At 40.2% G+C, this 102,398-nt stretch overlaps 2 protein-coding genes across 3 annotated transcripts; one reads left to right on the top strand and one right to left on the bottom strand.

Annotated features, from left to right (window-relative positions):
* Nucleotides 1–6,841: 6,841 nt before the first annotated feature.
* Nucleotides 6,842–23,996, top strand: SDCBP (syndecan binding protein). The gene is made up of 9 exons (XM_056332396.1): nt 6,842–6,978; nt 11,504–11,569; nt 14,473–14,551; nt 18,229–18,338; nt 18,658–18,816; nt 20,238–20,413; nt 21,645–21,816; nt 22,380–22,471; nt 23,280–23,996. The coding sequence occupies exons 2-9, from the start codon at nt 11,519–11,521 to the stop codon at nt 23,332–23,334; spliced, it is 894 nt and encodes a 297-aa protein (XP_056188371.1). The 5' UTR covers nt 6,842–6,978; nt 11,504–11,518; the 3' UTR covers nt 23,335–23,996.
* Nucleotides 23,997–28,187: 4,191 nt separating this feature from the next.
* Nucleotides 28,188–67,959, bottom strand: NSMAF (neutral sphingomyelinase activation associated factor). 2 transcript variants are annotated; one of them, XM_056331400.1, is made up of 31 exons: nt 67,672–67,959; nt 57,178–57,267; nt 57,002–57,080; nt 56,846–56,913; nt 56,719–56,755; nt 53,920–53,970; nt 51,369–51,440; nt 50,929–50,976; nt 50,779–50,831; nt 50,143–50,272; nt 49,114–49,185; nt 48,139–48,247; nt 45,474–45,650; nt 44,469–44,548; nt 42,964–43,054; nt 42,804–42,867; nt 42,635–42,686; nt 41,514–41,634; nt 41,077–41,208; nt 39,249–39,291; nt 38,629–38,792; nt 37,512–37,620; nt 36,033–36,091; nt 35,256–35,323; nt 33,518–33,585; nt 33,159–33,282; nt 32,349–32,432; nt 31,166–31,316; nt 30,661–30,763; nt 29,533–29,642; nt 28,188–28,546 (listed from the first exon to the last, which is right to left on the bottom strand). In XM_056331400.1, the coding sequence occupies exons 1-31, from the start codon at nt 67,722–67,724 to the stop codon at nt 28,452–28,454; spliced, it is 2,757 nt and encodes a 918-aa protein (XP_056187375.1). In that variant the 5' UTR covers nt 67,725–67,959; the 3' UTR covers nt 28,188–28,451. The 2 variants fall into 2 exon arrangements, 1 of the variants encoding a protein (XP_056187375.1); XR_008820718.1 differs by lacking the exons at nt 28,188–28,546; nt 31,166–31,316 and having other exon boundaries at nt 67,672–67,834.
* Between the last annotated feature and the right edge of the window lie 34,439 nt (nt 67,960–102,398).

Below are 102,398 nucleotides of genomic sequence, written 5' to 3'. Positions count from 1 at the left end.
TTTGACCCATTTCTTTCTAAACGTTTTTATATTATTTTTTAACTTCAATAAGCAAAGACTAGAGATTTACCTCTTATGGCTTTGCTTTGCAGATGAAAAGACTTAAACCACAAACAGAAAGACAAAAATGAAAAAAAACAAACCAACACTAAACACGAAAACTGACAGATGAGGGATGACAGGTAGATGTTACAGAGAACAGGACCTGAGGGAGACAAAGACAAAACACAAAGTAAGACATAAGCATTTAAACAGTTGGAAAGTTTACAAATGGAAACAAATTATCGCTTTTCTTCACCAATTGACAAGCCATATAGCTCAAGACTGATCTCATAAATTAAACAGATTTGGTGTGGTCAGAAATGCTGTGGCAGCCTTCCAAAAACCACTCCTGAGCCACGGAAAGCATTTGGGTTGCTGAGTCAGTGCAGAGACAGATCCCCAAAAAAGCAAGGGCGCCGTGCCAACAGCAATACATGCCTTTGGGTGAGCCGCCTTCTGATCGCTCATGGCAATTCAAGTTCCCATGACAGTCTCCCCCAGAATTTTCTGACTGGTCTTCAGATTTCCAGTGGTGACAGATGTAAAAGGGAAATTCTAATTATAACTGTTCAGCAGTGGTAATTTGTGACCAGGGAATGATCTGGCATGAAGAGCAAGGAGGCTCAGCTGCAGGAACGGGTTAAACTGGCTGGAAGCGGGAATGCCAGAGACAGAACAGATTCCTTGCAAAGGAGTAAAGTTTCCCTTGGTGATGAGATATCAAACAGCCTCAGCATTGTCTTGTAGCCATCCTGAAATGGGAGTGCGCAGTGACCCAAGCTCAGGGGCCACCTTTGGGAGGCAGAGCTGGGCTGGGGGATGGACCCACAGCCCGGCTGAGGTGCCCGGTGTGACCACTCTTGGGACTGGTGCTGGTGCAAGTGTATATAAGAAATCTGCTTGTGACGCATCTTTGCAGATTCCATGGAGAACTGCATATTGCAGTGGGACTCTGCCCAATGCATTGTTCATTAGATTTTTCTTATATACTTAAGCGCAATTGCATGTTTAATTCGCCTCCAGGGATATACCATCAAAATTCTCCAACAGATGCCACTAGTGAGCCTTGCTGAAGCGGTTGACGTTGCTGTCAGCCCCAGCTCTGCTCCATCTCTTTTTCCAGAGGTTACAGCATTGGCAGCCAGAGCCACACAAAAGGAGTGCCCACCTCTGTTCCACCACCCCAGCCCAGAGGCCAGCGCCTGTTCAGATCTATCCTCGCTGATGTTTTAAGGCAAAGTGCCAGGCTCCCATTGAGGCATTACAGCTTAGGTTTCCTCATGCTGTGCTTGCTGCAAGCACTTCTGCCCTGTGTTCATGAAGTGCGAAGGTGAGGTGGCCAGGGTGTCCTCCCCGTGCATACCAGCAGCCACCATGACATTTGCTGAGTGATTTCAGTGGAGCTTCTCGGGCAGTGGCACTCAAGCCTGACCAAATTCCTGCTGCACTTTCAGCTGATTCCAGTGCATCACTGTGACCCAGTAAATGCAGAACACGGATGTATGCTCTGCCAGGCTATTTTATTTACGTGTTTTGAGGGCAAAGGGATCTGTTTGTAGTCCTCTAGTCCAGCCTCATGCTTCATCTAGACCACAGAATGTCACCTAAATCAGAGACCATAACCTCAGCCTGAACCAGACTGTATCTAACATGAATGTATAAAATGTTGATTTAGAGATACTAGGAGAAAGGAAAAAATATTGAATCCCTGGGGAAGCAGTTAAACAGTAAAAATTGCCATTACTGTGAAATATACGCCTTACTTCTACTATGTCTATCTGGTCTTTACAACACAAAAACAAAAAATACAGATTTTTAAACACTGAAATATACACCAGAAATAGGAGAGAGCTGTTTGGGCTATTTAAAGTCCCTCCCAGCGAAGTCCCACTTGCGCATTAGGCACAGGAAGAGCACAGTCACCCCTCCCGTCTGACCACACAGAGCTCAAATCCACCCCTTCCTTGGCTCTCTTTCCTGTCTTCTGTCTCCTAGGACTGGCTCAGGGTCATGCATGAAGGTGCCGGTTGTCTGCAGGACCTCTGCTTCATCTCTTGTAAAGATTGGAACATGTCTAATGAACAATGAGGAGAGAGGAACATCTTACTGCTCACGCCCTGGATAGGCAGGCTGCAGAGCTGGATGCTGTTCGCACCTCTGCTGTAGTGAGAAGTCCTCTCTCCAGGCTCTCCACAAGCGGTTCCTGTACTTTCCTTATTTTCCAGTTGCCCCACTGAGGCTCTAGAGTCTAATCTGCAGAAGTGTTGGGTGCACACAACTGTGGATAACTGGCTAGCTGAAAAGGGTCACATAGACATAGTTCAGCTGGCTGGACAAAAATGCACATCGCTCTCAGCTTAGCTGAAGTAAAGCAAAAATACACTGTCTTTGGCTGTTCTTGTTACACAGTAACAGGAAGATTTCGGTGGGAAAAGAATGTTGCAGGTGGGAACAGATAACTACAGAAGAGAAACTAGGGACGGGCTTGATATTTAGGCAACTAACCAATAATGAGCTTAACTTTTGTAATATGTATGAGCTAATTATAACAAGGCATAAAAGGTGACTGTAAGGGACAATAAACGAAGTCTGCTGATCACTCATATTGAGCGACTGTGTCTTCCCTCCGTCGCGACACTCAACCATAAGTGAAGTCAGAAAGGTGATTTAACAAAAACATCTTCTATATTTTCACAAACATGAGACGTGAGTTTGTAGAACTGAGAGCTCAGAATAATGCATTATGAACATATTCAACTTAAGTGCCTGAATCCCCTGTGCGTATCCTGGGAATTACGATAGCAAATAACTGCATGATTGTTTGCACAGCACTCGGACACTAGAGTGTTACTTAGAAAAGACAGTGACATTAGTATTTCCATCTTTAGAGTGGAGTTTGAATAGTGGACAGGAAATCAGGCATGAAACTGCCAAGTGAACAGTGGAAAATCATACACTCGCTGAGCACCATCCACCCTGTGGGCTGGGGAGAGGACAATGAAAGTACTATATTATATTGCCCTTAAAAGAGAGGATCTAACATATATGATCAGGGAATACTTGGAATCTAACATATATGAACATATATAATCATATATGAACAAAAAAACCTCAAAAACTTCTTGTTTACAAAGTCTACAGGTGTAGTGCACAGCTTAGTGCAATGCAGCACAGTTACTTAAGCTGGTTTGGGGCAGGTTTGTTCTAGAAATACAAGCAGGAAACTCCTTGCACCTGGCTTAGAGCAGGCCCTGTTAACTCCCTCATAACTACCCCAGGTACAGGACCACTTCAATACAATTATTCTTTTTCCAGCACTGACAGGGTGCTGTCTTTCACAGTTTGTACATGTTTTGAGCGGCCACTGAAAATGTTTCATTGTTGAATGGGTGGAGAGCTTCCTAGTGAACAAAAGCAAAATTTGTTTCCATCTTCAAAGCAGAAATGTGAATTTTTGGGTAACAACCATGTATTATTTTATTAAGATTTTTACAACAGCTGAGACTGATACCAATCAGTAGGTGGTTTCTGTTATTCTTTGAAAGTTGGCACAAGACTAGTAAAAAGCCAAAACCAGTATATTGACGATGGAAAATTACCACGCTATTGCCCATCGGTGTTCTACTTTCAACAAGAAAAATCCGATAACTTGGCCATTTGTTCCACCTCTCTCAAAGAACAGATAATCTTTTTGCAAATACCTCAGGAGCTGATCAGGAGCCATTTGTTTGGGTGATTCACCTCTGACTCCTTAGAGCTCCCCAGTCTCGGTGGAGTTCTTATAAAGATATGGTCAGGCCCGCCTGCTGCCCCCTCCAGACTCTGGGGCACAGAATTATCTCCCCTGTCCCAGGTCCTCAGTTCATGTCACAGAGTGACTAAGGCATGTGCCAGACCCTTCCAAGCTTTGGTTTCCCCAGGAAGGAAACAAGACTAGAACTGTAGCTGGAATTGCTTTTGGGCTGTGTGTTTGAAGGATATTTGAAGGACCAAGACACGCCAAACTGCACTGGTTGCACAGATTAGCCATTTTCCAGCAATTATCTTTCTGTTTTACTATGTTTTGTTCCTATACTTAAATGAACAATAATTTTGAGAAAGCTTTTCAGTACAACAAGGTTCATTTTTCACTGTCTAAAACCTGTTCTTAAGCAAGAAGCAGCAGCCTCACACTGTACTTCAAAATATTTATTGAAATTGCATTTCATGGTACGTTTGGAGATGAGGATGATAAGATTTACTTCTGTTACCAAGGTGGATGTTCCTCAGGTGGATATGGGTGCCAGAGCTACTGCCTGTAACCCGGACTTCACTTGTTCTTAGATTACGTATTAGTAATAGTGCACACACAGTATGCTCAACAAATAATAGACTATATGGAGCCAAGTCTTTGGGCTAAGATATCATCATGAAGAAAATGAACATTCATTATGTGTGTAAAATCAGAAAGTGTGCACTAACAGTGCAGGTATGACATCCACCAACAAAGGCTGCTACCTTAATAGCAGGCTGTCGCAAAAGACCACGACAAGAGATGAAGTAATGTAGAAAGTACCAAATAACAACCTACCTTTCTGGAGAAAAGAGAGGTCTTTGCAATGAGACGGGTATTGAGTGCAAACCAAAAGAAAATATTGCAGTTTACTTATCAGCACCAGCACCATCTGGACGACTGTCAACCACAACCTGCAATTCCCATGCTATATGGACACTGCAGTGCTCTTGGTTCGCCAGGATGGGTACAGGGCTTCACCGTGCTGAGCTCATTGCAGGATGAAGAGTTACACACTCCGTCTGACACGCTGTGTCCGTCTGGTGCTTGGTTTTCAGCGGGGGTTAAACCACGGCAGCATACAAAGTTTTAAATCTTTCACTGCACTAATGTTAAAAATCACTTTTGGCTACGCAGAAAATTTAGCACTTCAAAAGTAGTAATCATCTGTCATTATTAAACCAGAGCTAGATTCCCTCCCTCCCTCCTGGCCCCAAAGGCACCTAACACAGGATTTTTGTGAATGCATACCCTATGCCCAAAACTGCACTTCATATATATTTAATGATCTGTAGTTGCATGACTCAGTAGCCAATGGTTCAGGCTCTGGTACACAGGAAGGTGCCAGCCTTGGCTGATTTTTGGGTGGAGAAGCAGAAGCCTTCTGAGCAGCTGGAGAAAGGCTGTTCCTCTGTAATTCAGCATTGCTGAGGCTGCTACCCCAATCCTACGCAGCCCTGCGGTGCTCACCAAGGATGCTGGCAACTGGCGAGGATCAAGAAACAGGAGGATTGGAAGATACACATTGCAACAAAGTATCTGTTTAGCCAAGGTGAGGTTATAATTGTTATAAAGCTCAAGTGATGAAATGGCCTGTTAGTGCTGGAAGAAACGGAATCGACCTTCCCTCTCATTCCCGCCTCTCCTTCCTCCTCCTCCTTTCTCTTGTTCCCAGCCGTACCGTCCCTTCCCTTGCTCTGGCTGCTGTTGGTGCTTGTGAGATCCTTTTGTTGCTGGTTTGGCTTACTAACCCAGCAGAAAAGCATTCATGTTTTTCGGTGGATTTGATTTCTGCTCGAGCTGTCCCACAGAAGAGCCTGACAGCTGCTGGGACTGGCTGAGGACAGGAGAAAGTGACTGGAGATGGGAGCAGACCTTCCTCGCTGCTGGCAAACTGATGAACTCCTTTACTGAATGCTCTGGTTTCTTAGCTGAAAAGAAGTGTTGGGGCGCTCAGCACATTTCATTATCTGTATGATGAACAAGATTTGACAACAGGCAAAGAAGGAGGCAAAGACTCTTAGCAAAGAAGGATTTTAACGACTGAAAATGGATGCCAGAGGAGTTAATGCTATAAATAAGGCCAATGCGGAACAATTATGGTAATGGAGTATGAAAGCCTCTTTCCGAGTGCGTTCTGGGATTTCCCTGTGGCTGGTGTTCTTTACTATCACAGCTTCTCCAGGGGAGCTTCCCCAGGGGACATGCTCTGCCCCAGGCGTGTCCGTGGGGGCGGCTCGGGCAGGCGCTGCCCCGCCGGCCCGTGAGCTGGCCCTGCGGCCCCGTGAGCTGGCCCTGCGGCCCCGTGAGCTGGCCCTGCGATACCGTGAGCTGGCCCTGCGGCCCCGTGAGCTGGCCCTGCCGGCCCGTGAGCTGGCCCTGCGATACCGTGAGCTGGCCCTGCGATACCATGAGCTGGCCCTGCGGCCCCGTGAGCTGGCCCTGCGATACCTTGAGCTGGCCCTGCGACACCGTGAGCTGGCCCTGCGGCCCCGTGAGCTGGCCCTGCGACACCGTGAGCTGGCCCTGCGACACCGTGAGCTGGCCCTGAGACCCCGTGAGCTGGCCCTGCGGCCCCGTGAGCTGGCCCTGCGGCCCCGTGAGCTGGGCCCCATCCCCGCCGCCCCGTCCCCGTCCCGTCCCGGCGCACCCACGCCCGGCCGGCAAACACGCAGAGCAGAGCCGGTACAGGGCAGTTAGCAGGGTGCGCTTTATTGCCGGGGAAAAAAACCAAGAAATGTTGGAAGATGAACAGAGAACTGTACTTTTTCCTTCACGAAGGTGACAGCTGGGAACCAATGAAGGCAGTGCAAAGGCAGTAAAAAATGAAGAATGCCAGCGGCGAGCCGCCGCCTAGGTAAAGCAAGCAGCCGGTGGGGAGCGTTGCCGGCCGCGGTGGGAGCGGGGGCCGTGTCTAACGGAGCCGGGCCGCCACCCCCCGGCCCCTCGCCGCTCCGCCGCCGGCCCCGACCCCCGCCCCGCGGCGCCACCTTCCCCGCCCGCCGGGCCCGGCCCCCTCCCGCCGGCGGCGGAGCATGCGCGGGGCCGCGCCAGTTCCGCCCCCGCTCCCCTCATAGCGGCGCTGCCGGGACCCACGGGAGCCGCCGCTGCCCCTTTCTGTGCTGAAGGGCCCTGAGGAACGGCAGCCGCCGCCTCGGACGAAGGTACAGGAAGAGGCCGCGGCCGGCCGGCTGGCGGGGCCCGGTGCCCCGTGTCCCTTTGTGCGCGGGCCTGGGGCGGCGGCCAGGCCTCGGCGGCGAGGCGGCGCGGCGGGGAGGGGAGGGGAGGGGAGGGGGGGCGGCGCGGCGGGGAGGGGGGGCGGCCGGGCTGCAAGCACGGCGGCCGGGCATGGCGGAGCGGGGAGGGGGCGTGCCGGGGAGGCCGGTGCCGGGCTGGCTTCACTGTGCCGCTGGCGGGGGCAGCGTTTGTCCCCGCTCCGCCGGGGAGCCGTGACGGGCTCCTGCGGGAGGGGGCGGCTTCCCGGGGGCGGCCGCTGCCGGGCGAGGGGCGCTGCCTCCCCGAGGGGCCTCTCCGTCCGCGGCCGGGGAGAGCGGCGGGCGAGCGAACGCCAGTGTGTCCGCGTCCTCCGGCGGTCGTGGGCTTGGGGGTGTCGTCCGACCCCGGTCAGCCCCCGGGGCCGTTGCGTGAGGGCCGTGCTTCTCGGGCAGCGCCTGTGAGGAGGCCGGGACGTTTGTAATAACTTCTTTTCAGACAGGCTAAATATTGCGGGGGGTGGAGTGGATGCGACCGGCCTTTTCGGGTAAGCGGGCCGCGCTTCGGGTCTGAAATGGAGGTAGCAGCTTTCAGAGCTAAATGTGTAACGAGAGCAGTCGCTCAGAGGCTAATTGGGGGTGTGTCAGAAGGGACACGCTGAGTTACGTTAGTGGAGGGCTCGTCTTGCGAAACGGTTGCTCAGTTCCTGATGTCTCAGCCTGACCTTCAGGAGGTTTTGCCCCGGATCTGCTTCAGAGGTGAATTTTGGGGTTCCGAAGTGCCTGACGTCTGGAAGTGGAATCCAGTGTTTCAGTACTGGCGTTGTGGGCTGCCGTAATGTCTCCACGGGCCACTGGCAGAAAACACCTGTGGGTGGTGGGGTTTGTTCTGGTTTGGTTTCTTCCCCCTCCCCCAGTACTGACGGCGGGTGCTTCCAGAGACGGCCGGCGCGGGGGCTCGGCGGGGCCCTGTGCCGTGTCCAGCTCCGCGCTTTGACCCGGGCAGCGTGCCCGGCAGCCCGGCTCCTCCCGGCTGTGCCGCCGAGGGCGGTTCGGGATCGCTCCCCCCCGCAGGGCTTCCTGCCGGCCCCCCCAGCCCGGGCCGGGGCCTGGCGCTGCCCTGGGCGAGCAGGATCTGCTGGGTGGGACGAGCTGGCCGGCAGCGGCAGCCAGGCGTTCCAGCCGGGGGCACTGAGAAGTGGGGGGAGTTCTTAGGCCATCTCTCCTGCTCCACACTCTTCCTTTGGGTTTTACTTCTGCTTTCCTAAGCGCTTGCGTCCCTCGCAAGATGCAGGAATATGGAAATGATCAGGGAAAATGATTCTGATGTCACTATAGGCCTTTAACAGAGAAAAGGAGGTTATAGTGACTCCTGTTTTGTGGTAGCTACTGCCCAGTGCCTCAAGCCACTACAGTGCCTGCTGGAACTCCTGCTTATGCTGTGAATAATGCTGCACAGAAGTTGTGGGGAAGTTCTTCCTGCAATTACTGGTCCCTGACAGTGACAATTGTTAAAAAAAATAATCATATTTTAAACTAGATACAGTATTTTTGTGGGTCTGGCCTTACCTGGCAAGGGGTATTCGTGTTACAACTGCCTGTGCAGAAATTGCAAATACCATATAGAAAGCTATGAGCTCACTGAATGCAGTTACCGGGTGACAGTTATTCTGGCTGGTTAGTTGGAAAACCAAAACCAATAACTAGTAAGATTACAAGGAGGGAGCTAGCCTGGTGGCTCCTTGGTACCATGGTGAATGCTTGGGTTTGTGAGCCTGTGGCTGGGGGTTGTAAAATGGCAGGATAAGCTGTTGCAGTGTTGTCTGTGATCCAAGAATGAATGTATATACTTAGCTTTGCTTGTATCTTTCTACCAAAAGCACTGTGCCTCTCTTTATAAATTAGAGGAAGGTTGAGGTTGCCTGTTGATGACAAATGTCACCACCAGTAATTGTGTACAGACTGAGATTGGTCTGTGGAGAAGAACTGAAGCTGGCTGAGGAATAAACATGCTGGGGTTTGCGGCGTGGAAGTGTCACTGGGACAAGGGATGCAGCAGACCCTGTGCTGTGCTCTGCTACTGTGCGGATGTCGGAGATCACAGTCTGCAAAAGGCTGCCCTTGTGCCCCTTGTTGCCCTACAACAGGGTGATTCCTTTGGGGACACACTGTCCTTTTCCTGCCTGCATGCTGCTGGGGGTGGGCTGACTTCAAACATGTACCAGTGCTTGGACCGGCACCTGAATCTACTAGGGCAGCTGTAGTGTAGAATTAGATGGTGAGTCTGATGCTGTGTCTGACTTGACCGCTGTTAGCAGCAGAATGCAGCATCTGGGCACCACTTACCTGAGCTTTGCTGGACTCCAGCTTGCATTTGCTATTACCTGTTTTGGATGAGCAAGAGCACCAGACTGTTTCAGGTCAGTACTGGATTAAAATGGAGCTTTAAACTGGGTTTAAGTATGTATGTTTAATTTATAAAGCTTCTAGGCTTCAACCATGTTTGGTTTAGTTACAACAATTAGTCAAAAATGTCAGTGGCAATTAATTGTTACAACATAACTGGCTGCACGTTCACAGTTTAGGTCTCAATTTAGGGCATGCTTTTTGAAGTTTTATTTGTAGCTTGATATGATACTGGAGCTGTTGAGCGCTCTGCTGAACAAGTAGAAAAGCTGTTGATGAGTTTAGTGTAATACAAAGATGTCTGTTGTGTTACTGCAATATCACATTAGACATTTTTTTTTTAAATCACTTGGTATCTGCACATACAGAAGCAGTAGCTCAAGGATTTGTGCAGTGGTCACTTTTAATCTGGAATTTTTGCGGAATTGCTACACTAATAAGGACCTCTATTGTTTGGATGAGTAAATGAATCCCCAAACTGGAAGATTTTAATAGAGCTGCCTCACTAAGGGCCTTCTGTAACTTGCAAAGCTGTATCAATCTTGTTGTCTTCTCTTTCTGTTGTCTTGTCCCGCCCCCCCCCCCCCCCCCCCCCCCCGAAAATGTTCCCATATGTTGATGTGAAATATTTTATTATGGTTTTGAAGAGTTCAGCTGACCTAGGTAAGAATGTGAGTGAGCTCTGGAAAAATGGGGTTTCCTGAAGCCTCAGGTGCTCAGCCCTAGCACCAGGCGAACTTCCAGCTCCGCCTTAGAGGATCATGTGAAATGTGGTGTGGGTTGTCTTTTTTTTTTTTTCTGGTTTTGCTCCCTTCCCCCCTCCTTGGTTTCCTTTTGTTGTATTACTTCCTGATAAGTTGTTACAGGGCTCTCCCAACATCACATGAGAGCCAGCCTGGAGCCTCTGTGTTTTGAAACTCACTACTGACTGAATCTTGCTGGTTTATGGTCTCTTGGTGCAATTAATGTGCTACAGATGGGCATGGAAGGCAGTTCTTTTCAGTGGCTTATTAATTAATGTCATGGTTTAACCCCAGCAGGCAACTAAGCATCACACAGCCGCTCCCCGCCCCCCCTCCCCTGCCACCCTGCAGTGTAGGGGAGAGAACTGGAAGAGTAAAAGTGGGGAAAAAAAACCCCTCATGGGTTGAGATAAAGATAGTTTAATGGGACAGAAAAGGAAGAAAACAATGATAATAAAAGAATTGCAATATACAAAACAAGTAATTTGCGATACAATTGCTCACAACTTGCTGACCGATGCCCATCCACTTCCTGAGCGGCAGCCCCTGGCCAGCTTTCCCCGCAGTTCGTATACTGAGCATGATGTCATATGGTATGGAATATCCCTTTGGCTAGTTTGGGTCAGCTGTCCTGGCTGTGTCCCCTCCCAACTTCTAGTGCCCCTCTCTCACTGGCAGGGCATGAGAAATTGGAAAGTCCTTGACTTGGTATAAACACGACTTGGTATAAACACTACTTGGCAATAACTGAAAACATCAGTATGTTATCAAAATTACTCTTACACCAAATCCAAAGCGCAGCACTGCACCAGCTACTAAGAAGAAAATTAACTGTCATAGACAAAATGAGGACATTAGAATATCAGAACTGATGAAGGTGTTTAGATCCTTTAGATAACAGGGTGAAAGCTTCTGCAGTTGTATATAAAATACTGTCCCAGTTGGGAGGAGGACACTAGGAGGAGATGGTTAGATTTTTTCCTCTTAACCTGCATCATCATTGCATCCTGGCCTCCTAAAGTCTGTCTTTGCAGTGCATCATGTGAAACTGTTTTCTCTGTATAGGCTTTCTTACCATTGAGACTTAAACTTTGACAACGCTAAGTTTATTAGGTAAAGCCTATTACACAAAGGCTATTGCTGATAATGGTTTAAATGGGTAGTCTTAATGGAATTTGTGCTGTGCCGGGTATCTGTAGTACTAAGACTTGCAGGTCACAGATCACTTATTTAACACTCTATGCCTCCTTGCTTTTTCTTAAAATTGTAATACTAAGTAAATATCTCTAACTGCTAACCCTGTTGTTTGTTTGCCTCCCCATACCCAGTGAGACTGCATCAAAATGTCTCTCTATCCTTCCCTGGAAGATCTGAAGGTTGACAAAGTTATTCAGGTACGATGGGCTCTAATAAGATGAGTTTTGATGACAATAATATATATCTTGTGATATTTAATCCAGGGAAGGGGAGACTTTTGTTGTAGGTGAGAGTTCGTTTTACCATCACACTCTAAAAGGGAAAAGATAAAAAACCTGTGATGTTAAATATGATTAATGCTTATTTTACCACTGTTGGGTATATTTATTGTTTTATGTATTCATTAATAGTAATTTGTCTTTATGTTGGAATGTCTAGTTTTTTTGAAGTATAGGTACTTTGTCTTAAATAGACAAATGCGGTCAGTCTTTTCTCATACTTCAGCTCTGATGTGATGAATAGGTGTTGACTGCACTAATAGATCTGCTATCTCACTCCTGGTGTTCAAACCTGTGTCAGAAAACTGTCATGGTCAGTTGGGCACAACAAAAGAACACTGGGCTCTCTTAGTATCATCTGGCATCACAACTTGTCCTCTTGCTATTTCATGGTAGTGACCAGTTCTTTTAATATTTCCAAGATGCTCACATTTGTTTAAAACAGTTTATGTATAAGAATATTGGTAGCTTTATTATGAGACAGGATGAGGCTGAAAAAAATACCTGTGCAACAAAACAATGAAAAACATTAATGGATAAAAATTCCATGAGAAATTTGATATGAATGTATTTTACAAGGAGTTTCCTTGATTCCTTCAGCTTTTTACCTAGCTCCCGTTCTTATTTCCTAAACTTAAACTGTATTGCCTGCCAGTTCAAACAGTAGCAATGAGTTATACTGCATTTTAATGTAGCTGCTACTGCTGTCCTTGTCCTTCTCACTGGGAAGCAACTAAGCAAACTGCACAGAACAGCTTATTAACTCTCCTGAGCTGTCCCAAAGTGGAGTGCCTCAGCCTCACCTGTGTTTCTGTGTGTGGGGTGTGCCTCTTGAAGTTGTGGGTGTTGTGTTGGGATTTCTCATCGTTGTCTGCCCACCCCACCCCTTTTATCTTATCAAAGTCCTTCATCTACAATCAGGTAATCCTGAACTGGGGGGGGGGGAATAAAAGTACCCTGGAGCCAAGAATATGCTCCTTTGGCCTCTTAGTGACCAACTGCTAGAGTTAATCTATTACATTTATTACAATTGTTAATTGTAACAAGTATGCCATTCCACTTTCACTGATATTTTTCATAGAACCATGGAATGGTTCAGATCAGAAGGGATCTTTAAAGGTCATCTACTCCAAACCCCCTGCAATAAGCACTAACATCTTCAGGTTGGACAGGGCTCTGAGCAATCTGACCCAGCTGATCTTGATGGTTTCCTGGGATGGGGCATCTACCATCTCTCTGGGCAACCTGTTCCAGTGTTTTGCCACCCTCTTTTAGTTGAAAACCCTTGTTCTGTTGCAGTGGGACCTGCTAAGAAGTCTGTCTCCATCTTTCTTACAAGCCCCTTTAAGTACTGAAAGACCACTATAAAGTTTCCCTGAGGCCTTCTCTGGGCTAAGCAACCCCAACCTTCTCAGGCTGTCTTCACAGGAGAGGTGTTCTGTCCCTGTAATCATTTTTGTGGCCCTCCTCTGGACCTGCTCCAACAGGTCCATGTCTTTCCTGAAGAGCTGAGCAGACGGGGAGAATCACCTCCCTCAACCTGCTGGCCACAGCACGTAGCAAAGGCTAAATTATTTGCCTCTCCCAAAAGGTACATTACAAAAATGCTGTTTCTTAAAATATGTGTCGGAGAGCAGTATTAGGAGAAAAGGAGGCAGCGTACTGAAAGATGAAGCCTGTATCCAACACAAATGTGTGAGATTAAAATGACTGCTGTTTAAAACAACATACTTGTTACATTAAATATTCTAACCTGTTCTTCTTGTCTAACATTTCAATTGAAGGCTGTTCTTCTAAATACATCTGGTACTGATAAATGATGAGTCATTCTTGCTCTGAAACATTTTTCTAAAAACAACTTCCTGGAGAGTACAGGACTATGAGGTCTTCTATTTTAAGCGTGATTTCCTTAAAAATGTTAAGTAATTTGACTGTCACATTGTGTTAGATGATTTGTGTGTCCTGTTCAGTGTCAGGTTTCACTATGCATTTACCAATTTCACCCCCACCCTCACCTTTGACGTTCAACCTCAGGAGAGCTATTGGTATAGCTGTTTCCATCGCACTTAACAGGCCTTTCTAAGGCAGTTTTTCACTGATACGATTACACAAGGCCAAACATTAGTAGCTGAGGTGTTGAGAAGGAAGGAAGGAAGTTGGCTTTATTTTTAACTTATATTGTATTTATTAAATACATTCTCTTATATTTGTGAGTCAGTAAGCAATACAGAAATTAAGCTTAGTGTGTTTGCTGTAGTGGCAACTTCTGTAAAAAAAAAAAATAATTTGATAAGTTCCATTTCTTTCAGAAGGTATTAATCTAGTAGTGTTGGGTTTTGTGGAACTTGCAACATTTAAGGGACCGTTGTAGAACTCATGAAGAATGTCTGTAAATGACAAAGAGGTAAAACAGCTGCTATCCAGCTGGAAAAAGTAATTGCAAAACACTCTACCAAAGTTCATACCTTGAAACTTAAAGTTATAAAGCTTTGTCAGCCAAGTTTAATGTGTCTTAAGGCTCTCTAACTTCCTTGATGACAAAAACAGAACAGGTTGACGGAAAAGCCTTTCTGCGTTATTACTGTAGCCTTGTCTCTGAGGGAGATGCAAGTTGATCTACTGAAGTACTTTGATACTACTACAGCATATTGTATTGAAGTTATTTATTTCAAAGAAAAACATGTGACTTCAGAACTTCAAGATGAATAGTAACTAGTGTGTACAGGAAAAAAACACACTTAGTCTTTGGCCTGGGTAATAAAGATGTAATAGACTTTTTTTTTCTTGTGCAAGATAACTTATGTGAGTGTCTTTGCTTTTAGGCCCAGACAGCCTTTTCTTCAAATCCAGCTAATCCAGCAATCTTGTCTGAAGCGTCTGCTCCTATTCCTCACGATGGAGGTAAGCTCATGTGCTGTATAGTATCCCAATGTTGTGGAATGCAGTTATGAAATACTAAAGTTAACAGTACAGTCAAAAATACCTATATATATGTAACCCTATTTACGAAAGGTGAGACTGTGCCTTCTTGGAAATGCCAGCACCCACCTTGGTGAAGGGTTATAGGAGTCAGAAAACAGTGTTTGCTTATAAAAGGAAGTTGTGGCAAACACTAACTCTTTCCTTTTCCAAGTAAGCCTAATGTAACAAGGTTTGCTGTTGGTACCATTTGAGCTCTTTTAAACTCTGACTCAAACACTTAGTTTTCCTTATTTATCACATGTATATTTGTAAGCTTTAGAGGGCAGCATGAGACTGTCTTTCTTCTCTGTATGAGGTTGCTTAAGCACAAACACAAATCTCTTTCAACAGAGAAGAGCCCAGTTATAAACGATAACAATTAAAACAATTTTATTTTGGGTTCAATCAATTTACGTTGAGAAACAATAAGCAAAAACAGCGCTGGGTGCGCGGAGAACTCAATTACTTCCACCACAGGCACACCTGAGTCCTAAAAGCAGCGTCTTTTCTCCCCGGATCCTGACCAATCTCTTCTTGCCGGATGTTCATCCCGTCCCGCTCTTTCCCCATTGGGTTGTCAGGGTACGCCTTCTCCTCCTACTGGCTCTCCTTTGGTGCGCTTTTTTCAAATCTCAAGGTCTTTGTCTCCTTTGGCTGTCGTTTTCCTTATCTCCCTTGTCGGGCTTTTCCAAGCAGCGATTGCCTCAGGGGAAGGGGAAGCCATCACGTTGTCTTAAAGGAGAACCACACGTGCCCACTCGCCACAACTGCGATACAGGTCCCAGATTTACACAGGGTACAACAATTGCACTTATCACAGTACATTCTATTTTTGACATGAATCATGACTGCGTTTATCACACCAGGAAGGTGGAACTTAATCTTACCATGTTATCAACATAAAGCTTCATACCATGTTATCAACATAAAGCTTTATCAAGATAAAGCATTAGGTGAGATCTAATGCTGAATGACCTGGGAGCCCTGGGGGACAGCAAGCTGGCCATGAGCCAGCAGTGTGCCCTGGTGGCCAAGGAGGCCAGTGGGATCCTGGGGTGCATCAGGAAGAATGTGGCCAGCAGGTCGAGGGAGGTGATCCTCTGCTCTGCCCTGGTGAGGCCACATGTGGAGTGCTGTGTCCAGCACTGGGCTCCCCAGTTCAAGAGAGACAGGGAGCTACTGGAGAGGTTCCAGTGGAGGGATATGAAGGTGGTGAGGGGACTGCAGCATGTCCCTTGTGAGGAAAGGCTGAGAGGGCTGGGCATGTTTAGCCTGGAGAAGAGAAGAAGACCGAGAGGGGTCCTTATTGATGCCTAGAAATATCTCAAGGGCAAGCGTCAGAAGGACGGGGCCATGCTCTTTTCAGTAGTGACCAGTGGCAGGTCAAGGGGAAATGGGCACAAACTGAAATGAAAGCAGTTCCTGCTGAATATGAGGAAGAACTTCTTTCCTTGAGGGTGACAGAGCCCTGGCACAGGCTGCCCAGAGAGGCTGTGGAGTCTCCTTCCCTGGAGACATTCAAAACCCACCTGGATGCGCTCCCGTGCAACCTGCTTTGGGTGAACCTGCTTTAGCAGGGGCTGGAGTAGATGATCTCCAGAGGTCCCTTCCAAACCTGACTAATCTGTGATTTGTACCTCCTTCTCCTCCTTTTCTCCCACAGACATGTACATCCATGAAGGTGCACAAGTATGTTTGAGGTCAGAACTCTGGGTTAGTGAGTTATACTTGGTCTAAAAAGCCTACAGCCTCTAACCAGTGTGACCAGCAGCAGTGCTGGAACAGCTGTCAACAATGCTGGTGGATCAGATTGTAAAGCTTGGTGGATGTAACTTTGTCCCCTGTTCTCCTGTGGGTGCTGGTGTTTTTAAGATGACTTTTAAGGCAGGGGTTTGTATAGCTGACCAGAGCGCTGCCTCTTGTAGATCCCTTCTGGAATAGATACTTACCTGGCTTAACTTCACCAGACCAGTTTTGAGTTAGCTTCAGCACTCCCTTCTTGGCAGCGTTCTTTCTGGTGTCCAGAGTTTGAATTTTCCAGAAGTTTTTGTGTCTGCCGGCCAAATGACAGAATTTTGATACCGACTTGTGCACTAATTGCTCAAGACCTGTGCGTAGCTAAAGAGTGGTTAATAATTTGGTATATCCCAAATGAAGGGAGGCCTACACCATCTATAGGATGTGCCAAACCCACCAAGAACCCTTCTGTTCTGGGAGAGGCAGGAGAATATACAACATCAAGAGCTTTTGGATGTGTTCTGCTATTTGGAGGTCTCAGTTTTGAATGAGAATGTAATACAGCGAGCAAAGATGCATCTTGTGTTGTGGTCTTTGATGAAGAACAGAAGAGAAAAATGGAGTAGCTGCAGAAGTCTTGTGCAGCGTTAATTGTATATAATCCTAGGGGCTTTAAAACACAAGGAAAAGTAGAAAGAATATTCATTGAAAGCTTGTTAACCAGTATTGGTAAAACTACAAGCTGATAGATAAATCCTGAAATAAGATCAGACAGCTCTCATGTGAAGCAGTGTGCAAACATGACCACTGAAAGTATTAAGGAGCAAAAAAGTCCCTAGTTTATACTGGAATTCACCTTGCAATGACCTTTGTTCTGTCCCAGAAAAGTTACTTTCCGTTCTGGTCAAATGTAGATTCTTATAATAGCTTTATACTTAATAGTTTTATATATGTACCCATAAACAAACTGTGGAGCCTGCTTGCTTCCACGGCTGGCCGGCCCTTGCACCACCTCGATTTTCAAGTAGCCTGTTCTGTCCCCACCAATTCAGTGAGAACAGCAGGTGGACTCTCAGAAGAGTTCTTCTAGCTGCCACTTGTTAGTAGCACCAGTTAATCTGTGGAATGTCAAGAGCAGTATCAAGCTTATTTCCAGAGTGGTTTGACTCGAGGTCTGACAAGTCTGTCAGTTTAACTTCCTTTCCTCCCACTCCTTTCTGGTGTAGAGGAATCTTCTGCTGGGCATTAGGGGCCGTGTTTGTTTTGTCTTGTTCAGAAGCGTGTCTAAAACCACTTCAAAGCTATGAGGAAATGACAGCTACTTTATGATGACTGATACAGCAGACCGTGCTGTGGACCTTACAGCCGGGAAGCTGTCTTCTGCAGAAACTGCCATGCCTGGGATCTGGAATGTCCTTGGCATGGCCGTCTTTTGAGAGTGCTGTCTTGCACTTGCTGGAAGGTGGCTTTGCGTCTGTGTGCATTCTCCAGCATACCTGGTTTGGGGGTGGGAGGGGGAGTAGTTCCCCACTAATTGCCCAAAAGCTTTGGAGCAAGGGTGTGTCTTTATGGAGGGCAGCACAGTGTTGGTTTTGGAATTTAGCACCATGTGTCTAATGTTTGTGCCCTAAAGGATGAATGGAGTAACTGAACGTTCTCTGTAAGCTCTTCATCTCAGAAGTGCTGCTGGTTACTCAGCTAAACTGGACTAGAATAACAGCCCTGCTCCAAGTGTGTCTTCCATTGTAATTTTCAAATTAATGCGTTACAAAAGCACAAGATCTGTTGAAGTAATTATACATGTGAAAGCAGTAACTGCTCGTTCTGTTAAACCAACAACTGTACTGATGGAGTTTTTTTGTTTTGTTTTTCTCCTATAGGCTTATACCCCAGACTGTATCCAGAACTGTCTCAGTATATGGGCCTGAGCCTCAACGAGGAAGAGGTGCAGAGAAACTTACCGGTGGCAGCAGCTGCTCAGCCACAGGGTGTAAGTACCAGTCAAGCATGTTTCGGCAAAAGTATAAAGACTAAATGTATATCTAGCATTCTAGAGAGTAGATTACTATTTATTTGTTTTGAGTACCATACTTGACTGATAAATGAATTATTTTGACTAACAATACCTATTTTAATCTGGCCTTAAACCAAGCACTATATTTCCAGTGTTGGGGTAGGGGAGAGAGTGAAGAGAAGCAGGTGTTGTGAATTAATTTGTGTGGGTTTTTTTAAATATCACTTCATATAAACTGACATATACCTACTTTAAAAAAGTTGAAACTGTTGTCTGGTTATTTTGTTTTAATCAGCAACTGGTAACACGACCTTCTACTAATTACATGGTAGCTCCAGTGACTGGAAATGATATTGGAATTCGCAGAGCGGAAATAAAGCAAGGCATCCGTGAAGCAATTTTATGTAAAGACCAAGATGGCAAAATTGGACTTCGCCTTAAGTCTGTTGACAATGTAAGTATAGGAGCTTGCTTTTGCTTATACAGATATTAATGCTGGATTAAACTAGTAGTGAAGTTAGTGTATGGTCACAAAATTGTCTTCTATATAATGCTTGCTTATCCTTTATTGGGATTCTAAAATCCTTCGTTAGATCAGTACCTAGATTTCCAGCTATCTGGACTAGGATCTGAATTTACAGTGACAATTTAACTTCCGTGTGTTTTGTAACATCTGAAAAATCCTTGTAAGTTTGGTTGGGGTTTTTTTTCCCCCACTTCACAGCATGAAATTGTCCTTGCAGAACTGCTGTGATACTTGTTAGCAGTTCAAGACTTCTTGTCTCTGTGGAAACACTGAGCGGTACTTAAAGCTCAGCAGTATGCAGAGAACTGCCCATGGCTTAAAGTAGTTCCTCTTATAGATTCTTGCAGTGTGTTGCTGGTGAGAAAGTAAGGATAAGGGTGGGTGTCATCTCACCTATATGTAAAGAGTAATTTCAGAGTAGGCTGCTTTTCAAATTTCCTTCAACATGAACATAGGTGCAAGGAGATCCTTAAATCTGCTTAGAAGCTTCTCTGTTTCAGTGTTGTTTGATTCTCAACATGGAAAATGCTACTTTGAGTGTTTATTTTTCTCCCCTCGGGAAGGCTATTTAATTTGATTGTTTAAGAAAAAAATGTACTCAAGGTTTCATATAAGGTTATAATGCTTTTTGTAGTTCTCGTAACGCAAGAAATGCTGATGTTTTCTTAGAGTAGATGTTTTTCTTGTTTTGTTTGTGACACCTCCAGCTCAAAGGTATTATCTACAGTTTGCCTTGATATGCTTTACTTGGTTTTCAGGGGTACTTTGACTAGAAATAGTTTTTTAACACCTTGGGTTTTTTAGAGGTGCTAGCAAGTCATAACTGATTAAAAAAAAAGTTGAAAACAAATGGGGTTGTGAAAGAAGGAAAAATCTGGAACAGAGTTCCTAGCATTGCTGATTTATTCTCCAGCAATATATAGACTTAATGTCTGACAAAGGAATTGTTAGTTAAATGTAGAAGGAGATATGCAAGTTTACAACTGGTCTGTTTTGATCCAGTTCAGATTTCTTGTTAAAGCAGAATAATATTTACCCCTTTGAGTAAGGCTTTAATGTTTGTCTTTTTTTTAATGTTTAGAGATCTAGCCAGAACAACTTGCCCACTTCTGAATTTTATTCTAGCATTAATTATCTGTCAGTCTCTTAAAGACATCTATAAACAGGCTGAAATTTCAAAAACACCTCTTAAGGTGATATAGTTAGCAAATTCTTCTGTCTTTTTGGTTTGTATTACATAGAGAATGGAAAAGCTTAAAGGGCTGTGTGTTATGTCACTGGTCTTCATCTTTAGGGAAGAACTTCCTCCTTTTTTTTTTTTTTAACCCCCTTTTTATCCTCTTTTGTAGGGTATATTTGTCCAGTTAGTTCAGGCAAACTCTCCAGCATCCCTTGCCGGTCTGCGGTTTGGAGACCAAGTTCTGCAGATCAATGGTGAAAACTGTGCAGGATGGAGTTCTGATAAAGCACATAAAGTTCTGAAACAAGCTTCTGGAGAAAGGATTTCGATGATCATTCGGGACAGGTAAAGCCAACTGCAGATGTGGACTGTCATTGTCCATCTCGGAGTAGTAACTCTGTGGGGATTAGGTCTCCCCTTGCTTGAGCAGGACTGTGGGCATAATAGAATCTGTTTGTCCATGTACTTCAACAGTAAAGATACTCAGAAATGATCCCTTTTGTGGGGAACAGTCAAAATGGTTATTAATTTGTTATACCTCATCGTGCCCGGAGTGTGCACGGGATACTTGCATTTTCCAAGGTAAACTAGTGAGTGATAGCACAAATCAAACTTAAAACTCTGAATTCAAGAGTTCTGTGCTTTTTTTTTCAGACACAAATTGACTGTTGCTTATACTAACTGAAAAAGCAATGAAAGATGGTAGCAAAATACTTGCTATGTTAATGAATACATTTGCATTTTTATTTAGCATGATACTTTTCTTGTGAACTGTTCCTTACGTGTGGATTAATGTTAGTTTTGCTAGAAGTATGCTTGAACAATACAGATATTTAAATAATGAGCTCGTAGCTATTTGTATGTAGTAATAATAGGTCAGATTCAACAGAAGTCTTAGGTTATGAGAAAATGGATGGTATGACTAGGTACATGTCCTGAAGCTTTTTCAATGTTCATTTTTAAGAACCAAGTTTGACTCGGTGGAGGGAATGCTGCTTCCATTGGTGCAGCTACTTCTACCCATGTATTGAATCAAACTACTGCAAGCAGTAGATTCCCTGCTCTGTCTACCAGTCCTGTGCCCAACTCCTCACCCTCTTCCTGGATTTACTAGCCTTTTTTTTAAGGCACAACTTAAATGTTTATGGTCTGTAAAGCAGTAGAAATGTTGGGGAAGCCTTGTACTCCAGAATCCTGTGGTCTGCCTATAACTGTTAAAACTGCCTGTGCTATTTTATCTACTTTGTAACATTTGTAGAGAACGCTTAATTTTTGGTGGATGTTTGTGTGTGGGAGTGGGTGGGTTGATGTTGTATGCGATTTTTGTGTTACTATTAATCCAGATGGTGAAATGCCTGTAGAACAGGGAAAACATATAAGGTTTATAAACAAGTATATATTAATATCGCAATACTAACAAAATCAAGTTAAACCCAACTACTTTTTGTTGTAGTTGATGTGTAAGTCTTTTAGAGTACAATTACCTTTTGTAAGTCAAGGATGCTGAAATACTGTGTGGTTCTTTCTGTGGCTTAGTAGACTGAAAGAATGGTTTTGCATTTTAAATGTCTTCTAGGCCTTTTGAACGAATCATTACTATGCATAAGGACAGCACAGGGCATGTTGGTTTCATATTCAAGAATGGAAAAATAACCTCCATAGTGAAAGACAGTTCTGCTGCAAGAAATGGACTTCTTACAGAGCACAACATCTGTGAAATTAATGGCCAGAATGTGATTGGATTGAAGGTGAGATAAGCAGCATATGGTGGGTGTGGGCAGCTGTGAGTTTGTGTGTGTATAGTAACTGTCTTGGAGATGGCAATGGATTGTAATATATTGTTTGATGTTCATAAAATCAGTCACTCATGAAAGGTAACAACTTGCTTGGAGAGAAATGTGTATTTTGAGGCTTCTTTGCAGTTCTGTATCTGTAGGCAGGGCAACACATTCTCTTCCTCTCTGCCCCTACCTGGCTAGGCTGACCCTCAGTTTTTATCTTTAATCTGACTTTGCTGGCAAAACAAAGAATAGGCTTCTCTTCCTGCCAGCCTGTGTCAAACTCTAGTAGGAATTCTGTGTATAGTGTCTGTATCCCTTCTCTAGGCAGTTTGTACTAGTGATAATGTGATAAGCAAACATCTATGAAGTGGTATTGCAGGTTCAGTGATTTGCCCTGAAGGTTAAATACTCCACGCAAGGAGTTGTGGGTCTCTTTAAGCTGCATGAAATGTCTAGAAAAAGCTCTCGAACAGCTGCTTTATTAGTCAGCTCAAGTAATGTTGCTCATATGACTTGTTGTTTAATAACAGGACCCCCAGATTGCAGACATCTTGGCAACAGCTGGAAATGTAGTGACCATTACTGTCATGCCTTCCAGTATTTATGAGTATATAATAAAGAGGTAGGTAATAAACAAAGCAAAGAAGCCGTGGTGTTAATTATAATCAAGTTGACAGTGACTGTTTTTCTGTAGGTTAAATAAAATGTACTCATGCTAAGACTTAATTAGAAACTTAACATGAAGACTGGAGAGGGGGTGGGAGGAATCTGAAAATTTGCTTCATCTGATGTTTTATTCAAACTGGTGTGTTTTGGTTGGTTTTAAACTAGTCATGTGTTAGTAATGCTTGTTTGCCTTCTCTTGAAAATGCCTTTTCTAAATGTAATTTGAATAAGACTTGAGTTTCTGAGAACTTTCAAGTACTTAAGTAACACAAATATTTGTTACCTTGTAACTAAAACACTGCTTCTAGCGCAACTAACTCGGGTGACCTACACGTGACTCTTGGCAGGATGGAGGGTTTTTTCTAATCCTTTGGCAGCAGTGGCTTTCTACATCTAAATCTCTCCTTCAAAAATGTTTTTGAAGCTGCTAGAAATTAATAATGCTTTAGGTATAATTGAGTCTTCCCCCTGCCCTCTTTCTCTCACTTGTGGTGCTACTCTGCTTGCACACATGCCCACATCCTGAAAGATGGTTGTAACACAACTCTGTTACTAATAAAAACATTGAGTATCGTGGGCTTCCCTTCTGTGTGTGCAGTTTGGTGCAGCTCTCTGTAGCAACATATTTGTCAAAAATAGTGGAATAAAAGGCCAACTTTGAAGTAGTATTGAAGGGCTGGCAATGACAGAGGGACAGTGATCAGAAGCTTTAGTGGTCTTCTGCAGTTGTCTTACAAAACTGAATGCCTTTTCCTTTTCTTTAGGATGGCAACTAGCATTATGAAGAGCCTGATGGATCACTCCGTTCCTGAAGTCTAAACTTGCATCATGTATGTGTGTGTACATATATATAATGATAATTCCACTAAACTTGGGCTATTATACTCAGTGATTTTTTTTCTTCTGCACACGAGCCTTTCTGGAGGCTAAGAGAAGATATGCTGCATCAAGCATTTGCATCTATAATGGCTGGGAATGTTACAGTTCAACATATCTTGTTTATTCACAAACTGTAAAACTTGTAGCCTTATATGCTTGACAAATGTGAAATTCCACTTGTTATGACTTCTTTTCATAGGTCTTTTGGTTTACTACTACTATAAGCCATTGCAACTAAAGGAACCAGATATCACTTGCGAAGTCCCATGTTGTTACCTAGGACAATGCTGCGCTTTGTATGTCTAAGACGAATGAGTATTTTTACTGCTTTCTGTTCGCAAGAGTAGATCTGAAATAGTGTATTAGAAGTATGGCTAGTACTAGTTAATTTTTTGTTCTAGTAAATACTGTTTACACAGGAATGCCAGTTAAGCTGAATATAGCTAAAGGCATCATTCAGTAAGCGTATTAAATAAAAGTAGTGTACAGATACTCATATCTTTTTATTACTTGTTATACAAATTGTAACTAAAATGCTTATCTCTTGCCTTAACCATGTTCTTAAGGATTCAGAAGTAACCAAATAAATGACTGAAACTTTAGATCCTCTGTGTGTGCATACTTAAGATGAGCTAAGACAGGCTTGTTGAGGCCAGTTTCAGCCAACAACAAAGACATGATAGGAAATACAATTTAAAGTAGTCTTCTAAATAAGCTTGCTGCCTACAACGCTGAAATGTTTTAAAAGGGTAGATCTGGGATAATTTAAACAAGATCTGTGTAACTCTTCTCATACCTTCAGCTTAACACATGGCATGGCAGCCTAGCTCTTCTACAAGATGTACTGATTGTATAGATGCAACTTTATTTTAAAACTGTTTGCAGCTGACTGGGTGTACTGGGTCTGGTTGGGATGGAGCTAACTTTCTTTGTAGCAGTGGGTATGTGCTGTATTTGAGACTTGTGACTAAACCAGTGTTGATAACAGCCATGTGTTTGCCACTGCTGAGCAGTGCTTGCATGGTGTCAGGGCCTCTTCTGCTTCTTGCTCTGTCCCCTGCCCCCGGGGGGTAGACTGGGGGTGACCAAAAGGCTGAGAGGAAACATAGCTGGGACTGCCGACCCAAACTGACCAAAGAAAGAGAAATGCCATGTGGCTTGACACCATGCTCAGCAATAATCTGGGGGGAGTCTTTTCAAAGTAGTTGTTGCTTGGAGACTGGGCATCAGTCCGCTGGTGGGATGCGGTAAGTGATTGCCTCTACATCACCTTTTTTTTTTTTTTTTCCTCTCTCCCCCCTTTTACTTAGTTGAACTATCTTTATTGTAACCCACAAATTTTCCTAGCTTTTGCCCTTCTACTACTCATACTGTCCTGCTGTGGGGTGGGTGAGTGAGAAACTTGGTGGGGGCTCACCTGCTGGTTGGGGTCAACCCACCGCAACTGCTCATAGGCATGTTCAGCTGAGACTCTGTAAGTGATCTAAGTTAAACACTAGTTCTGGGGAACAATTTCCTCAGCTATGAAATCTAGGAATACTGAACTTCAGTCTCCCTTATAGTGGGCATTAGCCTAAAGTCAAAGCAACTTGCTTTAGTATAGGTATGAGTTGTTGTAAAAGGGGTGTAAGGAATCAGTTCAGCTATACTTCTAGAACTAACTTGGATCCAGAATTGGTCTGGGGGTGGGGGTATCTTAATTATTTACTTGCTTGTCCATCTAAGTAAAATAAAAGATGACTACAGGAGCTCCCACCAAGAGGAAAAGTAAACAGTTCATAGCTTGGCATTACAGTATAGTCTCGTGTACTGTCAACTTTATCGGCCTGGGTAGCTAGTTGCAGGTTTCTTCAGTTTGTAGGAGAAGCAGCAAAGGTGGTAGGGTTGAGAACTTTTGTTGTGGGTCTGCACCACAGCTTCTGTTCTTCCTGGGAGTGCTCAGAGTTAAGCTCAGCTCTACCTGTGAAGAAGAGTCTGTCTTGTACCTTCCTTTTTCTCAAATTAATTTTTCAGTTATGGTAACTGAGAGGAAAAATTGTTATACTACTTCAGGCTGAAGTGGTGATCAAATTCATCCTGGGAGCCATTTTAATTGGAATATTTGGTTACTAAATGCTGTGCCTCTGGAACCGTGGTGGCAAGCACTTAGTGGCAGTCATTGGTGACTTCATGTGGTGCTGGTAGGATTCAGCCTTATGGGCATAGGGCCTGCAGCAGTCATCTTTTAAGTTCCTTGGCAAGCTAGGTCACTTTGGTATGAATCCCTGGAGCCTAGAATAATGTATTATTGAAATTCTGATCTCTGCCTCTAACCAGTTTTTACTTAGGAGCAGATGATTCAGCAGGGAGGGGCCAGTTCTGTACCTGTTCAAGCTTTAAAACTCCTTATTTAAGTGAACCTGTTACCACATTACAGCTTGACCGATGGGGTTTAGGCCACCTGAACCTTGTGACTCCCCAAGTGCAAGTCTGGCTAAAACGTAAATAGATAGAGACAAAACCAGGTTGGAGGAATATACCCCCAGAGGAAGAATACACTTCTAGTTATCAACCAGGTAGCTGTAACAACAGGGGCCATCCCTTGGAAATAGGAGGGGTAGAACTTCAGTAGAAGTACTTAGTATACTTCCAGCTCTGCCATACAGCAACCAAAGTGAAAGAACTGATCCAAACCCTCTCCTTTCCATGCAGGAACAAGCTTGGACAGAAGAGTAAGGTATAGTTAAATGTAAGTACACCAATAAACTTGGAGTTAAGCTGCAAGAATGTATCAGTCAATATGTAATTCCTTGCACGCATCTGATCAAAAAAACCCCCAAAGATACTGATGATAACCCTGTTACTAGGTTGTAACTTGATTCCCCTCCTTCCCTCCCTTAAAAAGCTGCTTCATCACCCAAAGCAGCCTTAGCTGACTGAGCATTCTGTTTCATGAGTGCGCTTTACAGCAGAAAACAAACCTCAGCTGCACTTGAAGAGCTATGTGTGGTATGTATCCATATTTAACTAAAAGTAAAGGGTATCTTTTCTCTGAGGCAGAGAAATTTCAGATGTCACAAACTTCAGAGTCGTTTTTCCTCTGGTTGACATGAGTGGGAGGCCCCCTAATGACAAAAGAGTCTAGTGTGCCCAAAATTGGGGTAAGGCAGCATCAAGGAAACAAGTGTGAAGGTGCATAGCATATTGTTGCTCAGGTAGTTCTTTTGTGGTTTTCAAGCACACTGGCATATAACTTGAGTTGCAAAATTGCACATTAGCAGGTACAGAATACAAAAATAGGATGTGCTGAAAGGAAAAAGGAGTTACAGTGCACCTCTTAAACTCAGGCTTGTACTGTAATGCAGAAAACCAAAGCCTTGGGGGCCAGGGACAAAATACAATAGGGTGGAGGTAAACAAGCAATATGACAGGCACGCTTGAAACACCACATAAAAAGCTTTTAACACAATCCAGAAATGACCCAAGACATTTCCAGGCAAGCATAGAATGTGATTTTTCTATCTCTTCTTTGCCTACACAGAGATTTATTTGGGAAATATAAATACAATGAAAGGTGAAGGATCAGGGCTCATGCTAAATATTCTGCAGCAAGACTGGTAACAGCAGGCACAGATGATATGGCTTAATACTTTGTCACATGTGCCTTCACCACACATACTCATTGATTACATAAAGATTCAGTTATTTGCTAAGCCAAGTGAGTAAAGCAGCTGAAATACCAGTTTGCTTTGACATCATGCTACTACCTTACTGAAAGGTAAGTTCAAACTCCAGCATAATAAAAAAAAAATTGGGAGACTGAAAAAACAGCACCTAACCATAAAACAATTGTTTTACAATGCCAGAGAAACACCTGTGCCCTGAAACAGGTGTTTTGGTATCAAAACCAAGGCAGGATATCTATAGACAAAGGGCCAGCTGAACATAGTTTAGAAGAATGCTTGGACTGGACACATTGACAGGCCACCTTAATACCAGCAGTAAAGAATACCATCAGAGAAATAAATATTGATCTTGGGTCATACTGGGGCAACATCACAACTACTTGTTGCTGTAATAAGCCACTTAAAGACTATTTCAAGTCTAGTTTCAGAACAGCTTATTGCAGGAAATCATATCTTAAGTCCTACAGAGTGTAAGCCTAGTACAACACTGCTTCGTCACTGGGTTAAGACAAGAAGGGACTGGATAAACACAGGAGCTGTAGCTCTGTTTAAAGGCTCTATTTAAATTCCATCTCAAAGATTGTATGAGTTGAAAGAAGTTGAGAACACCAAACAGAACAGGACAATGCTTAAGATTAAATATTTAGAGAAGGACAGCACCATAAGTGATAAAAGGCAGTAACAGCAGATCCTAAAACTAATTTCAGGTCCATTATTAGGGGAAGACTGATATCAACACATTACATGTGTTCTCTGTTAAGAGGATCACTTCCTTTCAGGCTAATATATTAATACTGTTTCTCAACAGGAAAAAACAATACAGAGTATGTTCTTATTCTCTATGCCTTTGCAAATAGCCACCTTTAGACGAGATAGTAGACTAGACTGACCACTGCTCAGGACGGCACCTCCTTGAGTGTTTGAAGTAGTATTTACCACTGTATGCATCGTCACTAGGAAGAAAGGTTGCCTACACAAGAGGTACATACATTATGTCATGAGACATGGCACTAAGCTGCAAGCATTCTTAAAGACTTAAGTTATTGCGAGTGTTTCCTCTTTGAAATCTGTTCAAACAGCAAGGTGTGATTCATTCTATGTAAATTAAACAATGACTGCAAAGACCTCTTTAATTATGAAAAATAGGTCTTTAATTTCATCTCAGATACCATTTTAGACAAGCATTTTCAGTACAATAGTTGATGAAAAACAAATGCATACACTATGGAAGTTAAGAGCTCTCAGTGAAGTTACCATGACATAGAAAGTCATAGCTGAACAAAGCTTCCTATCTGGTTGAACTTCAGCAGCCATCATTGCACAGAGTTAAGTTCCTTTAAAAGATTTGGTTTAAAATAAAGAGTTCATTTAAATGTCTGGAGGGAAAGGCACTTAGTATTGCAGTTTCCAGAACATGATTTGTTTGTCTTCCCCTCCTGTAATAACACTGTTGCACTGTTCATTCATCCACATGGACATTACAGCACCTGAGGAAAAAAAACCCCAAAACCAAACAAAAAAGTAAACCCAAATGCAAATAAAAGTGGTAGTTGAGAGGATGGAACAGATCTTTTTAAGAGCGTTTAGGATCGTATGATCGTTAGTTTGGATTACATCAACACCACATATACTAAGAACAGTTTTAGTAGGCTTCCAACTGGCTGCTTATATTCACACTAACAATCTCACCCTACATTGCCTCAGCTGCCCTGGGGTACTTGAGGGACAATGTCAATTGCCGTGTAGAATGCAGAACGGCACACTGGCAAAAGGATTCATAGGGATAAGGGGAGGAGGTTTCTTCAGAAAGTGAGATTTTCACTCCGCCATTTGGACTTCTCGTATTAAAAGTGTATTCACATCTTCCAGCATATGCTTAGAAGCTCACTTCTAAAGCTTCCCCTAGGTACAGAACGATCTCTACACACATCGAGTTCCAGAGTACAAGCTCATAGTAGGGAAGTTTGAAATAACCATTCAGGAAGGCAGCCATAAAACCGAAGCTGAATAAAACTTGAGGTTTTTTTTCCTTCACACATCCTGATTGCTAATGTACTGGAGACTGTACAGATACCTTTAAGAAGGCTATAAATCCCCATCCAAAACAATTTATCTAGCGAACTTCACTTAATTTGTTGTTAGACTTACAGTCTGGATAGACTAACGAAGTATACGATGCAGCCTGTACTACACTTTATTAGGGTTATGAGGTAGAAAAACGGTGACTTCTGTGATATTGTGTGAATTAGAAAAATGCCAAGTCATTTACCTTTGGTCAGTCTTGTAAACAGCAATATTCCTTCACTGTTAGGTTCATGTGGACCTACTTTTAGTTCTGGTGTTCCAGATAACGCTATCATCATGAAGAACTGCCCACTGACTGAGCAGATGACTCTCAAACTTTTCAGTACTAGCAGGGCTGGAAAACAGGAATCTTCCATCCAATTTGAGAATAGGAATAGCTCAGGCATACCTGTATGTCCTTTGATTCTTTCAGTAACTTTTCCTCCAAGAAGGTCCCAAATCAATAATTCACCGGATTGACCTCCCGATAAGATGGTATTTCCATCCCATTTGAAGCACCTGCAAATAAGTCTGTAATTAGTTCACTTCAAGCTTTTGTATAATGAGTCCAACACTTCCAAACTGACTAGGCCAAAAAGAACTGAAAATGGAGGTACAAAACTGAAAGAAATTCTACCCTTTAACAGTCTTTCCAGAAAGGTTATTGCCAAATTATTTTAGAGGGTTGTGTCCCAAACTTGCTTCTCTGTCTGCCCTAGACCCAGCCAGACCTTCCCCTGGCAGAAGGATGAAACTAATTCCTGTAACAGAAGAGGACCCAGTCAGCTGTACGCGTGTATAGTACCCGAGCGTTCACATGAACTACCACTTTTACTTCTGTCACTTTGTGTTCCTGAAACTGTCACCTAAAGTGCAAAGATGAGTTTCAGGGAAATAACTGAGCAAAACAAATAATATATGCATCTATCTATCTATCTATCTATATTTACGTATACGCACACACAAGAAACCAACAAGGATACTCCATGTACGGCTGCTATATTTTTACTCCAGTAACTGAGTTAGCATTCTGCGGTTTGTCAGGTAAACAGATAAAGAACTGCATTTTGGTTTGGAAAAAAAAAAAAAAAAAAAAAAAAGACTAATTATGATAGCCAATCTTCTTAAAATTGTCAAAACAAAAAGGAAGCATTGGAACTAAAAAAAAAACCAACCAAGATTATTAACAGAGACGATTCAAGAAGAATCCTTGTTAGAAATTTCAGTGGCTCAACTGCTGGAACTGCTAGTTAGCTACAGTTCCCATAGTCTTTTACGGATGTTACAGTTGCTGTTGGAAAAAAACCCATGAGGCGATTTACTTAGATACTTGTTTGTTTTTGTCCCAGCTTGGAAAGCTTGACCATAATGCACACAACACGCTAGAACGTCAGCCTTTGCACTTTAAAAAGTGATTCAATAAAACAGAGTTGCCAGTATTACTGCCCCTTCCATTCTGCTGTCACCAGCCAACTATCATCTCCACAGTCAATTAGTGGGCCACACAGCTTCATAACCTGAATGGTGTCAGAATTACCTCTGTGGCTCATCAGTAGTTACAGAAGATATAAGCATTCCAGTTTGTACATCTATTACTTTAAAACAATTGTCCTCTCCTGCGCTAAGTAGATGTCTGCTGTCTGTACAAGAGAAAAAAGCAAACAAAAGAAACAATAACAACAAAAAAGCGCATGTTTAGACATTCAGTTATAGTTACCAAAGCAATCTGGGATACAGCGTGTTGGATGTGACACTGCCTGACCTACTTATTTATAGATAATTTACTGTAAATTAAGTCTCTAAGCAAGCAATGATAAACAAAACCGGTTAAGAGTCTAGACCACTGGTCTACAGTCTAGTATGGCCTTGTGTACAATTAATCATTTTTTTATAAAGGAGATGTGTGCCAATCCAAAACATCTCACCATCCCCCTTGAAGTAGTAATTCCAATTAAAAAAGAAAGGTATATTACATGACACCAGGAATAAGATTCCCTTTGGAACTCCCAAGGATGCGTATTAAAAACTGAAATCCAACGTACCAGGACTAAAAGCAGCATCAAACACAGTCCCAGAATGACATGGCAACTGGTGCAACACTGTTGCTGTAGTAACATCCCAAACACTAATGGTACCCTCTTTGGTTCCAGATGCTAGTATAGTGTTTGCAGCATTAAGGTTGATTGTATTTACCTAGAAGTTAAACATCCCATGATTTTCCTATTCTTTCATGTCAGCCATCTTGAGACAGGTTTTAAACATACACAAAACAAGGGCATTATCTATGAGATGATATTTTATTTACAAAAAGCTTTTCCATTTAATTCTGCAACATCCTTAATTAAGTACAATTATTAAAAATCCTGCCTGTAAAAAGTAAGAGATAGCTCCCTTTGATGATATTTGAAAATGCTTTTTATTTGCAGAATCAGAAATGCAAATTGACATTTCCGACTACTCTGAATACCCATACTCTCCATCTAAATACAAGAATTTACCCTTAAGAGTAAAATTCTTTACTTTTAAGTCTTCCTAGCTGTCAGCTGTTTCCAATTCTCTTGGGCAGAGTTCCTAAATGTTATCAGAACTGTGTTGTAGTTTAGTAGTTGCCTGTGTTGTGACCTGTTAAAACTATTATGAAGGTTTAAAACACAGTAATTCTAAATATCCTACTAGAGTGATATCAGAAGCTTAACAAGTGTGCAGTTACATATTTATGATTCACTGCACACAATATATAGTTATAGTGAAATTCACTGATATGTTTTATAGCATGGTAAACAACTCAGAGGAATTCTTTTCCATTTGCTTGCCATTGGCAAACATTAAGAAGTTGTTGTAGTAATAAAAATACTTGAAAAACATTAGTCTTATTTCAAAAGCAAAGCAGCAAACACCACGCCCCGCAGTCTTTCCTGTCCCAGCTGGAACTTTGTACGTACAAGCCAAGCAAGGCAAATTAGGCACCTCTGTTTCCACTGTTGCTTCAGTCCCCAGGACAAGGCCATTCGAGCAGGGGAGCAGGGGACACTGGCGCAGCACGCATCAGACAAAAACCCCCAAAACGAAACAAAACACCCCTACACACACACGCTTCCCAAAACAACACCCCCACTTTAGCCCCCTAACCTAATCCTTGTGCTTTAGCACTACAGGTTGACTTTGATTTTAATAAGTAATTCATTTTCATATTCTGACATACTCTATCTCTACCCACATACTTACACTAACATCGTGTTCTAGCTCTGCAAGCAGTTCGAAGTGGTGTTTCTTATTGCTCAAGGTCTCTCCAGGAACACAGTGCCACACCTACAACACAGATATTTAGGTTTGCTCAAGGAAGCATTAATATAACCCTGGATGAGTTTCCTCAGTACTGAATTCTCACGTTCCCAGGAGGGCTGCTTGTGTTAACTGTGGGCCTTGCCTACATGGCAGAATACAGCGACAATAAACGGCACCTGAACTCATTTACCCTAAACAGAACCACATATGCTGATTCCAGATAGCTTACAGAAGCCTACCCAAGTACAGGTATATCACTGCACTGAACATATACTTACCAAAAAGCTGTACAAGGAAGGCTTTGGGAAATTCTTTCCTGTCCCTTATTTCCAAATTATCTTTCTACCTAACTGTAGGCATGCTTTTTCGCTTAGCAAGTTCCTGGTCCACCTAGCTGAAGAACATAAGCTACAAAACTATTAAACATTTTAGAAGCCTATTCCACTCAGCAAACAGAATCACCGGTCAAGGTCTCAGAACATTCTAGTTCCTCCAACAAATACAGACTGCCTCCAAAACTCCCATGTTCAGTTACAATGAATTAAATTTCTTTCAAGATAACACTTCAGCTTTGAAACAACTGAGATAAAGTTAAATGAAGAAGATATTCTACAAACAAACTTACTATGATACTAGCTAAGTTATTATTCTAGTACAACAGGTACGGTACATCCACTCCAAAGCATTTGGCTGGCTGACCATTACAAAGTACTAAATAGTTATTGAAGTATAACAACCCCACATACAAACCTTCACAGTGGAATCCCAAGATGCAGAATATAAACGCCCATCACGCCAACAGATCTTACTGACTGCATCATCATGTCCCATTAAGATGTCCTGCTGTCTTCCAAATGCAATTGAATAAAAATAGCTAATAGGAAAAGGTTAAAAAAGCATTACGTCTTCAGAAAATAAACCCCTTTTTTCCAAATAGATGAAAGTAGCTTTGCTTTTACAGTTTCTAGCAGAAATCTACTGAAACAAAAAGTAGAAACATAGACATTGCATTTTAACAATGAATTGCTGTATCATTATCTGAACCCGTAAACATAATGACCAAGGCACTTGATGTAATTCAGTAAAGTCAACAGGAAGTAAATACATACATATGATTGTCCCATGAAGAACTTATGACAGTGGTATCTCCTGGTAAAATTAGACAAGATGACAAAGCCTGCAAGAAAAAATAAATAAAAATAATGTAGTGCTCGATTTCTTACCCCAATTCAAGCAGATGTACATTAACATGCTTCTGGAGAACAAGCAGCGTTTTTATTCACACAACATAAAAGTGTTTTATGAACACTAACTATGAAAAACATTATGGGTTGGACACTGTACAGCAAAAACACTTAATCCCTCATAAATATACAGGTAGCACTGAAGTTCAAAAATACATACAGAACTGACAGATCTCTGTTCTTTAAATGCTGGTATTTCAAAGTTTGCATACATGGTATGCAATTTCTCATTCTGGAGAAATTGTGTCAGCTCTTCAACTTGTAAGCTACTGCCGATTTTACATGCAAACAGCTAACAGAAACTAAAAATGAAGGTTTCCTTTGATGTTTGTTCTCCATGACAGCTACTTACCATCTCAACTCTTCCAAACAAATGTAACCAATTCCTACTATTCTCAACAAGAAATATTCTTTACAGACAGCAGCTCAGCTACATTACCATCATGGGAAGCAGCAAAAAAAAAAACCCCAACAAAACAACAAACCCAAAATAAAAAAAAAACCAGTCCATTGCCTCTACTAGTATCATTACTTGTCACGTTTTAAGACTGTTCTAAAAAACAGTAAGCTGCTGGACTGTAAAAAGGTTACTGCCTCTTGCATTGCTGCAACAGATCAGCACTAAAACTACAGAGAGAAGAGGTGTTTTTTTTAAAAAAAAGTCCTCCTCAAGCAAAAATAACCTTTGGCCTAGGAGTCAGCAAAAAGCTTCCTTTTTACAGTGCCAAGAAACAACATTCCTAACTTTGCTTGGCTAAAGCATTAGGAATTACTGTATCTCAACTCACCTGCTAGCATGTGCCATGGCAGGCCATGGGGTCTTGACCCTGCAACTTAATTGGGTACCTGTTAGAGCATGCTATGGCTTCTGTCTGGGTGACACGTTTGCCTTTTTTGTTCCCTCTAGAGATGAGGGTACAGAGATGGCTGCTACATCTTAGTATCTTGCCTCAATAAAGGATTCCAAACACGACAATTGGGAGTGAATCTCTATGACCTAGGTCAGGCCACAGTGTTCAAGCACAGAAAAATTAAATACAGAATCTCTTTTCAATTGCTGTTTTAGAAGCAAGGGAAAAATGTTGTTAGAGGTTGCCATGACCATGGCTCATTGAGAAAGGGCGGCTCAAATTCACCCAGCATAGATTCCACCCCGTGCTTGATTTTCCTCTGCCAGCTGACTCGCAGCCTTCAAACACTTGGGAGCAGTAAGGCAATGCTGGATGTGAGCACATGGGTGGAATTTAAGCTTTGTGATTCTGGTCCCAGTGGCAGTTCAAGGTTGTTCAGGAAGACTCCACTGCACATGCCAGACTATCTTTGTCTTCTGCAAGCCCTTCCTTGGAGAGCAGGGCAACTCAGAACAGAGCTAGCACAGAAGTGAAGTGCAACCATTTAATGCTTCCTTGCCATGTTTGCAGAATGTGCTTTGTCTCCCTGGAGGCCTGAGTGACTATCAGTTCACTCCACTAAATTATTCACACACAATACAGTTGAGTAGGCAGCGGAAGAAAAGAGGCATTGATGCATGCTAAGAACCATTTCTCCGAGTAGCTTTCAGAAGATACCCAATGATCTTGTTTCTATTTTGACAGCAACTTACCATGTTTGAAAAGGACACACTTCTCTGGATTTTTTTTGACTCTTTAGAAAACATCTTCAAAGTTGAATCTGTCAATGTACAAAATTGAAGACAAAATGACTGGTTTATATTATAGAAGCTAGTAATTTTGCTCCTGTTTGAATATTCAAGTATCTTACTATGAAAAGCAGGTATAGCTTTCTCATAGTCTTTGAGAAACTCTTTATAAAGCTTGTGATTTGAGCCTGGAACTGGCCTGTTTTGTACCAGTTACAGACAGACTGCCCCATGCCTATCAAACTCTAAAAGAACTCTGGTGTCTAAAGGGAGAAATTACCACCTTCCCAAGCCTATCTAGAGATAACATTGAAACCCTTGAGTCGAAGTGATCTGAAACTTAACAAATTTATATACTTCAGCTATTTAATTACAGGAAATATTTAACTTAATTTCTATAATAGGTGACTTGCAAAGGTGACAATCCAAAAGCCAAAGAGAAGTAGCTTTCACATATGAATACTGAAATCCTCTCAAACAGTAAGGAAGAATTGAACGTGAAGCAAAGACAAAATTCCTGCATTTGGCACAAGATAGGGCCACTTTCATGACTGTAAAAAAAACAGATCTCAGTGATTCCAGAAATATCCCATTTAATGTTATCTTTTTTTTGCTCTCAGTGAAGATATTAATGGGATTCAATCCTAACTACATTTCAGAGTTTCATGCTGTTTTGTTCACAAAACAGTAATCTGCATTTATGCTACAGGTTCTAGTAAATACCTCTGAAGTAATACTTACCCTGGGATGTAGTGAAAACAGAAGACCCATTGCAAGTGACTGCTATTCCAGTAATTGCCCTGTTTAATACAAATAAGTTTATAGGTGATTTCATAGGTTTTGAAACTTAACCATCATACTGTAAATTGACTGCAGGTAAAATCTGTTATTTGATCTAAGAGCTAAAACACTGAAGGAGATTAAAAGCACCACAGTGGTATCTTATATACCTAGAAACAATAATATACCTTCATATAACATGTGAAATGCCAGTACAGGTTTCCCATATTGTTCTGCATGAACTTCATCCTCATCAGAAAGGACATTGCCATGTGAGAGGATAAATAGTTGCATAGTCCACCTTTCCAATTTGGGATTAGGCAAAAAAAACCCCAAACCCAAACAACAACCAACCAACCCCCCCCCCCCCAAAAAAAAAAAAAAACAAACACCAAAACCAGAAAGCCAGCCAGGAACCTGCCTACAAGCAGATACTGAATACCTCAAGTGTCAGGAAATCAGAACTTGCATGTCTTTTCTACTCAAATTTGACACTGGCAAAGTCACTATAGTCTAGAAATTCAGACATACAGCTTATGTCAGGGAGTTGGTTAGGAAGGACAAAGCACTCTGCACAGCTAAAATCCTGTTATACAGACCTGTTTATTATTTTTCTCAGCAGTCCTCAGGAAAATAAAAAATAAAAAAAAAATCAGAAGCTGAAATTCAAGTCTGCTTTCAGGATCAAGATTTCCCTAACCCTAACAATCTGGTAACAGAGGCACTTTCTCACTACAAATATAATCTTGTTTTCTGGACAACAGAATGCTTCTTTTCTAGATTGGGTTACAGTCACCAAGAAAGTAGTTGCACTCAGGGTAGTAAGAAATCCTCCTACTAGTCCAGCCACTAGGACAAGGGATGGCACCAAAGCAAAATCTGTTCTTTAAAATATAGCTGATGTTGTTCATTGTTAGGTACTTTCAAAGTTCACCTGAAGTGCCCCTGCTGACCCATGGCTTCCTAGGAATCCATCAGAACAATAGTTTCGTACCTGGATTAACAGAAAACCTATAGCTGGAGACTTGGCAGACTGCTCATACAGCAGCAGCTCAAGGTGTACAGTAGCTGAACTTAAGTGGGTTAACCTTTCAAATTAAATGAGATTAAGTAGTTAAGTCTTTCTGGGGTTATAAATAAATAAATGGAAGTCTTTGTGTAACTGCTGCTACCATAGTTTTAGAGATGGGTAAGCAATATCTGCTTCAGGTACTAAAATGATAATGAACTTAGCTCTAGATCTGTATAAGAAACAAACGAACAAGCAAGCAAAAGATAATCAAGCTGACATATACTCATCTTGTGTAATCAAATCAATGAGCTGTCTCACAAAGTATTTACCTTAAACCCTAAGACATCATTCAGATGGAGATGCAGATACCCCTACCCCACAATTAAATTGAGCAATTTTGACTGTAAAAACAAAAGAATAGTACCTACTCTTTGTGAATTTTATATTGCTCATCTAATTTTAGTTTGGCAATATTATTCCAAGCAAGGGTTATACTTTCTTCTGTCAAATCTTCAAATGATTCCTCATTTGGAGAAACTGCAATAAAATGCCACAATAAAGTTTCATCACAAATAGAAAATAGATTTCAAACAATGAGGTAGCTGAAGTTGCAAACATAAATATGAAAGTACAGAAATCATGCAGAGCTCCAGAAATAAGAATTTTTGGCTAATGCAGGGAGTGACAATATCACAAATTGTTTTTCCAAATTTCTTCCTGGATGCATTATCTTACACAGTCAAAAATATTATTTTTCTCCCAAAACTGGAGCTTTTAAACTGGAGACTTTACAGAATACATTTCCAAAATGGAAAAAAACCCAAAACCAAACAACAAACCAAAAATGTTTCTGCAAAGATGTTCTGGTGTTCCATTGAGATGTCAAGAGCTTTCCAAATGGAAAAGTACCAGGGAAGTCACCTACTGTTACAATACAGCACATGCTTTTATTATTCTGTTAGGAATGTCACAATTTCTTCACACTGCACTGTTGCGCAAGGAAGTTATTCAGTCAACATTGTCCCTACAGTATGTAGGGAAAACAAAGTAATTTCTATACAGATTTTCATTCAAGTCTTGGAAAAGAAAACAAATTTGGACATTTAATTTAAATTCTATGGGTTTATTTGCAACAAGCCAACGGATCTCTCCAAAGACATGCCTGTTCAAAAACTGAACAAATCTTCACATCATTTAGAATGCCTGGGGATACAGTCATTGAAGGTGTTATCATATTAGCTTGATTTTGAAGCGTCACGAAAGGTCAAGGATGACAGTCCTCCCACAGCTTCAAAAGCAGAGGTTGAACAGTCCCAGAGAAGACCATTCAAACAGAAGACAAACCATCGGACAACACCTGTATTTTCAAATTTGAAACTGGTCTTGCCCATTTTTCTTTAATAGTTAGTTAATGGATTTATTTTGAGTTGGCCTACAGGAGAAGTGGCCAAGAGAGCTGTATAATGAGATGCTGTGGGAGAAAGATGCAGTACTTCTCAAAATTACAAATCTGCTACATTGTCAGTTTATTTATTAAACATTTACCTGGAGACTCAGTTATGGAAACACTGTGACTAGATGTTCCAGACAAGCTTTTCAACTTCGGTATTATCCTTCGAGGATGAGGAATTGTAAACAACTGTTTTGGCGTCTGTCCAAACTCCAAGATTTGTGTCAGCAGAGCTACCTTTTCATTGGGGTCCATAATACTTTACAAAAACAAGATATTTAATTAAGCCAAGTAGGCAAGTATTTTTTTTTCTTGTCCTCTCCCCTGAAAGCATGGGCCTGCACATGCAGTTACTACTGCACTATAGGCCATCACAAATTCTTACAGAACTGATTTACCACAGATGTGATGGACAGTCATATGACAGCTTCCTTATTTTGTTTATGTACGATGACAATATGCTCATAAATTAAAAAAATAAAGCAATTTCAGAAAAGCCGGACTGACAAAGTGTTCACATAACAATCAGTCAATGCATGCTGAAACTGAGAAACCTGACGCTGGTTCTCTGTGTATTTGGGAGTATAAAATGGAAGAGCTACACCATTCACATACAGAGCACTTCTACAACCAGCAAAGAACCTGGAGGGATACTGAGAAATTTAGCTAACTGCTTTAACAAACAAACAAAAAAAAGTGGATTCCTGTTAATTACCTGTTTAAATCCACTCCTCCTTCATAAGTTAATGGGTGAAACACTAGAAAATAAAAAGTTTATTTGTACAATGTAGATATACAAGGCTTATTTTCTTTGTTTTTATAGTAGTTATGCAAGATGAAGTTGTGATTCTTACTCAACTTGGTTATACCTAAGCAACCAAGCTATTTCAGCAAACTATAGAGTTTGAGATCTTGTGTTTTAATCCTGGGTTTCTTACCTGAAAAAAAGTTAGGATTTCTAAGAAACTCAAAGAAAGTTTCAGAAGAAATCAGTCCTTTCATAAATGAAGACTTATTTAAGCTTCATTAAATAACTCCCCACACATATACACAATAAAGGGAAAAAAAAGCACAGTTGCATAACTGGATCTCTGGTTATCTTCTCAACAGGTAACAAAATGTAGTAAAGAATGATCATAAAGGTCCGCCTATTCACCTGTTAATTTGCTATGAGGATAGCAGTTATACAGTGAACTACTTTGGGGTCTCTGCATAAGAACATGTACTTTATCTTTTGACACAGGTTCATTCATAAACAGATAAATTCTGTCTCTCTTTTCTAAAGTATCTGCAACTCGTTATGCTAATAACAATCCATGCTGCAGCAGAAATAGCATGTTGTGCATAAAACGTGCTCTTATTTGAGAGATAAAAATATAGGTGCCGTAATTTAAATGCTGATTTACCATATTCAAAGCCTCTGCCACATTATAATTGACACTTACGGTCACTGTACGGTTGGATGCCAACCCCTGCAAACCTAAAATATAGCCAATCATGATTTAAGGACATGTGGGTAAGCATATTAAAAAAAAACCCAACAACAAAAAACCCACCACAAAACAAATCCCATCATCTTACCCTGGAAGTAGTAAGCACGGGCTACTAAAATGAAGAGTTGCTTATTCCTTCCCTCCCCACTGTTGCAGGCAGGTTCTCTTTTGAAAGTTATTCTAGTTTGCACTTAACAAGGTATCTCAATATTGTCTGTTACTTGCAATCCTTCAAAAGCATCAGGGGTTCTGGAATAAACACCCTAAAAATCTAAAGTGCTAGTGTTCCTTTGCCAAGGAGACATTTCCTTACTGGGTAGCAAAATACAGCAGTTTGATATTTAGCTGTAAGTTAATAATTGCTATTACTGTTAGATTTAGATAAATTAAACACATCATCATAGCAATTACATAACAGCCCCTTTTGTGAGCATTTACAATGGCTACATACATGCTCTGAATAAGCTTGCAAATAGTGAAACTTTCCACATGTACAGTAAAAAGTATATACACTACTGCAGTAGTATATATGTGCATAAGGACAAACCTAGTCACTTGCACATTTCTTCCTTCATTCTTGCTCCTGAACAGTTATAGCCCATTAGCCCCTTCTTTCCCTTGCCACTTCTCTCAGGTGGAGTTTGGAAAATTGTATGGATATTCTCACACTGCAATCACGGTGTAGGGAAGTTAAATACATGTTCATGTGGAGATCCTACAGATTCCTACTTTTAATCGGCAGACACTAATTCCATACTACATTGCCACACAACGCTGTGCGAGAAAGTAACAGCAACGCTATAGAATCTTCTTGCCTACTATCTTAGGTACATCTTCAAAGATGCAAATTACGATGAAGGCAATAGACTTTACTAGATAAGACATCGATTCCAGTAACAAAGAACTGCATTTCCTTTAAGGACCAAGCATTCAAAGCAGTTTTGAACGCTCAAAACAAGTCAGACACAGATATGCTGTTATTTACAATTCCTGTCTAATTAAAGCATCCCTTTTTTTTATTTTTGCAATTTCTATAAAGTGTGTAATTACCATTGTGAGCTGCAACTGCTTCACTTCCTTTCTGCTTGCAGCCAAATATTAGGTCAATCCATTCATGAAGATGTTCTGATACATACTGACTTTCTAAAGCTTCTTGACTCTTCCGCAGAAAGTCATCAGGACCTGGCAAGAGAAAGGTTAATTGCAGGAGAAGATACCCCATTCAGTATTGGTATCCATCTCTGTTCATCTTCCTTCTTGAAAAAGAAACCAAACAAAAAACAAAGCCCAACCAACCTCAACAGCCCACACCAAACCTCGAGTTTGCTACAAAAGTTAAATGCGACTATTAATTATCTCAATGGTTTAAAGCAAAAAATCCTTCCTAAGAAAACAGAACGGGTATTTTTGAGAGAACCACCACCATATCCCAGGAATCTAGATAATCTTGAATTAATTCATAATACAAGAAGTTTGACTATTATTACCTGATGCCCAAGGGGGAAGCTCTACATCTTCAACTATCTTTCCACCTTGCCTTTTTCCCAAGTCCAACTTCAAACTGTTTACTAGAAAACTAGAATCATTTTCATAAAATTCTGGAATCAACTGGAAGAAGAAAAAAAAAGGAAATTTTGAGATTAGCCTAGCTTTGATCATTTATGTCAAATACAGTCAGTAAAAACTAAAAGTCGTCGAAGTTTGTATGTCAAGTCCTAAAGCTGGGTAGTAATTTTTCCAGGCTTTCTTCTTTGTCAATAAAGTAGTACTGGAAACTTCCTCCCATTACATCCTTCCAACTACTTCTAGGCTTTTTGAGTACCCACAAGGCAATTCTTTGAGATAAATTCAGAGTGGCATAAATATTTTTAACACGTAATGTGTGGCATACAAATCCATAACATCTAAGAGTATCTTCAGAACTGTCATTGCATAGCTACCTTCTTATTTTTAAGATATCAGGTAAGAGTCAAGACAAAAGTCTAGACTAAAACGAGAATGATAACAGAAGTTTCAGAGGTTAAGCCAATTATTTAAGAACCACCATAGCTAACCATTAACTATAGATATTTTTTTTAAAGTATCACTATTTTAGACTCCTTTATCAAAGAAGCATTAACACCCACTATCTGACAGTTAATCATTCTCAACATATTCTACAAGTTATGGTTTCTCTAAGGCTCAAAAAACTAAGATAAAACTACAGTTTAACCTCACCAGATGTACTGTTGTAACACAGCCAAATCCTTACAAGATTCCAGCAGACAATGCATAAAATTGCATCTTTTCAGCCCTATTCCACTCTGGTAATTCCCACTTATTCCAATAACATTCACAATAACACTTCTATTAAATTAAAAGCAGACACAGACAAGCAATCATGGAATTACAGAGAAAGAAGAAGTTAAAAACGTTAAAGGATTCATAAATTGCAGTCAACAGCCCCAACAACCCCCCCACACAACTACAATCCACAAACAAACCCTCTAAAAAATCCAACCAAACACACCCCAGCCCCACCTCAAAACTCTCAAATCAACAGGAGACATCTATGAACAGAAAGCTTAGCACAGATACCAAGGACTTCAATCATTTTCCATCCAATTACCTCTTTGAAATCTGTTGCGCCATCCAAACAGTTCTTCCATGTTTCTGCAAGACTAGATAACATGTATCAGTCACACATTTGTTAAAAAGCTATTTTTTAAGGCTTTGCACTCCCTTGATGCATATCTGAAAACAAAACCAATTCAGGTATAGACAAAATGTAAACAAACCTGTTGAACATTCTGTCAGCATGATCAAACTTTCCATTCTGCAGACACAGCATGTATTCTGGGGCTAAGGAGAAATAAAAAAAAAAACATCAGCTTGCTCCAAACTTTGTCCACTTTGGAGGTAACGGTCTGCTCAGAGAGCATGTAAAAGCTGTCTTACCAACTCTAACAAGGTAAAACAAAACATAACCCGGAGATGAATAATGGCTCCCATACATGAACTTGGGCTCTGGCATTTCCTGATAACGTGTCTGCAACATATGAAGAAGAAAGAGAGGTCTGTTTAAAATCAGCACTCCTGCTTTCCTTCAATATTAAACACATACACACTTTTTATTTTTTTAAGACACAGACTAGGACCACCCTTATTTATTTTTTTTTTGTAACAATAAAAAAAAGCTCTAATAACCATAATCAGTAAATCAAGAAAGTAAAAAGTTGTTTTAAGTTATATTAGAGAGAGAGATATATATATGATATACATATATGTAATTTGTGTGTGTGTATATATATATCATCCAGAATTACCAGGGTTTTTTCCTCTCTCACTTTCACATGTAACTGCAGCGACTCAGCTTCAAAGGAGTCCAAACAAATACTTCCTTTTTGTCTTTCATGTGAAGTTTAATAAGTATGGAAGAACATACTGACTTAATTCAACCTGGAAGACTCTCTCCTGTTTGAAGCACCTAGGTGTTACCCCTAAAACCTATCATAATCTAAATAAAGTTACTTTTACTGTAGGCATGAGACAGCTAACAATTTAAGGACACAGTCAGATCTTAGAAAGAAAACTGTGTACTGTTATTGAAAACATAACATTTATCATGTTCCTACCTTCAACAACCTCAGGAAGCTTTACAATTTTGAAATATTTAATCTTTTTTGACAATATAATGCAGTTAGTCTGGCAATATTTTTGCTATGCTTCATTAAGAACTAATGAATGTTCTAAACCAATATGGTTATGTTCTGTAAATTTCAGAATAATTAACTTACCATAGAAGACAATGCTTTTATACAAAGAATTAAAAGCTAAGAAAGGGAGGATCTTCTAAGCTTGTAATTATGTGTTTGCTTACGTAAAGGAAGTCTGCCTACTTTGAGAAATAGAAAAAGTTTGTGCACTATTATCTGCATGTGCAAATTTTAGATTGGTGCTCTGATCTCTACGGATCCAGGTTTCCTCCCTTTGAAGTACTCTCCCTCGATTCAGCATTTTTCTTAAATGGAAGTACTTAAGTTTTCTACCACTTTGTCTTGTATAATTGATACATGTATTTTACATTATGCATTTAAATCCATTGGTCTTGAAGTTTTATATTTCCGTGTATGTTTATAGCATCCCAGTACCTGCCATACAAACGCACTCACAATAGTTGAATGGATTTGGGGATTTTATTTTAAAAGTGAGGTAAAACATTTTAAAGCATATCCATATGAAATGGCAGTAAGAGCAAGGAAACAGGTTCAAATGCTTTTAAATCAGTACCAATGAAATCAAGCTGAAAGGAAATGTGCTATGTTTACAGGTAAGTTTGCTTCTGATAAGGTTTATAGTTTGGTATCTACGTAATTCCCAAAACCTGCTTGACAAAGCTCCTTTTACTGCCAATATGTACAAGGCCCACAATGCACAGCACGTAAAAGCCAAGATATACATACCAATAGCCTATCCAGCCTTTCCTTATTCAGGGCACCAATTGGTTTGCTAAGGTCACGGAACGTTTCAGGCTTGGTCAGATCTAAAAAGATATAGTTAGACTCTAGGCATTCTACTAGACGGGAATGTACTCTGATCAATACTTGAAACCAGAAGACACCCCACCCCACCCCAAACAGCAATAAAACAAACAAAAAACAATGCAGAACCCCTCCAGTAACTTCTGCTCCCTAACTGCAAAAGAATAAAGTCTTACTGTAAATGGCTACTCATCATCTTCCTTCCAAGCAGATGTAATCTCATAGCTCTTGCTTCATTCAGAACTAGTACATGTACATGACATCACCTACTTAGCACAGGTCCTGCTACCTGAGGCACAAAATCAGCTGGTATTGTCTTCCTCCTACTCATTAACTATTCTGTCAGGCTACAGTTAAATACCACCAAACAATTGGATCGAGGTGTTTCAGTGGGTGCTGATGAAAACAGAAATAGATTCCCCTACTCTCCTCCTTGTAGAGGGACACAATCCTCAAGAGAACAAGCTTCCAACACAAACTGCACTAAGACCCTTAATCAAGTAACCAATTTTGGCACAGGCCATTAGTCTCTTCCTTTCAACTTACTATGCTAAGAACTATAAAAGAACAACCGGATCCTACACATTTCAATTAATCCAACTTGTTCCATAAAAACCAATTTTACCGGTTCCTTTGCATTTATTAGTCACAGACAGTCTTTGAACGCTCAGTACTGCCAATTTTCAAAGTGACCAAGCAGATGCTTGGTGCATACTCTGGATGTGAAGAGTGAAGTTTTTAACAGAAAAAGGTGAGGTATTTTATCCACTAAACTTCAGAGGAGGGGTAAGTGCACAATAAAACTTCCAAGATCACTAATGCCAGGTTCACTCTGATGTAACGTTAACTTTATGCAGTGTAAAAGCTGCCCTGAGACACTGCAGGTTGGACATAATGCACTAACATGCCTTTTTTGTATACACATACCTAATACTGAACTAGAGTAGTCTGCTATGATCCAGGGAAATACAGGATACTGGGAGAGATCGTTGCAGCTTCTATCAGCCAGATTGTTTAGATGAAGAAGATACTGGTAATTTGATATATGTCCTCGCTGCCATTGCAACATGTAACTTTCAGCTGTATGCTCTGTAATATGATTTTCTAAAATAAAAGAAAACATTAAGAGTTTTGTGGTTTGGACTTCCATCCCCAAATTATACTGTGATTAACATGCAAGGTACTGTAACATTAAGGGCACAGTTGTTTAAAAGAACAAGCCAAAATTAAGTGGTAACTTCATGCTTCAATAGCTACCATATTGTATACGTTTTTTTAAGGATCTGTTCAAACAGGCCTGAATGGCATTCAACAACAACAACCATGCAGAAGGAGTGCTGAAAACATGGAAACAATGGATGGGAAAGAATTTTAACTGTTATGGAGGCATAGAAAAGTATTTGCAGACCATGAACAGCCCTCTTGGCAATCAGGCAATCTTTAGGGTTTCAAATTTCTAGAAGTAGTTCTGCTGGAGTCAAGAAAAAAAAAATTAAATATATTTTCCTACTGGACAACTAAGGATGCCCACTAACAATGACTTGTGGAAAGAAGTTATGTTCGTATGTGAACAGGATTCAGTTTCAGAACCACCAAAACAAAGAGACTTGGGGAAGATAAAACTTGACCACCACTCAAGAAAGTAGAAATTACGGACCTGGAGTTTCCATTTGAAGCATTAGGCAGGGGCTCAAGATATTCAATATTGCACTACCCCTCTACTCAATGGCAAGAATACAAAGTTATGCTGCTGGACAACGAAATGACCTGGGAATGTTGATTGCATTCTGTCCCTCCACCTTAAAATGAAATTAAAGGCCTTTCTTTGTTATCTTCTCTGGCAGGTTTATCAGGAGAAATTGTGGGGTGGGGGAGAGATAGCTTTGCACAGGGTTTTTTTTCGGGTTTTTCTCTGTTTTTTCAATTGTTCCTTCCATCGATTCAGAGTACAGCACCTTGGCAAATGCCTGAAATAGAACTGAAGGACTGCAACCATGGCATGATGGCAAGAACAGTCCAATCATCAAGTAACCACAGTGAAACCACATCCTAGCTACAGAAAGCATTATACGGCACATTTCTGGATGATTATTTTACCACAACTGTGTTATAGGCTGCTCTTCCCCATACTTAGAAGTCTTTACCTTTTACCATCATTTGCTGCTGAAGCTATAACACAAAGCTATAGAATTTCTATGGAACATCAAATTACTCTAATATTATCACTGAAAATATTAACTAGAAGAAAAGGAATTCAGATTAGGACATGATCGGCCTCTATTTTAGACTAGCATAGGCTGGAAAAACATATTCCAATCCTCCCTTCACCTTAGCACCTTAAATTCTACATGTAAAAAGCATTAGCACCTTCAAAGAGAGGATTTTCTGCTGTCAGACAGCTATTGAGGTGCTACAAACACCTTTAGAGAAAGGGCTCACCCTTTTTTGATTTCTAAGCTCCAACAACATCATCTTCATCTGCATCTTGAAATTTCATCTTTGAAAGTTATCCAGAAAAAAAAAGTCTGAAGCAGGGTAACAGCAGCAGTTATTTCAGTAACAGGGAAAACCATATCAGAACTTACTTCCTTTTCAAAAGGAAAATCTAAAAGACTAAAACAATTCTTAGGGGAAGTGATTGTTCCTGTGTGGCCTTTCTACTTTGCTTAGTGATGTGGGGAAAACGTCAACTGATACTTAGGCAAATTCATTACAAAACAGAACTAGACCTCTGGTACAATAACAGAACAGTACAAACTTTGCATAAACACTTTCAATATTGGCAGTAAATGTGAGTTTCAATGTTTCAGTTGTAGTAGCATTACAGAAAAACTATTAGGTTTTTTTCTGCTTGTTTTTCCTGCACACACTAGTCTATTTAGAAAGTTTCATAAAGTTTCAGTTCATGATCTGCAAAAGACAGGTATCACTTCCTAGAAATTAATGCAATTAAGATTTAATAGAAAGGAGAATTTAACTGTTTCAGAATGGTAATTTTCATCAATCACTGCTACGAGTGAGGAAAGCTCACATACTTAAGTGTACACTGGAAATCCATCCATTACGGGAACTTTCTCAACAGGATTTTCACTTGGACATAACTGGTGGCCGGGGGATCCACCCACAATTCAGTCAGCCTTTCAGCAAAACACAGTTTAGCTGAGTGGATCTTATTTACCCCTTGCTTTGAAGATAAAGTGTTTGTGGGGCTTTTGTTGGTTTGCTTTGTTGTTTTTGGTGGGTTTTGTTTGTTGGTGGGTTTTTTTGGGTTTTTTTTTTTTGTTTGTTTGTTTTTGGTTTTTTTTTTTTTTTTTTGGTGGGGGTTATGTCAAACAACAGTGTGTATCAAGTTGCAAATCAAATTTCACCTTAATAATGCTATCTCAGCTTCCACACTCAGCTCTTCAAATGAAGAAAATACATGCAACTTTGCAACATTCATTCTGAACTTCGCTTACTTCCATCAAAAATTTTTAGGGCCAATATATCTGTTTATTCTTCTCATTTTTCCCACAAATCAACAGAGCAAAGCCCAGACAAATTTACGTTCACAAAGTACTACAGACTACATTAATAAATAAATACTTCAAACCTATATATGTTGCAATAAGGAAATAGAGTTCATCTCGATCTTGATAGTTGTAGAATTTCAAGTAGATGTCAGAACATAGATCATTTTCTGTGCAAAATACTTCAAGTCCCTTAGAAGTTAAGGGGGGGGGGGGGGAAGAGGAGAAAAGTAAATGACAGCATTACTGACAAGCTGCAATATTAACATTTTTTAAACAGAATATTCCAGTTACTAATATCTAAAACTTAGGACTGTAAATTGGGTAGCAGTTTTGCCCACATATTCTGACATTTTTATAATTTCTATTTCCAATCATAAAAGCATTCAGGTCACACCCAGCTGAACAAATAGCTTTATAGCTAGCCATACACTGGCTCTGTCTAGATTGATTAAGCACAAGTAATACACTTTTTTTGTCCTAAGTGAATGGGGTGAGGCAGAGTTAAATGTCTATTTAGTTCAAATGTGTTTTGAGACAAAAAAAATTCATTCGAGACTGAAGTTTCAGTGTGAACACTGAAAGCATAAGTTCAGAGGTTCTACTGAAGCACTCTCATCGTCTCTTAGCCATGTACAGCAGAACTCATCACTCCGCATTAGTCTCAATCTGAACCAGTGATCAAACTCCCTCCATGAATCAATCCAGAGAGAAAACACACCATGAGAGAGCAATTCATTCTATCCCAAGATAAGTGTTAGAGATAAATGGAATTAATTGCTCCCTGGAGGTACTCCCTTCTCCCTTCCCCTACACTGACTGCTTACAAAAGAAATTTTTCATCCTTGACAAGAGTTCAGCCTTCCTGTTTTTATCTTTTTCACAACACTGGGAACGAGAACACTTAAAAACCAGAAAGGATCTGTGAGCGCAGTGCGCTACTTAATTCAGAGTTTTTAAAAACATTTAGCTTTTACCTAATGACATACAGTTTCAGCTGCTCATTTTAAGAAACAATATATACCGAAAGACATAAAAAAATATATATTTGAGCTTACCAGTGGCATTAGCCCATGTCTTCTTTTATAGATGCGACGTACATTTTGCAGTGTTATTTGTACTACTGGCTTCTGGGGGGGGCAAGAAGGGGGAAGAAAAAAATAGAGATATTCTAGAAAGTATTTTCTTCTACATTAACTTCTCCAGTCAGTCTGGAATACCAGCAACACGAAAACAATATCCATCCATGTCATTTTAGCAGTAGAACAGAGGTGTTAAGCAATTATGTTAAAAAGAAGCAGCTTGTCTTTGCTGTTGGTTCTTGTCTGAGTAGCAAAGCAGTTTAAGAATAACGAAAGAATAGCGTATTATCACCCAAGTCGGTTGCCAGTTATAATAATCATGCAAGAGAGGAGCAGAACACAATAAGCTATACGAAAAAATAAGGAAGCCATTGGGCTGCTGGGCAAACTGTTTGCCAATGGTGCCAGCTGGTGGACAGAAATGGAATAGCACGTTGTCATCAGCTGTGAAACGCGTTTTCCTTGCCTGGACATGTCTCAGCAGGCCACTAATACTCTAAAAGTATCACTGCTATTTCTCTGACAAAAGTTCCAAAGCTGTAACCTGTCTGCCACATGCACTCAGGTTTCCTCTAGAGAAAAGAGATTATTAGTTTAATAGAAAACGTACCTAAGATCTTCCAATATAAAGTAAATGCACATAAAACTCGCACTAGGTAGGAACAGCATCACAGAGTAAGATTAAGAAATTTATCTTAAATGCAATGTCAAAAAAAGTGATGTTTAAATATTAAGAGTATGAAGAAAGGATATTTTGTGCTTTGTCAGTAGGAGGTCAGCTTTAAGCAAGTTGGCACAGAATAAAGCCTCAGAAGCAGATATACACTGAATGCAACAGAGCAGCACAGATAAAGGAAAACTAAAGAGCTTCTGATTCTAACTGAAAATAGAGCCTTGGAGATGTGCGCCATGTCCATTTAAGAGGAATCATACAGAAAATGAAAACTGTCCACTAGAGGGGCAGCGTGCTCACACCATATGCAAGATTGTCTACGAGGCACTTACAGGATATCCATTAAGAGGTTGGAAGTACAAGTTAGCATCAGTAACACACACATGCCCTGGATTAGTCACCAGTGGTGTCACCATTTCTGCTTTACATTCCATATGCAGCGTTTCAGAAATGCTTTGAAATCTACAAGTGAAGAAAAGGAGTAAGTTTACCTCCAGTTCTTTCTTAGGTAGAGCTACCCTTAAATTCTTTAGAAAGGTTTTAAGTTAGTTTATAACCTTGGGACTCTACTAAGCCTATTTTAGACATGAATAAAGTTCTTTGTTGAGAACTCTACTTAAACAGGCACTCCAGAAAGGAAAGTTGCTACCTTCTGCATCAGTCTCAGAGCAGTAAGCCAGCTGATTTTTCCACACAGAGCTTTATTTGGCATATACTGATGCCAAATTTGCAACAAATTCACAGATAAATGAACAGTGTGGAGAGAGAAAAAAGTATCACATTCATCTTCATAACACAGAATTTCCCATTTCCATTCCAGATGGTTCAGAATACAAAGATGATAACTGCCTGAATTAGAGAATTTATGCTGCCCCAAACAAGCACCTTGTTTGTTAAGTACTCTCGCAGTAGACTCATCAACCAAAAAGCTGAAAATAATTTCCAGTAGAAAGTGATTAGAAGGATACCTGTTTTTATCAAATGATGTTCTAGCCAAGCGTGACTGCAATATAGCAGTTATCTAACGTGGAAGAAAAAAAAGTTAATATGGTCTATGATTCAAATGCAATTAAAATTTTATTATTAAAACAGTGATAAAGAGCTAATCAGTTACTTACCATGGCAGCTTGATCTCCCATCTTATCTAGACAAGAAGCCCTGTAAAGCTGAAGAACAGGGAACTTTAAGTGAAATAGCATAGAGAACTCCCACACAGCTCAGAAGTCAATACAAACTGGAGGGGCCTTTAGCATTCTTAATGACAAGAGTACTAAAAGAGATATTATTTTTTCTTTTTAAAGTAGGACATGTTTGTTCGTTGCTACTGTCATGTTATTACTTTGCCTGTATACTATACCCGTGCACAGTAAAAGCTAATATGGGTAGCTTACGACAGGTGTCAGAACTAGATGCTGTGTTCAACTGCTACATTTTAAAAATAGATACTACAAAAATTTCACCTTCAAATTAAGTATTTAAATACAGCTCTCCATTAAATATATATATATAAAAAATAATGCTGTGATTAAGTGTGTAGCGATACCAAATAACCACATACCTGATGCAGAGTTTGCACAACATCTCCTAGTTTCCCAGCAACATCCAGTTGGAATAAGTGCTCTGTTCTACCCTAAAACCAAAAGTACATTTACTACAAATGAGTTTAAAATAAAGCTCAGTGAAAAAAAATCAAAACTAAAAGCACTCTAAAACCTGGTCAAAGTATGCTATCAAAGGTTGCAGCATACCTGAAACATTCCCAAGGCAGATGTTAAACACTATTTTTTTTTCTTTACAAATGTATCCTTCCTGTGGTAAGCTCTTTGTGCAGTATTTAGTCCATTATTTATGCAATGGAACATAGTAACTTTGAAGTGAACAAACCAATACAGCTTAAACATCAGTAAATATAAAAGTGCTACATATATAGCTAAATATATATATATTTATATTAGGTACTATATACCTTTTTTTATATATATATGTATTTATAAAAGGTACTAGCTAAATATAGAACTAGTACCTGCTCTGTGTACTTCAATATCAGCTGAACACAAGTAAATGTAGAATTAGTAAATGACATATCAAACAGCTACTGTGTATCTTTTAGACAAACAATACCAGCCCGTCAAATCTTTAAATACTAGTCTATAAAAGTTACCTTTCTCCTCTACATAAATAGTTTTGAGCTGAAAAGATCCTAAAGCCAACCACAACCTGTTTTGACCAGTTACTTATAAAAACCTCGCTAACATACCACCCAGCATGTCCAGCACACTCATTTTTCCCCTTCAGAGTTTTCCCAGCTTTCTTAAGTGTCGTTTCATAGTACATAGTTCTGGGTTTGACTTAAGCATATTCAAAGTATGTGCATAGATCGACTGGCAATACTTTTACACATAACTCATATTTAGCAAAGGTTGTGGGATCCCTTGATGACCCCTAATGTAGTATAAAATGTATCAACACGTTTCTGTAAGGTTTTGTAATTTCTCAGGCTAGTCTTTACAGAAGAAAAAAAAAAGTGAGTAGTAAGATGACATCAAGGCATTGATCAGTGGGTACAACCGGATTGATCTGAAACTGAAGGAAAGAAGACAAAGAAGCCTAGATGATCTTCAGTGAAATGTACATGATCTGAGCTGAACTGACAGCAATCCAAGAGGAAAGCATGCTTCAGGAAGCAACTGGAGCTTGAGTAAAGGGAGACAAGAAATCCAGTAACATTTAGATAAAAGCCTTGTAACATTTCACCCAGAGCACCATCTTCCTTCAACAGCGAAAGCACGGGTCTCATAAATCCTAGTGGATGATCCAACAAGGATTGCTCACAGACAGCAACGTAAAAGCTTTTGTAAGCAGTTCTCTCTGTAGCTCTCCAGCCGTATACAAAGACAATACCTCAGTATTTTGTAATTAAACTGAAACAATCAGTGCAGGACATGGAAGATAATATGTACTACCAAATTCCCGCACTCAATGACATGCCAATGATTCAAGTAGAAGATATTCAGCAACAACAGAAAAAAATCTGCAATGATTGAAGACAAACTAGATTTCTTGTTTTAATATGCAGAAACATAGCTGCACTTTGGTGAAGTAAATTATAATGGTTAACTGTCAGGAACATTTTAGGTATGAATGAATCTTGACTTAGGAGAAAATAAAGTGAAAAGCCTTCCAAACAGCCCTTTTGATTGTTTTATTTTCACTGTGTTGGTAATGTGGTAAGGTATTTGTATGATGCTTAATAAATTTTGCACATGGAGGCTAAACAGAAAATAGAAGGACTAGAAAAAAAAACAGGTTCAATATATAAAGAATGCACAAAGCAAACAAAGAAAATGTAAAAATCCCTGTTTAGAGACAGATCTAATCACAAAACCAACCTAAAGCAGCTGTTGAGAGAACAGAGATCAACTCTTGCCTCTTCCCTGCTCATTACAGTAACACAAATTTATGTCTCTATCATTCTTGAAATGTCTTACTTGAACAAATATGTTGAGAAATATCATTATGTCTGTTTCAATTCCAGGGCAAATACGGTGTTTAATGACTCTGAATTTTCATTTTGTGTTTTTGTTTTAACCCGTCCTGCATTCCAGGTGAAAAACTCTTACCTTGAGGCCTCCAGGCTCAGAATCAGAGGAGACCCACTCCATCAAGAGAAATCAACCAGAATTAAGCTCTGATTTATGCTGTAAGCAGTCTTATCTGCCATTTCTTTGAACTGTGAAACACTCAGCTGGGAACTATCAATTAGCAATCTTATCTCAGGTGTGAGCAGAACTGATGAGAAGCCATTTAGCCAGGAAGAAGTGTCCACTGGATACTAGCAGTCAGCTGACAGCTCTGACTGTTGAGCCCCCAGAGCCGCACATCAAGCTAAATAGCAAGTGTCAAGTCTGCAGTATGTCCTCCAAAAAATATCACAAGCCAGTTATGGAAGAATTCAGACACTTGTTTTATCAATATGCACAATTATTAATTTTTTAAGCTTTATTGTCATATTCCTCAAATGATAATTATCTTACCCTTTCAGAAATGGGAACATAAATCCTTGCAAAACATTAATTTTCTAAGATTAGCAAAAAAAGAAAAATACTTACTCTTACTGTTTTATAGGGTGCAATAATGTTTCTTTCTTTAATGAGAAAAACCTGAAAGAGTAAGAGATGTTACTGCTTCAGTCCTTAAAAATAATAAATAAATCAGAAGTACTGATAAAGACAAAGCTGAGAACACTGTTTAAGCAAGCAAAACACTGTTGCAATATCCTGCTTTAGCTACCCCAGACCTACACTGCAGAAAAACAATTGCCTTTTATAGCAGCTGTGTCCTATTTAGTTCAGAGGCTTACTTATCTAAATAGTTTATTAGTGGGGTTTTATTCTAATCATATGACCTTCAAGGAGATACAACATTAAAGGCAATATGCACTGCCATCTCATTCAGTGGAAGGATCGTCTCCCTCTTTCTTCTGGTGGCCCATGCCCTTAGGGCTCTGTCCTGATGGGCATTACCCCATACAGCAATTCACAATATAAACTACTGTGTAAACCTTCTCAAATGAACCTTCTTCCACTTTCAAACATTTTGCTTCCAGTTCCAGCCACCATGAACACCAGATTTCCTCTCTCATCCATCATTTTGTTTCTATGATCCTATTCTCACACCTGAGAGAATCTTCACACACACACACACAAACACACACCCCAAACCCACATGAGTACTCTTCAGAACAGACTTGACTGCTAGCACATTGGTTTGTAGATATTACCTTACTATCAGCTGTCTGAGAGAAGCCAAGCCAGAAGTAAGTTGTGGTTTTGCTCTGTTTGTAGGGAAGGCTCAAACTTGCTCAGTCTCAGGTCTGAGTGTTAAGACTCAGGATTGGTTCTGAACTGCAAAAACCACACTGGACTGCGCTACCAACTGCCTTCTACTCCACGGCCCCAGAGACTTGGCTTGATCAAAGGGCTTTTTCCTGCGCCTTAGTTTGTTTCCTACAGCTAGCACACCTGTGGCTTTACACTCCAAGGCATCATGGCAGCAGTCTCAAACCAAGAGCAAACACTAAACTTGCAAGAACAGATGCTGTACCATTCTCTAGCCAAAAGCCTTCTGGCTGGCACGTGCAACCTTCCCACTTCCCCTTGGCTGGCAACAGAACCAGCCTTCACCACATGACCACTCACAGCACTGTCCAGCTAGAAGAAAGCGAGTGGTGTTCTCAGAAGCTTACAAGCTCAGCATGCCTCCCTAAGTGCTACATTAAAAAATAATGGCAATTACTGCTTTCATCCAACATCAGCATGTACAGATCTCAATCAGGCCATAGGAGAATAGGAATCAGAGACACCTGCTGTACACTCAGATAGCTCTTCTGCAAGAAAATTAAACATTTTTCTACACTGAGAGCCCCAAACTACATTAAAAAGTAGAAAATAAGAAAAAAAAAAGCAGCAAGCGGAGCAAAAACTTTAGGAAATTAAGACATTATGCTATTTTGGAGCATTTTCCTCCAATTTTATCTTGAGAAAAAATAGTGAAATAACCTCCTCATTCCCATTTGCTGTATTTTATAGCCACTGGTTTCTATGTTGCCTGTTACGTAAATCAGTTTCTTATCCAGCTAAACATTAACAATTTTTTTGAGCCTGACGTTCCAATTATTCACTACGTGCAGCTTCCTATAAGGCAGAAATTCTTACACTTAGATCATGATTTGTCATATGTACAACTAACAAGTGCTTCACACTTGAAAGTCCCTATGCCTTTTATACAAAATACCAGCATTTATCATGCCAGTCAACTATTTCAGAATGTTTCCCCAAAGACAGAAGGATGACTGGCAAGCTACACATGGGAGAGGCAGGGAGCGGGAGGTACTAACCACTGTTGCCATTTTAAAAGTTAATTCTCCTTTCCTATGAGATGTTTTTATAATCATTTTTTTTTAGAACATATACTAAAGATGTATGGTGGAACAATGGCATAGAACAATTAGAAACGTATTTTTAAAAAACCACTTAATACACTAAAGAATTCCCAAGACAAGAAACTCTGACTACACAATACTCTTCACAGAAGCAGTTTCAAGATGAAAATAAATATACTGATTACTTTAACACAGTCCACAAGTTTCTCCAGCATAGACAAAATTAAGTGCTTGAGTTCATTTTTGACTGTAGCAGTACTTAACTGAGCAAAGCTATCAATTTCAGGTATTGCTAAAGGCAGATTTTACAAAGGTGTTGGAATGTTTAAAAGGTTATTTCCCACCTCATCCCTGTTTTTTCCTGAAATGAAAACAAACATTTTTTGGAAACTTTTACAGCTTTGGAACACCTATTAGCTGCAATTTATCAAAGCTTGAAGTATATTCCCTTGGTTAACATTAAGTATGAACATATCCAAGTTAATCACAAGTCATGATTGAAACTCGAACTCAATATTTCAGGACAGCTATGGAAAATTATTTGGTGGACATACAGCACAGTACAATGTTTTCACAAAGCTGAACTGCAAGGATCAAGATGGCTTTGCCATTACCACTACACACTGCAGAAAGCAGGAGAAAGCAATACTGTAAGACCAAACCAATTATGATTAATAATCAGTTTAATTTCAGTCTATTCTCCTTTTTCATTCAATTCTAAAATTGCTTTAAGCTCCATTATAAAATGCACAGTGCAAAAAGTTTGCTTTAACAAATTGACTTAATGAAGTCATTAACAGTTTGAAATCTCCAGTATCAACAGCTTCACATTAATGCGAAGATTTTGACACTAATTAGTTTTGTTCCCAGTTAACCCCCCCACCTTAAGATTCCAGCTTTGAGGAAGACACCATTAAAGAATGTAACCTTGCTCATTTACCAAGAATCTGTTATATGCAGGTCTTACCTGGTTACTTACAACAGAAATCCCTCCAGATGTATCCCTAAAATGTAAATAAGATATTTGAAGAGATGGGTGTTTCAGCTTAAAAGAAGTTACATATATATATATATAGTAACTCAAATTCACGTACCGTGTGAAAGGGTTATTTGCTTCATTATCTTCCGGGGCTTTTATACTAATGCAGTCTCTCAGTGATATCTGCAGCAAGTTATAAAAATACATACTCCTTAAAAGCTTTTTAAGAAAATCTTAAGTTACCAAGAAATTGTAAGTTGGCACTGCTTACCTTGATAATGGGTCGGATATTGTCATCAGGTTCAAAAATTATTGACTTTGAGCAAATTTTTAGAGAGCCTCTGAATTTTCTAAAAGGAACAGTGAAAAAGAAAGTATTTGTATATGTGGTAGGAGATACATGAGACTAGAATGATTCCAGTAAATGAAAGTATGCAAGAGTTGTACCTTTCATCTCTGCAACCTTTATTTATAATATGATTAGCTGTGTGCTGCTCAAAATAATACTCCTCCAGGTTAAGAAGAAGCAGGGAAAACCTACAAATAAATAAAACTATTTGGTCAAAAAGAAACCACCATAACAGTTAGTATTCCAAATAAAATATACCAGGTGTTTGGGAAGTCTCCACTGATTTCTGTGCCATACCCCACACCCCAAGAATAAATTAAATTATTTTTTTTAAAAGAACAAACCCATATAGAAAATTTGTATACATGTATACACATGAAGATCAATGGATGTTCTTCCAACATATACAAAGTTAGATATTTGATTCTGTTCATATGTCTCAGGTGGGAACTATCCTAACGTAGCCAGGGTTTCCGCCTACTAAACATTAGTTTCGCGCTGATCAGTGTATGCCAGTCAAAACATGCAACACCACAAAAGGAGGGGCAAGAACTAATCACTTGGAACAAAGGAGGTTAGATCTTTCTGAAGCAAAGCCAAATTACATTGGTCTAAAATGTTAAATGAAAACATGGTTTTTACAACACAGCTGAGCCACATGCCGGATACCCTCTGAGGAAGCATTACCTTCCTCTCCGACCACACTTCTGCACTTCCTCTGTACCAATGCCTGTTCAACTCCACAGGATGGCTGTTTGTGAACTAATCCAAGAGACAACAAAACCCAACAACAAAATTTAAGTCTTCTAAATATTTAGTTGCAGGATTGTAGTGATGCCGATGCTGGTACGAGGTAAAATGCAAATAGGCTAGATTAGACACAACATGAAAGTGCATTCTCTACGGACTTAACTTAAAAAAACTGTTATACATGATTAAAACTCAACTTTACTAACAAGGTGAACACATGGTCATCGATGTGTTTCAACTGTGGGGAATGCCAGTGGGTATTGGCACAGCAGGAGGAGCAGAAACATATCACTTCAGCTGGAAGTACAACAGCTTGTTTGTGCGCAGCACTAGTTTGATCTGCAGAAGTACTTAGCATTCATTCACATCCATGCTTTGAGCTTTTTGTACTGTGTTCGCAATGTGCTTCATGAGAAATGCCTGTGACAATGCTAATAAACACCATCTCCCTAGAGCAGTACTCAAACAGCAGTAAATATGTTGAGAGTTCACAAAATGAACTAAATATACTGAATAGCATGCTTGTTAAGAAAGCATATATCACAATAGGAAAAACAGTGTTATTGGCAAACACATCTTATTCACATAAGATTTGTGTTGTGTCTGTTACATTAAACAGAACATAACAATAAAGGTTTACTGTAACTACAAGTAACAGTGGGTCCATATATTCAAATCTGCTTGTGTGTACAAGACACTTTGTCCTAATGCTCTGCTGCCTTTTCAAAATGGCATTATCTTAAACTATCTGTTTTCAAAAGAAGAGAGGTAATGATGCCATTAAGAAACAAATTATGTTAAAATTTTAGAAAACATGTGAATTAGAACAGTATATGCCATACAAAATTCAATACAAGTCTCCAAAACTCTCTTCAGCCTCTACTGTTGCTGCTACTATATGGTTCTTGAATATCTCTAGTTTCCAACAGGGTTTTAGAGGCTTTGCCTTCCTGTAGCTTTCCTCAGAAGACATAACTTCTTGCCTTCTGTTTCTCATTAAGTCTGTTCTTCAAACTTACTGTCACCTATGAAAGCAAGTACTATCAACAGGTGTACACTGAATTTCCAGGTTTCTCAGGCCTTGGTGACTTTGAAGGAGGCAAATCATTTTTTTCATATCTATTTTGATCACTCACCTTCAGGAAGCTGAAATAGAAGGTCTAGCCCTGCATTTTGAGGAAAAAAAAAAAACTTCACTAGGAACAGTCTACAAGCCAAGGGAAAAGATGAGTATGAAACCATAGCAGCTTCCACACAGTTACCATTAAATTCCATTTTTCAACATATCATCAAGTTGAAATCATCTGGGATGAACTTAAACAGCTTTCAGTCAAAGCGTGATAGGACTTGCTACATCTGAGTTTGCAAAATCCCAGAAATATTAATAGTTACATTAGGATATATAAAGAACAATTCACCATCAGAATGCTTTTCTTCCTAGTTTGTATAAGAACGCACATTCAACTTATATACAAGCCAAAACATTTAAATAAAAAAAGTTCAAAGGTAAAACCCAGATTTGTTTGAAAAAAAAATTAAAAAAATCTTCCTCTACCCTTATCAGGGGACAGACACTACTGACATAGGGAACAACCAGCTTCACAGCAATGACATCCACTGTACCACAACTTTTCTTCCAAGAAAACTGGTAGCACCTGGTTGATAGAATGCATTTCTGAAATTGTTCGTTCTTGGGCTCTTCCCTTTGTCTCCACCTATTCGTTAGACAAACTCCCCACATTTTTTACACTTTCCAAATTCACCTGTTGGCAGCACTGGTAATTACTAAACTTTCCTTTTAGGTCTTTGGTAAATACAGGAGTCCTTCATATGTTCAAGACAACCCCTGTTTTGACATTAGAACATTTGCTCTGTTATTCACAGTAACTACAGCATGTTTACATAAGCCAAAAAAACATGAACCAAGAGAGTACTTTCAAATTTCTCAAGATAACCATCCCCTAGAAACTGCAGTATCTTTATACTCAACACCTTATGCATCAATTCACCTTCCCAAAACCAGAAGCTGTGGGCTACTGGGAAGGATTTGAGGTACATTCTCCCTGGCATAATCCTCACTCCTGCTTAATCAGATGATTTCACAACAAAAAATAACACACAAGGTATCCACAAAAACTCAAGATAAACTTTTCATATAGGCTAACTAGGTACTGTGGGAAGGTGTAGGTTTCTTCCTTTTTAAATACAGTATTTACCAGCAGCATCCAATTTACCCTTCTACTATTAGTCTCTGTGTCTCTTCCACATGACTATTCCCTAACCAGTTTCACAGGGCATTGCTGTAGAGCTCCTTGCTGGATAGCAGTTACCTCCTTTGCCATAACCTCATGCTCAATTTCTGATCTCAGTTTTGCTGTCTTGAGAAAGGGTTATTTACTAGCAGATGTTAGTATGTCATATAGGCCAAGTGCATTTTCCCTGTTTTATCTTTCAGTTCACGCTCTCCACAGAGCCATCCAGGTGGTTCTGCAGTCTCTTCCAAGAATTTTTGCTTGTTACTACTCTCGTACTTGCAAGTCCACTTACTCTGACCACATCTTCCTATATTTTCAGCCTGCTATAAGTCACTTCTGCAGGCAGAGCCAGACATCATCTCCACAAAGATGTTAAATCTCCACAAATACAATCACCAATCTGTACTCTTCTCAAGTACCCATTGCAACTGGAATGAACTTAAAGCCTGTCCAAATATTGTCACAAAAACTGCACCTTTCAAAATTCCACCTTTCTTGGCTATAAATGATCCCTCAAACCACATGATTTCATGGTCTGCTTCTTCACCAGGCCAAAAGAGCATATGATTAAAGACACCACTAGCTAAGAAGAAATATTGTTATCCTTCTTCCTGGAGTTCGGCTGTTTACATACACCTATTGAGTCTATCTTTAACTCTTTTTCATGGTACTGCCAGTGTCTCCAGCTCCCTGGAGCTTTCCATGTCTCCTTTTCTCTTTCTCTTCTCTTTCAATTCCTCATGATAATAGTCCCTATTACCTTCATTTCTAAAAATATGTTTTCAAGTTCTAGTTATGATACCATAAGTAGAACCAAAATTTTCAGACCTGCATCTCAATTACTGGCTAACAAATCTAGATAAATTCAAGTTACTGCTAATTATGAACTTTGGAGATTATGAAGCATGATCCCTGCAGTAACAATTTCATTTGTCTGTGTTAATGATCCACAGGGTTGTCAAAAAAAAGGAAAAGTCTAGTAGCATCATCAGATGTTCCTAGAGTACAGTCAGAGCTTTTTATCTTCAAAGAACAGACTTCTTCCATGTAAATAAGCAGAGCTACTGATAGTTATTCTATCAACAGGGTTCCTCTTGAGAACAATTACTGCACAGGATGGTACTTCAGGCTTGCCACGAGGTTTAACAAGTATCTACAGAGAGCAAGGGAACAGATCAGTCTCTGGTATGTTGCGTGAGTAGACAAACAACATTGTGAAGGACTGGAAAATTAGGGAATCATTCACAATAGCTATACAGTTAAAGCCATGGGGATCTTTAAGATGCAACTAAGCAGCTGGACCTTAGGCTGACTGTCTTCCAAAGAGCTAAAGAAGGTATTCCAAAGACACTTGTGATATCAAGATGATAGTATATAAATTTTGTATGTCAGTCAACTGCTGTGTAGACCTATGACAGGAATTTGTATGCACACTTAGTATAGATCCAAAATAGTAATTTAATTCTTCTGTGCATGAAAGGAAGAAAAAAATCCAACCCCAAAACAACAAATAACAGTAGGAAGAGAATGCACGATACCCTGCATAAGAAACTGATTAAATCTGTAACAGCTGAGAATTGTATTTTGGTGTTCAGCCACTAAGCAGCTGTACTGTTCCCTGTGACAGCACACACTGTTAGCTTATGACTTACCACAGTGCCCTGGAAGAACGGCCTGGATCACAAAGCCAACGTCAAGTCAAGTAAGACTAACCCAGTTTGTTCCCAGTCTACTCTTGCTTGCCTTCAAGTCTAACTGGAAGGCACAAACACCCCCCCTCAATCTCACCAATTAATCCAGTAAACTGGTCTTCCAGTGAGAAGGACTGGACAACTTCAATAATGCAATTGGCTCTCCCCCCCAAATATAAAGAAACCAATAAAAATAAAATAATCACATGGCCCTTGAAGCAAACCATAAGTATTAAATGGGAAATGTACAAAAATACTGTAATATCTAAAATGAAAAAGTTGGGCTTTTTTTTTTGTACTTTTAAATTGTCAGCAAGAACCAGCATCTTAAAAAACCAGTGCTGGTTCTAACACAAACAGTTGTGGTTTTTAATAAAAAGCAAAAGGATCTTCTACATTTGCCTGCTATTCTCAAACTTTGTATTCTCATAACACAGAAATAATCAAATATCAGTAACTATTCCATTTCAGGCAAATGGAAAAGAGTTAAGTTTGAGATATTTTTCTTATCATCAGCAAGTGGTTCATTTTAATCCATTTTCAAAATGTATAACTCAACTGTTACTTGACACTTCCCAAGTATAAATGATTTAACCAACATTTATTAAAAATCTACTTAGAGAAGTGTAATGCTATATCTTCTTTTGGAAAGCAACTCATGTATCTGTTGATGCAAACCTCTTTGAATTCAAGCAATAAAACTCACAGCTTAAGGTGTATTACAGGATATTTTTATACTGACTTCCTAGTAAAGACACATTTCACAGGTTTATGTTCACAGATTTTGTGGTCACCATGCTATTTAATGGCTTGCAACAGACAGATTAAGTTAGTAAGCCACAGTTGTGTCTTCAGAGGTCATTTATCATTTTCTTATCTAAATAAACCTTATATATTCTTTTGAAAACGACAAGGAGAGACAAATTAGACAAGATTTTCAAAGAAAGCTCAAACCTCATGAAAGTATCCGTAAGGGGTGAGAGTTTGAAAGATGTTCAGTGCTTTATATTATGGCTTAAGTCTGGTCTTTATCCTTAAAAATCTTACCAATAGCAAACAAGCTTTCAGAAAACTTCTGAGAAGATGATTTTCTTAATACATGTGATCATTTAAAAATTGGAACTTAAGGGAAAAGAAAAAAAAAAGCTTCAGTAGCTTCACTGAACTTGCCACCAGCCTGAACTTGCAATGCCACAGAAACTACTTATGGTTGTGGAAACCATCCACTTCCAACTGAAAAAGCTATCACATTAGCAGATAGCTCACAATACAAGCTTCTGTTCACAGCTGTGGAGTTTCCCCAGGGCAGTTTTGCACAGATTTAGTAACCTGAATCAGCCCACGGAAGGGAACATGAAGTACCAGAGACAGTACAATGTGAAGGAGTTAAGGGCAAGAACAACGTGGCCAGGAATGAGACCCTACCCTTTGGAAGGCAGGAAGCCTGCGCAGCAGCTCTGCTGTCAGAGATGCTAAGAAGCAGTTTCACTTTCTAGGATGAAACCAGTCGGTAGCTACCACTGCCACCAGGGCAAAGCCCTAAGCTTTAGGGTGGGTGGAAGGGCACTTAAGCTGTTACAGATCAGGTTCAATGCAAACCGTGTATTTGAAATCAACAGCAGAAACAGCTTGGAGGAGGCAGGGAAAGAACAACATGCTAGGCAAGGGAACATCTTCTATTATGACAACTGACACAGCTGGGGGGAAAAAAAAGCAACACACAGAAAAAACCAACAACCTTTAAAGAACATAAGGAGTTTCCCAGGTCTGAAAGAGAAGGCAGATTTTCAGTCACGGTTGTGTCTGTCTGTCTGTCTTAAGGGTGGGGGCGCACGAGGGGAGACAGTAGATAATCAGTCGTGCACACCTCCACACACCCCCAGATAACTCTAATGAAGGCTCTAACAGCTTTTGTGTTGGAACATCTTCAATTTCCACTCAGTGTTGTAAGTATACAGAACCTGGTGGAGTAAAGGTTTTACTTTTTAATAGCATATGACAGAGCTGTTTCAGCTTAAAAAGGTAAGCATCTACACTTAAGGGAAGTATTAGATTAAAGCATGCTAATATAATTTTTCTTGAAGACTCATTTTACATTTCTGTCTTTGTATAGTCCCAGAAGAATTACATTAAGAAAATCTGAAAAATTCCTATGAAGTGATGTGGAAGGTATTTTCTTGTGAAGGGAATTGGTTTGAAAAGCAGCTTGCCAAGAAAAGCAGAACTTAATCTACAGGAGCAGAAAGACAGGGGTGACATAGGTAAAACCAGTAAACGAACAAAGCAGTTAAGAACTGCGGTTGCTTTCTTCTAAACACAAAGTTCAAAGTGACCTGTTTACTTTTTGCCTTTTTCAAAAAGCTGCCATATAATTGACACTCTGAAAGGGCAGATAATGAGTCAAGACACAGGAAAACTAGGTAAACGAGTCGCGAAACTAAGCAGCAGCAAAACTTCGCCTCCTATTATGTCATACCCTATACACAAGGTTTAGGAACCCAAATGGCACCCAAACATTCCTAGCATTGTTCACAGTATGCAACAATGAAGCAAACCACACTTTACAACTACAAGTCCTGACAAGATGCTATAAAATATCCTGCAAATAGAGTGTGTCCTATCAGGCTTAGTCTACGTTAGAATTTTACTGTTACTTTGCTTGATGTGCATGTCCCTCTACACTTCACTTTGAAAAGAGCTTGTCTGAGATCCAACAACATGGTAGGAAAAAACCCCAAAACAATAAACCCAACAAACAAACAATTTCTTTTATATGCTAATGTCACCTACCAGCTGAAGCCCTGGACTTGTTCAAATTGGACACAGAAATGAACATGCAGGGCCCAGTGTCTTAGCAAAATCCTGATTACACCACCCAGAGAAGGTACCCCACTGATCCTGCTTTAAATTCTTAATCTGTGGTTGAATTCTTACCATTTCCATCATTTCATCAGGAAAGCACATGCTGGAAATCTACTTGGACACAAGGATTTCAAGTGGCTGATCCAACACACCTTGCACAATCACTTGACCTGATATTGGAAGTACAACCCTGATAATGGAAGGACATTGTCAGGGATGCAAAAGCAGGCCGGCCCAATCAAGCAGCAACCAACAGCTATGTAAAACCGATTCTGAAATTAAACATAATGAAAGCAAGCTGTAGGACTCAATTGCTGATGTTTGAATAAAAGCCTTCATTATGTACATTGTGTCCCAAGAGAGTAAGATAAGACTACAGACCACACAAAATATCCATCCACAGGACCTACATGGTGGCAGTAGGCTGCTCTGCAGGAGTGATGCTCCCAGCAGAAGAGATGAACCTCTCAAACGGGAAGCTGAGCAGTGTGCAAGACAAACCAGCAGAACCATTTCATAAAGAGCCTCTCTATGAAGTGTTTGGTTGCCCGTGTTTGGGCACACTGCCAATAGAACCAAGAACTCAATTTATAAAGAGAACACCACCGTGAGCCAAACACCACACCGTTTAATTTGAAGTTTTGTAACTAAAGCTGTTGAAAAATGGATTCTTGTTCATGAGTGCCAAGTATTTTAGGCATTAAATAAAGCAGGTAAGCATGCAAACAACACTAATTTAAAAAGGACATAATATCTTTCTTTACTCTGAACACCTGGGCAAAGTGAAAACAGAGATGTACACAGATGAAATTGAGATAAAATACAGATGAATTTGAATGGAAAATTCCTGCTAGAATGAACCTTCTCAGTAGGGACTAGGATTTGTTCAATCAAATGTAAATTTAAACCCGCTCCTTGTCTCAGTGTGCACACACAGGACACTTCAGTATTTTCTTGTTTTCTTCTAGAGAATTGCATACAGTCAGAGAAGTAGGTTTATGTAACCAGATATTAAAGCAGTCCAACTAATTAGTTAAGAGGAAATAGTTCTTTTCAGATCACTTAAAACCAATCTGATCTTCCCCCCAAAGCAACTGTATAAGAGGATTAACTTTTTACCTACTAAGTTTCACAGTACTCTTAACTAGAACTTCTACAGGTTACATTTTATAGAAAGTGTTGAAAAGAAAAGCTCTCCAAGGCTATCCCTTCAATTAAGTGACAAAAAGCTGGCTTTTTCCTGCTGTTTTAAGGCAGGACTGTAAAGAAAACAGGACACAAAGCTCACTATTTCTCATTTGGTATTTCAGAGCCCAAAATCTTTTAAGTCACTTAGATGTTTTTAAGATTTCCTGATTCAGAAAAGCACAGGAAGAGAGAATGGGAGAAGACCTGATACAGGGTACAAATTATACACAAATTTACTTTTATTTTAGACAAATATAAATTGTTAGGTAAGGGGTACAAACAGAGAAATTAATTTGCAGAGATTTAGATAGGAAAAGCTGCCAGTGCAAATTAGAACAAGTCTCATCTTTCATGAGCTGCTCAAATTACAAACCCAAATAAGATGATCTTAAAATGCCTGAGCAAAGAAAAATATTTCTCATTAGAGAATTTCAGTAACTGCAGATCAGTAATACTGACAGACATTGATATGTTGGGTTTGTTTTCAGGCCTTTTTAGAAGAGATTTAGATGCCACTTGGGTTCTTTGGGACAAGTCTGATGAGTTCTGGCCACCTTCTCAGCTTCTTCAGACAAAGGAGACTGTATTAGTTCTGTTAAGGATCGTATATAGTCATTCTTCACACTTTTCCTATACTTCAGGTATTTTACTTCAAAATTAAAACCCCTTCTCTTTCTACACAGGAAATCCGTCCATTCCCCCTGTGATCCCTCACACACAACTGAAACCACAGCAGCCCCCAAAAGCAACAAGGAGAACCGATATACAAGACAACAAAAAGCGAGCCAGAATATGTCTGTACTTAGAAAACACTTTAAAAGTTGCAGTAGCTTCATGGGCTGAATAGCAATGAATCAGAGTTTTTATAGGGACAAAGTGAGACCAGCGCTTTGTCATGTGTTTTTCTCACCAACAATAAACAGTGCTGCGTAACAAGCAGAGACCTACATCAGGAATTTGCACGGGATCAGCCTGTCCAGCTCCCGTGCCTGCTGGCTCCCCAGTTCCTGCAGCAGGAGGCAACTGGGGAGCCCTGCTCCCCCCAGAGAAGACACCCGTGTCCCTCCACTACACGACCCATGCTAACCTGGGCTCTCATCTTACAGAGATTTCATACACAGCGATAATGAGATGGCAAATGGTTTTGACACTTTGTGACAAGCCAGATGCTGATAAGCCACATAAAAGAAACAGGACACTACCTAAAAATAAGAGAGTATATTCAGCATGTACTCAAGACGTTCTTGCATGTTCGGTTAGCCACAGGCAAAGAGAATAGATTACAGTCAGAAAGCAGGAATGGGCTAATTGAACTTAACACTTTAAAGCGCCAGCACAGAGTCTGTAATTTAAGGGCTGACAATACACTGATTATAATGTTCATAAAAAAAAATAAACTCTGTCTTATAGCGAAGCAGAGCTGTAACTCCATGCCACTAACACAACTGAGAACAAACAAATACAAAGAAACCTACAGACGCTATTTTCAGGCAGTTTACACACGGCAAGCTGCATTCATATTTTCCCAGGTCTGTTCTACAGCCTTTTCAGCCTTAACTCTCGGGAATCATCAGCCACCTCATTAAAACAGCAACAACAACGAGGGCACAGCCCGGTACAGCGCTGGGCGCAGATCCCGGCGCTCCACCGGGGCCGGCTGCCTCTCTGGAGGCCGCCCCACCGCCCCTCCGCCGCCCCCTCCTCGGCGGAGGGGGCAGGCCGGACTGGCGTGGGGGTAGGCCGGGGCGCCGGGGCACCGCGACACCGGGCCCGTCTCGCCAGCGAGGGAGCGGAGGGCGCCCCTGCCGTGGGGCCCGAAGCCGAGCGGGTGGCCGGGGCCGCTCACCTCTCCTTGGAGTACAGCTCCCGCTCCAGCCGCCGCTTGCGGATGAAAGCCATGGAGCCGCCCGGCCTAGGTGCTGCCGCCACAGCAGGCCAGGCCAGGCCAGGCCGCGCCTCAGGGAGGCGGGGGAGAGCGGGCCGGCCCGCGGCCGCAGACAGGCAGCCGGTCTGCCGGGCCCGGGCGGGGGCGCCCGCGCCGTTTATACCACCGGAGAGGCGGGGGAAGCTGGCACAAGCAGCCGGGAAAGCCGGCCTGTCAGCGCCGAGGGCTCTGCGTCCTCGCCCGGGCTGCGGCGTCTCTGCGGCCCCTCAGGGTCTCCGGGAAGAGGGCGCCGGGGCCGCTGGGCTGCCTTGGAGGGGGGGGACCCTCTCCGCGGGAGCGCCGCTGGCCACCCCACGCTCCCTCCCGCCATCCCTTGCCTTAAAGCTTCAGCCGCTTTACGTGTATGGTTGCAGGCACGCAAGTGCCACCCGTGCCCGCGGCTCCCGGCAGCGGGGACAGGCTGCAGAAACGCGCCCCTCGGGGCCCGGGGCGACGGTGGGCCCGGCCTCCCGGCCGCGTCCTGGGGCGGCAGGGAGCGTCGTGCTGGGGCCGAGAGCCGCTTTCGTGTCCGCACGGAGGGAAGCGCACCCTTCGTTACCTAGCGAAAAAGCCTGTTTACTTGCATTAAAATAAAAATTGTAAATATAATGCCACTGCAGTGAGACCCCCTCTGCCCATAATGTGTGTGACAGATGCTGTCCCGGCAGGGGGTGAAGTTCTGCCGGGTGTTCAAAGCCCAAAGAAAAACTCTGCAAAAGGGGGAGGTAAATAAAATCCCTCCGTTCATATAAAACACTTCATATAACTGCCATTGTATCTGAACAATTCATAACGTGTTTACTGACATGATCTCTTGTGAGGTAGAAAAATACTGCTACATGCATTTTTATAAGTAAAAAAATCGATTCACAGAGGGAATGTAATTTTTCACATAGGAATAAAAATAATTACAGGTGTGTAGGCCTCAAGAGATTGTCTAATCTAATCGCTGCTCTGAGGCTGAATCCGGTATATATATGTTGATCAGTGTTACTCAAATATTTTCAATTTGTAGACCTATAAGCGTGGGTATGAGAAGTATATATACTGAGGTTTGCTTTTCCCAATTGTCTTTCAAGGACTTCTTAGGCGCAGTTCACAGAATCTAAGGAGGTGACAGATCACAGTTTGAAAACCAGTGATATCAGCTGCAAGAGCTATTTCTCCAATTGATTTGTAAAGGCACCTGTTTGAAGAAAATCTGCAACACTTGCATGTAGCTTGTACAAATGTCTAACAGCATTTATGAATATGTATGTCCAATATCCAATCTGAATTTTCTTTGCTGCATTCCTTGTTGTCATACTCCCCGTGGAAATGGACCATATTTGTTATGTTGTTAAGTTTTAATAAATATGTGTGTGTAAATATATCTATATTTATTTATACAGCTGCTTATATGTGCAGATATGTATACCATCTTCTCATAGACTAAACAGTTTTGTTCAGTTTCCTCAGAGAATGCACTCATAAATGATTTATTCTTACAGTTTTACTCTGGCTTCTTTCCAGTGTGACTTTTGTCTTTATCTTAAGGTATAAGATAGCAGTCCAATTGAGGCATCAACACCAACTAGAGTGCAGTAATTATATCCCATGTATTAAACATGAGAGGAATATCTATAAATACATCCCAGAAAAAAACCTGCTTTTCTTGTGACAGAAACTGCTGCTCAGAACCTTTCCTAACATATTGCCACCTAGTTCTCCCCATTTTATGCTGTGTCTTTAAGTTCTTCTCGGGTATTTTGCCTTAGCCTTAATGATTTAATCAGCTAACTTTAGGCATTTATACAAGTTATGAAACTAGTTTTGAAATCTGATTCTGTCTTCTAGCTCTCAGGCTGGTGAACACCAGTTTTTTTATGTATCTATATTCCATAGCATCTTGCAGATCACTAATGGAAATATTGCATAGAACTGAAGTGACTACAGATCCTTATGGGTTCTCACTGCAAATGCGCTCAAAGTTTGATTTTTGCAAGGAGCATGCCAATTGGTTGGTAGTTTCATGACAATTATGTTTCCTTTGCTTTTTGTTTTAATGAAGTGGTGTCTAAATTGTACTAAACTCAAGATCTATGATACTTACTCTTTTTCTACTGAATCAGTGAAATTGATTGTGAAAAAGAGCATTAGACTAGTGTGAGAGCATCTGACAAACTTATGCTAACTATGTCTTCTTCATCATGGAGTTTCTTCTAGAATATCCCTAAGGATCAAAATTAATCTGGTTGTCTTTGGACCTCCTTTCCTTAGATAGACACATTTTATCCTTTTATAGTTGCCTTGAACCTGTGTGGTCTTTTAGCAACTCAGAGACTGTTCTTGCTGTATTATTAAGTAAATTTCTTCAGGCCCTATTAAATAGAATACATGCAATTAAAATAGTTTTTAATGTGTTCCATTTCTAAATTCTATGGTAAGATAAATTTAACTAAGTATCTGGGCACTTCTAATGCATTTCCAGAACATTTTCTTGTTGCCCTTTATACCGCTTTTCACCTGTCACTCATCTTGTACTGTAGGCTTTCTGATTTTATTATTTTATTCATATTCTTTTATGTTACTTTTCAGTTATGTCCCTTTATTGTGACTTTTTTTTCAAGTCCTTGAAGAGCTCTTAGTGTGACGTTAACACAGTCTACTTAAGCTTCCTCTGGTTTCTTTTGTTTACATCAGGATAGCTTTCTGTTGTATGTTTAATTAAAAATGGATCTATTGTTCTCTGTAGAAAATCTAGGTTAGCTTTTAATGACTGAGCTTAGGCCTAGACCATACAGAAAGGAGGTTAATTAACTCATATAGAATGTCATGCTGTTATGATGAGCCTGCTTTTAGTACCTAGACTAGCTTGATTAAGGTTAGCTTAACTATTTCTACATAACAATGCAATTCATAGTTGGCAGCGTGAGCGTGCTTTTTCTTCCTCTTTTAATTATGGTAGGGAAGCCTATTTTGGTAAAATGTGTCATGATCACTTTCACCCAGTTTACCTTCTGCCTTTAAAATCAAAATGAGTTCCTCCCCAGTTGTCATGCAATTGAAGTTGGTAGTGCCTCATATAACTTCCTCTGCCCTGTGTAGCAAAAAATCATCCCTAAAATATCACAATAATTTGTTGGACATTTTATGTCCTGCCATATTGTTTTCTAACTCATATTCAGGTAATTGAAATCCACTGTTCTCTCCTGTGCAAGCTTTTTGAATACCTTTATTAGTTGTTCAGAGTAAGTCAGAAAAAACATCAGCTTCCTCCTTTTGAATACAGCTATAGCCTCTTATGAAAAATAGGCCCCAATCGTGCCATACTTTTACTTCCTCCTTGCCATTTTCACCAAGAACAGTATCTTTTGTCTCTTCCTGTGTTCAATATGAAATGAGTCATCCTCCCCTGATTTCCTGTGCCCATTTTCCATAGCATTCTTATATACAACTATCACTGATGTGTGACACCATATCTCTGGGATGCTACTAAACCCATATTTTTCCCATAGGTTCACTAGATCCCTGGCATTTGACTTCAAATATGCCAAGATATTTTTCATTATTTTCTTTTCTGTCTTAATACCTACTTCTTTATTTTCTCTTCCTCTCTAAGAGTCCTTATTTCTAGCACTTTTTAACTGACCTTTTTTAAAGTCCCTTCCTAATGTTGTCAAAAGGTCTGTGAATCACTGTCCTAAATGCTTTTCCCTGTCTTTGTTGAATGGACATTATTTCTTCCCAATAGTATTATGGAACAACACCCCATGGTCAAGTAGCTCAGACCCTCTGCCAAACCATCCACAAAACTGTGCCTTTAACCCCAGTATTTGTCACAGAGCAGCCAAAATCCAGTCCTCCCCATAAAAAATATTAGTCTTCTGTCAAAGTGCTGTGATAATCCTGTCAGTCTGGCTGGTTTCCTTCATTCTAGATTTGTACCAGCATCTTGCTAGGGATGTCCTTGTCTTTGCTTGTATTTTCCAGGTAAGCATCCCTGCTCGTTTTCCTGAAGAAACTGGTGGAGAGCAAGTAACAGAAAGAATCAGAATGACAACACTTAGAACCATTATATTTTCACACTGGTAGTGCCACCTTAAATAAATGAATGGTTCTAATCAGTCAGTGCCTACATATCAGCACAAGCTTAAAAATGTACATAGATTATTCTTTCATATATACATATGAATTTATATTGCACAATATGTACCTTAACATCATTGTAAATACAATCTTCATGTCTCAGGTGTAATACTGTGTCAACAGTTTTATTAGGGAAGGTTTTTATAATAGTGGGTTTATGGCAGCAATTCTTTGGGGTATTTATCTAGTAAAGCTTTGTCTTTCAGGTGCCTAAGAAGCCTCAAGTAATACAATGCTCAGTGTTCCATGTCAATCTGTTCTATTGTATTGAGAACTTTTAGACATGTTCAGAATAGGCTTAACCTCAACTATTGAAATCAGTGGTGAAGTTCTTACTGAACTGTTGGGAGCTTAAAAGACTCCTGTGTGTATTCAAGAATTCATCCAGTAATATGTTTATTCTGCAAGGTATGTCAATGGCCAACCCATGACACATTAACCAAAAGCAAAGCTAGTAAAGAATACAATACTTTAGCTTATTGTTATTAGAGTTAGTCAGAAAATGGAAGCACAGTTTTTTCATGGGAAATAGCATAGTCATCGCTCACTGTTTTCAATGACATTTAAACTATTTAAAATAAGTTTGCAGTTTTGTAAAGTTATCATTTTTTAAAGATACAAATGAATAGTTTTGCTTTCAGCAAAAGTTTAGGGCAGGCTAAATTCTGTAAAGCAGATGATAGCTCCAAGTTCTTTGTGGCATATGCTATCTTTTCATTGTGTGTGTACTCAGCCTAGAATAATATATCCTTAACTGGTACGTCTTGTTTCTACCACAGTAACAATAATAGAATCAACATCAGCAACAGGAACAATTAGATGTACCATGGCTTACCTGTTGCCCTGATCTGATTGATGACTTGAGGTACATGCAGAAATTCTCCTAATTTAAAAGTAATCATATAGAGTTTACCTTGATAATACCATTGCAAGCTCTGGTGTGAACACATTTAAATTTATAATCAGCTTTTTCATACTAAATTCTTCTAAGTTTTTTTGAGCTAGTTGTAAATCAGTTTGTATGTGTACACAAAGAAGCTTGTAAATATTTAACAGATTTAAAATCAATTTTAATTAAACCAATATCTGTCAATAAACAGATGTATAATTTACCATTGTACCTGGAGCAAAACAACCATAAAGGCAGATTTTCAGTGTCAGCATTTAAAGCTGTTCTGTAAGTAATACCATGAAGGCAAGGAAGAGAGACTTTTGTACAATTATTTTACCCAACTGTCACGACGGAGGGAAGACACAGTCACTCAATATGAGTGATCAGCAGACTTCGTTTATTGTCCCTTACAGTCACCTTTTATGCCTTGTTATAATTAGCTCATACATATTACAAAAGTTAAGCTCATTATTGGTTAGTTGCCTAAATACCAAGCCCGCCCCTAGTTTCTCTTCTGTAGTTATCTGTTCCCACTTGTAACATTCTTTTCCCACCACGATCTTCCTGTTATTGCGTAACAAGAACAGCCAAGGATAGTGTATTTTTGCTTTACTTCAGCTAAGCTGAGAGCGATGTGCATTTTTGTCCAGCCAGCTGGACTATGTCTATGTGACCCTTTTCAGCTAGCCAGTTATCCACACCCAACAATTTAAATTCATGATTTTATGTAAAATTAATGTTTCTAGTGACAACCCTCTAAACTACACCCACGATTAAATAGAGTACTTGACTATATATTTTTTTTTTTTAATTTTAGTTCTCATTTGAAGAATTAGGTAGTTAATACATCTCCTTTAGATCACTATACTCCTTCGGTAACATTACTACCAGCTCTTTTTCATAGGTTAAGCCATGTAGAATTTCAGCCTCTGGTTTGGTATACACTGCTTAGAAAGATTGATCCCTGCACTTCATTATGGAGGTGTCCTGAACAGGACTCGTAAAATAGTACAGAGTGTATGGTAATCCAGAAATAATCTGGTACAGTTTATATATATCCATGCTGCTGGGGAATACAACAATACTGATTTAGTCTCTTTAAAGGCATGTAAGATTTAAAGATCAGAGGCAAAATTTTAACAGAAAGGAATACATATACTTTATTAAAACATTCTGACTGTACTGGAAATAAAAGCTGAGTATGTTCATCAAGTAAGATGCCTCTTCACACCTTCAGTGACTCAGCTACTTTATGAAGCTGATGACTTGGCTCCCCTCCAACATTCATACTTCATGTCATTAGATGCATAAGAGTCACTCTGCTTTGCTGTATAGCTACTAAATATGATACCAGAGATGTTGATTTGAAAAGTGGATGAGCAGTTGAGTCATTTCTCTGTATAACGAGTGTTTGAAGGAAAGGCCTTTCTGTAAACTTGTTACATGTAGTCCACAGGACAGTGGAGCTGTATTTCATTTAATAGTAATAAAAGTAAATATGGATAGTAGTGGTGAAAGAAAACCCAACAAGTCTCAGGGAGGGTGGGAGCACCTATTGAGGACAGATACATTATGCCAAAGTAGTATACAAATACAGCCTTACACATTAAATTCTGTTTTCTTTTTTAACCACCTCTAAAATATAATGGAAATTTAAAGAGTAACTTGTAATGTCGCAGGGTTTTCCCCATTTTTGTATGGGCAAATTTGATTTGTTGGCAGAACATTAGTTTCCAGATGAATACATTGTTTTATTTCTTTCCTTGTGAGCAAGTGCATGTGACTATATGTTTAAGAATATGTATGTACAAAACTCTAAGTCAAAGGAAAGTTTAAATCCCACTCTGTAAATTCTAAATCACAAGTCTCCCTTTTTTAGTCAACAGGCTCAGTGTTCTGCTAGGAAGAAAGTGTCCTCCCTGGCAGATGGTGGCTTACCTTGGACGTAGGGGAGGGAAAAGAAAGCAAAAGAACTGAGATGCAGGGCTAGACTGTCATTTGCTTAGATAGGTTGTCTTTAAAACTTTTAAGTTTTCAGCTAAGAATATTTTAAATGGCTATGTTGTTTTCCATAAGTAATAGTCCCAGAGATGCTGGGCCATTTATTAAGTACTTCTGCCCTGTTTCCAACAACATTCCTGCTGCAAAGAAGAGTTGTGACAGAATGATATTCATGCTTCCATTTTAGTTCAGTAAAACAAATGCATCATTTAGACTAATTTTCAGACATACATGCAAGCATGTAATATTTCTTTGATATATATTCTAAATTATTGGTTGACTGTATCCTGCTTTCCACAAATCATAACCTAGTTCAGCAAAGGTAAAGAGCAAACCTATGACAACATAAGTTCCATATAAAAGATAATACTGTGTGATGAACTGGGGAGATACAAGATCAGCTCAGCCAAAGTCTGAATAAACAAATTAGACTGCTTTCCCTATACTGAAGAACACACAACAAATGTATAAAGGCCCTTCTTCATTCCCAACTAGAAAACCTGACACATTTTGTATGATGTGTAATACACGTGTCCTATGAATATATTTCTGAATGCAAGACCAGATTTTTTCTGAACTGGAAAATGCTGTCTCCTCTATCACCAGTCGATAGAGTTATATTTTATTTCAGAGCAGCTGGAGAAGTGACAAATGAATACAAACAGCTCTTGTATTCAGAGCGATTGTTTAGAACATAATTTCTTCAGGAAATAATTGTACTTGAGGCACTAAGAATGGATTCTTCTCACTTAAATTTAGCCAAATATGTAAGTTAAGCCTCTAGTCTGAGATAGTCTTCCGTGTTTCTACTATACATCATGGAGACAGGTGGGTGATTCACCGTTCTTATCTCTGACATCACACCTAAGGAGAATAAATTGCTATAGGACCTCCATTCACTATGGAGAGAGTCCAGATGACTGTCTTAAATTAGACATTCAGTTTTAAGGTAACTACAGCTCAACAAAATAGCCATGTGAGAAAAGTCATGGATTATGTTACGTTATTTATTAACAGCAACCCCAAAATTGTCCTAAAGATCAAACTCACCAATTGCCATCTCACACACATGCAGGAGTAACTGCTAGCACATTTTAAGCATGTCAAAATCTCTGTGGCCATGCTGGTCTCATGAGTTATAATGATCAGACATGCCTGGACAGGCTTTCCACCAGGCAGCATTGTGTTCACTGGGAAGTTGAACATTGAAAGTTCGCTGGACATAAAGCACACTGCTCTTATAGCTGCTGTGTAAGTTGTGCTTTTAATTGTGGTGGAAACATAGCTACTATCAGCTGACTGGTTAGAAGGAGAGAAGAAAAGGAGCCTTTTGCATTTTAAGAGGAGCAGAGGTGAAATTCTGGGTTCTTGTGTGCTCTGAAAAATTTCCAAAACCAAGTTAGCGCTTCTGCTCAGTACTCATAAGGATATGGTAATTTTTGCAGTATCACATTTAGATTTCCCACTTGGTATGATATGAAAGAGAAAAATTCAGTATTTGATATTGCTGCCTCATTATAATAGCCTGACTTCAATAGCCTTCTGCTCAAAGAATTGGAACAGAATAGGGTGTGAGAAACTGCTTAGGACTACACTCAGCAATATGCAGAAAATAAATTGAACTGTTCCTCATGCTATATGCCTTCCAATATTTAAACATTTTTTAAAATTTTCTAAAGGAAAAGACTATTAATGGAAGAACCTGTTCAGCTTCAAGGTGGCTGCTCACTTCTTTCAAAAGAATGCTGGAAACATGGTTTAGACATTGAAGCTGTATTTGTCTTGTCATTCTTGGGTGGTAAACATTAAAGAGTTCATATGCTACAATGGCATACTTTAAGTAAATAAGATTTTTTAGAAGTCTAAAGTGAAGGGCACCTATTCTTCTAAAATTTTGAACCTGAAATCCATTTCTTCAAAGCCACCTGTGTGGTCAACATCTCTTAATGGTCAGACGTTAAAGGATGTAGGACTTTGGCTGACAACTTAAGCAATGAGCTGTGGTGGTTTGGGAAAAATGGAACAGAAGGCAAAAAAGCCAAGAGTATGGTTCATCATCACTACATGGATCACCACATCTGTGTCTAATAAGTGGGATGCATTCTTCTAGCCAGTTGTACCTGTGAGTTGGATGTTTTTTACTCTGGTTGTTTTCCTTCCTCTGACTGTAAGGATTTGTAATCTGTTCATGTAAGCAAACTAAATTCTTTGGGAAAAGGAGCATCTTTTGGTTGCATTTGTATAATATGTAGCAGGATATTGTGGTCCATGACACTAAATCAATTACAGCAACAGAGCTACATTAGTTGTTGATGTTGTTGTCAACTGGGCCGTAAGAAAGTCAAGAAAACCAGCAAGACCTCAAAATCTAAATTAAGTTATGAGACCATAAGTGGATGCCATTAGCAAAAGGAAATGTTAGGATGGACAAGGTAAATTTCTGCCTGACAGCATTTGGTTGACATTCAAGTTTTCTTCTACTCTGACCACTGCTCCTCACTCAATCACTACAGCAGTATCCAAACTCTTCCAGAATTTGAAACCTTGTAATTTAGGGGTAATGTTCAAGTGAATTTGTCTCTTCAAAAGTGTTCTTCAGTTTTTGCCAGCAAACACATATCTCTTTGCAATGGGCACAGATATTCCTCTGGCTGGTCTCCACTGCTAGCTGTGCTCTTGTCACTGTCACATCTGTCCAGATATATGACAGCTTTTTTCTCCACAAACTTTTTCTAGATAGATTTAGAAACTGTATTAAGAAGCAAATAGTTTTTAAATTATATGGGTTTATAATGTCATAGGAAAGTGAGAAACAAAGCAGGCGGAAATACAATGAAAAGCCAGGAAGTTATCATATACTTAAATATGCATTTTAAATGTAAATACTGTCTGAATATATAACACTGATTACACATCTCCCAGTGCACTTAGAACACTCCTAGACAACACATGAAACCACTTTAAAAGCCAAGAGGTATGTGCAGAGCTTTCCTGCAGGCTTTTCACAAAATAGATCTAACTGTAAACCACAGGCTCTTGTGAAATAGCGACACCACAAAGGTTGGTTCTTCCTTACATTTCATCAGAAGCTGTAACAATAAATGCTAACTGTCCACACATGATACAGGAATGAATTTGTAAAGGGAGAGATGTGGTGAACTGTTAATAGAAGACTTTTACAAAATCACCTATGATGTTATTTTTGCTTTTGTGACTACTAGGTGACAAACAGGATTTGTAGTGATACTCCACTCTGCTCTCGACCACAGCAAGTCCTGGCAGACCGGTATTCTTGAAGCTTGTTTATTACTCACCAAGGCACGACCTGGAATTTTTAAAATGCTTGTATTTATTGTCCTGTCTGTGGACGCTCAGCTCTCCCAACTTCTCCTTTCACTCTCAAGTGTGTTTTATGAGGTGTTAACATTGCTTTTCTGCCCATTCTAGGGCTTACATCTACTTGGCGGCTGATGCACAGCTCCGTCTGATGGTGGAAAATCAGTATGACAGACCCGGGAGAAAGCTCACTCCACCTCAGAGAATGAAACTTTGGGATTGGTTCCACCCTAACAAATCATAAACTTGCTATGTATTTATCTACTACATTGATGAGCATTTGAAATGAATTTTTATATATTTTAAATAGATAAGAACTGGAAAAATAATTTGTATAAAAGTTTTCTTAGAAGTTTGCATTACCTACGCTTGTTTATGCAATGTTTCATCATATAATAAGTAGACGCACTAAAACCTAAACATTTGCCTTGATGTATCCATTTCAATTAGTTTAGGATGCTTGTTTCTGACAGAGGTAGCTTCTGTATGTCAGGAAACAAAATAAGGATTTATACAACCAGTTTAGGATGTCCTTCATTAAAAAACCCCTTATATCAGAGCTTTAGGATATCACCATATAATAAAAATTGTTATGAATTTTCACCTAGGTGAGACCTCCTTTTGAATTCTAAACAGCAAAGATTTCAGTCACAGAGGGGAGTGTAGTTCTTCAAACCTTATAAACTGAGAAAACAGAGGAAGCCTTGATTTATCAAGGTATGCAAGAAATTCTGAAGCTAACTGGGATTCTTATTAGATATGCCCTAGAAGTAGATCATCAAAAGCCTGTGAAACTATTTCCCTGTACTTCTATCAAAAGGATAACAGGTCAGCTTTCCTTAGTTTAAAAAAGAAAGAAAAAAAACCCCGAAGTAGAAGTGCTGTTTCACATTTTTGGTCACTTGATGGCACTAAACTAACACTATATACATATTAATCACCAATAGAATTAAGACCATTTCCATGCCACTGTATTTTTTTATATTTTTTTTTTAAGACTTGGCCCGATGAAAGTGTTTTGTTTTATTGAGGGCAGATTTCAGACATAAAAGAGATTAAAATATAAGCAAACATAAAACCAAGAAACAGTTGTGAAATCTGGCTGACTGTATCCCGTCTGTCTTGTTAAAGTTCATGACATACTACAAATACCACGATGTAATGGAATACATAGCATTTCTGAGAAAACCAAAAGTCAGTTTTCTAACATAACACACCAAAGACCAAACCAAGCCTTCCAGCATAAGATCTGAGAGAAATATCTGCAAACTTTGGACAGTAGGGGTTTCCAGCAAAATGTGTGGCCATTAGGTAGATATCTACATGAGGCAGAGCATGTGGCCATCCTGGCCTTTTCCGTGTCTCATTATCTACAGGGAAATTGCCAACATTTCAGAGCTAAATGTTGGGTTCTTTGTGTGAATGCAGAGGTGAAGTAGGGGGAGCTTTGCTTGGATGGTGTCAGTCATGTAATAGGAAGTTCCTGGTGTAATAGATGGCTGAGGAAGGGATTGTAGCCCACTGTGTCTCCCAGTAAAGGTATCTCCTCACGGACTGTACAGCAAAATGTCTGCATTGTCTTTATTTGCACTTAGAAATCTGAGCACTCATAAATGGAGCCTTTTCCAGGAATTTTCAGGAAGTGATTAGAGTGATAAGGGAACCTTTTTATTTGTCGGAAGTTTTGAGCCGTCGAAGTATTTTCCCCTTGTACAAAGGGAAAAATAACATCTTTGAAAATTTTCACAGATGAGCAATCAAAAATACTTTTGTTGGCTCAAATAATGTATTTTTTCACACAATGCCTTTTCTCTGGATGTTTTTAACTTCTTTTTCAACAAGAAGTTACTTAAATTTGAAAACCTCCAGAAGTTTTGAAAGATTTTTTACAACCTGCAAGGGCAACCTCTTATTTTGGAAACCTAAAGCAGGCTATTTCAACAAGCTGAAAAGTCAGGGAGGGATTTTTTTTTTTTTTTCTTTTTCAAATGGGGATTACATTCAAGCCTTTCCCATAAATAGGTTTTAATGAATCTGTAAACACAACAATTTTTGGCACAACATTCCCAGGCAGCTCTAGAAAATGATGCTGCAGATTGCAGCCTCTCCTCTTTCTGGCAGCACTCCTGAAAGAGCTGTTGTGACCAACAGAGCAGCGCTTGCACATGGGGACTTTCCTAGAGCCGAGTATGGGAAATCCAGTGACATCACATGTGCCTGTCCTGGCTTAAGGGGAAGGAAATGGGGTCATTGTGTCATGGTATCTTAAGACAATGTGGGGTTTTACAGTTGGAGCCTTTTTTTAAAATCATAGAATCATTTAGGTTGGAAAAGACCTTTTTGAGATCATCAAATCCAGCTGTTAACCCAGGACTGCTAAGCCCACCACTAAACCATGTCCCTAAGCACCGCATCTACATGTCTTTTAAATACCTCCAGGAATGGTGACAACCACTTCCCTGGGCAGCCTGTTCCAATGCTTGAGAGCCCTTCCGGGGAAGAAATTTTTCTAATATACAGTCTAAACCCCCCCTGGTGCAACCTGAGACCATTTCCCCTTGTCCTATCACTTGTTACTTGGCAGAAGAACTGACACCCACATTGCTACAACCTCCTTCCAGGCAGCTGTAGAGACCGATAAGGTCCCCCTGAGCCTGCTTTCCTCCAGACTAAACCACCCCAGTTCCCTCAGCGGCTCCTCATAAGCCTTGTGCTCCAGCCCCTCCACCAGCTTCGCTGCCCGTCTCTGGACACGCTCCAGCCCCTCAATGTCCCTCCTGCAGTGAGGGGCCCAAACCTGAACACGGCATTCGAGGGGCGGCCTCACCAGTGCCCAGTGCAGGGGGACGGTCACTGCCCTGGTCCTGCTGGCCACACGGTTTCTGACACAAGCCAGGGGGCTGTTGGCCTTCCTGGCCACCTGGGCACACTGCTGGCTCACGTTCAGCCGGCTGTCGACCAGCACCCCCAGGTCCTTTTCCTCTGGGCAGCTTCCCAGCCGCTCTGCCCCAGCCTGTAGCGCTGCGTGGGGTTGGTGTGACCCAGGTGCAGGACCCGGCACTGAGCCTTGTTGAGCCTCACACACTCGGCCGTGGCCCATCGGTCCAGCCTGTCCAGATCCCTCTGGAGAGCCTTCCTGCCTTCAGGCACATAAACACTCTCCCCCAGCTTGGTGTCATCTGCAAACTTACTGAGGGTGAACTCAGTCCCCTCTTCCACATCGTTGATAAAGATATTAAACAGAACTGGCCCCAACAGCCCTGGGGAACACCACTTATGACCAGCTGCCAGCTGGATGTAACTCCATTCACCACCGCTCTTTAGGCTGTTCAGCCAGCTTTTTACCCAGCGTAAAGTACACCCGTCCAAGCCATGAGCAGCCACTGTCTCCAGGAGAATGCTGTGGGACATGGTGTCAAAGCCTTTATTAAGGTCCAGGTAGACATCATCCACAGCCTTTCCCTTATCCACTAAGTGGGTCACCTTGCCATAGGAGATCAGGTTCATCAAGCAGGACCTGCCTTTCATAACCCCATGCTGGCTGGGCTCCATCATCTGGCTGTTCTGCACATGCTGTGTGATGGCACTCAGGATGATCTGCTCCATAACCTTCCCCAGCACTGACATCAGGCTGAGAGGCCTGAAGTTCTCCAGATCCTCCTTCCTACCCTTCTTGTTGATGGACATCACATTGGCTAACCTGCAGTCAGTTGGGACCTCCCTAGTTAGCCAGGACTGCTGGGAAATGATGGGAAGTGGCTCGGTGAGCACTTCTGCCAGCTCCCTCGGTACCCTTGGGTGGATCCCATTTGTCCCATAGGTGCGTGTGTGTCTGAGTGGTGTAGCTGGTCACTGGCCATTTCCTCTTGGATTGTGGGGGCTTCATTCTGCTCCCCATCCCCGTCTTCCAGCTCAGGGGGCTGGGTATCTAGAGAACAGCTGAGCTTACTATTAAAGGCTGAGGCAAAGAAGGCATTAAGCACCTGAGCCTTTTCCTCATCCTTTGTCACTCTGTTTCCCCTCTGCATCCAATAAAGGATGGAAGCTCTCTGTTCAGCCAGGCCAGTCTTCTTCCCCGCTGGCTCGTCTTTTGGCACGCGGGGATGGTCTGCTCCTGTACCTGTAAGGTGTCCTTCTTGAAGAATGCCCAGCCTTCCTGGATGCCTTTTCCCTCCAGGACTGCCTCCCAAGGGACCCTTTCAGCCAGGATCCTGAACAGGCCAAAGTCTGCCCTCCAGAAGTCCAAGGTGGCGGTGGTGCTGACCCCCCTCCTTATTTCTCTGAGCGTTGAAGACTATCATTTCATGATCGCTATGCCCAAGACGGCCTCCAGCCATCACATCCCCCGTAAGTCCTTCTCTGGTCACAAACAGCAGGTCCAGGGGGGCACCTGTCCTGTGTGTCTCACTCACCAGCAGTGCTAGGACATTATCTTTCACACACTCCAGGCATCTCCACGACTGTTTCCTCTCTGCCGTATTGCATTTCCAGTGGACATCTGGTAAGTTTAAATCCCCCACAAGAACAGAGACTAGCAATTGTGAGACTTCTCTCAGCTGCTTAGAGAACATTTTGTCTGCCTCTTCATCCTAGTTGTGTGGTCTACAACAGACTTTCACCATGACTTCTGCCTTGTTGGCGCTCCCCCTGATTTTTACCTGTAAACACTCAACCCTGTCATCTCTATAGTTAAGCTCTAGACAACCAACACATATATTGTGTTTCTATTCTTTTATTACCTAATATGTTATCATTAACTTGTAGTATGGGAGACCTGGAGAATTCATCCTGAGGGGAAAAGACCTCTTTGACTTCACCAATTATGGGGTGCTGGAGCATTTATATGCAGGTTTTTTTTCATGTTGTCATTGTCTAACTGCTGCAGAAATGATCATGATGGACTCACTTTCTCATATCCTTATGAAGAAGTATGGTGTTTTCTGGGACTTTTGTGGACTTTACAATGGCTTCAGTTAAGTGGAAGATTTGCAACTTGCCAGCCAGTGAATCCATTGTACCAAAATTTTGGTTGGATTTGTCATCTTGTGTGTCCTTAATCAAGTTAAGCTTGAGGAAAGGATTTGGTCAAAACATTACAGTGATTTCCACTGTATGCAAAGCCAATTTCTGTCCTTCCTACTCATGAATGTTAATAGCTTTCCACAGGAGGTAAATGAGGACAAATTTGGCTTTCTTGGCTTAAAAATACCTTGTTTTCATGGCTATCTGATTATGTACTCACTAAATTTAATCCAACTACAACAAACTGAATCTGTTCATGAGGTTGGATAAATGTGAGCTAACCTAATATAAACCATGTGAAAAATCACACTGTTCTATGCGGTACCAGTCAAACGGTATTTGAAAAATATATGGAAATATAAAAATACATATGAAAATTTTCTTAAAAATAATAGATGCAGGTCTAGTCTTTACATGAAAAATAAAAGCATACGATCTCAAGCCTAAAATCAGACTCACAAACTCACTGCCAGAAAACAAAGAAGAGAAATGGAGAAAAGCTCAAGAAATCCTCCTTCTAATATCACACACTGTCATATAAGATTCCCACTGTTCCATGTCTTAGTCTCTTATGCTTCTCATACATGTGCTGGAACTACATAACACAAAGCCTAATTTTTTATAGGCCTGGTAAAAAATGATCATCATTTTAATTACATGTGAAGGTTTGATTATGGTTGTATGCATGCAGCTCAGAAACTGCCTTCTCCTTATGTTGCTGAACTTTGATGATTTTTAAAATTTTCTTTGTCATACAGCATAAATTGAGTTATTTCTTCTTTTATACATTTACAAAGGGTTTTAAAAACATTGCAAAAGTAATCAGTCTGTAAAGATTTGAATCAAAAACCTGGCATTTACTGAAAAGGCTGCTAGAGGGACTTTCAGGAAGATGGACGCTCAAGGGTCTGCTTGGCTGAGGGGTGAATTTGCTGCCAGAATGACATGGACACAGCTACCTTGCCCCCTCTGTGTCTTCATGGAACCCCATGATCCTTATTCAAACTGATTTGCATTACATTTCTACCTGAATAAAATGTGATAAAATGGAGAGATGACTGTGACTTAACCAGAAACATTCCTGGAGACTCCTAGGGAGACCTCTCATGTCCACTCACTCTACTACTTACCCATTTTAGCTTTGATCAGTCATTAGCTATCTAACAGGGCAGACCCACAGCTCTGCTGTACTCAGTTCTGTCTTATCTCTTATAATTATTTACACTCAGATATGCTAAGATTTATGCATCTGACAGATATTTAGCCTAACTGACTCTTCATTGCAAATAGTTTTGGCTATAGGCCTTCCTAGTTGGAGAATGTGCTTGTCAGATTTTCATAATAAAACTGAAAGATAAAATCTTGGTCTCAGTGGATAGGTTTGTATTTATTCTTGAGGGATAGCCCTAGCAAGGCTCAAGATTGCAGCTTATCCATTTGGCAAACCTGGCCCCAGCAGAATACATAGGACCTTGCATAATAAAGGTTTGGTTGCTTGTTAGATGCAAACGTTAAATACAATTAAATACAAGGGTTTAATTAATCATTAAATTCAAGGAAGTGGATGGCAAAAGGATCAGCAGTGAAAACAATCCATGGCTGTCAACAGTTAGGGAATGGGGAGATCAGAGGGTTTGGTGTGGCCCCAGGCTGCTCTTGCAAGATGTAGACATTGAGATTGATGGGAAAAATCACTTTGTGGTCACCTTCTAATTCTGAACAGACTTGTGCCTGAGTGTAAAAGAGGGAAGGAATTCTTTGCATCTTCTTCTGCCTTGCAGAGACCGAAGAGACGCTGTCCATATGATTTCTCTCATTCTCTGTCAACATTTCCACTGACTTCAGTAGAAGTCTAAATTAGGGAAGTCCAGCTTTAATACCTTTTTATGCCTACAACTTTCCCTTACAGAACCTACTCATTTTCACAAATTCACAGACTATATTTTTACTTATAATAAAAATAAAAATCATTCAGTTACAAACTTCAGACAAATGATTAGTGCATGAGTACTGAAAGCTGAATTCAATACGAAGAGAAAAAAAGTTGTGAAGCCAGATACTAGGCTAATGGAGCTTGGCATAGTTCCCTTAACATCAGTGGAGCTCTGCTGATTTATCCAAACTGAGAATCTGGCCCATTAAAATTTAAAAATAAAACTACAAGTACCTACTAAATTTGAACTTTGTACTTTGAAATATAAGGCAGACACTTTATCCACAGGTCTGTGCAGTCTTTGGTTAAAAACCACTGGAATTTAAACATATTATTTTTGGCCACTGGAAAGTGCTGGTATTGTTCCCTGAAAGAAACAGAAACATGTTGTGAATTTAAAAGAAAAATTAATAGAAAAGTTAAAAAAAAAATAATTAAAGAAGGCTATAGAGTTCACACAAAGTGCATTCCTTCACCCCAAATTAACAGCTGTGTGCATGAAGATCTGCTCAAGAAGTCAGACTTAATTTAGCTGTTTTCCCTCTGCAATTAGTGTGGTAACAGGAGCGAAGACTTTCTTTCCTCTCTTTACTAACAGTTCATTTTCCTTTTAATCTCCTAATTCCAGTGCTGAATAATGTGTGAAATTTTGGAAAGACACTCTTTTAACAAAAGTGCAATTACAGTTGTGTGTGTTGATGGCACAGTACCTTGCCGATAACCATCCTCTCTGCCTTTGCAGCTTCTCTGCCTGCTGTCACCTGCAGCCCAGTGTACCAGTCCCATGGGAGGCTGCAGGGTCCTGACAGAGACCATGGCTGAAGGTAGACAAGCACGAAGGCTCCCTAAAGTATATATGCCTGGAAATATATAGGTAAGAGGAACTGACCTGTCAGGCCATGGATCACAGATTGGGCATGTCTATGAGGCTGTGAACAGCCCCATAACTCCGAGCTGGAAAAAGGGGTGGTTTTCCTGTTACCGTGGGTTAAGCACAGCAAAATGTGAGTTTTGACTTTTCAGACAGTGGTAGAAATCAGGAATAATTAAAACAAAGTTGATGATCTCAGGTGGAAATTGGAACAGAGGATGTGCATACCCAAATAAACATGCATACCCGAATCCTGTACTCTCCTGCACTCTTCAGCCACTGGAAGCCATGGGAGTGTTTAACACACATCTACCTGGCTATGTAACAGGAGTGATGGAGGAAACCCATACTCTGATCATCCGTGTTGTCTGATTACTCAGTAGTCCACTGGCATGATTTTGCTCTGTGCCAACTAGCGTGTTCTGCCATTATGGCTAGATTCAGATTTGGGGTTTGGAGGCACTGGGGACCATTCCCACAAGGGCAGCATGAACAAGAATGACAAGACTTTGCTGCCTCCACCCTCCACAGTTCTCCAAACTGTACTAGCAGCTTTTGTACCTCAAACATGTCAGCATATCAAACCCAAGGCATGCAACCCTAATTTTATTTTCACGCTGCAAAATCACTGTTTTGGTAAGCTGCAATGCACTTTTGCATTACTGTGAACATTTTGCGCACACACTCGTACAATGATAACCATATGTTAGAGCCTCAGGGGTACGACGCTGGACCTGAAGAAGACCTGAAGGACAGGTGGTACCTAGTGTAGACAGGATCAGGTCAGGCCACTTTGCTTCAGGGCCAGAGAATGGTCCCTGAGCAGGTGTTATTTAGCAGTACAGCCATATTCACAGCAACTGCAGTACCAGGTTCAAATAGTGAATGTTAGTGCTGCAGAATAACTTACTCCTGTGAACTGAAATGCCACCTCACAGAATATAGCAGATACAAGCGTAGCAAAGGCCTTTATCCTAAATGTGCTTTAGGTAAGCATGTTAATGTAAAGATATGAAAATAAACTAAAATATCAAAGTATAGATCAGTCTGGCATCTGTTTTCCATTGCAATAAATATTTTAAATAATGTCCCCTTAAAAAAAGTGTTCTCAATTTTTAGACAAGTGCAACTCATTGATATGCTGTGTTATGCCTAACAAACCAGAACACAACAATAATAAAGCCCCATGTTTTATTGGACAGAATGCATAATGCAATCTTTTCCACCTAGAGAGCTTCCTCTTTTCTCACTGGGATGAAGTAAGAATATGAATAATAAACTAAGTGGTAGTTCTAAGAGACTGGTGCTCTTTCTCACCTGTGGAAGTCAGAAAGACGGAAAACAGGAAAAGCATCTTTCAAGTAAGAGATGGGTATTTTTGAAAACATCAGGTATGAGGATGTTTAAGTTCAGGTAGCCATTAACACAGCTACGCTCATGCAACTCCTGTTGCCTTAAATGTGTATTTAGCGCTGATCTGTATGCTAGAACACTTACATATTCCTGTTCAGTTATTGAGAGTAAATATTCTTGAAACAGACTGCTCAAGACTCGCTACAGAAAACCCACTTCAAGCATAGCTGAACAAACTTTATAAATCCTGGGCCAGGAGAGACACAAAACAGCACACCAATGAGAAATATATATTCAGAATGGTCTTAAGATACAATGCAAATTTTAAATTAGTTTCTGTTTTGATGGACATTCTAGTCTATAACGGTCAGATTTTCTTAGGAATTGGGAAACAACCTGAGTCTATGGGACTGCTCCCCATGGTGCAAGTCTGATGAAATCATGTTGACATTAATACAGAGCCAGAATCACATCCTACCAGTGTAAGGACAAAGGCAAAGGCTCACTAGCTGTGCTAAACAAAGGGTTTGAGCAATAACTTGGCTAATTGCTGCATGTATGTGTGGAAATGTGCTTAGAAAATGAGAAATTCTTCTGCCACGTTTCAAGAACAGTGCTCTTAGGTCTGCTGTCTGCCCTCTTCATCTGCAACCCACAAACAGTGTGGGATGTACATTGGAAAATGCATAGGGTAATTAAACTTGCCAGAACACTTTCTCCTCTTAGGGACAAAGAGGTCAATGTTTTCAAATATTGGCTTCTACACTTAGGCACCTCAGTCCTCAGTTCAGCATCTAAGATTCTTGGCCCTGGTTGCCCCAGTGAATTTCAGAAGAATTGGTGTTACTGTCTAAGGATTAGGTGACTGCTCTTCTAATCACCCCGTTTTTAGAAATGCAGACATGCTTCTCTACTGGAAGATGTCTGACTGTTCTGCAGATTATGCATTTGTGGCAGATGGCATTTGGCCTTCAGTTATTGATTACAAAAAGTTGAAAGCATGTGAGTTTACATATAGAAGTTTAGCTAAAATAACAAAAAAAAAATCTTTTTTGATACTGTATAAGGCAGTAAATATTAACTTAAAAAAATTCCATTTGCCATATGGTCTTCAGGTGATTTGATGTAATTCAAAACAGGCATTCAGTAGCCTAATAGTTTTACCGTATCACAGATGAGTGCATTCCCTTGAAATACATTTTTAGTTTGCTTCTCAGGCCTTGATTCTTCTGCTGGCATTAGAAGCCAAATTATAGAAGCAAAGCAAATTCCAAATTCAGTCCACAAGCCCACATTATCAAAACCCTCTCCACTGGAAAAATATTCATGTCAGGCTTGAAATACCTTAATCATATTTTTCTTCTTCATCCATCAACACAATATATGAGGATATGATGTAGAAGAGCTAGAAGCTACTCAGCAAAAGCTCTTCCCTGTGTTGTCCAAGTCATTTCAGAGAACTGTGATTTGAGTCTGAGCTTAGGCTCATGGGTTCGTATTTTTAACATGATTATGCACATGCATGACTAGCACCCATACTCGAGCGCACATACTGCAGATTTTAAGTCCGTGGTTCCACACACATCTTAGTTTGTTTTGTCACTGTGTCTGAAGCAGCAATGATAGCTCTGCGAGAGGCTTTAGAGAAAAGGTTTTTTTTCTCTGCTGTTGTGATTTCTTAAAATAACAGAAGTATTAATGTGAAAACCTTGAGTTCAGATGGGAAAATATTCAATCTGAATGACTATGTATTTGTAGATTCAGGAAGTTTAAATACCAATGAAATATCTGTCTGAAACCTTAGGTAAGCAAGCCCACTTCACTTGCACAGCCATTTATTAGGGCTGTTGTCTAGCAGTTGATGCATGATCTTTTCCTCTCCAACCTACTTCATGTAGATCCGATATTAAATAAGGAGGGTAGTAATTCTACTGGGCAAACATGTTCTCTAAGTGTGGCCAATGTGAGCCAAGCAGTGTGTAGTTGACAGATACAAATATTTTGTTCTGTTTTAACCATACGAATCAAAGATTAGTGTAACAGACAACGTAGCTGGCAATCGCCTACTAAATCATGTCTTCTCAATCAGTTGCTCACTATTTTTCTCAGCATTATATCCGTTTACATCTAGTTTATACTCCTGGTGATTTTGTTTTAAGCAACTGGATTTTAAATGGGACTGTTTCAAATGGCTAGAAAGATGATGGAGCCACTGGTTCCTTAAAAGATTTTCAGACTCCCCCCAAAACTCTTCACGAATCACCATTAGTGAAGTGGGACTTCACACACACCAGTTCACCAGGGACAGTATATACTAAAAATGCTTATGTTGTTAGCATGGTGAAGGACTAAACATGTGCTTTATGAGAACTAGATACTGCCAGAAGGCTGAGCAGACAGACCTGTGGTGGACTAGCAGCACAGGACAAGTTAGGAGAACAAGGAGACCACACTTCATGAAATATGACATAGACTCTTCCCTGAAATGAGCTCTTGCTTTGCTGAGTTACCTGTGTGGCAAACCATTATAAGATATCACTGCTTTTTTTACCTTAGCCTTTAGTACATTTAAAGCTAATATGGGTAAGCCTAGTCCTATAATCGTCATGTTGCCATGCTGTCACACCACCAGAACCAGCGCAATTTAGACATGCGCAGTGGGCATAACAATTATTTTGGCATAGTGGCCATTCTGTCTTGGAGAGCCTGGCCAGGAAGAAGGTGGTGCCACCACCTTCTGGGGCTTTCTTATTCTCTTTGCAGGTTAGCAAGCACAACCAGGAGCATCTTAACTGCTCAAAGGTGCCAGGACAGCAGCTGTGTTCCTTGTTAGGACCTAAGCACAGAAAAGGGAGAGCCGCCCCACTCTTTCTCACTCATGCATGTGTATGGGTAGTTATAAAGCTCTTGGTGTGGGAGGGACATGAATTGTGAATCATCACAAATGCTGCTGCTAGGTATCACACACTCTTTTTTAAGGCTAACACAGGGATACTTACGGGAAACTACAATTAAACTAAACATTATTTCTAACCTTTTATTAATGAGATCACAGTTCCTAGTTCAAAGCAGGTGAAACAATAAATACATAGTTTGAGCAGAGAATGTTAAATGATATATGGAACTTCTTATTAAGTAAAAGTAAAAAATTATGTTGCAGACATTTTTTGCCAAGCTCTTGTTGGTGTTCCAAGAAAAATTAATAAATGACCTACTATAAAAGCTATTCTCTTATTACTTTTTTGAAGCTTTCATCAAAAATAGGTATCTTGAGTGTGTTGGATATTTCTGCTTCTTTTGATGATTTACTGTAACGTTAATCTCCACAATGTGGTTGTGTTAACACCTTCCTGCTGCTAAACCAAATTTCACCTTCAGACACAGAAGGACTAAATTTTTAGACAGGGATAATCCAGGACTCAGCAGCAGTGGATTTTGGAAAAGTGAGTGAAATATAACCCAAGCTGGGCTGACTGGGTTGGCAGGCTGAAGCTGAGGCAGCTTAAGAAGAAATGAGTCTTTAAAGATCCTGTGTGTTGATACTTCAGTAGTATGTTACTCTTCTGAAATTTCCAAGGGACTTTATGAGGACTAGAAAGCACTATTTCATGGCTGCTCAAGACCAGGTGTTTTGCTTAGGAACAAGAGGAGTCCACCTCAATCCATTCTGGCCTGTCAACTGCTCTGACACCATTGATCACTAGACCTACTAAAATGGCTGCAGATCCCTTTGCTTCAAGTGTACATAGAAATTAGAGTTGAATGTTTTCTCATGTATTACAAAGTTACAGGTACTACAGTGACATGAATTGCATAAGTCTGGTAGACGGCTATGCAGGCAGATAAACTTAGGAATGTTCTCAGAACCTAAACAAGACCCTCAGAAGTTGACGCTATCAGTTATGTGTATGACATCAGTCTGATGTAGGTGAACCTCTTCTTAGGCTGCAGTCTGGGTAAGGGATTGCTTGGATGAGGCTCGACTAACAAAGCTGCAGGGTGTTCACTAGATAAGGGCAACTCCTGAAGGGCACAAAGGAGATGAAATCTGAGCTATGGTTTTCTATAGCCATTGCAAATGAAGTGGGAAATCTTAGCTCTAGTTACAGGAATAAACTACTATGGTGGTCCATTGTCATGCGAATGTAACTTTTCCTTTAAGCACTTTGAACAGTTTTTTATGCCTATACATATATATACATATGTGCATGTATATGCAATGTATAGCAATGTGTTCTGTGTCAGCCTCTGCTTGGAAAAAATCTAAGTAGGAAGTTTGCTAGCGAGTGTTGTAATGATGTGTTTATTTTCTGTACCTTGTTTGTGTAAAAAGGTTCTTTAATTTACTTATTTTTTGAAGTAACTGAGATCGTCTTTTAACTTGAAGAGCTCTTTGGCTATGCCTACATTAGCAAAAGTGCAGGCCAATAGGAGTGGATCTGTAGACTTTCATATTATATGCATTTCAGAAGGTGTTACTTTGGGCTAATCCTATTCTGCTTATATGGATTGAATGCCTGTCAGTGCACTAGGTGTGCTGCTGGAGTTGTTGGTTTTTTAAAAAATAATTTCTGCAAGTGTCCACAGTTCTGAGTGTCTAAGCATTATCCTTTAAACATTTGACAGATGAGTTTCAAGGAGCTTTAAAAATCTTTGCAGTTCCAGAGTGGTTGAAATAAGTGCTGCTATCATTGGTTTACAGTTCACATACTAAAGTATTGCATAACTTGCCAACAAAGAAAGTCTTTGTTTGAACCAGGGATATATGCCATGTATGTATGACTCCCAGCTAACTTTTAAATTTCTCTTCAGTAGTTTAAATACAGTCTTTTTCAGAACCACAGATGTCTAGATTTGTACCTCAACCTGTGCAAAATAATATCACCTAATGGTGATCGTTGCTCATCACCTAATAGACAAAATGGGCAAGAAATACCTAGGCTATATCAGGTTTGTTCTTTGTGACCACATGATGTGAAAGCAAATGCTAAACACAGCCAGAATAGAGTAGTATTTCAGTCAAACCATATTAACTTTGTGGTACTCTAAATATCTATGCAATATGCAAGATTATATAAATCAGGCATGCGACTTGTAAGCAAAGATATTCACCAGCAAAATGTTGTGACTGATTTATTTAAAATGAATTAATAAATAAGAACCAGACTGTGCAATACACTGACACTGATTTTTGACTTTGTAAACAACAGTGACATAGATCTAATTCAGACTTACTTTTATTTAAAAAAAACCCACTTTTAAATCTTGTCTAGGTTAAAAATATCATACAGCAACTTTTTGTCTTCTGCCACAAGTCTGCCCTCTATTTGATCAATGACATTTCCTTTGAAAAATATATCTAGCTTCTGAAACTACAGTGTCCATCAATGATATTCCTGGTTGTGAAAGAGCAACAAGAAGTTGATATAGCAGATAAGGTTACCGACATATCTCCAAATAGAATTTCCTCTGTGGCAATTTTGAATAGTCAATTTTGAACACTTATAGTTTCCCAAATAGACAGTGAAACTTTATTATCTCCAACTGGTTAAGGAGATAGGGTATTCTAGAGTAAAATAGATGGCTACCCCATTCAATCTATCCTTCTGCCTACAGATGTGTTCGCTGTCTGATTGGAAAAGTTTTAAAAAAAGTCTGCACAACAAAAACCATAATACACCTGGCCAGTTGTGGAATGCTGATTTCCTAAAACATATTCCTGCCTGACTTCTGTAAGTAATCCATTTATACCAAGAAGCATGAGGTTTCATTATACTTAATTATCTTAGCATAATTATAAATGCTAATGGTCACATAATTATCTAGATCTTTTTAAAATCCAATCACTCAACTCACTATTTCACTCAAAAGGTCTCTTGGGGCTGTAAATCCTGTATTTTGCATGAAATAATATTTCCTTGAATTTGTTCTTCATTTAACTGCCATTAATTACACCATATAACCTCTTCTTATATTTTGGAATAGAGAAAGACTGGGTGCTTGTCATAGTTTTATATTATCATTACATTTCAGTGCTCATTTTGTAATTTAAAATTGTAAAAGAATACATAAAAACCTAATGAATGAGTTGATGACAATCATAGAAAATAACAAGCTTTATAAGCACTATTACAGCCACTACCTTAAATCATCATGCAAGCAGTCCTACTCAAAAATATGTCAGGTCTGCAATCAATCCAAAGTTGAAGTATGTAGGTGTCTACCAAAGAGATGAATCCAGACTTTAGGATTGTATGATAATACCGTTTTGCAAAAGGCACCGTGAAGAGTTCCTCCATAGTCTGAAACTGTCAGGTAGTTCTCACAGATCCCAGGACCCCAGACCAGTTAAAAGGCTTTGTAATCACAGATGGATGATTAGTACTTTTTTATTCACCCCTTCATTTTAATGTCTTATTTCTGGACAGCCCTTCTTTTGCACCATTGCAGATAACAGGGTGTTGCCATTATTGCTGGAGAGTGCTGGACTTAGATCAGCCCTTCCTCCCACTGCATGGTTCGCTGCTGCTATCATCACTTAATTCCACTCCATGCCCACAGGTCATTAAAATCATTACATTTTTCATTTCAAGAATCTGACTCTTACCATAAAGCCCACTATGGAGTCTCTTTTCTTTAATGGGGAGTAACACACCTGCATCAGGCAGAGCAGGGAATACTGCTTGCTGTCCTGTGATCTTTGTTTTTCCAGCGTACAAGTGCTGCCCCTGATCACCACTCTTAATAACTACCTTAGCTGTCACCTCCTCTTTCATGCCTTCACATGTGTCAGCAAACAGGCTCCTTGTCTTCTCATTCTTCACCATTCTCTGTTCTTATCTCTTTCACAGTGTGAACCGGATCTTCTTGCCAAAATGTGACCTTCAGCATCTTTTGGAGTGTTTGTACTCTTATTCCACCACTCATTGAATGAAGTCAGCAGTGCTCAGGTGTGCTACAAAGCTTTGCTGGTTAGGCAGAGACCTAAGCCCATAAGTTTCACAGGCCCTCCAGTGCTGTTCCTTTTCTTGTCTCACGCTTGCATCTAACCTTGCACCACTGAAGTTAATGAGAGCACCCATTAATATAAATTCAAGCTGTACACCCTAAGCCTGGGCCTAAGTGTCAGTAAAAATGATGTGACAATTAATAAAACTGTAGCCTATAGGTCCTAAAGCTGGATTAATGACAATACTGACAAATGAAACTAAATAACAGTAGTTTAGGTCTCCGATGTTAAAGCAAGCATGCACTGGTCCGGCAGAGAACTGGGAGACAGTCTGCTGTAAATGTGTGGTTCAAACACATCAGCAATTAGCGGTGTGATGCAAAATATCAGCAGTACTTTGAGTATAAAGGAAAGTGGGTAGTGCTTTGCAGATTTCAGGTGCAGAGAAAATGGGCTCTACTCTGTTGCCCATTTTGATTTTAGGCTAACATGGCAGTATTGTGCAATTTTGCTATATTGCCTGAACAAAGCAAATACAATGATTTTATCATCAAGGCTAGTTCTTGGCAAAAATAGGTCAAGGATCTTTAGCTGTTTAGGAAAGCATATCTCAGAGGATAAATCAAGGTTTATAAGGCTCAGGACTTCTGCAACTAGCTAAAGTTTGTAGAATAGAATCATGGAATCATTTAGGTTTGAAAAGACCTTTAAGATACGTTACATCTCAAGAACATCCCAAGTTTTTAATCTTGTATTTTCTCCCTTGTTGTCTGCCCTTCTCGTGTTTAATAATTGGAGCCACAGTTATATTTTTAGAAAATGTAATACACCACAGTCTTTCTCATTCTCTGACTCACTTCTGGACCTTCACCCACTCAGTGCTGTTCTGTCTCATCCCTTCTGGTGTCTTGCTGGAGCCCGAGACTGATAGAAATCCCCTAAAACTTGGCTAAGAAATGTGGGGGTTTCTTCTCAGGAAATAAAGGATGATGCTTCACAGAACCACAAGTTTAGATGAGTTTGGAAGGCACCTCTGGAGACTGTCTAGTCCAAACCCCCCTGCTCAAGCAGGGTCAACTAGAACAGGTCACCCAAGACTATGCCCATCTGGTTTTATGTATCTTCTCTCTGTGCTGCTCTCCTGTCTTCTAGAAAGAGAAATCACATTTTCAAGTTCCTAGCCCATGAGCCATCTGGGTGCAAAATCTTAACTTAAATGCAGCAGACAAAATATTTCATCACAGATTTCATTTATGATTGTTTATCACTGGTTTTAATATGATAACAGTGTTTGCACATGCTTGTGGAATCCATAGTGCCAGCTATAGACCCCAACACACCTATTTGAAGAAGAACCTGCTTGTTATTTTGTTTGTTGTCGTGTAACACATGAAAAAGGATTGTGTGTGTGTATGCACATATATACACACATGCATATATATAAATACATATGCATATTTATGTGTATGCACATATATATACATACACACATGTATAAAAGGTGTTTCCTTTGTGTACATGTGAAAAGTATTGGCAAAGCCAATTTCACTGCTTTCTTCCTTTCATCACAAAAAAAGGCGTTCCCCTGTACACGAAAGCACAGCAAAACTCACATCTGCCCAGCTGCAAATGTGGAACCAAATAAATATTGACAACAGTAACAAGTAATAGAAAAAAATTCATTTCTGTGCTTTGAGTAGCACAAATTAAAAAACAGTCTTTCTTCTCATGTCAAAAAGATTCTTCTCAGATCTAAAAAGACATTATTGGCTTATAGGCATCATTCCACTATGAAAACTGTGAGTTAAGTGATTAAAATTGGACTAAGGAAAGCCAAATAAACAACACCCAGAAGAGCTATAAAACATGTCATTGATGAACAATGTCATTATTATCATGCTCATGAGTACTTCCATTTGCAGAGACAATGGGTCAGATCCCCAGCTAAGTGAAAGAATATACATTCAATTGAAATCAATAGACCTACTTTGGTTGCATATAAACTGCTGGTTGTTCATTCCCCTACTGCTTCTACACTTCTTGATGCGGTTACTAATATAGCTTGGCAACTATCATGGCTGATGTAGCTGACTGAGTGAAGCAGGGAACAATGGTAAAGTGTAACTGAAAATGCTAGTATAACTGTAAATCTTGACAAACTTTGTGGTCAAAAACTGCCATTTTGAGTACTCAGAAAAAGACAGAATTTCTAAGAGTTCTTTCAGATAGTCTTTCCTTGGCCAGCATATGACATTTAGGAATATCTAGAAACAGGTGTCCGTGACCCAGCAGGGTTTACAGCACAAAGAAATTGTAATCCCTTTAAAATCTGTGTATCCCGTGGGTTGATCACCACAAATGGGGGTGAGATAACCATAATGCCTTCTCTACAGTGAGCAAATCTTCTACACTAATAGCATGATCACGTAATGACTAGATGATCTCTTCCCACAGGCACTCTCAGTAGTGAGTTGGGAGTTATTTTGGCAAGTTTTACTGAAGATCATTTTCGGTTCAGAAGAGGCATTCAGCTTCATTCAGAAGTACTGTCTCTGAAGCTACTTCTGATCAATAATATCTAGTCAGAGTGCAAAAATTGCTTTGTTGATACGGCTTTTTGGATACACACATCTCTTGCACAGCACTGGCTCCACTTTTTTTATTTATTACATTGAACAGGAGACACCTCTATTTGCCTTCATGACTCCCTCCAAATTTTTTTAATTTTAAAGCCATCAATAAACTGATTGCAATCCAAATAATTTGTTACATTGCAATAGTTTCAGGACACCAGAAATATGGAAATAAGTAATTTCCAAAAATTTGTAAAAAAAAGTTGTAGTAAGTAATTGATGTGAATTATTAATTGCAAATGTCTATGAACATTGTATGAAATAGCCCAGAAGCTACATTTCCCAAGTGAAAAGAAAAGCCTAACTAACTCAAACTTGCTTGAAGAAAAAAATTAAAATTGTCCCTCTTTTTATTGGGAGAAAGAAGAAATTGATAGCAATAAACATTAATCATAACTAAGAATTTTTCAAACAACCAAATGTGAAAAAATAATACGATTTTTTTTTTCTGGGTTTTGTTAATGCAAATATGGTAAGGTCTGTCGGTCCAATAGTACTGTAAAAAAAGGGAAACATTTCTATTTGTATGTATGTACAGCGTACAGTGTAGAATATGTCAACATCAGATACGTACTTTCCAGTTGTAACTGAAGAGTATGTTAGAGAACAGCTGTGGAAGAAGATATTTTCAAATCAGCAATCTGGTCATCCCATACCCATGAGTTTTAAAAGAGCTGGCAAAGGAACTCAATGAACATTAATGCTGAAATTTAGTCAGTCTTGGAGCACTAAAAAAATTCCATTAGACATTTTTTAAAGTTACCATTGTATTTTAATAGGTAAGAGGAATAGTCTAGGCAATTACAGGCCTATCAGCCTCTTCCTGTTCAAATAATAAACAGCTGACATAGGATAAGCAAACCAAAATGCTAATATAGTTCTGTGCTACAGTTCCTTTTAAGTGCTAATCTAGTGCTAATCTAGTTAACAGCAATTCACATGCACAGATGGAAAACAGATCCTGTCTGATCAACCTGATAGGGTTTTTTTCAGTGAAGTTGGGTGATAAACATAATGATGCTTGACTTCTGGAAGTTTTTGACAGGGTTCAGCACAACCTTCAGGGCGAAAGCTGGAATGATAAAAAGTAATGTGGCAAAAATAACCGATAGGAAACTTTATAACCAGTCCTTGCAAATGGGGGGAATGTGTTGGGCAGAGTTACTTCTTCCCACTGGGAGCAGATCTGGAACCATTTCATATCTCTGTTGTTGCTGACTGGGTTTGCAGATGATAGGGAAACTGTGGGAAAGGCAAGTGATGAAAAGGAAGGGGTGAGCTGCTCAGTGGAAGCAAGTTTTCAGACAGTCACATGTAATGTCACTCAAGTCAGCTCTCTGTGCAGAGGGAGTCACCAAGCTGTGAAAAAACAGCTCAGATCGGTACAAGTGCGTATTGTGTGGCAGTGGGCTGCAGTGCTGATGTGATCCTTGGACTTACGTAGACAAAGTGATCTTAAGAGCTGAAAAATTATATTCCCCCTTCAAGTGGCATGAATCCGACACTTACTACAATCCCGTGTTACTGTTTTCTCTGCAGCCCAAGGAAAATGTTTAGAATTTGGAGAGCACTCAGGGAAGAGTCATGACAAATACAAAAGGACAAGTAAACATACCTTGGAGGGAGATGGGGACTGCAAGAGCTCTATCTGTTCAGCTCAACAGGGAGCAGATAGGAGTATGCCTTTGGTCACAGTCCACAGCCAACTGCAGGGGGAAAACAGGACAGGATAGATGGTTCTTCGGTCTGGATGTGAATGTGTAGATCTTTATCCAGTGCCGAGAAGCTGAGGACACACACACAGTCTGTGGTAGTTAAACACAACTAAATTGTTTACCAAAATCCGTGGTGAAGTCATCTGGAAAAATCTCAGTTAAGATCACATGTTCTTTAAAGTGTTTTTCATTATGGGCAGGAACCAACACAGTGAAGTCCTGTGGCTGATCGCTGAGTCAAATCTTACCCACAACTTTCTTCCCTCCAGTCCAGCATATTTATTTCACTGTCTGGCAGGAGATGAAAACCCACCATTTTTGTACCTTCTGCACACAGAGAGCCTCTTAGAGCCAGGAGCTGTTCTATTTGCTTGGGATAAGCAATTAGTACCGGAGTCATCTCTCCTATGCCATCTGCTCATGGCTCAGCATTTAGGACTGTGCCTGCACCTGCAGCAGAGCGTGAATCAGATAGGCTTGTACAGTACAGGCAGGAAGGCAGGTTAAGTGATCACAGTGGTATCTTCTCTCTAGATAATCTTTGATTCTAGTTAAACTAAACCGAGTGGCTTTATTTAGTACCATTCTTTAGCGGGACTGGATGGCACGCCAAGATCTATTTACTTAGTAGCACCAGAGGCAGCCTTATTGAGACAGCCTAAGAGCAGAACAACCTTACACATAATAAAACAATTCGTATTGATGGGTGTGCACTCTGAGTGCACCAATGGGCCTTATGTGCCTTTACCAGACTTAGTGCCCCGACAACATTTTTTCCTGATAACTTTTCCTTAACTGTAGCTTGGAGATGATTTAGATTCAGTGGAGCGACGCTTTCTGGGAAAAAATCTACTTTTAAATCTCCTTTACTTTTATCTTTATACTTCTGTTGTATTTTTCTTTATTTACTAGTTCCGGAAAGTGGTTTATGATAATTTTTTTCCCCTCTCTCAGGGTCTGTGTGTGGTTATCACCACATATAATCTTTGCATAGCACAAGCATAACAGCATTTTAGGCAGTTACATTAAGGACTGGCTGCTAGTTATCTAGTCCTATCAAATATGAATTTCAGCTAAACACTTAGCTGTTGGAATAAAATAAGGATCTTTCATAATTTCTGTTTTCTAAATATTGTGTTCATAGTATTATAAAAGCCTGTATTCTCCTCAGCTATTTGTCTGTACTGTTGTAAAGCCCAGCTGTTCAAAAGACAGCTGGACAATGACATAGTGTCACTTCTGTAAATCACTGGGATACAGGCACAAAGGAGGGCACACACACCACATTGCATTAGTAAATGCTTTAATCTCAGAAGGGTGGGAAAGGATCTCTTGAAAAATTCTGCTCTTTGGCCAAAACTGGGAAATGCGTTCAGACTGAAAACTGAAAAGGAAGATTACACTGAATTCTACACAGTCTGGGAAGGAAGGATTAGATATAGGTAGAAAATTGGGTTAGATTCCCAGTCTAGCCTAATTTCCAAGTTAAACGCAACAGTCAAATATTGTGGTAATGCTGCCTAATCCCAAGGGCATCTGCACATTTTACACAAATGGTTGTTCATAGCTAGAGCTTCACTTCAAGAATATCATCTCCACTACTTCTACTGAGGGAAATCCTTTAGTCCTGTGGTGGGGACATTGTAACTTGGGGTGGGACAATGGATTGGTGTCCTTTTTGGAAATGGCAGAAAATGGACTCAGGTTTTCTGCTTTCTGGCCAAAGACTACTGGGGCTGCTGTCATCTGCGAAGAGGGATTGGTCCCTCCTGAGTGCTTTTAGAAAGCAGTTTGGAGAAAACCCAGTGTCTGACAGTGTCTCTTGGCAGCACAGAACCACGTGCTAAAAGGGAGGAGATGAGCAGGACTTCAGACCTACTTCTGTCCTCAGGTTCTCCTAGTAACTATCCAAACTCTCTCAGGCTGCTGAAAGCCACTGTGAAAGCTGTTCCGAGACACCTACCTTGCCCTGAGATTGCACTGAGTGCTTATCTGCCTAACTCCACGTGAAGGCTTTCATTTCAGGAGTCTAGATACATAAAAAGTAGGAATCTGCTTCAGCAAACTGCTGAGCTTTGTAGCCTCAGTCTTCCTCTACACCTCATTAAAAGCCTGCAGCAGAAATTGTGCTTGCTTGATATATAAGCATGTAGGTTTTGTACCGTTCAGGTGAATAAAGTAAAGCCTATAATATGGACAACATTTGTTAACATTCTGTGAGGGACTGCCATATTGACCATGGCCCTGAAGTAAATGGCCATGACATTTCCTCAAATATACAGAAGGGCTTGAAATCCTTAGAGCTCTTACAGAACACAAACTAGCAAACCTAATCCATTACATGGAAAAAAATTCAGGCCTGCCCTTTCCCCATTGTTGTTTGGCTGGGTAGATCCTTTTCTCCAATTTTGCTTTTTGTTCTCACAGTTTTCTGAGGCTTCCCAAGCTCCCACAGCTCCATACACTCTTTCGTTTTATGGACAAAACATGGTTGTCCGTATGACGTCTCACCTACTGATCATGTTGCTTCTTTCTCATGTTGCTATCAGATCGCCACACCATGGAACAAATATGTAACAAAACCTGTTTTGTGTGATTTTTTTTCTACACTGTGGGATACTCAGGGTGAGAAATTTCCTCACCAGAACCTTTCTGAGATATATGGGTGTCCTTCAAGAAGGCCAGGAATTAGAGGATGACCACCTTCATCAACCCACCTTTTGTACCGTCTACATCCTGGGGTTAGGTTTTATGTCCTATGATGACCAATGCCTCACAAATACATATATTCTTTGCCCTTGCTGCAACGCCGATCCATGTGCTGTTTAACAGACCCTTGAGCACAGACTCGATGCAGCACTGTCTCTGTAACAGTGCCGTTAGTGCATGTGGCAATGTCTCCACTGCACAGCCAGGGAGTTAATTTTTCATTGAAAACTACAAAACTCTTTATTTGGATCAGACTTGGATTAATTTGTCAAACCAGAGTCACAGGGCTGGCTATTATCCTTTCCAGGGGATGGTGATTAGATCTGTACATAGGTTGGGGGTCTAATCTCTGTCTTATACAGTAATAATAAATATTATAGCCTTCTTTGCTTTATGTTTTTCTAGCTGTGCAATCTGTCAACCAGTTTATCTTCTTTGCTAATTAGGCTAGGGGCTTTGGGGGAATTATACTGCAACTCCTAAATCTCTTCCTGATTAGCTTCATGTTTACCTTCATCATTTGATTTGATAGTTTTTACTATTATTTTAATACAGAAGAATACAATTATTAATACCCTTGGAGGGGGCATTGGTGCCTTGACTGTATAACAATGGTGTCAGCTGCTACCCCCTTGCTGTGCATTCCCAATGCTGAAAGTGGCTTTAAATACCAGTTGGAGAACTGCTTCTCTGTGCTTCCAGTTAGTGTTTGTAAGTAGCTGTCGGGAGGGCTGCTTTCTCACTTGCATTACATTCTGGAAAAGCGTAAAGAAACAGATTTGTGTGGTAGATGTGGGGATTTATCCCCTGTCGGAGCACTAGCAATGGGGACTGAAAGGCTTCTTTATTCTGCCAGGAGAGAAGTTTTCAGCTGGAGTGGAGGCACCGCCTGCCACACTGCATGATCCCTGAAGTAAATGAGATGCGTCATTTGGATAACCATCAGTTGGTGACCATTGGATTTTGCCTTTTGATGGGAAGTAAAGACAAAGTTTCCCAAGAAAAACTTTTGCCTTCTTTCTTTGGGAACTGAGGACTGTAAGCAAGGGACTACGTAAATGCTCACTCCTCAAGGAACTGTAGAAAATATAAAAAAGACTCTGAAAA

Source organism: Falco biarmicus, chromosome 3, assembly GCF_023638135.1.
Source record: "Falco biarmicus isolate bFalBia1 chromosome 3, bFalBia1.pri, whole genome shotgun sequence".
Classification (NCBI taxonomy): domain Eukaryota; kingdom Metazoa; phylum Chordata; class Aves; order Falconiformes; family Falconidae; genus Falco; species Falco biarmicus.
Note: the sequence above shows the minus strand (reverse complement) of the source record. Positions and strands in the feature narration are given on the sequence as shown.

Excerpts from the sequence above, each read along its gene's own strand:
- SDCBP (XM_056332396.1), top strand. The coding sequence starts at position 11,519 with ATGTCTCTCTATCCTTCCCTGGAAGATCTGAAGGTTGACAAAGTTATT. Across the intron at positions 11,570-14,472 it reads AGGTTGACAAAGTTATTCAG|GCCCAGACAGCCTTTTCTTC; the intron begins GTACGATGGGCT and ends CTTTGCTTTTAG. Across the intron at positions 14,552-18,228 it reads TCCTATTCCTCACGATGGAG|GCTTATACCCCAGACTGTAT; the intron begins GTAAGCTCATGT and ends TTTCTCCTATAG.
- NSMAF (XM_056331400.1), bottom strand. The coding sequence starts at position 67,724 with ATGGCTTTCATCCGCAAGCGGCGGCTGGAGCGGGAGCTGTACTCCAAG. Across the intron at positions 56,756-56,845 it reads GCAAATAACCCTTTCACACG|GGATACATCTGGAGGGATTT; the intron begins GTACGTGAATTT and ends TTTACATTTTAG. Across the intron at positions 42,687-42,803 it reads GCTGACAGAATGTTCAACAG|TCTTGCAGAAACATGGAAGA; the intron begins GTTTGTTTACAT and ends CATGTTATCTAG.